Below are 107,753 nucleotides of genomic sequence, written 5' to 3'. Positions count from 1 at the left end.
CTAGATTAAAAAATACAATCAGACCATAATTCAAAAAATCAAAAAGTCATATAGTAGAAAATAAAAAGTCAAAAAGTAGGCTTCTAAACATATCCTAAATAAGTTCATTACATGACGGCATAGTTTTCCAATCAGGCACGAAACACCAAAAAAAATGGAATTCTTTTCGCTGTTTAAAAGAAAAAAAAAAGTTTTCCTAGCAGGGTTGATAGCAATCCTTGATTTCTTGAATTGGCTCGACTTTATTTGTTTATTTGTTTTTTCTTTAATAATACATTTGTTTGTTCTTGCACTTCAAGTAGCTCGCTTGGGCTTTGAATGAAAGAATATGTTTATAAAAAAAAAAAAATAGAAATTGATTTTCGCGCCCTATTTTTTACTGATGGCGCTAGTAAATTCATGAATAAAATGGAGCATCATTAGTAAAACGTGGAACGCAAATATTAATTTCTAAAAAAATTTGACCATTTTTGCTAACTACACGACCATGTCAAACTAAGAGGAAAGTCTACAACATACACCCTTTAAAATGGTGTACCACATGCACTTATTTTATGGTTCATTCATAACATTTCAGCGTATTTCGTAACTTTTGTTCTAGAATTCATAACTTTTTAGCAGTTCGATTCGTAATATTTTCATTATGATTCATAACATTTTAGCATATCTCGTAACCTTTATACGATTCGTAACTTTTTAGCAATACGATTCGTAACATTTTCCTTATAATTCATAACATTTTAGAGGATGCATATGATACACACCCAAATAAGAAGTGTGTATTATACTCTTTCTCCAAACTAAGAGAAAAGAGAGAGAGAGAGAGAGTTATACGGTAGATATTAGAAAATCATTTAGGAAAGTTACATGGCCGAATGTCTTTAGCCTTATGTGCCAGCCGATCTTGTTGGAATATCTTGCTTTCGGATTGTTTTTTTTAATCTTTGTAATGTTTTTTTTTAAATACTAATAAAATTTCTTTGCGGTTAAAAAAAAAGTCAACAAACTCCCAATATTTATAAAGCAACCACCGAATTGAAGAACTAAAGCTAGAAAAAAGATCAGGAATATGGGCGAAAGACACATACCCAGAAAATGGAGGCTTCTCAGCGGAGAAGACAACTGGAAGGGATTATTAGATCCTCTAGACATCGATCTCCGTCGATACTTAATTCACTACGGAGAAATGGCTCAAGCAACCGTCGACACCTTCAACACCGACAAAGTATCGAAATACGCGGGAAGTAGCCGGTACGCGAAGAAGGATCTCTTCGCTAAGGTGTTTCTAGAGCAAGACAATCCGTTCAAGTACCACGTGACCAAGTATTTCTATGCGACATCCTCGGTCCCTCAGCCCGATGCATTTATCTTCAAGTCCCTGTCGAGGGAGGCGTGGAGCAAGGAGTCCAACTGGATGGGGTACGTAGCGGTGGCCACGGAGGAGGGGAAGGCGGCTCTGGGGAGGAGAGATATCGTGGTTGCTTGGAGAGGGACGAAAGAGGCCTTGGAATGGGTAGATGACTTCGAATTTGTTTCGGTTCCGGCTTCGAAAATACTTGGAGAGGAACATGATCCGAAGGTACATCAGGGGTGGTACTCTATCTACACTTCCAATGATCCAAGATCACCATTCAATAGGTCTAGTGCCAGAGACCAGGTAATTAATTTACAGTACTGTGAATCTGGACAATTCATTTTCTTTATGGACACTTTCATGAACCGGGTTTCATATATCCTACTCTCTCCGTCCCCTTTTTAAAATTCAGTATTTCATTTTGGGTTGTCCTTTAATAAGTGTCAATTTTATAAAGTTAGTAGGTCAAAGTTTGTATATTTTCTATTTTGTCCTTAAAAGTAATTTCCATTTTGAAAAGTTAGTAAGCAAAAATGTAATGATAATATCTCCATAGAGAGTAAGTAAGGAAAGTTGAGGTAAAAGTTTATGTAAAAGGTGTAATGATAATATTTTATTAATAAGTTAGAGTTACGAAGTGTGACACTTAAAAATGGACGGAGGAAATATCATTTTTGTTATTTATGTGCATAGGTCATTTGTATGAAAAATATATAGGCATGAATTCCATTTTTGTTAACTATGCGGTCATTTGCCGGAAAAAAAAAAAAAAAAAACCAGGTTAACGCTGAGATCAAGAGGCTTGTGGAAGAATACAAGGACGAAGACATCAGCATAACTGTTGTTGGGCACAGCTTGGGAGCAGCACTTGCAACCCTAAACGCAGTTGACATAGTTGCCAATGGACTGAACATATATCAAGGTCAACCAAACAAGGCCTTTCCAGTAACAGCCTTTGTTTTTGCAAGCCCTAAAGTTGGAGATTCTGGCTTCAAAAAGGTGTTCGACGGACTAAATAAGCTTCCAATCCTGCGCATTCGTAATGCCTTAGATGTCGTCCCAGACTATCCTTTTGTAGGTTACACAGAAGTAGGCGAAGAATTGAAGATTGACACGACGAAATCCAAGTACTTGAAAAGTCCCGGGAACATTCCGAGTTGGCATAATTTGGAGGCGTATTTGCATGGAGTCGCTGGAACACAAGGTTCGAAAGGAGGGTTTAAGTTGGAAGTTGATCGCGATGTTGCGCTTGTTAACAAGTCGCTGGATGGTTTGAAAGATGAGTACGGTGTACCCGAATCGTGGTGGTGCGTGCAGAACAAGGGGATGGTTCAAGAAGCGAATGGGTTTTGGAAGTTGATGGACCATCAGATAGATCGTGATTTCTGAATATTAGTAGACCATGCATCATGTCTTGGAAGCAAACGAAGAAGACCCATGAAAACAGGCTCATTTGCAATCGGTAGAAGATTTTTGACAAAGATTTGGCTGATTCTTGAGCACTAGCTATTTCTGTTGTGTTTTTTTGGGTTATTTTCTTGTATATCTAGTACAGAGACTTGCTGGTTATTGATAGGTGTTCATGATTCTTTTCTGAGGTAGGTTCCCGTGTATGGACAAGAACAAGGATATAGACACAAACATGGGACACAGACATGTGAAATATGTGGTGGGCTATGTGAAGTTTGTACGGTGTGACTATGTGAATTGTCTATGTGAAGTATGTATTTGCGTGTGTGGAGAGACTATGTAAACCGTGGTGAGCTATGTAAAGTGTGAACTATATATTTGAATTATGAAAATTGTGTTATGTGACTCGAAGGATATTTTTGTCTTAAATAATTGTCATCACGACTATATTGGGTAGCAATAATACGTGACATGACCAATTTAAAGACGAAGCCTAAAACAAGAGTCAGTCTCTGAATTTCCCTTAATAAAATCTAAGTTAGCATGAAAGAGTTTGCTTTAGATTTATGTAATTTTTTTTTTGTCACAGCAAAAGAAAGGATTATATTGGTTTTTGAACAAACGTATACAAAGACCGAAAATATACATTCCAACGAAGTTGACACATATGGATCGAATAATCATACGCAGAGAGGAGGGTAGTTTGGTAAGTCTGGCATGCCCTTTAGCGATGTTTTAGTAATTGGGGGGGAGTGACTGTGATTTCAAGGCATAGAGGGTGTGCAATGTGATTTTCTTTGTGACTCGGGTTTTTTTTTTTTTATCCGCTTTGTGACTCGAGTTTGGTAGGATCAAACGAGGTGTCACATCATTTTTCCGATTCACTATGAAGAAAAAATTCCATAAACTAACTTAAAGAAAGGGTGAACGTGTTGGACTCGGCTTTCCTCTTGCCCTGGTAGGAGGAATTCCTCCAACCAAGAATACCTTGTACTTCTTGATACGCCCAAGTCTCTTTCCTTCGAAACTCTGGGTGTGCGAGTTGGACTTGGTTTTCTCTTACCCTAATAAGAGGAATTCCGATCCTCCAACCAAGGATGCATGGTACTTCTTGATTTGCCCAAGTCTCTTTCCTTCGAAACCCACGCTCTTCTCTACCTAACGACAATTACAATAACAAGTTTCACTACCGTTAACTCTACTTACACATAGTTGATTTCCTTGCCGACTCCATATTCTGAAAATGATGGTACTGAATATATAAACGCATACTTATCTATTTACTCGTGTAGATAATGCTTTGCCTTATTGATTTATTAAATCAACTAATTACACTTATGTTTTTATAATCAATTCGATCCTCCGATCCATTTGTCAATCAAGCTCTAACTCGCAAGCATCAGAATTTGATTGCTCGATACTTTGCTTTTCTTTCTTCGGAAAAACGGCTAAGGAATGACTTTTCTGTGAAAAGAACTACTACGGCCATGATTCGGGGATCCTACAGGGCGCCCTACTGTAGGGCGCATTATAACCGTCCGTGAGTGTTTGCAACGGTTCAGATTCAAATAAAACTTTTTTGGAAAAGAATTTGACGATTGTGATGCGCCCTACACGTCCTGTAGTGCACCTTGCACTACAGGTTTCCGGATCCGGCCATGACTGTGTTTGGGCTTGATTCGGCCAGTACAGAAAATCTTACATGTTTTACTTTTACCTCAAAACCCAAAAAAAATAGGGTTAATATCACGAATAAATTTTCAAACACCTTGTTGGTTTTCTTTTTTATTTTCTCTCTTAATTTGGTGTTGCGTCTTGCTATGTGTATCAAGATCATGTAGCTTGTGCTGCCTTTTTGGTTTATTTTTTTCTCGATGTACCCTTATCGAGTTTTCAATATAATCCCTTTTGCCTATCATAAAAAAGAAAGAATAAATTAGCTAAAAATCAGCATTTTGAGGTCTTTTTGTGGCGAGAAAGATGTCCAAGAAGCTAACTAGTTGAATCCAGGAATCATAAAGCCATCTTTTAGCATTTTTAGCAAGAATAACTCAAGATTTCGCCCTCTATTTTCGGGACTTCGGATTGGTGCTGTGCAGTGGTGTGCGCACCTCCGAGCCATCGGATTGTGCATCCGACGACTCGAATCTCATTTCGGCAACCAACGATCGAAAGCCATTCATCACCGAGATGAGATCCGAGCCGTTGGATACACGCACGATCTGACGGCTTGGAGGTGTATAGTATAGTGTTGCGCACACCACTGCATAGTACCATCCCCGATTCCTATTTTCGTAGCCAAAGAACCAAATACAATAGTACAAACATCTTAGCCAAAATCCATCATTTTTAGGCCTGTCTGCTTTCTGATCAAGAATGGCAAAAGGCTTAGCCCCAACTCTTGATTTTTTGTTGTTGGAATTGTTCGGACTTGTACTTCAAGTAGCAGACATTCGAGTCATCATTTTAACATGTTTGAAAGGCATGATATACTGTATTACCTAACCTGACATGAGGACGCGGGGGCTCTGCTGCCCACCATGGGCAGCAGCCCCTGCCCACACCTCACACACACCTTACACGGCACCCCGTTTTGGGAAGGAATGAAAAATCAAAATTTTCGTTTGCAATCCTATAGAGCAGAAACGTGATTATGAGAGCTCTAGAGTTAAAATTTAGTTATGTCTCTTTAAAATAATATGATCAGAATAATAAGATCTTCGTGTCAATTCAAACGGATTGAAAATTGGAGCACTTAATTTTTTAATATATAAACTGTCTAAAAAAATTAAGTACGCCAAATTTTAATTCGTTTGAACAAGTACAAAGATCTTATTATTCTAATCATATTATTCTAAAGTATCATAATTAATTTTTGTCTCTAGGGCTCTCATAATTAAGTATATACTCTTTATTTAGGATCCTGTAGATCAGAAACGTAATTATGAGAGCCCGATAGACAAAAATTAATTACATCTCATTAGAATAATATGATTAGAATAATAAGATCTTCGTATTTGTTCAAACGAATTAAAAATTAGCGCACTTAATTTTTTTAGACCGTTTATATATTAAAAAATATGATTAAAAATTTAAGTGCTCCAATTTTCAATCCGTTTGAATTGACGCGAAAATCATATTATTATGATCATATTATTCTAAAGAAATATAATTAAATTTTAACTCTATGACTTTCATAATCACGTTTCTGCTTCATAGGATTGCAAACGAAAAGTTTTGGTTTTTCTTTCCTTCCCGACGGTGCCGTGTGAGGTGTGTGTGAGGTGTGGACAGGGGCTGCTGCCCATGGTGGGCAGCAAAGCCCCCGCGTCCCTGACATGACCACCATATGAAGAACTACGTACTCATCATCCATGTTTTTAGCTCGTATTCGTATGAAGAATACAAAAATTTCATACTTCCATCGTCTCGTATTAGATGGCAATTTTGGAGAGACTCAAAATTTATCCAGACACAATAATTACACCCTTTCTAATAGAACTTTCCAAAAATACCTTTTTATTTTTAAAACAACCCACAGTTGGCAACCAAACTGAGTAGTAAACTCACGGAATCCAATGAGTAAGAAAATCTTGGCGGCAAAGTGTACCGAAGTATATATCTTTTTGGCTTTTTGTTAAAATAATTTGAATAGTTTAAGACAAGGGCAAGATGGAAAGATCAAGTATTTTCATGGTTTTACTTTTCAAAACGGATCGATATCAATTTTGAGATGGCAAAAAACGTCAAAAATGACATCCATTTTGAGATGGAAGGAATACTTTATTTGTACAAAATAATAAGGGGAAAGTAGAAGCATATTTGTGTCGGCGTCGATCAACTAAGTGAGATGCGTAAATCAAAATGGAGCTAGTCACGGTGATTTCAAGGAAAATGTTACAGTTTGCTGAGTGAACACGCTGTAATCAAGAGTACATCAGTACTACTTATATAGTTGTAATTTGATCATAGAAATTAATAAAAAAAATTCAAAAAGTTGTAATATCCGTTGCTTATCTAGAGGCATTTCTATAAACACATGTGCTTGTCCTATTTTAAATTTTTTTTTTTTGGGGGTCTACCCAACCACAAATTTTTTATTTTCTGTTAATTTTCTTAATAACTTCATCTCAACCAATCATTCGGTGTATGTAGTATCGAATATCCCAAACTTCAATTCGTCTCCAACTTATCATCACTTGCTTTCATAAAATGCGTACGGTATGACGTGCGGTATAGTTTGCCGATCTGGTTTGATACCAATCCCTGATTTCTTCAAAAAAATTTTTTGATCGGCTGATTTCTTCAATTGGTTCGACTTCATTTGTTTTTTTCCCCTTCTTGTTATTTAAGTAATAGAATTAATTGTTTGTTCTTGCACGTCAAGTAGCACGGGCTTTGAACGAATTAAAGAATATGTCTATTGATCGAATTAAAGAATATGTCTATTGAACGAATTAAAGAATATGTCAAACTAATGATTCCCATCATCTATGGTGTCAAAATGTACATATCCGTATAGATATACTAATCTATTTACCTATTGAGAGAGAGAGAGAGAGAGAGAGAGAGAGAGAGAGAGAGAGAGATGCTTTTACGGTACATGACGAACTCAAGCATAGATAACTTACCTTCACAAATTCTATGGCATTATATAACTATCTCAAAACAGAACTATAATTAACCTAGTATTTTGGAGTTATTTTTAGTTTAAGATATAATTTGTTAACAAAAAAAAATCCAAGAGATAATCTTAATTACACGATAACCTCATAGACACAGACTGCACCTTTTTTTGCCCTTCCTTGAACGTAATGTCTGACAGATGCCTGTCTAGAATTTCCATGAGGGTTTCCAAGCAAAAATAGTGAAAACAAAAAAAAATACAGTTCTAATTTTGATCAAGTCAAGAAACTCTTAATATTTCAGTATATATGAACATATATTGCAACCAACTAGGCCGGCCATCAAGCTTTCCCCCTATCCTCCTCTTTGATTGAATTTCCTTTTTCCTTTTCTTTTTCGATGTCCCCTGTCGAGCTTCTCTTTAATATATTCTTCTTTTGTCGATCAAAAAACAAACAAGACCGTCAAGTTGAAGAACTCAATAAAAAAATCACGAATATGGGCGATAGCAATATAGCCAAAAACTGGAGGCTTCTCAGCGGAGAACGGAACTGGAAAGGATTGTTAGATCCTATAGACATCGATCTCCGTCGATACATTATTCACTACGGAGAAATGGCTCAAGCAACTTACGACAACTTCCTCTCGAATAAAGTATCGAAATACGCTGGAAGTTGCCGGTACACGAAGAAGGATCTCTTCGCTAAGGTGTTTCTAGAGCATGGCAATCCGTTCAAGTACCGCGTGACCAAGTATTTGTACGCTACATCCTCGGTCCCTCAGCCCGATGCATTTATCTTCAAGTCCCTGTCGAGGGAGGCGTGGAGCGAGGAGTCCAACTGGATGGGGTACGTTGCGGTGGCCACGGATGAGGGGAAGGCGGCTCTCGGGAGGAGAGATATTGTTGTTGCTTGGAGAGGGACGATCGAGGCGTTGGAATGGGTAAATGACTTGGAATTCAATTTGGTTTCTGCTTCGAAAATACTAGGAAAGGAACATGATCCAAAGGTGCATCAGGGGTGGTACTCCATCTACACTTCTGCTGATCCAAGATCACCATTCAATAAGTTCAGTGCCAGAGATCAGGTAATTTAATTAATATATCTTCATGACAATTAAATTAGTGGTCGGGTCATGTGCGGATACACGTACCCCTGTTACCTTTAAGCTATGTCTGACATACTTCCTAATAGCGCAAAGTCCACTTTTACCCATGTGGTCGGGTCATGTGCGGATACACTCCTGTGATTCAAAAGTGTGCAAATAACCCCCTGTGGTTTGTGAACATGTGCGGATAGTTCAACCGCCTACCGTCATGTTTTTCATTCATATTAATGGAAGTCTTTCTTACACACCTTTAGAATCTAATCTGAGTTGTTCATAATGTACTATTAAATAAAGCGTAGAGCATCTTCGTAAAAAAATCATCTCGATCAAGCATAAAAAACTCATAATAAATTCGATACGACCGTGAGATTTTTAATTTTTGATTGACTTGAATTTTGGCATTGATGTAGTACTCATCAAATTCTACAATATCAACAGTTCGGATCCAATTTTTGGTATAGTGGATGAATTTGTTAGATTTAAGGAAGAAAATTAAAAAATCAAGAGAGAGGATTAGGACATATCAGTCTTTTAATATCGTGTCTGTTAATATAGATGAAAAACATGACGGTAAGGGATTTATTCGTACATTTTCACAAATCACAAGGGGTTATGTACACACTTTTAAACCATAGAAATTGCATTCGCATATGGCCAAAACCAAAGGGGGTCAAAGTTGACTTTGCCCTTCCAAATATTCAAATGTTCAAGTCAAGCATACTGTTCTCAAACAAGGATCCAAAAATAATTAATAAGTTGGTGGAACATTTTAACTGTAACTTAACTATAAAAAAACAAAAAAACAAAATCACAATCAAGCATACTATTGACATACCATCACCACATCATGTTTTCTTAAGGATTCTTTCGTTACTTTTACGACAAGTAAGAGTGGTTGATTCAACAATATTTTACTTTTAAGAAGTTCTATCTTAATTCATTAGTGATATAAATGGTTTTTGGATAAATATCGGGCCCAACTGCAATTTCTCACAAATCCAGGGGTACGTCACCCATTGCTGTTCCTTATAAGTTCAGAATTACCACTACATCAACTTAGTGCTTTTTCTTTTTTTTTTCAATATTTTATACATCAGCATGAGTTAGCGAAAAGTTTTTTTTTTTTTGCTAAGCAAAAATAGTTAGCAGGGAGTTAGTAGGAGTCTACAGTGAATTTCAGAAGCTATCATAGTCCTGAATCGTAAACGCCCACGACGGGGCTCGAACCCTGGTCTCCTACACGCAGAGGACTAGGACATGCCAACTGGGCGCTAGAGCCCATTGGCTACGTCAACTTAATTCAGAAAATCGATTTTTATGTAAACTTATGTTTTAATACCATTTTTCCACTTGGAAAATAAAATTTCAAAAAAAAAGTTTCAACTTGATTGGTATTAGGAATGTCATTTAACTATGTAATCCAATATATCAGGTTGATATTGAGATCAAGAGACTTGTGGAACTATACAAGAACGAAGATATCAGCATAACTGTAGTTGGCCACAGCTTGGGAGCAGCGATGGCAACCCTAAACGCAGTTGACATAGTTGCCAATGGACTGAACATACATAGAGGTCGACCAAACAAGGCCTTTCCAGTAACAGCCTTTGTGTTTGCAAGCCCTAAAGTTGGAGATTCTGGCTTCAAAAAGGTGTTCGATGGACTAAACGATCTTCGAGTCCTACGCATTCGCAATGCCCATGACATCGTCCCAGATTATCCTTTCATAGGTTACCCGGAAGTAGGTGAAGAATTGAATATTGACACCACGAAATCCAAGTACTTGAAAGGTCCCGGGAATCCGTTGAGTTGGCATAATTTGGAGGCGTACATGCATGGAGTCGCGGGAACCCAAGGGTCGAAAGGAGGGTTTAAGTTGGAAGCTGATCGCGATATCGCGCTTGTTAACAAGTCGATGGATGGCTTGAAAGACGATTACGGTGTACCCGAATCGTGGTGGTGTGTGCAGAACAATGGGATGGTTCAAGAAGCGAATGGGTCTTGGAAGTTGATGGACCATGAGGTAGATGGTGATTAATTCATAACATTGCAACAATAGAGTTACATTTCGGAGATTAAACGCTAAATTGCAGTTGGCTTGCAACCTTACCCGAATAGACAGACGACTGTTTCAAGGCATTATAAAGAGTGAAGTTAGATGAGTTTGACATTAGACTCATCTCTTGGAAGCAAATGAATGAGATCTATATATGAAAACAGCCTAATTTGCAATTAGGACAAGATTTTTCATTAAGTTTTTGCTGATTCTCGAGAGCTCTGTTTCCGTTGTGTACGGTTGACATTTAGTTTGTCTTTTGAGTTATTTTCTTGTACATATGTAGTACAGGCTTGCTTGGGACAGCTAGGTGTGGATTCTTTTCTGATGCAAGTTCCTACTAATTCCTAGCTATGTAGTATGTAGTATAGGTATGGACACAAACACAGATAGTGACACAGACACAAAACACGTGATTCAAAAAATAAGTACACGAACAAGGCTAGAGGGATACAGCAAAAATAATTAAACAACATTTATTTTGTATCAATGGATAACACAATTACTACATGTGGAAGCATGAAACATCAATACATAAAAATTAACAATCGTAATATATATATATATATATATATATATATATATATATATATATACCCTGAGTAATTTTTCAGTGCTAATTAAGCAGGTATATCTCACGTAGTATCCGTTCGGCACATTCGGGCCGTCCAATACACTTTTGGACGGCTCAGATTGAAATCCTCTATCTCCTCTCATCTCAACACTTTCTCTCTCCTTTTTCTCTCTCCTAAAAATGCAATGAACGACTCAGATGCGTCGAGCGAACACTACGTGGTACCTGCGAGGCACTGAAATTTTTTCCTATGTACCCTAAGACAACCCTGAACTTTGTTTAGAGAGAGAAGCTTTCTACCCTCTTTGCCTCTGGATATCTATGATGCCCACAACCTGAAAAGAGAGAAGTTTTTTTTATGATAAATACTTATTGTCTGGAGTGTTTTTTTTTGGACAAACTACTAAAACCACCCCGAAGATTTTTGCAAATTATAGATTGCCCCATCACATATGAGAAATTACAAACTATCCCTAATTACATACTAACAAATTACCCCCTTGTATGTAGCGGCTAGGAAAATTGATGAAATCAGTCTGACGTTTCCAAATCCTAATTGCAATTAACCACACTGTCCTTTTGTATCTTTTGAAAAGCTGCAGAGGTGTTAAAATAGTCTTTCTCATACTACAAAAAGGTGGTTTTGTCTATTATAATTATGACTTGTTGATGTAAGACATTTCGTCCAATTTCCTAGCATCTACGTCACGACATGTAAGTAATTTGTTATGCGATAGGGGTTATTTTGTAATTTTCCAAATGTGAGGCAATCTGTAATCTTTAGAAACCTCCATGGTGATTTGGTAATTTACCCACCCCCCACTCCTTTTTTTTAACCTGAGTTTCGTTGAAACTAGGGTGTCACACCATTTCGCCGACCCTCTTTAAGGAGAAAAATTCCATAGACTAAGGTGTGTTTGAATTCCTTTTAATACGTACCCAATTCCACATAGTTAATTAATTAATTTCGTTGTCCCTACTTAATTATTTGCAAATCTTCCTCAAACTTGCAAGCATCAGAATGTGATTGGTCTATACCTTGTTTTTCTCTTGGTAAAACGTCGAAGCAATGACTTTACTGCAAAAAGAACTACTCCATGACTGTGTCTGGGATTGATTCAGCCCGAGCCCATACCATAAATCTCTCATGGCTTTTGTTGGGAGTCTAATCCACTGGATGTTCTTCCGCGTGCACGTAGGTCCAATCAGTTGGAGAGTGTTAACGAAATCTACACATCGTATAAGTCCAATATATATTGAATGACCCAAACCGAAGAGCCCACATCCTTACCCAAACCGGAGTGCCCGCACCCCCTAACCAGGTTAACGATCTTTGGGTGGACTTAAACCGATTTGGTGGGCTTGCATGGAGACTTTGTATGGAGCGAGAAAAATCCAAGGTGGCTCTCGATGGAGCAAGGACGCAGGCGGATGGCATAAAAACACGCTGCATGGAGGCTCTCGATGGAGTAAAGGGGTTGGTTCTCGATCAATGGAATGGGTGCGGAGAAATCTGGGGTTAAATCGGTGTTGGAGAGTAAAAAGATCATGGATCAAGGGGGTGTCAAGCGGATCAAATCGAGGGGGACTTAGGCCCAATGCATGGTTCACACATGAGGGTGAGTGGGAGATTGTTAGGAACATGTGTGAAGGATGGAGTCCCATATCGGATAAATAATAACATGATTGGATCTTAATATACAATTAGAGATAGCTCACCACTTACGAGACTTAGTCTTTTAAGTGAATATTAGTCATTCAATGTATATTGATTGGGTCCAGGTGATGTGGTATGGACTCCCAACGGATTTGGCCTGGGCACACACAGGAGAAAGCCTACTCCCAACAACTTTCTTACCTCCAAAACCAAAAGAGATAGGGTTAACGCAAATAAATTAGCTGATAATTGGCAATTTGAGGCGAAGAGGCTAACTACTACTTAATTACATCCAGGAATCGTAAAGCCAGCTTTTTGGCATTTTTTTAGCAAGAAATAACCCACGTTTTGGGCCTTTTGGCCCTCTTTTTTCGAAGCCAGAAATCCAAATTAATACAGTAACACAACCAATAACTTAGCCAAATCCATCATCTTTAGCCAGTCTGCTTTTTGAATTTGACAAAAGGCTTTTGCCCTAGTTCTTGATTTGTTGTTTGAATTGTTCGAACCTGATAACTTCAAAAGTAGCATGGCATTTGAGTCATTCAAATATATGTGAAGGCTAAGATTCACCTAACCTGACTTGACCGCCATGTGGTACTCATCCTCCATCTGGTGAGGGAAATTTTGTGGTGTCATAATCTAGTTTGTCTTTTCAATTTTTTAACAAAGTAGCCACATATAAAATACTATCCAGGATAGCTATCATTTTCAGCTTCATTTTTTCTTCTTCTTCTTTTCTTTTCTATTTTTTTTTTGGTTTTGTTTTGAATGAACCATAGTAAAAAAAAGAAAAAAAGCTTGACTAATCTTTTTTGTTTTTTTACCTCAACAGCTTAGGCAAAATATTACTAGCTTTTTTTTATAGCTTGTATTCACAAAAATTCAGACTTTTTCCGTAGGAGATAATAAATGGAGATCGAAGAAGTATATTTGTGTCACCATTGAACAAATGAGATGCGAAAATCGAAAGGGAGCAAACTCATGGTGGTTTCTAGGAAAATGTTGCAATTTGGATGGTGAAACACACTATAGTTTGTCAGTTAGGTTTTATTGGTTTGATATGTGTTGACCTTAATTTGTTTTGTGGCTTGCTGCTCCCATTTTCTTTGGGTTTTTCTAGTTGATCCCTTATCAACTTGCGGGCTGCGATGCAGATGATTGTCGCGGGGCAAGGTGCCAACATAATTGGGATATTGTCTTTGCATTGTGATGCTTTCTCTTAGCCTTTTATCTGTACTATCCTTTCCTCTTCTATAAATAAAATTCTTCTTCGCTGTTCAAAAAAAAGAAACACGCTATAATCAAGTGATCGATCAAGTCAGTTATAATATGGTTGAAATTTTATCTAATTTATCGTTGAAAAAGAAAAGAAAAATAACAAAGATATATTTACAAATTTGTAATCCGTTGCTTATTTATTAGTAGAAGCTTTGGAACCGTGTATCTATAGGCATTTATATAAACACTAGGTTGCCCTATTTTTTAAAACAACTTTCGGTCGATGCAACCAAAATTTTTCAATTTCGTCTCAAACTTATCATCCCTTGGCTTCCCGAAGCACGTATCATATGGAGGTATAGTTTGCTCATCAGGGATGATCATTTTAGCTGACTACATGACCATGTCAAACTAATGATTCCCATCATCCATTGAGAGAGAGAGAGAGAGAGAGAGAGAGAGAGAGAGAGAGAGAGAGAGAGAGAGAGAGAGAGAGATGCTTAGACGGTACATTGTGAGAGGGCTCCCATTACGAACTCAAGCGTGGTGCATGGATAGCTTACTTTCACAAATTCTAGCATGATATAATTAACTTCCTCAAAACAAAACAAAACAGAACTAAAACTATTTTCTGATTTTTTTTGGTTTAAAACTTAATTTATTGCAAAAATTAAAGATAACCTTTGACAATCCCATCGATAGAGACTGCACTATATTTGCCTTTGCTTGAACGTAATGTGTATGGCAGATCCAGGAATTTTCATGAGGGTTTAGAAGTTGAAAATATCTAGTCAAAAATTACAAAGACACTAACCAGTCAAAGATAGATTTGATCAAGTCATGGAACTCGATCTCAATAGTATTTCGGTAGTATAAATATACTATAAAGCAACCAATTAACTAGCTAGGCCATCAAGCTTAATTTCCCCCTCTTTGGTTTAATTTCCCAATACCTTTCTTTCTTGATGTCCCCTATCGAGCTTCTCTTTAATATGTTTATCTTTTGCAGATCGAAAAAAAAACAAGACGATCGAGTTAAAGAACTCGATAAAAAAATCACGAATTCGGGCGATAGTAACATACCCAAAAACTGGAGGCTTCTCAGTGGAGAACAAAACTGGGAAGGATTGTTAGATCCTCTAGACATTGATCTCCGTCGATACCTAATTCACTATGGAGAAATGGCTCAGGTAACCTACGACACCTTCCTCTCCGATAAGGTATCGAAATACGCAGGGAGTAGCCGGTACGCAAAGAAGGATCTCTTCGCTAAGGTGTTCCTAGAGCAAGGCAATCCGTTCAAGTACAGCGTGACCAAATATTTGTACGCAACATCCTCGGTCCCTCAGCCCGAAGCGTTTATTTTCAAGTCCCTGTCGAGGGAGGCGTGGAGCGAGGAGTCCAACTGGATGGGGTACGTTGCGGTGGCCACGGATGAGGGGAAGGCGGCTCTCGGGAGGAGAGATATTGTTGTTGCTTGGAGAGGGACGGTCGAGGCGTTGGAATGGGTAAATGACTTGGAATTCAATTTGGTTTCTGCTTCGAAAATACTAGGAGAGGAAAATGATCCAAAGGTGCATCAGGGGTGGTACTCCATCTACACTTCTGCTGATCCAAGATCACCATTCAATAAGTCCAGTGCTAGAGACCAGGTATGTAATTTAATAGGATCTTTATGGATAAAGCAAACTTGTACATTGAAATGTATTGAGTGAATTGAATTTTTGTTACATTCAACGATGTGATCGACGTTGATTATTGTCTGAACTTATGTTTCAATACTGTTTTACAATTCGAGACTAAAATTTTCGGAACAAAAATTTCATCATTCGTAGTATTAGTAATGTCCGTACGTTAACTCTAATCCATTTTTTCTCTTACTGTCTATGTAATCAAATATTTTAGGTTGAGACCGAGATCAAGAGACTTGTGGAACAATACAAGGACGAAGACATCAGCATAACCGTTGTTGGACACAGCTTGGGAGCAGCGATCGCAACCCTAAACGCAGTTGACATAGTTGCCAATGGACTGAACATATATAGAGGTCAACCAAACAAGGCCTTTCCAGTAAGAGCCTTTGTGTTCGCAAGCCCTAAAGTCGGAGATTCTGGCTTCAAAAAGGTGTTCGACGGACTAAGTGATCTTCGAGTCCTACGCACTCGCAATGCCTTTGACATCGTCCCGGATTATCCTTTCATCGGTTACTCAGAAGTAGGCGAAGAATTGAAGATTGACACGACGAAATCCCCGTACATGAAGAGTCCCGGGAACCTGTCGAGTTGGCATAATTTGGAGGCGTACTTGCATGGAGTCGGGGGAACGCAAGGATCGAAAGACGGGTTTGAGTTGGAAGCTAATCGCGATATCGCGCTTGTTAACAAGTCGTTGGATGGGTTGAAAGATGAATACGGCGTACCCGGATCGTGGTGGTCCGTGCAGAACAAGGGGATGGTTCAAGAAGCAGACGGGTCTTGGAAGTTGATGGACCATCAGATGGATGATGGTTTCTAATTAAACATTAGTATTATGGTGTTGTTAAATTTCCGAGATAATATGTTTGTACTAATTTCAATAATTATTTGCCTTCTGGGAGATGTTTAGGTAAAACAACAAAAAGTCACATTCAGTTTTATTTGTTAATTATTATAAATTAGGTCAATAAACTTGGTTTGTGGTTGTGTAGAATATCTTATTGGAAAAGACAATACTCTAGCTCTATCTTGATAAATTTTTTTCTGGATAAAAAGTGTATATGGTTATTTGTTTCATAAGTTAGCTTAGGGTGCGTTCCAACACCGAAAATAAGTATTTATTTGTCAAATTTGAACTTATTTTTTGAATTAAAGGTGATGTATTGTGAGAGAATGATATATCTCTCTTGCGTAAAACGAAAAATAAATACTTAAAAAATAATAGCATTAACGAGACGGGACCTTAAACTTATTGAAATTATGACGGGTATAACTTCTCATATCGATACTAAATGTGGAGGGAAGTTATTAACCGGCTGAACACATGTGAATGAGAATTCATATATCCTCTCATATTTTGATCCTTTATTCAATTTTTATGGGATATTGCGAAATGAGACCTACTACGTACAATCTAGCTCGATCGTATTGTAAATCAAAATGTTACAAATTTCATTTTGCAAACATTGATGGGTAAATCATCCATGTAAACACTGCCATTAATCAGACATTTGATAAAAGTTTGATCAAACGATGTTTGTCTAATTAGGAGCAATGGACAGGGCGACAGGCATGTTAATTTGGTTCCATTTTGAATCATATGAGATACTCCGTGTGAGAGAGACTCCTTAGCGAATCTTAATTCGTATTTTCGGCCCAATGTAAGCACCGCATTTGAAATGGACGGTCTAAGTTTGATATCTTACCGATTGTTCATGTGATCAAGGCGATAGAAGATTTGATGGGCTTTCCTAATCCCAAGAAGAGGGGTGGAAGAAAGAAAGCAAAAAAATGTGTTGTGTTCAGATCTACTGTTGCAGCTGCTGCTCTATCCACTTCTTCTGAAGGAATTGATTAACAGGATTCATCTCAACAAGTCTCATGCGATTTGGTCTTTGAATAAAATCATGGGCATTGGTTACAAGGGTGATGATGACGAAGTTATATGTAGAATCAAGATTATGGAAGGTGAAGATGACGAAAGGCCAAGGTTCAAGCTACTCAATAGGATGATTGATTCTTAGGCATTTTTTTGGGTGTTCTATGATTCGGTTGGGCTTGGTGTGTTTCCTCTTAGGGTTTCTCTCTTGGTTGATTTCCTGCTAGCCTCATATTGCTTTTCTTTTCCTTCTGGTTACTCGCAGCATGTGATTGTTGGAGTGAGGTCGTGCTTCTTGTGATTTGTCCTTCCTTTGGTTAATTTGCTGCCTTATGTTTGGATTCCAGTAATCTTTGTAATTCGTTTTCAAAAATTCCTATAAAATCTTTTCTCGCTGATGAAAAAAGAAGAAGTAGATTTCATAAACCTTTATACAGAGTTGGCATTCACATTTCTGTGGTCTAAAACAAATACCAAAGAAGAAGACTTTTAATTTGTTGGGTTATTATAAGGGATATCAAAGCAAGTAGGAGGGGCTAGCTCCTAATATTAATTGGTAAATTTCCGGGGCCTTAAAGTGGCCGCAACTCGAACTTTAACGTACAACTAGCTCTACGATTTTACACATTATATGAAGCCTAAAGTAAACAATTCGATTTATCATTCTGGGCACATGAGATGTGTCCCATGCCACGAAAATGAAATGAGCAAGAAGAGATGGAGTATCGAAGGTTCATCATGAGCTTAACCAAAAGGGACCAGACCACGTGCGATTTTCGAACAACGTTAATGTACTTTGTCTTATATATGTACGTGTTTGTTTGTCGTTGGGTTTAGGTTTGAGTGCTAACTGAAACATCAACGCTGAAAGTGTGATCGAGCATGTTCAGCCAAATGAAGTAATGAACTACTCTAGTTAAGAGAAACGTGTCTAAAAAAGCTTAATGACAACCTCAAATTATTATTATTATTATTATTTTTGGTAATACAGAATGTTCCAGACCAATTTACGCGCACATTGAACTAATCCCTACAGCCCTTTCCCGTCGGCTCGAAAAATTGTTGACAAGGAGAATCGAACCTAAGATTTTAGGATGGAGCAAATAGACAACCCCATTCTTTTCATCAATTTTTGGGATAAGATTGATTATATTCGATAGTCAATGGAACTTGCATGGTGTGTGAAAGAAAACCGGCCCACCTCTCTCTCTCACATACACGAGCGCGGACACGCACATACAAAGGAAAAGAATGGCTATTTCTTGAAAATTGCTACAACGAACACACACCCTATTTATTTGCTTACGGTATGAAAAAATATACAGTGCCTCAGGGGCACTGCCACTTGGTACCCCATGTTGTGGGGTTCAAGACTAATTAAGTGTGTGAATTACAGATGATTGTGTGATCCAAGAAGGACCTGGGGCACCACGTGATTGTGCCCCCGGCACTGAATAAATCTCTCGTATAGTATATATTTTTGCTTGAAACACTGTGAACTCTAAATTTTTTCCTTGAAAATTTAGGAGTATAAATTTTACTTTACTAATTAATTACAACGAAAGAACTCACACTATACAAGCAGTTTTTTTTTGCTCTCAGCACATACTACTATACAAGCGTTAGAAATTCAAACTTGATGCTACATATGATTTGTCTCTAAATATTACCTTCCATACCAATTTAATGAATTCTAGATTGATAGTTACAATTTTTTTTTGCGAGATGCTTAGAATTGTAGGCAATTTTTAGAGATGCGTACGATACACATCCAAACGGAAATCTTGGTTGCATCATCTTTTATTCTTTAGAAATGTCGGCTTCTTTCATTATTTAAGCGTATTCAATTCTTTTGGCGTCGCATTTTAAACAAGCCTACATGGGCGGCTTACATTTTTAAACATTAAATTAAGTTCATTTTTTTTAGTTTCCAAACTACTACTATGTGCACATTTCTTTATCAGAATAAGGTCATTATAACTTTTATCTAGTTGGTGAATTGAATAATGGAGAAGATTAGCGTATGAACAAAAAAAATGAAAAAAGAAGAAGAAAGAGAATTGAATAATGGAGACGTCGTCATTCAAATCATTCATCCTAGCTATCGTGTTGAGATGTTATTCAAGTAAGAAATTAAATATAGTTGGTTGGTCATCCGTTATTATAAGATAAGGATGTTTTCTTTAGGAAATCGGATGCTGATCCAGTTTACGCAAACCTCGACGAAATCTAGAACCCTGAAATTAACGATCGGGCAAAACTGACCTTCAGTGACCCCAAGGTTTTGGAATATTTTGCTTTAAAATTCGAACATGCAACCTCATAAAAGAGAAACGCATTTTTTTTTATTGTCAACAAAATTTTATAAATAACTCGACAAAGCGTACATTGAGGGAGGCCAAAATAAGCCACCGCTGATGAGATGTGGTTGTAAGGATGTTTTCTTTGGATAATCAGAAGCCGAGTCAAGTTGCGAGCCTCTCGATTAAATTCAAAACGCTGAAATTAACGACTAGTCAAAACTTATAATGACCTCAAGATTCAGATGTTTGGGTTTGGAATTCGAACGTATAATCTCATGGAAGACAAACACTTATTTGTGAATGATGATGGGTATGGCCATGGCCGGGCCATAGTCTTTGAGAAATGAGTTTAATACCCAAACAATATATGGGGGTTCTCTAATTTTCAGTTTTTTAATAACAAAGCGCACATCTCTATTATAAAATACAATGGTATGAGGATAAATTGTTGTAATGGTTAAGATTGAATTGATCAAATGGTTGAGGTGAAATTTTCTTTTTATTAAATTGTCCAGCCTCTTTCGTTTAATTACAAAATTGCCACCGATCAAAATTACACCCAGTCACCCACTTTCAAATTTGAAACCCTACTGCAGAAGAGTTCTCATTCTCTCTCTCTGATCCCACACAAACACTACCTCACCCAAACCATCTCTCTTCTTCTCATGATCCTTTCTCCTTCACCGTCCTCCACCACTCACAACGACACTGACCCGCCTTTCAAGCTTTCCACAATCGAGATCCCCTCGCCCCTCTCTAGCTTTTGCTCATGGTTTGAATCTAGCGGAAGGGTACAAATCAATTCCAATCGGGATGGATAGTGCCGTAGGCACGGATAAACACTAGTGTACTTAAAATATGAAAAAGCTAACAATTCCCTTTTATAGCAATGTTTAATGTGCAAAATGCGCTCAATATCTACGGAAAGGGTATAGGAAAATATGGGAATTTATATATTTATATCCATACAAATAAGCATGAAGTTATGACAACCTGGGCGGAAAACCTCGTGGTTACTTATGAGATATTCCCGGCTGCCACTACACTATATATGTCGGTCATTTGTGACGATAATATGGGGGTTGGACACCTCCAAGATTAAAGTCCATGTGTTTTATTATGCCCACTGGCTACTCTATCTTTTTTATTCAATTTCGTAAAACTTTTACTCGCTAATATTTTAATGAATTTCCATTGCACCCAAAAAATAAACATAAGCGTGTAGTACTATCCAAGCTAATTTAAAATGGGAAGTATTTTAAAAAATATATATTATTAGCAAAAGAATTTTGTCTAATTGGACCGAAGTAATGCCTGGCCCGTGTTAGAACTAATATCTTGTTTTTTTTTTGTCTAAATGGACCAAAGGCCATGTTTGTGTTCGGCTTTAACTATTTTTTGTTTTGTTATTGGGCTCACAGTCTCTATCTTTGTGTAAGCTTTTGGGCCTCTATTTTGAAAACCAGGCCCCCCCACCCCTCCCAACCAAAAAAATAAATAAAATAAAGTAATAATCAACAAATAAATATTCCTCCTATTTATTCATACCACGTAAGTATTCATCCGCCACATTTTGAACAATTATGTTTTCATCTCCACTTTTAAATAATTCTTGGATTGTCCTTTATTATAAAGATATGTTGATTATTATACATATAATATATGTATATATAGGCAGAGATTTTTGGGACTAAAAATTACCAATCTTGAAGGTCCTCTTGCCTAATTTTAGGATAATCACTCCTAAAAAATCCCTAGTATTTTGGTAACTATTTAAACCCCAATTGAAAATCCCTATTATTTCGACAACCATTCAAACCCCATTTTCATTTCTGCATATTCAAATGCAGATTTCGGCGACCATTCAAAATACCCATTTTCCATTCTGCATTTTCATATGCATATTTTGGAGAGAGGCGAACGGGGATAGCACGGCAGCAATAGCGCGGCGGTGAGCGGCGGCAAGAACCTGAACCATCCCTTGGCAACCTCCGCCCCTCATCCCGTCGTCCAACACAACGGCAATCCTGGGTTTGCATCAACCGGTGAAGAGCGAGGCGAATCTAACATGGAGAAGAAGACAGTGAAAGCAAAATATGGTTGAGAGGAAGATGATTACTGAATGGCTCAAGTTTGTATTTTTGTTTTCCGATTTCGTTTGCTATTTTTGATCTAGTTTGGCTTTGTTCTTTGCTTGATCGATTCATGCAAAAAAGAAAATAAATTTTATTAGGAGAATGCCAAATAGGAATGAGAATTAAGAAGATAGCTTGATTTTATTTTTAGAAACTACATTTGCTTAAAGTATAGATAGATAGATAGATGCACGTGGGACTTATCGGGATGTAGTCCAGCTCGGAAGTTCCCCAAAATCTTTTTGAAGCCCACCTAGCCTGTATTAGAACCAAGGGCTATGATTGGGTTGAACTATTTTGTTTTGTTATCGGGCTCAATTAGTTGATGAAGCCCAAGTTTTCTATCTTGTGTAAGCTTTTGGGTCTCCATTTTGAACCCAAAAAGAAAAAAGAGAAGAAGAAAAAGAAGAAGAAGAACCCAGAAAAAGAAAAAATTGTTAAACACAAAACTAAAGACAGAAAAGATAGTAATTCATTTTTTCATTTAGCCAAAACGGGCAGGTTTGTAACCTTGTTGGCTTGTTGTATTTTTGCATTTTGTCTCTTTGTTTGGTTGTTTCATAAAATCCTTCTTTGCTTAGCCAACATAACAAAATAGTGCTCTGGGTATTTATTTTGTTCTTTATCAAGTTTCATGTTCTTATTGGTGTAAACTATTTCATCATGTATTGCATATACTGTGGCAAAAGTGTCTAGTTGGTGTATAAGAATACAAATGTGTGCGAACTATCTCGGTAGTGTCTGATCACTATTTTGTCTTTTTAGCTATGCGATAGAAGATATAGATAAGTTAAACAACAATGATCTAACAAATCTACCTTCACTTTTTTTTTTGGTCAAACGAAAACTAAACCTTTTTCTTCATTATCTATCTATCTATCTATCTATCAGAAAAAAAAAAAAAACTTATCTATCTATCATTAACAAGCTTTTCAGTTCATGACCAAACTTCTCTCTCTCTCTCTCTCTCTCTCTCTCTCTCTCTGAAATAGAAAATACGACTTTATCTGTTTCTTCCAAAGGCACGAATAGGATTCATCTAGATGAGGCAAGGGTTACCTAGTCTAGCTATTGAGAAAATTTTGGGAGCCGATTATTTGGGTAATGATGAAAATATAATAAGCAAATTCATGACTACGGAAGCTGAAGATGGCGCGGGGCCAACGTTCAGGATTCTCAATGTAATGATTGATCCTCAATCATCTCAAGAGCGGGTTTTGTTTTTAGGTGTCTTTTTGCCTTGTTTGGATTTTGGGTGTGGTGCTTTTTCTTTGGGGTTGTATGCCTTAGTTGGCTTCTTGCCATCTAAGTGTGGTTATTTTTCCCTTCTAGTTCCTGGTGCTTCATGGTTTGAATTTTTTTAATCTTTGTAATTTGTTTTCAAAGATTAATAAAATTCTTTTTTGCTGTTAAAAAAAAGACTAAATACATCTCTCTCTCTCTCCCCACTTTTTAGGCAATACCCCAATTTTAAAGAAAACATAGGTTAAAAAGTACTCCATTTGTTTCAAAATGAGTGATCTTTTTAGTCATTTTCAATTATTTATATCTTTCAATATGAATGTTAAAAAATATGCAATATAGATCTTATTTGACAGATTTTAATTAGTTCTATTAAACAAAGTTTTCAAAATCACATAAAACTTCACAAATCAAAAGATATAAGTATTTTAATTGACACGGAGTCCCAAAAAGGTCACTCATCTTGGAACGGGGGGAGTAATTCACTATGAGTCCATTTAATTAAAAAGAATGCTATAATAGATAATAAAAATGAGAGAGAGTGAGGTGAAAGGCAAAAATCTAAAACTTAAATTTTACTTTGTTTTATGTGTCCGACTAAAATGAAAAGTTTCGTGAGAATGATGCAAGAATATTTCTAAATCACCCCAACCATAGAATATGGATTACAATAGGAATGCCAAATCAATATATGTAAATAATGCATCATAAGAATTGACAAGTTTCACAAGGAATTAAAACGTACTTCGCTGCATGTTTAAAGGATTTTTGTACAAACACTTTCTAGCATATTTTTATGCTAATGAAATGTTAAATAATTGTCGGGTTTTTTTTTTTTTTTTTCCCATTTTCTACCTTTTTCCACTCTAATCAAACAGGCCTAAAGTTGCCGATCAATGCTATAATCTTCTTTTTTTGGTGAAACTAAAAGGAAGATTTTTAGTACATACCTTTTGATATCTTTTATTGTTTTAGTTGAAATGCTTGTTGAGCTTTTGATGTATTTTTTGTCGAAATTAGATTATTAGTTGTCATTACTTTTGATTTTTTTATTTATAATGTAAGAGAATTTATGCTTATAAATGATCCCATGGTTCCAAAATACTAGAGTCGCCATTGGCTACGTCAACTTATGTTTTAATACCATTTTCCACTTGGAAAATAAAATTTGGAAAAAAAAGTTTCAACATGATTAGTATTAATAGGAATGTCATTTAACTATGTAATCCAATATATCCGGTTGATATTGAGATCAAGAGACTTGTGGAACTATACAAGAACGAAGATATCAGCATAACTGTAGTTGGCCACAGCTTGGGAGCAGCGATGGCAACCCTAAACGCAGTTGACATAGTTGCCAGTGGACTGAACATATACAGAGGTCGACCAAACAAGGCCATTCCAGTAACAGCCTTTGTGTTTGCAAGCCCTAAAGTTGGAGATTTTGGCTTCTAAAAGGTGTTCGATGGACTAAACGATCTTCGAGTCCTACGCATTCGCAATGCCCATGACATCGTCCCAGATTATCCTTTCATAGGTTACCCGGAAGTAGGCGAAGAATTGAATATTGACACGACGAAATCCAAGTACTTGAAAGGTTTCTGGAATCTGTTGAGTTGGCATAATTTGGAGGCGTACTTGCATGGAGTCGCGGGAACCCAAGGGTCGAAAGGAGGGTTTAAGTTGGAAGCTGATCGCGATATCGCACTTGTTAACAAGTCGATGGATGGGTTGAAAGACGAATACGGTGTACCCGAATCATGGTGGTGCGTGCAGAACAATGGGATGGTTCAAGAAGCGAATGGGTCTTGGAAGTTGATGGACCATGAGGTAGATGGTGATTTCATAACAATGCTACAGTGGAGTTAGATTCAGAAGATTGAACGCTAAATTACAGTTGAGTTTTGTTCACCCTACACTTAAGAGGCTAAACATTACATTCTTTTCTATTAGTTAAAATAGTGTGAATCCCACTGCAAAGTGATGTCATGCTTACCAAAAGTGTATTGCATGGTAAACATGATATCACTTTATGATGAGGTTCACATTATTTTAACCAATAAGTGAAAGTGTAATGTTCACTTTTTTTTAAGGAGAGTGAACAAAATTGCACTCCAACCTTACCCGAATAGACGACTGTTTGAAGGCATTATAAAGAGTAAAGTTAGATGAGTTTGACATTAGACTTGGAAGCAAATGAAGGAGAAAACAGCCTAATATGCAATTAGGAGAACATTTTTCCCAAAGTTTTTGCTGATATTTAGTTTGTCTTTTGAGTTATTTACTTGTATGTAGTACAGGCTTGCTTGGGAGAGCTAGGTGTGGATTCTTTTCTGATGCAAGTTCCTACTAATTCCTAGCTATATGTAGTATGTGTATGGACACGAACATAGATAGGTAGTATGTGTATGGACATGAACATAGATAGTGACACAGACACGTGACACATGATTCAAAAAAATAGGTACACGAACAAGGCTAGGGATACAGCAAAAATAACTAAACAACATTTATTTTGTATCAATGGATAACACAATTACTACATGTGGAAGCATGAATCATCGAGACATAAAAATTAACAATAGTAACATATATGTACCTTGAGAAATTTTTTTAATTTCTCAATGCTTCGCAAGTATATCCCACGTACTACCCACTCGGCACATCTCGACCGTCCAATACACTTTTGGACGACTCTCATTGAAACTCTCTCTCTCCTCTCATCCCAACACTTTCTCTCTTTTTTTCTCTCTCCCAAAAACGCAATAAACGACTCAAATGCTCCGAGCAAGCACTACGTGATACCTGCGAGGCACTGAAATTTTTTCCTATGTACCCTAAGAGAACCCGGAACTTTGTTTAGAGAGAGAAGCTTTCTACCCTCTCTGCCTCTGGATATCTATGATTCCCACAACCTTAAAATAGAAGATTTTTTGTATGATAAATACTTATTGTCTGGAGTGTTTTTTTGGACAAACTACTAAAACCACCCCGAAGATTTTTGCAAATTATAGATTGCCCCATCACATATGAGAAATTACAAACTATCCCTTATTACATACTAACAAATTGCCCCCTTGTATGTAGCGGCTAGTAAAATTGACGAAATCAGTTTACACCATCCTTTTGTATCTCTTTTGTAAAGCTGCAGAGGTGTTAAAATAGTCTTTCTCATGCTACAAAAAGGTGGTTTGGTCTATTATAATTATGACTTCATGATGTCAGTCATTTTATCCAATTTTCTAACGTCTACATCACGATATGTAAGTAATTTGTTATGCGACAGGGATTATTTTGTAATTTCCCAAGTGTGAGGCAATCTGTAATCTTTAGAAACCTCTGTGGTGATTTTGGTAATTTACGCGCTCTCTGTTTTTTTTTTCTTTACCTGAGTTTTGTTGGGTCAAACTAGGGTCTCACACCATTTTGCCGACCCTCTTTGAGGAGAAAAATTCCATAGACTAACGTGTGTTTGAATTCCTTTTAATACCCAATTCCACATAGTTAATTAATTTCCTTGCCCACATAATTTCCTGAAAATGATGGTTCTTAATATACAAGTCCCTACTTAATTATTTGCAAATCTACCTCAAACCTGCAAGAATCAGAATGTGATTGGTCTATACCATGTTTTTCTCTTGGTAAAACGTCGAAGCAATGACTTTACTGCAAAAAGAACTACTCCATGACTATGTCTGGGATTGATTCAGCCCGAGCCCATACCATAAATCCCTCATGGCTTTTGTTGGGAGTCTAATCCGCCGGATGTTCTTCCGTGTGCGCATAAGTCTAATCAGTTAGAGAGTGTCCACGAAGTTCACACCACATCGCATAAACCCAATATACATTGAATGACTCAAACCGGAGAGCCCACATCCTTACCCAAACTGGAAAGTCCACATCGTTACCCAAACCGGAGTGCCCACACACCCTAACCAGGTTGACGATCTTTGGGCAGACTCAAACCGATTTGGTGGGCTTGCACGGAGACTCTGTATGGAGCGAGAAATATCCAAGGTGGCTCTCGATGGAGCAAGGATGTAGGCGGATGGCAAAAAAAATGCGTTGCCTGGAGGCTCTTGTTGGTCCAAATAGCAACCCAAGAAGAGGGTGAATTGGGTATCTCAAATATAACGCGGAATTTTAAAAAGCTAATTGCAATCTATTCAACTATAATTCCAATTTCAATGATATACTATTCTACTCATGTAATATTGATATGCAAAACGGAAAGTAAAGAGAGTAGGGAAGAGAGAATCAAACGCAATGATTTATAGTTGTTCGGTCCGCAAGTTCGGTCCGCAATTTCACGACCTAGTCTACTCCCCAAGTGTCCAACTCGGGATTTGCTGCACTATCTCCAATAGTTACAATTTTTCTAGCTTCGCGGGTGCTAGACAACCTTTACAACGAGCAATCTATCCCCAATCGCTCCAACTATTTTTGACTCCGGTGTTAGTCACACCTAACCCAACTAATTTTGACTCCGATGCTAGTAACACCCAACTCCAAGTGATTTTCTCTCCAAAACCACTCGCAAAAAGATAATCTCTCTCAAAAGTATAAATAATGGTGTACAATCCCCTTTACAATAAAGATTAAAATAAAAACTCTCACACACACAAATATATAGATATCAAGATGAAGAGTTGAGTTGATTGACTGATTTGCAAGTGACAGCTCACAAGTATTTTCTTCAAAACTTTTGTCAATGGCTTCCTTTGTCGACTTTTCTTTTTAACCATGAAGAATCAATTAAACGTTGAATTTTCCTTCTAGCCGTTAGAGACAATCAGCTCCAAAATCTTGGCTTAATGATTCTTTCCATTCTAGTTTGTTTCAAAGCAAGATGCATGTTCCCATAATTAATTATAGCCGTTTGGAACATAAAGGAAAGATTTGTCCTTAAACTTTTCTTTTCTTCTTTTACTCTTGACTATTGGAGATAGGTTCCTTTGTTAATTGCCTTTTCTTCAAGAGCTTGAATTAATCCACGGCAAGGATTTTAGAGGAACAGCCGAATATGTCTGGGTTTAGAAAGAAAATAATCCTGTGCAACAAGTACATAGCTTAGCCATAAGATATTTCACAAAAGCAACCTTGAATATTAGTGGACCGATTAAGAAAACACTCCAGGATTAATATAGTGATAAGAACCAGGCCAATAATTAAAGTGCTCTGTCAATTAATCAAAATAAAGTTAATTGAACACGTGTTTGTTATCATCAAAATCAATAAGGTATTCTATATAAACCTTTGGGCTAACAGCTCTCAATAGAGTAAAGGGGTTGGCTCTCGATCGATGGAGTGGGTGCGGAGAAATCCGGGGTTAAATCGGTATTGGAGAGTAAAAAGATCATGGATCAAGGGGGTGTCAAGCGGATGAAATCGAGGGGGACCTAGACTCAATGCATGGTTCACACATGAGGATGAGGGGGAGATTGTTAGGAACATGTGTAAAGGATTGAGTCCCACATCGAATAAATAAGAATTAGATCTTAATATACAATTGAATGACTCACCACTCACAAGACTTAACCTTTTAAATCGATACCAGTCATTCAACGAATTTGGCCTTGGTGTGCACAGGAGAAAGCCTCAGGCCGATCATACTCCTAACAGCTTTTCTTACCTCAAAAACCAAAAGCGATACGGTTAACGCAAATAAATTAGCTGAAAATTGGCAATTTGAGGCCAAGAGGCTAACTATTTAACTATCCTGGAGTCGTAAAGCCAGCTTTTTGGCTTTGGCAAGAATAACGCACGTTTTGGCCATCTTTTTTCGAAGCCAATAATCCAAATTAATACAGTAACACAAACAATATCTTAGCTAAATCCATCATCTTTTTTTTTTCCTCGGCAAAAGAAACTTTTATAAATCTCGAAAGGTTACATCGAGGGGAACATCGAAAGCACACGACGCTTGAGATCAGACAAAGAAGAAAAAAGGGAGAAACACTAAAAATAAACATCCAATAGAGAGTTGGACGGATCACTTGACACACTTCAAACACATATTACAATTTCACCTTTCTAACTCCATCAAGGAAACCTTTAAAATCCTTCACAATGTATACCTTGATATCGAACTTCACCTTAATACACATTGCGACTCTGGTTTTGATCACCTCACCCACTTGCCCTACTCCTGTCGAAGCATTATTGAACACGTAGTCATCCCTCGCCAACCGCAATGACCAAATTGTAGCAAAGAATGTCGTTTCCTACAAATGATTCTCCAAATTTCTAAATCTATTGTCAAACCACAAAGTAAAGAGAACTTCAGAGATTGAGGACACACCCATCTCACATGCCACCAATCCAGGATCAAAGACCAAACATCCCAAGAGAATTTACAATGTAGAAAAAGGTGCTGGGGTGTCTCCAAATGCATAGAACACAACGGGCAAAGTGCTGAATTGCCTTCAAGGATCAAGTTTCTACTTTAAAGCACAGATCTAGTAGCCACTCTATCCTAAAGGGCCACCCACACAAAAATCTCCACCTTAGGAGGGCTGAGATTTTTCCAGATTGTTTCCAATACCATATTTCTTGCATTTTCGAACTGTTCCCATTTGTTGAACACTGATTTCACCGAGCAACAACCATCAGAGGCCCACCTCCACTTCAACAAATCACGTTTAGAATGATCCAAAGTCACTGCATGAAGCCTTTGTTGTAAATCCTCCGGTTGTTGAATTGCCCAATCATACCGAATTCTTCGGAATAGGAGATTCCAATTCCCCACTCCACTACCACCTTTCAAAACACTAATCATCTCATTTTTTTGCAATGACTTGATGTAAAGACGTGGGAACTCCTCCTTAAGAGTAGTGTCCCCCATCTATGTATGGTGCCAAAAGGAAATTTCTTGTTCGGAATGAACTTGCCGTCTAAAACCTTCTTGAATAATAGTCCCAATACATGAAGATGCCTCCCCTACCGAACAAATGTCCCTCCAGATATTCGAAACCATACCAGACACAGGCAAACGGGGTAACCAACAGCTTTGCTCCAGATTGTATTTACATTTAATAACCTTCACCCAAAGGGAATCAGTGTTCTTATAGAACCTCCACCACCACTTGGCCAAAAGAGCAAGATTTTGAGTAATCAAATTCTTCACTCCTAACCCACCATATTCCTTCTTTTTAGAAATCATCTCCCATTTAACCAAATGAAGCTTTTTAATGCCCACTGTATCGCCCCAAAAAAACTGTTTTTGGATTTTCTCTAACCTCTTTGCTACCGAAATTGGCATCTTGAAAAGGGACATGAAGTAGATGGGTAAGCTGCCAAGGAAGGAATTAATTAAAGTAAGTTTACCTCCAGAAGAATTATGTCTTCTATGCCACATAGACAGCCTCTTTTCCATTCTAGCAACCACTGGATCCCACGTTTTGATTCTAGAGGGATTAGCATCCAACGGCAAGCCCAAGTACTTGATTAGCAAGTGATCAACTTTTTTGCACTCCATAATCCGAGCTAGGGAGATGACATCCTGATGAGGAATATTCACTCCACACAGTGAACTTTTGGAGAAATTAATCTTAAGTCCAGACATGAGTTGGAAGCATCTAAGAATTCTTTTGATATTGGCCATCCCTCCCCTATCATTGTTACAAAACATAATCGTATCATCCGCAAACTGTCGGTGTGAGACTATTACCCCATTAACCCCAATTCTTACCCCTTTAATAATATTCAGTTCCTTGGCTCTTTCCAGCAAGATGTTTAGCCCTTCAACAACTATGTTGAAAAGAAAAGGGGACAACGGATCCCCTTGACAAAGGCCTTTTTGAATATGAAACTCTCTTGACGGTGAGCCATTGATCAACACTGACATTGATACTGTTAAAGCATCCAACTCCAAACCAATTGGCAAAGAGTGGAGAGGCCGCCCAGGCTTATATACTAGTATTGGAGGAGATAATTAACTAATGTGGGACAAATCCCAATACTCCCCCGCACGTGCAACCCCTGACTCGCACGTGGAGAGGTAAACAAAGGATTCGGAACACACGGATCACAATGAAAGAAAGTGCAACTATGGCACAGACAAAGGGGAAAAGCCTCCGAAACTCTAGCTTTGATACCATGTTAAAGCATCCAACTCCAAACCAATTGGCAAAGAGTGGAGAGGCCGCCCAAGCTTATATACTAGTATTGGAGGAGATAATTAACCAATGTGGGACAAATCCCAACAGATACCGAGGACACACACTCCTTCATCCAACGACACCATTTTTTCCCAAATCCCATTTTAGTCAGAAGATCAAAGAGAAACAACCAATTGATGCAATCATAAGCTCTTTCGAAGTCAATTTTGAGAATAAGGCCCCCTTAAGAACTATTCTTCCAGCTATGAATGGTCTCATTCGCTATAAGCACTCCATCCAAAATCTGTTTACCCCCAATGAAAGCTTTTGAGAGTTTGCCGTTAGAATGAAATTCAGAGTTACCCAGTCTGCTTTTTGAATTTGACAAAAGGGTTAGCCCTAATTCTTGATTTCTTGTTTGAATTGTTCGAACCTGATAACTTCAAGTAGCATGGCATTTGATTGAGTCATTCAATATATTTCAGTTCCTCTGTGTGGTTTGGAGAAGAGGGTCTTAGATGAGGCCGGTGTATCCAATATCCTGTTATCTCTGTAACTTTGTGTTTATAAGTTAATGAAACTTTTTTTTTCTGATTAAAAAAAAAAATGTTTGAAGGCCAAGATTCACCTAACCTGATATGACCGCCATGTGGTACTCATCATCCATTTCGTGGTGTCATAATCCAGTTTAACAAAGTAGGTACATATAAAATACTATCCAAGATAGCGATCATTTTTAGCTTCATTTCTTCTTCTTTTATTTTTTTGAATGAACCATAGTAAGAAAAAAGAAAAGAAAAAAAAAAAACCTTGACTAAATTTTTGTTTTGCCCCACCAGCTTAGGCAAAATTTTATAGCAATTCACAAAGAATTCAGACTTTTTCTTTAGGAGATAATAAATGGAGATCGAAGAAGTATATTGTGTCACCATCGAATAAATGAGATGCGAAAATCGAAAGGGAGCAAACTCATGGTGGTTTCAAGGAAAATGTTGCAATTTGGGTTGTGAAACACGTGCGCTATAATCAAGTGATCAAGTGCAATTTGGATAGTGAAACATGTTGCAATTTTATCTAGTTTATCATAAAAAGAAGAAGAAGAAGATAAGATATATTCACAAATTTGTAATCCGTTACTCATTTATCAGTAGAAGCTTTGGAACCGTGTATCTATAGGCATTTATATAATCACTAGCTTGCCATACTTTTTAAAACAACTTTCGGTCGATGCAACCAATTTTTTTCAATTTTGTCTCAAACTTATCATATCCCTTGGCTTCCTGAAGCACGTATCGTATGGAGGTATAGTTTGCTGATCAGGGTTGATACCCAATCCTTGATGTATCCAACTAGTTGGACTTTATGTGTTTCTTTTTCATTCTTTTTGTTTAAAATAGGATTGTTTGTTCTAGCACTTCAAATAGCATGGGCTTTGAACGAAAGAATATGTCTATTGAACATGATCATTTTAGCTAACTACATGACCATGTCAAACTAATGATTCGCATCATCCATGGTGTCAAAATGTATATGCATACATAAGTACATAAATTCATTTAGTTAGCGTGTGTGTGTGCGAGAGAGAGAGAGAGAGAGAGAGAGAGAGAGAGTGTGTGTGTGTGTGAGATGCTTAGATGGTACATTGTGAGAGGGGTCTCATTACGAACTCAAGCGTGGTGCATGGGTAACTTACTTTCACAAATTCTAGCATGATATAATTAACTTCCTCAAAACAAAACAAAACAGAACTAAAACTATATTCTGATTTTTTTAGTTTAAGACTTAATTTATTGCAAAAATCCAAAGATAACCTTTGACAATCCCATCGATAGAGACTGCAGTGCTATATTTTCCCTTGCTTGAACGTAATGTGTATGTCGACAGATCCAGAATTTTCCTGAGGGGTTTAGAAGTTGAAAATATATAGTAAAAAATTATAAAGACACTAAACCAGTCAAAGATAGATTTGATCAAGTCATGGAACTCGATCTCAATAGTACTTCAGTAGTATAAATATACTATAAAGCAACCAATTAACTATCTAGGCCATCAAGCTTAATTTCCCCCTCTTTGATTTAATTTCCCAATACCTTTCTTTCTCAACGTCCCCTATCCAGCTTCTCTTTAATATGTTTATCTTTTGCCGATCAAAAAATAAACAATGCCATCGAGTTAAAGAACTCGATGAAAAAATCACGAATACGGGCGATAGCAACATACCCAAAAATTGGAGGCTTCTCAGCGGAGAACAAAACTGGAAAGGATTGCTAGATCCTCTAGACATCGATCTCCGTCGATACATTATTCACTACGGAGAAATGGCTCAAGCAACTTACGACAACTTCCTCTCGGATAAAGCATCAAAATATGCTGGAAGTAGCCGGTACACGAAGAAGGATCTCTTCGCTAAGGTGTTTCTAGAGCAAGGCAATCCGTTCAAGTACCGCGTGACCAAGTATTTGTACGCGACATCCTCGGTCCCTCAGCCCGAAGCATTTATCTTCAAGTCCCTGTCGAGGGAGGCGTGGAGCAAGGAGTCCAACTGGATGGGGTACGTTGCGGTGGCCACGGAGGAGGGGAAGGCGGCTCTCGGGAGGAGAGATATTGTTATTGCTTGGAGAGGGACGATCGAGGCGTTGGAATGGGTAAACGACTTCGAATTCCATTTGGTTTCTGCTTCGAAAATACTTGGAGAGGAACATGATCCAAAGGTGCATCAGGGGTGGTACTCCATCTACACTTCTGCTGATCCAAGATCACCATTCAATAAGTCCAGTGCTAGAGACCAGGTACGTGCGTAATTTAATAGATTTTTATGGATAAAGCAAACTTGTACATAGAAATGTATTGAGTGAACAATTTTTGTGACATTGAACTATGTGACCGATCGACGTTGTCTTTATCTTTCATTCAAGAGGGCAACTCTTGGAGGATCCAAAAACCAATTCAAGGCACATTTTAACGGTAACTTGGCAAAAAATAATTCACAATCACGCATAATATATATTGATATTTTAATTATTTGGTGAGTAAATGCAATTTGGATAAATAACCAGGGTATAAGTTCAAAATTACCCCTACGTCAACTTAATTTTAGAGGCCAAAGGGTTTGTAGTCCAATGGTATTTCTTGGTCCTCCCACAAGGGAGGCCAGGGTTTGAGTTCCATTGTAGGGGTTGTGAGTTCAGGGTTATAGGTAGCCTGTGGATCCCAGTGGACTAATTTTGATGTAGAACACATAGAGGCCTAATTTCATGATCAATTGGACCAGTTGAAGCTTCAGAATCCCAAACGATGCTTAATTGCAAAATTACCCGATTAGACAAATTTCGAACGAGCTTGGATCAGTGTATTTCGGCCTAATTCCTTTGTTAAGGCCTTCAATTTACATTTTTTGCCATTTTAGAAAAGTTTTGATTCGTTAATAACTCTTAGACCGTAATTCCTTATTAATTAATTCTTTTTGGAAAAGTCTTATTTTTCATTTGTAGTATTAGTAATGTCCGTTCGTTAACTCTAATCCATGTTTTCTCTTACCGGCTATGTAATCGAATATTTTAGGTTGACACTGAGATCAAGAGACTTGTGGAACAATACAAGGACGAAGATATCAGCATAACTGTAGTTGGCCACAGCTTGGGAGCAGCGATCGCAACCCTAAACGCAGTTGACATAGTTGCCAATGGACTGAACACATATAGAGGTCGACCAAACAATGCCTTTCCAGTAACGGCCTTTGTGTTTGCAAGCCCTAAAGTCGGAGATTCAGGCTTCAAAAAGGTGTTCAACGGACTAAATGATCTTCACGTCCTGCGCATTCGCAATGCCCTTGACATTGTCCCGAATTATCCGTTCATCGGTTACTCAAAAGTAGGCAAAGAATTGAAGATTGACACGACGAAATCCCCGTACTTGAAGAGTCCCGGGAACCTGTTGAGTCGGCATAAATTGAAGGCGTATTTGCAAGGAGTCAGGGAAACGCAAGTATCGAAAGGCGGGTTTGAGTTGGAAGCTGATCGCGATATCGCGCTTGTTAACAAGTCGTTCAATAACTTGGATGGGTTGAATGATGAATACGGCGTACCCGGATCGTGGTGGTCCGTGCAGAACGAAGGGATGGTTCAAGAAGCAAACGGGTCTGGGAAGTTGATGGACCATCAGATGGATGATGGTGTGGGCTACCAGCCCGAAAGGCTTTTGGAATGGCTCGAAAAAATAGAGGAGTTTTTGAAAAATTGAAGAGTCGCCACTCGAATTTGAGGTTTGCCATCCGTGGAGCCATTTTGATTGAAAATGATTATTTGAAGTTGAAAACCAGATATTGTTTAGGGTTTGGAAGCCACGTTACGAGAGGGGAAGGATTTTAGGGCATCCCTCTCGCCCAATGCGATGTCGGTCTCTACTCAATATTTGTGAGATTTTTATTAAAAATATTTTGTTTCATAAAAGCAGCGAGCGGGTATCCATAGGTATATCAAATAAAGAGTGCATGCATGTGCCAGTGTACAATAAATGAAATGATACAAAGTGAAAAATGACAGAAAATCAATTACTGCCACTGGAGCCATTCCTGAGTGCTCGGAACTGCACTCCTAAGCGCTCAGGAGCTTTGCTGAGCCACCCTACAAACCTTGGTTAGAACAGAGGCAATATGAACAATAACACATAACTACTAATGTGCACCAGTGCTCAGCAAATGGCTTAAACAGTTAAGAATTGGTCCTAAATATCCAAGTTTCGCTTCCTTGCAACTGAAAATAAAACCAACTGAGCGCTGGAAGGACCAGTGCACATCCAATATCTACTGAAATACAGGAAAAACAATGTTTGGTGACAAAACAAGATTTTGGTAACAGCAGCACTCTTGAGCGCTTAGGAATGGTCCCAAGCGCTCGGGAGTGAACACAGTGCCCAGAAAAAGTTTTGTTTCTTTGTGTTCCTCTTGCTTTTATTGCTAAATTCAGATCAAATGAGCTCATAACCAATATGAGGAACTGGTATGAGTTCTTAATCCCCCTCAGATATTTGAAAACAGTAGATTTTAAAGTATAAAGTGAACCTTTATACTTTTGCTTGACTTGATTTTGGCTTCTTGGACTGTCTTTGATGCTTGAAATTGATTAGAAAATAGTTTGAGAAGAGGGAATTTAGGCCTCCATTTCTCTTAGAGATTTTTCTTGAGAATTAATGATTTCTCTTAGAAAATGGAAGTTGTTTTGAAAGAGTTTGAGAGAGAGTTTTGGAAGCTGATTTTTGGCAACAAAAGGGGGAGGGAGAGAATGATTTTTTGTGCCCCCTTGAAAGATAGAACTTATTTTTTAAATTAAATGTGATGTATTGTGAGAGAATGACATGTCTCTCGCGCGTAAAGCAAAAAATAAGTACTTAAAAAATAATAACTTTACCGGGACGGGGCCTTAAACTTATTGAAATTATGACGTGTATAACTTATCAGTTACTAAATATGGAGGGAAGTTATGTACCGGCCAAACACATGGGAATGAGAATGCATATATCCTCCCATATTTTGATCCTTTATTCAATTTTTATGGGATATTGCGAAGTGAGACCTACTACAGTCTACCTCGATCATATTGTAAATCAAACTGTTACAAATCTCATTTTGCAAACATTGATGGGTAAACTTGGGTTTTGGGGTGTTTCCTCTTGGGGTTTCTCTCTTGGCTGATTTCTTGCCAGCTTTAGATTTGCCTTTTTTTTCTTTCTGGGTCCTCGCGACATGTGATTGTCGGAGTGAGGTTGTGCTTCTTGTGGTTTGTCCTTCCTTTGGTTAATTTGATGCCTTATGTTTGGATTCCAGTAATCTTTGTAATTCGTATTAAAAAATTTCTAAAATCTTTTTCTGCTGTTAAAAAAAAAAAAAAAGAAAAGATTTCATAAACCTTTATACAGAGTTGGCCTTCACATTTCTATGGTCTAAAACAAATACCAAAGAAGAAGACTTTTAATTTGTTGGGTAATGAGGGATATCAAAGCAAGTAGGAGGGGCTAGCTCCTCATATTAATTTGTAAACTTTCCGAAATTTTAAAGTGACCGCAACTCAAACTTTAGCGTAGAACCAGCTCTACGATTTTACATGTATATGGAGCCAAAAGTAGACAATTCGATTTACTGTATCATTCTGGGCACATGGGATGTGTCCCATGCCCCACGAAAATGAAACGAGCAAGAAGAGATGGAGTATCGAAGGTTCATCATGAGCTTAACCAAAAGGGACCACATGCGAATTTTGAACAACGTTAATGTACTTGTCTTATGTACTACGCGTTTGTTTGTCGTGGGGTTTAAATTTTTGAGTGTTTCCGTAACACATGCTAACTGAAACATCAACGCGCTAGCTCAAAAGTGTGATCGACCACGTTTAGCCAAATGAAGTAATGAACGACTACCAGTTAAGAGAAACGTGTCTAAAAAAGCATAGTGACAATTAAGTGACAACCTCTAATTATTATTATCATTATTATTATTATTATTTTCGTAATACAGGGTGTTCCGGGCCAGCTTACGCGCACCTTGGACTAATCTCTACAATTCCGGCCTCTCGCAGCCATTTCACACGCTTACGGGTGTCACGAGATGGTCCCAAGAGTTATTGGCAAGGAAAATTGAACCTAAAACCCTACGATAGAGTAGACGGACAACCCCATTCTTTTCATCCATTGTTGGGATAATATTGATTATATTCGATAGTCAATGGAACTTGCATTTTGTGTGAAAGAAAACCCTCTCTCACACATACAAGAGAGCGGACACGCACACACAAAGGAAAAGAATGGATATTTCTTGAAAATTTCTACAACGAACACACACCCTATCTATTTGCGTACGGTATGAAAAAAAATATATAGTGCCTCAAGGGCACCGCCACTTGGTTCCCCGTGTTGTGGGGTCAAGGCTAATATGGGTGAATTACACATGATTTTGTCGTGTAAGAAGGACACGCGATTGTGCCCCGGCCAAACACTGAATAAATCTCTCCTACGGTATATATTTGCTTAAAACCTCAAAAATTTTCCTTGGAAATTTTAGGAGTATAAATTTTGCATTACTAATTACTACGAAAGAACTCATACTATACAAGCGTTTCTTTTTTCTTTTTTTTCTCAGCACATACTTCTATACAAGCGTTAGCAATTCAAACTTGATGATACATATGATTTGTCTCTAAATATTACCTTCCATACCAATTTAATGAATTCTGGATTGATGTTACAAATTTTTTTGCGCGATGCTTAAAATTGCTGGTAATTTTTAAAGGTGCATACAATACACATCCAAACGGGAATCTAGGTTGCATCATCTTTTATTCTTTTGAAAAGTCAGCTTCTTTCTTAATGTAAGCGTATTTATTCAATTCTTTTGGCGTTGCATTTTAAACAAGCCTACATGTGGGGCTTACATTTTTATACATTAAATTAAGGGAGAAGATTACCGTGTGAACAAAAAAAAAAAAATTAAAAAAGAAAGAAAAGAATTGAATAATGGAGACGTCGTCATTCAAATCATTCATCCTAGCTATCTTGTTGAGATGTTATTTTCAAGTAAGAAATTAAATATAATTGGTTGGTCATCCGTTATTATAAGATACTATAAGCAATGTGCTGAGGAGACGTGGTTGTAAGGATGTTTTCTTTGGGTAATAGGATGCTGGGCCAGTTTGCGCGTATCTCGACTAAATTCGAAATTCTGAAATTATCGATCAGACAAAACCTCCGGTAAGATACTAGAAGTAATGTGTTGATGAGACGTGGTGGCGGTAATTAAGGATATTTTCTTTGGATAATTATCGGATGCTGAGTCAAGTTGTGCACATCTCGATTAAATTCGAAACTCTAAAATTAACGGCCGGGCAAAACTTCTAATGGCCTCAAGATTCGAAAAGTTTGAGTTTAGAATTCAAAACATACGATCTCATATAAGACAAACATTTTTTTGGTTATGACAACCTGTCTCGTCTTTGAGATGTGGAAGCGGAAAACCTCATGATTACTTAATTATGTGATATTCCCGGCTGTCATTAAATATGTCGGTCATTCATGACGATAATCTGGGGGTCGGACACGTAGCTCCAAGATTAAAGTTCATGTGTTTTATTATTGTGCCCACTAACTACTCTTATCTTTATGATTCAATTTTGTAAAACTTTTACTCGCTAATATTTTAATGAATTTCTGTTGCACCCAAAAAAATAAACGTAAGCGTGTAGTCGTACTATCCAAGCTAATTGGGTGGTATTTAAAAAAATATATTAGGGAAAATGACAGCTCAGGACGTGTTTTGATAATTAATACCCGCTAAGGACAAGCTAAGAACATTTGTTAATACTGAAAATGTCATTGGCAAGTATTAATTATCAAAACACTTCATTGGCCGTTATTTTCCCAAAATATTGTTAGCAAAAGAATTTTTTCTAATTGGACCGAAGTAATAATGGCCGGCCCGTGTTAGAACTAATACCTTGTTTTTTTTGGTCTAATTGGACCAAAGGACATCTTTGTGTTTGGGTTTAGCTATTTTGTTTTGTTATTGGGCTCAAGTTCTCTAGCTATCTTGTGTAAGCTTTTGGGTCTATATTTTGTAACCAAAAAAAAATTGAATCTCAATGAGGTAAATGGCTATTATTTTGTCTCTGCTCCCTCTAACCACGCTTCGATCATAAAACTCAGAGGAGGGGTAAAACCTGGTATATTGGGCAGAATCAGCCCATCACCCTTATCCGAATGGCACGCTTTTGGAATCATTTCGGATGGGAAGCAAGAGCACATGATGTTGGCTGGAGGAGTGGGTGACTTCACAAAGTCTTTGGTCTCGGACCCACCGAGTCACTTATGGTTTAGGACCGTTCATTTTGCCGGACTCCCCTATCTCGTAAACATGTACGATAGGGTATTGCTGGTGGTTACCGGCTCGGGAATTTGCGTCTTCTTATCATGGCTGTTGCAGCCCTGTGCGACTCATGTATGCTTGCTTTGGGTGGCCAAAGGGATTGACCAAAATTTTGGGAAAGAGATCACCGAGTGGGTGAGTGGGTACCCGAAAGACAGGATGATTGTTCATGACACCGCAGTACTTGGACGCCCCAATGTGTCGCAAATGACCATCGACACAGCAACAACTATGGGAGCTGAGGTTGTGATCGTTACTAGTAACCCAGCAGGGAGCAGGGTCGTTGTCAATGCATGCAAAGCTGTTGGGATTGCTGCCTTTGGTCCAATTTGGGACTCTTGAATCTTAGCATGAAGGGTTAACTGCTTCGTTCAAAAAAAGAGAGTGGTCTTTGGGTTGTCACTTGTCATTGTGTCATAGCTTTAAGGAATTTGTATGCCTCAAAATAAAAGGACAGAGTCATTTAGTATAGTGTTCGAGACCTATAAGATCAGTGTACGATCGATAACCAACATGTCAATCCTTGTTTGTCTATATATAAATCATTTTTCTCATGGTTGTGTATCACTATGATCAAAAAAATAAAAATAAAAATTGTGTATCTCTCACTTATATAAGTCATGATCTACGACACACCAAACAAATTCCGTAGGACTGCTATAACCTTTGTGGCCAAGACTTGTCCCACCAGATTTTCCAAATTTCCCGGGGAAATATTGGAGGTGACGGGGCTTCATTGAGGATTTCGAGTAAGGAATTCTTGTGAGCTTCTGATGCTCTCAGGAGCCCTAACATGTATATAGATATCTGAGCTGGCATCTTAATTATTGAGTTGTTTAAGGGGAGTTCATCAGCTTAATTGGAAAAAGAAGAGAAGGTATTTGCTGGATATCTTCTAGATGTTGGAGAAAATAATGAGAATGGCGGGCTCACAGAGTGTAAACAACAAATTTCGGAGATCAGTAATCATGATGCATCAGTTGATTGAGAGGATATATATCAACAACAGAAATGCCAATATACTGAATGAACTGCAAGAGGTGGTGTTGCCAAGCAAGAATATGGGGGTCCATTTCTTTTCAAATGATGAAGAAACAGTCCATAGACTCCTAGAAATTGAGATTGAGGAGCAGAGACTTCATCAGCAGCACATAATCAAGGGTTGAGGGTCCGGATTGGGTATGGGCGAGCGGCCAGGTGATTAGATCCTTAGTTAAAACCTCAAGGTTCTTGACCGTCTGTTGTTGTTTCATGGACACTTTCATGTACTGTACCGGACCTCCAGTTAATAGCCTCAATATTCTTGTAAAGGTCTTCTGATTCCAAGATTCCAAGCACTGAGTGGCATACCCCCCTGCACTTGAGCCAAACTAGTCTAGTTATGCTCGCAGCCTCACCGTTCCAATGTTCAAAATTATTGAACCATCCCTGAACAATGGGGTTTAACAAATCTTCATTGCTTTCTTTAATTATTGGAAAGGCAATGAGCATTGACATACTTCCCATAAATCTAGCTGTAACAAGTAGCATATTCAGCTGAATCTGCTCCTAATGAATGAGGGGATTAAACCAACTACTTGCCTTTTCTTTTTTTTCTTTTTTTTTATCAGCAAAATAAATTATTATTAAGGGGAAGGAGTTCCAACCAAAAGTTGGAAAATACAGGCCATTGGAAACAAAGCCCATAACACCTACAAGGACAAAAGTCCGAACATATTGAGAGCTTGCATCCATAATCGAACCAGTTTTTTTTCCCCAATTAACAAACATTACTTTGGGGTGGCAACACTCTTTGCATTTCGGGGTTTCTTACCAATTGTTGGTTTGGATTTTGAGGGAGGTTTTTGGGTTAATAAATGGAGAGAAATCGATAGAAAAATGAGAGCATTAGGGACCGTGTGCAAAGAAAGGGTTGAATCTATAGACCCAAAACGAACACTATGATAGAACTCAATGGAAAAAATGAATTCAAATGACCTAGCTACCTCTTTTGGAGGGACTTAAGGCTCGGTTTGGAATCGACAAACGGACCCTATCCAATACTAACATCCTATTTGCTGAAGATTACCAGAAGTAAAGCATCACCGTTCTCCGAACTTTGTCAACTACAAGCAGATGAACCAAAAAGCCACGAAGCCATGACGTATTATTCATATGGAATTTTACTGCAAAAACATTTTTCGCATTGAATTCATGTTTGACATCTGCGCTCTGCTATTACAACAAAATCCACATCATAAGCTCAAAACAACGCTCTGCTATTACAACAAAATCCACGTCACAAGCTCAAAACAACATGAACTATGAGACACAAATTCTACTGTACATATTAACACAAACAATTTCATTATTATCTTCTAATAATCATCTTTCCCTCATAATCGGAGAATACATCCCAGCGATATAGACTGATAATAGTGGGAGATTGCATTGGATCAAAGTTGAGTATACTAAAATAACAAGTCATCCAGTCTTCAACCTTAGAAACTCCAAAGTGCTACTGAGGATTTGGAGGGCGGCTGTTAGCAGAACAAACCCGGGATCCCCATTCCAGCAGCTCTTTGCTCGTGTCGTCCTTATGAACAAAAACTTCAATAAAACATAGTGAATCTTTATGCGCTCCTGTCGCTGTTGAAATTGCTTCTGCCAGCTGCTCCTCTGTGCATACCTGCTCCCAGGGAATGACAAAAATTTTGGAATGCATCTTATGAATGCTTCTAGATTACCAATACTTCCTAGTTCGCGAAAGCAAGTTCAATAAACCAAACAAAACCCAGAGCACCAAGAAGGTCAATATTTTTCTCAACCCTTCGGGATAGGTTGATCAAAGATATAAGCACACTGTTAAGATTTCCAAATTATTGAAGAACTCTTGATCCTTTTGGGTCTCCACCAACCTGTGTCAGGGTATTTTTTCCTGAATAGTTTAGCGTTTCCATATGTTCATCTAGCGGAAGTAGGTTTCCAGAATCTGAAACATGATTTTAACATTTCCTGAAAATGGGTTAGTTTTAAAAACGTTCCCAGAAAATGAGCGTCAGAGACCATCAATCAAATCATTTTTATTTTTTTGCTTAAAACAGAAACTACAGCACACATACCTGCATTTGGGACCAATAAGTTGAAAGATCATACTATGAAATACCAGTTAGCAAATTTCAAGATACAAATTCGAAAATAATGCTGCATATACATAATTGAGAGTTTGAATAAAAAGAAGCTAGCACATAGCCATACAAGAAATTTGATTACTAAAGAAGTATGTATAATGTTAGCGATATTTGATAACAAACAGTAAGCTGCAAGATAAGTTACATCATACCGAGCTATTTATGAATCTTGAAAAATATTAGGTGGTTAAAATTATTTAAAAATGGAACACTTGTCTGATAATCAGTTAAACAATTCTTCCCTTTTTCTCATTATTCAGGTCTCCCAGCCTCGAGTAATCCTGGGGGCCGAATCCCACCATGCACAAATGGGGGCCCAATTAAAGCCCGAGCAAAGCCCCGTAAGGACTAGCCCCAAAGGAGTTGATAGCCCCAAAGAGGTTTAAGCAATGCTTTAGATTGGCTAGAGATGTGTGTCTACACTCATGGACACTACCAAGTATAAGAAACTAAATCCGTCATCTGCCCAAACTTGTTTAATCTCTCTAAACCATCCTATGTAAGCTTAAATATGTGTGCTAACCTTGGCAGTCCAGCATTTGCCTTCCCCATTATGAATAGCATTAACAAGGCCAGTGTAGTCCCAGTTCTTGATCACATTGTATGGCCCATCATGAATCTCTACTTCAATAGTATATCCTCCGTTGTTGATGAGGAATATAATGCTCCTTTGCCCACATCGAATCATTGTAGATATATCCTGGGCTGTTACCTGCACAAAAAGGGAACAAACTTACTCAGCTTCATTCATTTTTTGTGGTTCTTCTAACTCAAGCAAGATTGTGATCTGACCACCAGGGTACGAGGGGCACTCAAAATTCTTATATGAGTTTGAGATATTATATGATAAATTTCATGGATAAAAACAAAATTGAACCTCTGTTCCTAAAAAAGGGGTACCTTGGCAGTTGATTATGCTTCTGTTTTTTCCTATCAATCAGTAAGCAAATTGGCTATTATCAACATTATGCTTTGGACAGTGTAGCATTGGGCGCGGGCATTTTACTATTTTACAAATAGATGGATTGGAGGAGTGAATTTAGAGTTTCATCATCAAATGTATCAAAGTTAGGGTTTCTGTGAGTGCGTTTATAGAAAAGGGAGTGTGTAAAACATTTCACTCTTTTTCATCAGCAAACACTACTCAATGTTACCAACTGACCTACAGCCCTTTTTTAACCATTTGATGCAACGTAATCGCAGCATTTTCTCTAATTAGTGATTCAGAAATTAGATACTCCAACCCCTGTGACTGACCTGGAAACTCCCATCACCAATGCAAGCAATCACACGCTTGTCTTTCGCAGCCTGAGCATAACCGAGTGTAGCACCTACAGACCACCCAATGGATCCATACTGCATCTGAAATTCATACCTGAATGAAATGATACATGTCATTTGACTTAAATACCTCTATATGATGCAAAATTTTGAATAGTTAATATCAAAGCATCTTAAAAGTTCCTTTCTGTTATAGCAACCTTTGAATGAAACATCAATGCAGTCCCCAAATTTTTGTAGATTCACTTTACAAAATGACACGGCCCCAATGACAACATTTCTTGGTTGTTATTGTGGCTAAATGAAAAGAAACACAGAAGTTTTGTATCCCATAAAAACGCGACCAGTACCTTAATGCAACCTACATCTCGGTTGATGAAAATAACACGAGGTTTATTACTTCTTTAAAAGTAGAAGAAGTTATGTTAGATCGGTGAGAAACCCTGACTTACCCGCAATTTTCAGGAAGACGAAGCTTTTGACAATTGAACCACGAGTCCCCCGTCTCTGCAATTACTGCAGTGTCTCCACCTAGCAGTTCCTGTTAATGAGCTTGTCTTAATAATATGAACAATGCAATTCCTCTATACACAACATGAAGAAAGAAAAGATATAGGCAAGAGAGATTCCTAGCCCTTGGGATAGCACTTGATCCATCTACTTGGAAGCAAACAAACAAATGGGCCCTGAATCTATCTCAAATTCAAACCTAAGAGGTCTAAAGCACCAGTATTAACCAGGATATTACGGATCAAATCCTTTCCAATGGTAGATTGAAGATGGAAAACAGAAAGAAACCAAAAAATTTAAATTGACAGCCATACATCCTTCCTCTTCATAAGAAAAAGTTGGGGGAGCCAAATTGGCAAGGTAATCAAGTTAGTCAAAGATATTGAGCCAGACAAATTAGGTCAAGCAATCTGTCCTAATTCTCATCTCACAGAACGCCCACATGTTCTGCTATACTGTAGCAATGTTTTGGAAGCATACCTGTAGGGAATGTCCATGAAGGTCAATCATCATATGCTAAGTAATGCACACGGAGCTGTATTTGGATCAAGGTTTTGTCTAGGGATTTTCTGAAGGGCAAATAAAATGAAAGGAACTATATTCCATATATTTAACTGTTGCATTTTCTTTGACCTAAATAGAACCCTCTACAAGTGAGGGAACTTTTGGAAAGACGAAAAACGGGTAAAAAGGAAATACGCAGATGTGTCACATTTATTCGCTTACCTGAATGTACTTGAAAAGTATGTTGACTCTAAGAGGTTCATTATTCTCTCGTTTCAGAGCAATGCCAGGAGGGATAAATATTCGACGATAATTCTCATAAGCTGTGTTGTTCTTCTTCAGCTTCTTGGCCAAAGCAGTCAAGAAGTCTGCCATGAAAACCCAACCCAGTGAAGGCCCATTACCAATAGTCACGCGTTTGGGCTCCACTATCACAGATTTCTCTTTCTTGATCAGCAAAGAATATCCAACTGAGCTGTAATCGTTGAAGATGGGACCCACGAAGACGTAAGCATCGGCGGATTCAACAATCTCGCCACAGTAGCTGGTGCTCACAGCGCCCCAGTATGTCCCAATGAAGTGCGGATGGTGCTCTGGAACCAGTCCCTTGGCAGAAGGCATTACTGCTATAGGATATCCACATGCATCCGCAAGCTCCACAAAGGCCTTTTGGGCCTTTGCTACCCTTAGCTTGGGACCTGCCACAAGGACAGGTTTCACAGCCTTGTTTAGAAACTCAGCTGTCGCTTCCACTGCAGCCTCTAGTCCTAATTGGTTGCTCAGCCTGCATAAGATATGAAAACTGGTTAGTTTTGAAGTTGAGAGAGGAAATAAACATTAAAAGAGGATGCCAAGCTCAAGGAACATGGAAAGACAGTTGGTCAAATACTAAGGCAGCACTACAAAAAAGGAGAAAAAAAAACATCTCAACTGCAAAAGTCAGTGCTCAGGTAGAATCAACACATGAGAAAGCACCTCAATGCATTCATGTAGGTGAAAGTTAGATTCCTTCTTTCATACTTGACCGTCAAACATGCCAAAAAGATGCAAGGCAAGTGTACAAAAAGCAATCCACAAATAGAAATCAAGGCGCGTGTTCTATCACCACAGGAGGAAGCCCGCAAACACCTTGATTTAGGTAAAAAGATAACAATTTTACTTTCATACTCAAACATACCAGAAACACAATAAACCAAATATATTTTGTTTAGCAGAAATACATAGGGCTGGGGTATTATACCATTCACATTTTGCTTAGGGAACATAGACAGGGTAATGTATCGTGATAGTCTGCTTGGTGTCCCTATCGAATGCATTAGTAGAGACAACTCATTCACTGTATTGCACATGTTATCATACTAAGATGGTAATAAACTGAAAATCACATTAAACCATACAAACAAACACGATTCTAAAATTCAGTTCCAAACTCAGATTGACTCCACAACATGTATGAAGGGTGTCATGAAAGACTACATAACTCATACCAGCACCAAAACAGAGAAACAACGTTCAATAAATGGAAAAGTTGTGAGGGATACGGGAAAGTTGAATGAACTTACTTTGGTGCAAGGAAGTATGGGACTGGCTCCCTAGCAAATGTTGGATGAGGAATTCCAGGCAAATTACAACTTATGCTGATATATACCGGCTTGCTTTCCTTTAAAGCAGTTGAAATTGCAGTATCGATCAGCTCATGGGCATCCTCCAAGTTATTTACCACTGCCTGTCGCATTTTCATCACCACCACATCAAATCAACAATTTGTACCAATGGAATAGCTAAAACGGGAGTATGATTCTCTCCATTTTATCAATGCAATGGAGACGTCCATTCTTATTGCAGATCTTGGTCTGAATAGTGCACACTCCAAATAAAATTGGTACATCAAAGAATACTGCATACCTTGAAAATTTTACAATTCAAATTTTCCTCTGTTTTCTAAAATAATACTTATACAAACTGGTCTATTTGCTTATTTAGATTATTATTTTTGCTTGCTATATAACGTGGCAACATGTTATGTGTGACCAATGGATCACATGGATGTCACGGAGAAGATCTCGATTTGCTAATACCCCCCTCAACCCATCACCAAAAAAGAAAACTCCCAATCCTCTTTACGCAATAACTGATAATTGACAATACTATAAGAAGCCTACAAATTCGCGTAAAAAATGTAATGACGAACTAAAGTAAGTACTGTATCAAATTAATGGAGGCAGATCCTCTCCAGATTGCTCATTTGAGGGCCCTTTCCGGGTACAATTAAATGATTGGAATCGTTCATGTTCTAAACCTCTTCGAGACTATCAACCATACCGAAAATCATGTCGATCAGACACCGATCAATTTGATTAAGGAACCAATATATTTTGGAAAAAACATTCTCTGTCACACTAGGTAAGACTATTGTTATGAAGATAAGTTTAAGAGATGAAGTACCCAATGATACGTGATCAACGTTAATAGGTAATTCGTAAAAGAAAAGAGAGAAATAACTTAAAAATCTGATCATTTTGAGTAATTTTTGTTTTTAATCATTTCTTTAAATTTGTTTTCATTATTTCCCCGTAATTGTTTCATGACCATCAAAAAAAGCAGAAATGCATTTATTCACCGGTTTCTACACAAATAATTGAAGCTGGTCAATTTATTTAAAATGCATTTATAAGGATCCAGTAAAAAATCAACTAAGTTGGATATCGATAAGGGATTGATCAATTTTTTGCTCAATATGCATTTTTTAAGGATCCCTGTAAAACTAGTCAGATATCGGTAAGGACTTCGTCAATTTGTTGCACAAAATGACAAGTTGAGGAAAAAAATAAAAACTGATCAAGCCTTATCCCTATCTGGCTTAGCTGATTTTTTACATAAATTTTTAAAAAAATATTTGAAACAAATTAAGTGGCTCCAATTATTCGTGTGGAACCCACTTCAGTGTATGGTATACCATAGAAGGACTCAAACAAGTTCACATAGAGCATAGTATTATTAGGCATATGGACTGACCTGAGCACAGGTGATAGTCTGAAAGCACTGGAGCTCCTGGCTAAAATCCGGCAGCCCGATCGTATGATGAAGGATCCGGTTCGTGCCGTAATCGTTCGAGTTGGGCCCACCCACCACACAAATCACCGGCAGATTCTCACTGTACGCGCCGGCGATCGCGTTCAGAACACTCAATCCCCCCACCGTAAACGTCACCACGCACGCCCCGACCCCGTTGGCGCGCGCGTAGCCGTCGGCGGCGTACCCGGCATTGAGCTCGTTGCAGCAGCCGACGAGGTTGAGCTCCGGCTCGGCGATGAGGTGGTCGAGGAGGGTGAGGTTGAAGTCGCCCGGGACGGAGAAGACGTCGCGGACGCCGATCTGGGCGAGGCGCCGGGCCAGGTGGCGGCCTAGAGTGCCGCAAGAGGAGGGGAAGGCGCTGGCGGCCGGAGCCGTGGAGCCGTTGTTGTTCGATTCGGGGTTTGGTTTTTGTTTCTTGGTCATGGGAGGAGAGGGAGAGGGAGAGGTAGTGTTGGGAGGTGGAGAACCGAAGGAAGTCATGGACGGAGTTAGAGATGAATGCTACGATGAGTCAAGTGGTGGGTTTTGGAGGTGGTTTTGGGGGGGGTTTAGTATAAATAGGTTGTGATGGAGGAGAGAGGAAGAGGGGGAGGGAGAGGGAGGGGGAGTGAGGTGGTTTTGAACTCTGGGGGCCGTTGTGGGCAAAAAAGGCGACTGGTTTGTTCGGTTTGATGGTTTTTGCTTCTTCTGGGAGTGCCATTTTAGGCTCATCTGTTTTTTTTTTTGATCCGCTTAGGCTCATCTGTTTGATTCTGGCTTAGAGCATTTCCGATCCATCTCTTTTTCCTCCAAAATAGAGTATAGATGTAACACATTGAGGAAAAATTTTGTAATTTATTTCATTTTTTCTTCACTTTTTGTACTTTTTGGGAGAATTTTTGAGGGACCCATCGTCCTTTTTAGAGTTTGGAGGAATTTTGTACTCCAAATTTACTTTTGATGCGCCATTTTTAGAGGACCAAATTTACTTTTGGAGGACCAAACTCTAAAAAGGACGGTAGGTCCCTCAAAAATTCTCCCAAAAACTACAAAAAGTGAAGAAAAAAGAGAATAAATTATAAAATCTCCCCTCAATGTGTCACATCCAAAATAGAGGTGGATTAGAGATGCTCTTAACTGGCTGATTAGCGATGGTTTTTTTTTTTTCAACGACAAATGTCTACGCAAAAACACAGTAGCAGTCTTCTTTTGAAATGTTGCGGGCAAAAAACATAGCGCTAGCGGTTGTGTTCGGTTCACATTTTAATTTAGTTTTTCAATTATTTTTTTATTTTTTTCTTCAATTATTATTATATTTCTTCAATTATTACTTTTTCATCTCTATTTTTCTCCAATCATTACTCATCTCTTCAATCATTACCTTATTTCTCTCCACTCACTACCAAAACTAAACTAAATTAAATTTCCAACCAAACAAATCCCTCGATTTTCTATTGAAAATATTTAGATATATAAATTAAAGTAATCTCTACAACCGTTAGATCACTTATGTGTTAAATTTATAGTCATCAGATCTTTTTTTTTAAAATAGAGAATATTCTCCTAATAAATTTATCTCTCTCTATCCTCATTTTAAATCTATCCCTCTATTCTCACCTCTAATATAAGGCAACATTATTTTACATAGAGATATATTGATTAAAAAGTGAGCACAGAGAGGGATAGATGGTGCTAGGGGCACATCACCTTAGAGGCACATCAATCACATCCCTCTCACATACAGGTGCGGACCCACCTGTATGTGAGAGGGGTGTGATTGATGTGTCTCTAAGTGATGTGTCTGCATTTTTGTATGATCAAATAGAAAAATATTTCAAATGGTAACTAACACTTTGTGGAGATTACAAATATTTCGTAGAGCAATCAGGTAGTACTGGTAATTTCTTTAAGTTGAGATTATGTTACATTTCAACGTGCTTTTAGGCTCGGACATCCGTCAGTTATCAATACACTTGTAATAAAAGAACCTAGGTTGGTAAGCCATGGCATTGTGTGAAATTACCTTATTGACCTTCATTTTTTTGTGCCAAGGCCAGTTGTGAAATGACATTATTGCCCTCTCAACTACTGCTTTACTTTTTGCCCTTACAGGTGTTGTTGTTTGGTTAGTTTGGGTATTCTCACGTTTTAGCTATAACTGGTAGAGAGCGATAGATGCAAGATAGACGATGGTCGGTCTTCCGGCTTTTACTCTCCAAATCTGTACTTCATTTGTTGAATTCATGGTATTTTCTCCGGCTTTTACTCGCTAGATTGGTACTTCTTCCCTGCTTCCACGGAAATCTGGTACTTATTAAGCCGTTTAACTGTTCTAGCTCATCATCACAGCACTGTTCTTACGGCTGTGGGGGTCTTCAAAAGAGATGGAAGATTTGTTATTGGTTCACCTCATTCGTGTCTTGATTACGGCTACAACGAAAGAGAACGTGTCATAAGAGGTAAGTTATTGGTTTATTTGCTGTTTCGATCGATTTCGATTTTGATTCGATTTGTTCGATCTTGCGGTTGTAAGTCACTTGAATTGATTCAGCTCCACAATCATTTTGCTGATCTTAATAAAGTTCAAGACATAGTTTCGATTCTCCTTGTTGCATCGTATATGATGAGAATTAGATCGGTGCAATTGAGTAGATGTGTTGATTCAGTTTTGAATGTTAGCAGCATTTTCAACTGATTTGCTTGGGTTCCATTTTGATTTCAGTTGTGAAAGTTCCTCCTTGTCATGAAGGAAAGCGTTGGGAGTCGAATGGTTCGTCTCTACGTGATTCTCAAGGTAAATATGCACACCCTTCTCTCTCTGGCCCTCAATTATTCACGAGAACAAGAGAGGTGATTTTGTTTTCATGTTGGATACTGATACCTCTTTCCTTGATTGTTTCATTCAATTATACAGAAATTAGATTTATTCGAAAGTGAGTGCTTATGTCATACTGATAGTAACTTGATTGTGAGGTCTTATTTGTCTTGAGGTTTAAGTTTTTGTGTGTGTGTTTTTAACGAAGGGAAACTATTGCAATATTTTTGACTAATGGGTTTGCATATGATTCTGATTGTGATTGTTGGTGTTGATTTTGCATAGAGGTAAGTTGGTTCTATGGTTCATTGGTTGGAAATTTCTTCACTTTAAGTGATTAATTGGAACGATTTATATCGGGATTGGGACCTTATTCTACCAGTATCAACAAAGCAGAGAAGGAAATCAAGAATGGTCAAGAAGGTCAACGACTTGTGCCGTATGTATCATTCTCCAGGCTTGTAGTTTAAGCAATAGTGCAGCAATGAATCACAGACTGGTAGAAGATTTGTGAATGAACTAAGAACAATGAACATAACCGATTAGGCTATCTTCATCCATTGAAAAGTTTGAACATTTTGGAATTTTTATGGAGAATTCAAAAAATTCCAAAAGTTTATGATGTAAGTCCCTGTTTGCACAAGCTGTAGTGCTATTTTAAACTGTGAGAAAACATAAGAAAAGTACCAAGGAGATGGAAGAGAAATATTGCACCCATAAGAAAAGCTACCAGGATAACAAAATAGGTAATAGCTTTCCAATCTCTACAACCAAAAATAGTAACTTCATTGACTTTGAGCAAATTTTTTTGTGTAATGCTTATGTTGTGTTAATGCAAGATGTGTGGACTGAATTAGGCCGTCCTTGTGGAATTCATCAAAAGCAGGTCCCTTGGTTACTCTTCTTCTTTGAAACCGAAAGTTAGAATACATACACTGGTTATGATTGTATGATTCCGCTGCTTATATTGAGACATGGATTTTATTTATCAAATATGCTGACACGTACTTTAGAGAGCAATGAGGTTGATAGAAGAGATATTTGTAGTTGTTTAGGACCTTAGTCTTCACTATTTGTTACTTGTCAGTTAGATCAAATGGTAATACATTCTGCCCTTGATCCTTGGCCACAGAGAGAATCAAAGGTCTTGGAATCTCCAGTTTAGAAGATCTTTATACATTTGGGATGAGGAGCAACTCAACAATCTAAAACAGATTCTATCTACAGTCCAAATGGATGACACAAGATGTTTTACAATGGAAATGGAGTAAGACCTCACATTCTCTATGAAGTCTACCTACACTAAATGTGAGGATTAAAAGTTTGTGGAAAACAAAGAGATTTCCTCAACATGGAAGAATGTGGAAAACAAAGAGATTTCCTCAACATGGAAGAACATTTAACACCCCCCCCCCCCCCCCCCCAAAAAAAAAAAAAAATTGAGCTTTTTGTCATCCCTGCTAACTAATCTTGATGGTTACCAATAAAGTTATGTTTACAGTATACCAAATTTTGATGTTCTATGGCATTTGTCAAGGACTCAAGAACAACCAAAATGTGGATGAAGATAAACTTAGAACCTGACTCTAAGTTAGGCAAAGACTTTATGGAAAAGGAGAGGTCTGGTTGTGGTCGTTTTTTTGGCGTTTTTGAGTCCTGCCTTGTAGCCTTGAGTAGTTTTTTGAGGGTGGTTGCTGGTTTTGTTTGTCTTTTATGGGTTTTCTAAGGCTGCTTTGAAAGGGGTTGCTAGCTTTTGCTTGTTTCTTCTTGATTTTTTGGGGCTGCCTTTCTGAGGTGGATGGCTTGTTCCTTGTCCTTTTTTGTTCTTCCATGTTTTTTTTGGGAAGTGTCTGGCTTCTGGTTGGTTAGTGGGGTTGAGTCTATATTGGTTCTAGGTATTGGATCTTTTTGTTGCCTTGTGGACACTTTTATCTGGTGACATCTAGCACATTGAGCTGGGGTGGGTAATCAGGCTATCTCTTTGGATGCTCATTATTGGAAAGCTATGGTGCAAGCTTTGGTTTTGGATGTTTACATTTCTCTAAATGGAGGCATTATTGTTGTTGTGCTACTTATGTCTTATGTTACTTGCTGCTACGTTCTGGGGAGGATATGGTAATGCTGCTGTTGTTTGATCAAGGGAAAGAAATCAATTATGCAGCCTGCTATTTGCTCAAGGCAAAGGAATCATTTATGTAGTCTCTTCGTGGAAATGTTACTCATTGGCAAGGTGATTCTCTTCCCTTGCTTTATTGTATAGCCATTTCTCTCTGTGAAGAGGTCGATGATCATGTGATGCTATGTATGCCGCGATTGCAGAATTTGGTGCTGTTACTACTTGGAATGAATTGAAACATGCTCTGAATGAAATGATCTTTTCGTGTGTTGGATATATAATTGTCCAAACTCAGAATATTATCTGGACGTATGCATATTGTTTCTGTTATGGATGTAATCTACTGTTTTCTTCTCAACTTTTCACTGATGCATTGTGATGGCTACGTGGCATGTCATGTGGTCTCCCTTCCTGCTCTTCTCTTCTCTCCCCCTTCTCTTTTCCTCAATGTACCCGTTATCTCGAGTTTATCAATAAAATATTTTTTCGATTTCAAAAAAAAGTTAGGCAGCAGCTTTGTAAAGCAACTTTACCGTTGTAGATTTCGAAAAGTATATGAAGAACAAAGTGAGGAGCACTAAAGAATGACTTCAAATGTCAAGACTTCATTTAGGTGTTTATATTACCTGTTCTTGTTTCTTCCGAGCAAAAATTAGCATTATTTGCATTGTTTTATAGGATTTTAGTTTTGCTTGTTTTGTAAAACTCTAGCACAACAGCAGCTTGATTGGGTTATGTATCTGAATATCTAATAGAAAGTTTCTTATTGTAATTTATTATTTTCTATGGTGTCGCTTAAATGAATTACCACCTTAGTATTAGTACCTGGTCAAAGTTTTAACATATCTAGCACGAGACTACACAAGTAAATTGCTGGTGGCTAGCCATGGTTGTCCTATTTGACTGAAGTTGATTCAAGGTTGACCTTTCTAAACAAAGATGGCATTGTGGATCAAAGGAAAATACAATATCAAAATCTACTCCATGGACGACGGGCACCAAAATTTTTGCATTGGCCCTCCACCATGTTCAACGGTTTACCACATCAAAAGGATGGGATTGAATTTAAGATAGGTTATCCTGCTTCCAATTACGTGAACCTAAAAAGTATTGAGATGCCTTAAGAATAGCATTGTCTGACTTCTGGTGGAAGCATATCCAATTAGCAAGGGAGATTTATAGTAAATCTGTGATCACAAATCCCTTCACTCAGTTAAGGTCACTAACACCAGCACCTAGGCATGAATTGTGTAATTTCCTTGTATATGAAACTAAACATCTCATTGATGAGTCCACACTATTGATGCGGGAAATTCATGGAAAATCATAGACCTGAGGCACTTTCCAGAATTTTGCTGCATTTCAGTTACATGGAATGTTGAAACGGATTGCTTTCAAAAATTAAAGACCTTTCACTTGGGAGTTTCATATTCATACGACATATAATGTAAGAGTGAACTATAACAGGTAAGCCAAACTGTTTGGGCGAGTGTCAATCAATTCCTGAAACACTTACATAGCAAGTACATTTGGATTTATGGTAGTAGGATCAATGCCAACCGAAAGCAAAGCTCTATCCCTCTGAAATGAATGAAAGATTTAGGCTACCCTGGATTTTGGGCGGAAACAAAAGCAACAGCAAGGAAAATGGCATATGCATATAAAACAAAACTGAACGTGTGCAATGAACTAGCAAAACCAGCAATGAAATGGCATCTGCAAAACGTGTACATGTGGCTACTGGAGTATTTTGCTATTCGAGACTTCATCATTCGCAACTCAAACATCTTCCACCTTGGCAGTAAATTTAAGCAGAAGAAATGTGCAGAATTCGAAAACTGAACGAACTCTCTTCGAAATCATGTCCAACATTTATCCAACCTCGTTATGAACACTTTCCCTCGAGCAATTAATCCAATGAGCATGCGGAAACGTGCGAAGCACGCGCATTAGACTAGTATTAAAAAAAATTGATAAGAGTAGATGAGAGAGGGGAAAAGGGGATCGATCCAACCAAAGATTGGACAAATTTCTAAAGGGACATAGCCCAAAACTCCTAGGGCCAGACCCGAAACACTGAATAGGGCCGAAAACAAATGGACAATACCAAAAGGCCAAATCTAGCCCAAACACCTAACCTAAAACAGATTGACAGTCGTCGCTACCACCTCCACGTTGCCAACCACCACACCAGGCAAACCAAACCATCACCAACAGAAACCCACCTGCTTGGGCCGTGAACCGAAATCCATCAGACCACTAAACGATGGCTCACACAACTGTGAACCCCTCACATTCCCGGATCCCAAGAATGACTGTCGAAAAATCACCGATTCGATTCTCACAAACGGCCTGAGAAACTGACAATCAAGGCTCCAAGCATCACTAGATCTGCAACGCCCTGGTCCGCGCCACACCAAACGTTTACTAAAAGCCTCCCCTTTGCCATTAAGCCAAAGTTGTATTCATTCAGGAGTGATATACGATGGGAAACCTCACAACCTTGCCTCCAACTGCTGCCAAGACATACCACACCGTTAAGCCAACCGATTGCCCCAAGAGATAGAAACAAGCGGGTGTCCAACGGACCAGAGAGAAGGCGACATGGAGTGGAAGCGGCAGTACAAAAGTGATCATAGTAGTAGGAGTGTTATTATGGTAGTGATTTTCGTACTTTTTTTATAATCACACTCTTTCTTCTTTTTTTTCCTTATGATTCGAATTCAAAATATTGACGTTCCAAGTATGAAAGAGTATATAAGTGAAAGGTTAATTTTGTAAATTCATGTCACAAGAGAACAAAAAAAAGGTGTGATTATAAAAAAGAAAGCCTCAAAATCAATTCCCTTTTTTAAAAACAAAATACTACTGTTAACAAATTCATAAACGAGTCAAACAAACCGATACACGGGGAGGGGTTATTATTTTTGCAGGAATAATGTGACTTAGATGATTCTAACCATGTATATATATATTCAAATTTTTGTAACAATATCTATGCACACAGGCTTTTCATCTGTTTGATAGTTCTTTTTGCATTGTAAAAAGTATAATGCATAAAAAAAACGATAAAGAAAAACAGTTATTATAGGGAAATTTGTTCAAATAAATTTGTATTTTTTTTGTGGTAAGTGATTCAAATAAAATTTTCATTAACAAGTTACATTAGTAATCATTTTAGTTCCTATAAAAAGATCGTTCCCTCATAACATCATGCTACACTTCTTTTATGGTAATGAATTTTTCTTTTGCTGATAAAAAAAAAATCACGCTACAGTACTAGTTTTCCACAAAAATTCCGATTCCTATGGAGTAATTGTGAGTTGTAACAGTAAAACCCAAGGCGCTCTTGTGTTATGAGATCGATGTTCAAATTTTATATGGCAGAATAAATGTACCGCAATCTGGGACGGAACCAGGATTTAACCCTAACAGTGACGAAATATATACTAAAAGAATAAAAAATGCATTAATATTAATAGTCATCGACTCTAGAAAAAATTAAAATAACATAACAAAAATTATAGTAAATGATGTTTGTCATTTGCACATGGAGTACGGAAAAAGACTAATTTTAATTTAATCTATCTACTAAAGTGAGATATCTTGAATTGTGCCCGATGCTCTTTCATGTCGTTAAAAGCATCGATGATGGAATTGATGTCAAAACTTCTAGATATGTCCTTCTCAATGAATGTGATCAAGAAACTTCAATTGAATATTAAAAAATTGAAGAAAATTAATCTTTCCCCAATGAAGTTTGAGAAATTCACACAAAATGCCAAACAATAAATGGCTTTTTATTGTTTCGGAAGTCCAGTACTGCGCTAAACGAGAATTAACACAGTGCCGCCATTGGAAATTTGGAACTGAGAATCGAAAATAAAAAAGAAATCCCCTACAGTACTACTTCCGAATATTTAGGTTAACTTGTTTAATTTTTTTAGGTTAAATTATTTTAGGGTTAAAATGTGGAGTGTTTTTTTCCTTAATTACACCTCATCCTTTATATTATTTCACATTGGCCCATTAAATTTAGTAAATACTTTTTGAGTCTCCTTTCTTGAAAAGAAATAGGGGATTTAGGACTAGTATATAACAAAAAATGAGGAAAAAAAAATCTAGCGGTGGCAAGACTATATAAGTTGGGGATAATTTTGTTTTTTTATATATAATAATTGCATTTTCTAAAATTCTTGTCATGGCGGCCGCCGCCACTAAACCTCCCCTGGTTCCATCCTTGATCGCAATGCTTTTAGTTGGATCACATGAATTATTGCCATTTTTTTAGGGAATTGATTTTGCTACTCTCTTTTTTGTTAATACCACTCATATTCTCTCACAAAATAAATCATATAATAAAGTCACAAAAGAGAGTGACATAAACAAAATAGAGGAGTGACAAAATTACTCACTTTTTTTTATCCCCTAGAGAACAAATTACTGCCAAAATAAATAAAGTAAGAAAGACCGTTGTGGAGTCAAATAAAAGAGGAGAATGGACTGTAAAGTGGAGAAACCAGCGGCTGTACGCTGTACTAGTTTTTCCGTTTCTGGTTTTCAATAACAAGGAGAATACTCTCCAATCTAGTACTCCTAATTTACATGTGGGGTTCAATGACACGGCCCCAATGACAACATTTCTTGGTTTTTATTGTGGCTAAAATGAAAAGGAACACAGAAGTTTTGTATCCCATAAAAACGTGACCAGTACCTTAATGCAACCTACATCTCAGTTGATGAAAATAACACGAGGTTTATTACTTCTTTAAAAGTAGAAGAAGTTATGTTAGATCGATGAGAAACCCTGACTTACCCGCAATTTTCAGGAAGACAAAGCTTCTGACAATTGAACCACGAGTCCCCCATCTCTGCAATTACTGCAGTGTCTTCACCTAGCAGTTCTTGTTAATGAGCTTGTCTTAATAATATGAACAATGCAATTCCTCTACACACAACATGAAGAAAGAAAAGATGTAGGCAAGAGAGATTCCTAGCCCTTAGGATAGCACTTGATCCATCTACTTGGAAGCAAACAAACAAATAAGCCCTGAATCTATCTCAAATTCAAACCTAAGAGGTCTAATGCAATCTTTGCAATATGATTTGGGTACAATTCAAGCTGCCGCGAACAACTTCTCAGATGGTAAAAAAATTTGTGAAGGCAGATTCGGTCTAGTCTACATACAAGGTATTTCTCGTTTTTCTGAAATCATTTGAAATTTTCAAAAGTTGTCCTACATGGGATCTAAAATTTTCGCAGGTTGTTTTGTATGCTCAAGGCTTAATACTTCCAAATGGACAAGAGGTAGCTGTAAAAAGGCTATCTCGAACCTTATGGCATGGTGCACTAGAATTCAAGAACGAGGTGGTATTGGTAGCCAAGCTCTAGTATAGAAATCTTTTAAGGTTTCCAGAATCTGAAACATGATTTTAACATTTCCTGAAAATGGGTTAGTTTTAAAAACGTTCCTAGAAAATAAGCGTCAGAGACCATCAATCAAATCATTTTTATTTTTTAATTTGCTTAAAACAGAAACTACAGCACACATACCTGCATTTGGGACCAATAAGTTGAAAGATTATACTATGAAATACCAGTTAGCGAATTTCAAGATACAAATTCGAAAATAATGCTGCATATACATAATTGAGAGTTTGAATAAAAAGAAGCTACACATAGCCATATAAGAAATTTGATTACTAAAGAAGTATGTATAATGTTAGCGATATTTGATAACAAACAGTAAGCTGCAAGGCCGATCAAACAATAAAAAAACAGTAAGCTGCAAGATAAGTTACATCATACCGAGCTATTTATGAATCTTGAAAAATATTAGGTGGTTAAAATTATTTAAAAATGGAACACTTGTCTGATAATCAGTTAAACAATTCTTCCCTTTTTCTCGTTATTCAGGTCTCCCAGCCTCGAGTAATCTTGGAGGCCGAATCCCATCGTGCACAAATGGGGGCTCAATTAAAGCTGGAGCAAAGCCCCGTAAGGACTAGTCCCAAAGGAGTTAATAGCCCCAAGGAGGTTTAAGCAATGCTTTAGATTGGCTAGAGATGTGTGTCTACACTAATGGACGCTACCAAGTATAAGAAACTAAATCCGTCATCTGCCCAAACTTGTTTAATCTCTCTAAACCATCCTATGTAAGCTTAAGTATGTGTGCTAACCTTGGCAGTCTAGCATTTGCCTTCCCCATTATGAATAGCATTAACAAGGCCAGTGTAGTTTAAGTTCTTGATCACATTGTATGGCCCATCATGAATCTCTACTTCAATAGTATATCCTCCGTTGTTTATGAGGAATATAATGCTCCTTTGCCCACATCGAATCATTGTAGATATATCCTGGGCTGTTACCTGTACAAAAAGGGAACAAACTTACTCAACTTCATTCATTTTTTGTGGTTCTTCTAACTCAAGCAAGATCGTGATCTGACCACCAAGGTATGAGGGGCACTCAAAATTCTTATATGAGTTTGAGATATTATATGATAAATTTCATGGATAAAAACAAAATTGAACCTCTGTTCCTAAAAAGGGGGTATCTTGGCAGTTGATTATGCTTCTGTTTTTTCCTATCAATCAGTAAGCAAATTAGCTATTATCAACATTATGCTTTGGACAGTGTAGCATTGGGCGCGGGCATTTTACTATTTTACAAATAGATGGATTGGAGGAGTGAATTTAGAGTTTCATCGTCAAATGTATCAAAGTTAGGGTTTCTGTGAGTGCATTTATAGAAAAGGGAGTGTGTAAAACATTTCACTCTTTTTCATCGGCAAACACTACTCAATGTTACCAACTGACCGACAACCCTTTTTTAACCATTTGATGCAACGTCGCAACATTTTCTCTAATTAGTGATTCAGAAATTAGATACTCCAACCCCTGTGACTGACATGGAAACTCCCATCACCAATGCAAGCAATCACACGCTTGTCGTTCGCAGCCTGAGCATAATCGAGTGTAGCACCTACAGACCACGCAATGGATCCATACTGCATCTGAAATTCGTACTTGAATGAAACGATACATGTCATTTGACTTAAATACCTCTATATGATGCGAAATTTTGAATAGTTAATATCGAAGCATCTTAAAAGTTCCTTTCAGTTATAGCAACCTTTGAATGAAACATCAATGCAGTGCCCAAATTTTTGTAGATTCACTACTTGACAAAATGACACAGCCCCAATGACAACATTTCTTGGTTGTTATTGTGGCCAAATGAAAAGGAACACAGAAGCTTTGTATCCCATAAAAATGTGACCAGTACCTTAATGCAACCTACATCTCAGTTGATGAAAATAACACGAGGTTTATTACTTCTTTAAAAGTAGGAGAAGTTATGTTAGATCGATGAGAAACCCTGACTTACCCGCAATTTTCAGGAAGACGAAGCTTCTGACAATTGAACCACGAGTCCCCCGTCTCTGCAATTACTGCAGTGTCTCCACCTAGCAGTTCCCGTTAATGAGCTTGTCTTAATAATATGAACAATGCAATTCCTCTACACACAACATAAAGAAAGAAAAGATGTAGGCAAGAGAGATTCCTAGCCCTTGGGATAGCACTTGATCCATCTACTTGGAAGCAAACAAACAAACAAGCCCTGAATCTATCTCAAATTCAAACCTAAGAGGTCTAATGCAGTCTGTGCAATATTATCTGGGGTACAATTCAAGCTGCCGCGAACAACTTCTCAGACGGTAAAAAAGTTTGTGAAGGCAGATTCGGTCTAGTCTACATACAAGGTATTTCTCGTTTTTCTGAAATCATTTGAAATTTCAAAAGTTGTCCGACATGGGATCTAAAATTTTCGCAGGTTGTTTTGTATGCTCAAGGCTTAATACTTCCAAATGGACAAGAGGTAGCTGTAAAAAGGCTATCTCAAACCTTATGGCATGGTGCACTAGAATTCAAGAACGAGGTGGTATTGGTAGCCAAGCTCTAGTATAGAAATCTTGTAAGGCTACTGTGATTTTGCTTGGAAGGAGAATAAATGACACTCATTTATGAGTTTGTGCCCAACAAAAGCCTCGACTACTTTTTATTCAGTTTGGCATTCTAAACAACTCCATGTTTATGTTGCCAGGAAAGTTAAATTTGGAAACTAATAAGGAATTAACTCTCAAGCAGACAAACAGAGCTGAATGGTACACAATGTGAATTGTGTGTTGAGAAGCAATTCACATGCATGTAGAAGTACTGATGAATGGGTCGGGCTGGCACGAGCACGACAAAGGCACGACATGAGCACAACAAAGGCAAGACACGTTTAGTGTCGGCAGGACACGGACATGTATAAGGGCACAATAAAAATACTAGTAAGAAACATAAAATAAAAATAAAAAAAACTTTATTTTGGTTGTGAATTTGTACACTACTCCTACTATCTAATTCTGTATAATAATAATAATAATAATAATAATAATAATAATTAATAAGGGAAGGAGCTAGCTATCTCAAACACCTACACCTTCGGTGTCTTCAATTGAATCAAAGTCTGCTTTTTAGTGCAGGTAATCGAGTGTTGGATGAGAGGAGAAGCAAACAACTCCAGAAATTTTGTATTACCTCATATGCCTAAAAAATTGGGAAGATGCATGTCTTGAACTTCAAAACTCAAATGTGTATGATATTACAGAATACTTTTCGAACATAGATGTAGAAAGTGACTCGAATGGGTAATGAATTAAAATTCCTTATGATTAGTGGAAAAGTATTTTATTCATTTTCTATTTTATTTTAAGGAATGCTTATGATTGATAGTTGAGTATGTGCTAACCTAGTTGGGATGTATTCAAACTATAGTGAACTTGCATTTGGATTGATCCCACAAGAGCAAGCGATTCGAAGTTGGATTGGACAAGACGTTTCAAGATTATAGCCTTATAGGAGGGGTGGCCTGAGCTATGTTGTACCTTTATAAAGATTCCCAGTTAAGAATTATACATCATGATCTCAAAGCTAGCAATATCTTGTTAGATCGTGATGTGAATGTGTTTACACCCATTTTTGGCCAAAAATCAGGAAATGGATTTACGGGTTAAAAGGTAGCCTCGAGGGTCGAGGCCCTAGCCTTGAAAGACCTTACGACCAGTTGCCCACGAATTATGGCCGGTTATTAAGAAATGATGGGCCTTCCATATAGGCCTAAATCAGTCAAAGGCCTAAGGCTTGAATCAGTCCACTAGGCCTGAGTATTTCGTCCAGGCCTAACCCAAATTCCTAGAAGTAACGAAGGCCTAAGAAATGGGCCCAAATTGGTAGAAGCCTTGGTTTTCTCACCAGGCTTGGGCTCAGAAGGCTTACATTGGGCAAAGGCCCATGATTTACCAACAAGTTTAGGCCCAATTGATGAAAGGCCCACTGCTTTAAGAGCATCGTTAAAGCCTTTAAGGAGCAATTAGGGGGCCTTAAGCTGCTCACAAGTAGCTCAAAAGGCCTTAAGCTGCTCACAAGCAGCTCACAAGGAGTTCAAAGGCCTTAAGCTGCTCAGAAGCAGCTCAAAGGCCTAGAATGTTCTTGTTTGGCAGATCTAGGTAAGCTGCTTACAAGTAGCTCAAGATCTGAGTCTTTACTATCCTTTAGCATGAAGCAAGGCTTGGGACACGTGGCAACCATGCATGGAGACATCCCAAGCAGCTCACAAGCAGCTTAGGCCTGGACAAGCAGCTCAAAGGCCTATATCTAACATCATATAAGCTGCTCACAAGCAGCTCAACCAAGCTTGCGTTTTTGGCCTTGGTGGGCCCAAATATCCTTTTTTTTTATAAACATCCATGCTCATAAGCAGCTTGAAGGCCTCAAGTTGCTCATAAGCAGCTCAAAGGCCTAGAATATTCTTGCTAGACAGATCTGGGTAAGCTGCTCACAAGCAGCTCAAGGTCTGAACTGGTGGGACCCCATTCTTCAGCATGAAGCAAGGCCAGAGACAGGTGGCGCACATGCAGCCCTTGGAGCTATTGGTGAATGATTCATGCAGACCTAAGCAAGCAGCTCATCCAAGTCTGGTTAATCCTTTGTTTCTGGATCTTTCTTCCGTGAAAGATGAACCTCAGAGGATTTAAGGGCCCACAAGGGATGCAAGGACCAATAAAATGGTGGGAAGGCCTGAAGAAGCCTTGGTCTTCAGCATTGGTGGGCCTAAAAGACGTCCAGTCAAGCAGTAGCTGCTCACAAGCAGCTCAAAGGCCTGGATGCTGAAGTTCCTTTTACTCTTTTACAAAGTTTTATGCAGAAAAGAAGGGCTTTTCAGGCCTTTACCATTTCCTTGGAGTAAAGGGCACGTTTTTATCAAAGAATAGCTTCTCATTGGAGCATTTTGAAGCAGCTCAAAAGGGACACTTGGCAGCCATGCATGAAGGCCTATGGAAGCAGCTTGAACAGCTCAAGACCTGGAACATCTGCCTATAAATACCAAAGTTGAAGGCCTTGGCAAAGGTCCCCAACCACCAAGCTCCCGGCTTATGCAAATTTATGTTTTAATTATCTTCTATCTTTCGGTCCACGACCATCAAAGCCCATGGATTATCCAAATTACATTTCAATTATCTTTTAACTATTTTTATCTTTCGGTCCCCGACCAAACAAGCCCACTGCTTATCGTTCAATTAGCTTTACTTTCTAGAATAGTTTGTACTCAATCTAGCCAAGCCTAGATTTTATTTCATTTCCTTGTAATCAGACTTTGTTAAACCGTTAATAAAGTCCATTTATTTCTGTTTTAGGCCTTGCTCTACCTTTCTGTCCATTTTTCACACGATTAGAAAATTTTAAGTCCTTAGCCCGCAAAGGCAAACCACGAACCTCCTTATGGTCTCCACCCTTAGGCCGTGAACTTTCGTCTAGTTAGAAGTCAGATTAAGGCTTCCAGGCCTTGATACGAATTTGGGCAGCAATCCTGCCCTGGCACGCCCGCATCAGGCCTAGAACTGCACTACTCGCTGTTCCTAGGCCAATTGTTACGTTTTGGAAACAAACATAATGCAAAAGATTCAGACTTTGGAAGGGCTAGGATCTTTGGAGTTGATCAAACTCAAGGAAATACAAGTCGAGTGGTTGGAACATTGTAAGTAGTGCCCTTGCATCCCGTATGTTTGTTTTCTTTGATTATTTCCATTTACAGGTCCTGACTTTATACAGTCTCAATCGACAGATCATTCTGAGTGTAAAGTAGAGAAACTAGCGGCTGTACGTTGTACAATAGTTTTTTCCTTTCCGGTTTTTGAATAACAAGGAGAATATAATAATCTATTTACATTGTGGGGTACAAATCATTCCATAAACAATAAAGTCTAATTGCATCAGCAAAGTGCACAGATTTTGGTGTAGGGCTCGCTATGGGTTCCACATAAATTATTCGAACAGTTCATTAAATATTTTTTTTGTGGGTTTTTTCAAAAAATTAGCTCAATCTAATATTTAAAAATATTTGATCTAATCATCTAACTTTTGATTTGAGAATGAGGAGGTGTTTCCACTAACAAAAAATATTAAAAACTTAACGCATTTTATCATATCGTTTTCATTAACAAAAAAGTTTCAACATTTTACCCTATCATTTTTACTAATAAAAAATTTGTCAACAAAACTTTTTTTGTTACAATAACCCTTCTCACAAACCCATTAACAACTTATTCATTATCGAAAATTACTTGACGTTTCTCAACAACTAATTCACTATCGAAAACACCTAATAACTTCTCAAACACAAATAAAAATCTACTCTCTCTGTCCCTTTTTAAATGTCCCTTTTCGTAACTCCAACTTATTAAGAAAATATCATCATTACACCTTTCACATCAACTTTTACCTTCACTTTTCATATTTACCCTCTATGAAGACATCATCATTACACTTTTACTTATTAACTTTTCAAATAGAATATACTTTTAGGGGTAAAATGGAAAATATACTAACTTTTACCCACTAACTTTACAAAATAGAAACTTATTAAGGGACAACCCAAAATAAAATACTGAACTTTAAAAAAGGAACAGAGGGAGTACAAATTTTTCACTATCGGAAACACCCCTGCCCTGAGCACACTACAATTTTTTCGGAAATGCGCTACCTGGGCTTGCTTCACTTATCTCATAACAACACGAGGTACAATGGTTTAGTAGTTGTGGCCCAATATAAATCAGGCCAGTCTGGCCCAATGTAGCCCCTATTTCTTCTCGGCTAACCTCCTCAACATTAGCTTGAACCACTGTCCAAAACGCCTCCAGGCTCAGGCCCAAACAATGACTGTAGGAAGTTGGGCTAGAGATGGGCCTCGGGACTAGGCCCGGGTAACCGGCCCTTTTATCCAAATAATTTATATTACTCCAAACCCCTACCCAAACCATCAACAGAGGTCTCAACATTAATTCTGTAGCAGTTGAACTCAACCTCACTGCACTTACATAACCATCTGCTTTGGGCTAGAAGAGGAGGTGATGTTCCGGCACTGGTGTTTTGGAGCAGGAGATATGGAGTTTAGAGAGGCCCGATGCAGATCAAATTTTGGAGTTGAAGTTCGGCTATTTTAGTGCATCTCGTGGATTTCAGGGAGTTTTTTGTTGTTTTTTTAAAAATGAGTTTTTTGGTTTTGGAATCCCATCGATCCTCATGTTTTTGCTTTTATTTGAATCCAAGACCCCCTAAGAGGTTTGCGGTCATTTTTCCGTAACTCACACTATTGCCGAAATTTATAGTCGATTTGCTTTTGTAGGATGTGTTATAGAGCTCGAGGCTGACATCAAGAAGAAAAACGTATGTTTTCTTGGGTTGTAAATAGTTGTTTACCTCTCGTTTACAGGGTATTCTCTAGGTTCTTGTCTTTGAAGTTTAAATGAGATTCCTGATTCCGTTGATTTAAAAAAGATAAGATGATTTCACCTATTTTGCACTTGGAAAAGAGCGGCATGAAGAGCACATAACTAATTACTGTTCGATTACTTAACTGTTGTCATCACTTAATAAATTATTGGTCAAAATCATAATTATAGTTGATATTAGAGGGACATAGGGTGTGTTTTTTTTTAAATTAAAGGTGATGCATTGTAAGAGAATGACATGTCTCGTAAAGCGAAAAATGAACACTTAAAAAATAAGAACCTAAGTAGAATGGAACATAGTTAAGATTTTAGTAAAACTAGAGTGCCGATTACTGCAATTAACCCTACTTGTAAACATTCTAACACAAGAAGAAAATAAAAATTCTCCGACCCATTAATAAAGTAAAGAAAACATCATGTTTATCAGATTGAAGGTATGTGAACATCAAGAATCATCGGATCAAAAAAAAAAAAAATCAAGAATCATCATCATAACAGTAAGGATCTCGTTCCAGTAAATCAACTAAAAAAATAACATCAAAATTCTTTTCTTTCTTTCTCTGTACTCTGGATCCTTGTGTTCTAGCGGAACTATCTTTAACCACAGACGTAGAATTTCACCGACAGAAGTAGAATTTGATTAGAAGAGATATTAGAATTGAAATTGGATCTAACAGGGGATCTGTTCCGTAAACCACTTGATAACGTGAATCGGAGCCTTGATCAATCCCAAGGCTAGCTCCACTATTACCGTCGCGCACAAGCAACACGGGCACACACATGTCAACGCCAACCTAAAAAATCACAAAAAAGGTCCGCATATAATCAAAACCCAATTACTCAATTTTCCGTTTTCATACACAGAGAATCAAAACAATGATGCAGAGATGGTTCAATATATCTTGCAAATTTTCATATATTGTACGATCCGAGAAGAGGGAGCGAGAGAGAGGGACGAACCCAACGATCCAGATGACGATGCCGATGACGGATAGTATGAGGGACACGAAGGCGAAGGGAAGGCCCAAGAGGAAGCCGAGAGGCCTGCATTCACAATCCTCATAACAACAACAGCTGCACATGGCTTTCTTTCTTAATTCTTTCTTCTTCTCCTTCTCCTCCTCCTGTTGGTTTGGGGGGCGGGGGTGTCTGTGGGGGTTTTTTTCCGTCCTAGTGATTTGGTTGTGTGCAGTTTAGATATTATCAAGAATGCTTGATGGGGATTACAAATACCCCCACCGACGAAGAGTACACACGAGACAAAAGACAATCAAGATTGTCTTATTCACATGGGTTTCGTAAACAACTTATTCACGGAAAATATGTAATTTTAGTCGTTCGTTTCAATAACGTTGAGATATATTTTTAATTTCAGACTGATAATAAATATTTTTTATCGTTAATAGTTTGTCTTTGCCTGTATAAAAAAAAAAAATTTTGTTTAATTTCGATCGTAATTTTGAACGACTAAAATTGAACTCCATAAATAAAGATTTTTCCAAAGACAATCACGTGTCCAATCCAGACACGTTTTCTCCCTTTTAAGCCAAGCCTTTTAGGTCCGTGCTGCCGCTGCAACATTAACGATTTAGATAGGTTGACCCCACCCACCAATCCTATCCCTTCACGGCTTCACGTCGTCATCCGGTAGCTTCCATGCACCGTAACTATAAAAAATTCTTTACTCTAGCAGTCTAGCCCAAGTGGTCAAGGAATGCCAGGAGTGTGGGGTTCTTCTAGGGCCCACGAAAGAGGTCCCCGGTTCTGAAAAATGATGGTTCAGGACGTATTTTGATAATTAATATCTGTCAAGGACAAGCTAAAAATATTTATTGATGCTAAAAATATTCTTGGCGGGTATTAATTATCAAAACACGTCATTGGCCGTCATTTTCCCCTCCGGTTCGAATTGATGGACTAACATCAGTTGTTGTTGTGGTGAGGTTTTTTTTGAACGATAAAAAATAAATTTCATTAATTTTTGAAATTATTACGAAGACTGATAGGATAAGGAGAATAACATCGTATTCCTAACAAAGCTAAGAATAATTATTTGTCCAATCGAAGATCTAATTCCTCGATTGGTAAGGAATCAGACACCCGAAAAGCAAAAGCCCACACCTAAAGGTCCGAAATCTGAACATGCACCTAAAGGATCAAACCCAAACCCAGAGAAAACAAAACCCTAAACCTAACTAATCCGTTGCTGCCTCCACCAGAGTCGGAGCACTGCCACTGCCGTCCACAGCACAGCTAGCGACACAACACCACCAACATGCTGACCACACCACCCCCTGTCGCCAGAAAACCAGAGTTGAGCAGCAGCTACAAGGGTGAGTTACTTCTTGTGGTGAGTTACTTGTAACTACTAACCCATGAGCAGTAACATTATTGGGAAAAAAAATAAAAAAAATCTTTTGGAACAAGATTCGTGTTGATATACTGTGGCGTGTGGGAAGAAAACGTCAAAGGTACTGGTAGGATAGTGATGGTTGTGTGGGGCGCTTTTGAGTGTCATGATTCAACTTGTTCATCACTTTTGACATAAATTGTTTAGTTAGTTGTAAAACAAAAATCAACTCAATCGAATAATTATATATACGTGCTTCATTCAATTTTTAAAATTTTCATTTAGAATTTAAGATGCTAAACTCAAAATGAAAAGTTAGACAATTTAAATCAAGCACTTATAGTTATCTAATTGAGCTAATTTTGTCGAAATAATTTGAAAAACAACATTAAAATTACTGAACGACTCAAATAATTGTTGTAGTATCCTTGGGCCAAGCCTAGCCGCTGGTACCCTATCGGTACTTTAGCATTAGTACCCATAGTCGGGTTCTAGATCCCGAGGAACTAGAGGGTAATGTTAATAAGTGCTTCTCTTTCAGCTTTATTATGATGACCAAAACTATTTATTATTCCCAAAATTTATAAAGAACGTCAATCATACAAAGGGTACGTATATGAATATAGCACTGTGAGTAGACATCAGAAGATAATTCCCTACCTGTTTAATCCTTACATTACACATCAAAAGCAATAGTTAGAACTGAAATAAAAAGTAGTATGTCTTCCGATTTCTTTAACTAGCAATTTTCTTAGGTGTATATTTTACATATTTCGCCAATGGAAAACCTTCCCTCCCTTTTGTCCACACCTGGGTCTTGGGTGAATTCACTTAAGTTATCTTAGTTGAATTTGTCTACGACCATAACAAGAGGTAATGACGCATCAAAGTTAATCATAGCTTGCCATACTCAAGGTTTGGTTCATCTTACAATCCAATCTCTACGTTGGCCGCCCTTAACAAAGGGTTTGCTAATGTGCCCTAAATGACACAAGGTCCTTTAGGTTATCCTTACGGTTATCCTTACGGTCCTTCTAGGTTGACCTAACGAGATATGGTGTTTTTGGCTGTTCTCAAGATCTTGATAGACTACTCTCAACAATATGTGGTTGATCCTGCAGCTAAGGTTGACCTAACAAGACAACTAACAAGACAAGGTCTTTTTGAGTGCCCTTAAGATCTTGGTAGACTACCCTCAATAATACGAGGTCTTGCTAAGCTGCCCCTAACTTGTTAATTGTTCCTTTTTTCATTAATTTTAGCAATATGTTCTCTTTTAGGTTCACTTACTACTAACTCAACATAAGTTGTTTCTATGTTCTAGGTAACATCATAGTCAATCAATATTAATAGTCATATAAAATTGATAAGGAACAATTTACTAAAAATGAAGTTAGAAAGATACATATTATGGATTTATAAGTTGTGGAAGTTTTGGGGATTAGTTGTAGTTTTCTAAACTTTAAAAAATTTACTCCATTAAACTACAAGGGTTTATTCATAACGTTGGAAACCTAGGGGTAGTTTTGGTAATTGAATACACTGTTGGGGTTAAACTTTTTTTTTTTTTCAGATTTTGGGGTCAATAACTAATTTACCAAGTTAGACGGATTTATTATAGTTTGTGAAACTATACAGGTTAATCTATAGTTTCGTTAACTTTAGGGTAAGATATTTCGGGGTGGATGTTTATTATTATATTGTAACTAAAAGAGTTTCTTGTTCAATTGATCGATTCATTCAATTTTTCGGAACTAATTTTTAATTTTTTATTAGAAAATCCCCAAAAATATATTTTTAAGCAAATTAAAAGACTCTGAACATCCTCGTGATAGGCTGATAGCTACTACTATAATTTTTTAGCCAAAGTCGGGCTCCTCTTTCCTATGTCTGAAGAGTCAGTTTCCTACGGGGGCAGATGGCGTTTAAATGTGCAGCTTATCTTGAGAGATGCAACTATTTATCTACTACATCATTTACTACATTTTTTTAGAACTCATCCTGGCTCACAAAAAAATATAAAAAAATATTTATAAATTTTAGAATGATATTTTATGGGGTCTTGTAAACAATCAGCTCCAACGGATATAGGTAAGTATTATTTCTTGATTTGTAGATACGAAATTGTTTCACTGCACATTTTCATCTCTACGAATCAAAAAATAAAACTTATCGATATTTGTTGGAACTGATATTTTACAAAGCCTCATAATATATTATTTTAAAATTTATAAATATTTTTTTGTATTTTTTTAAAACCCAAAATGAATCCCTATAAAAAATATAATAGATGGTATAGTGATTAGATGTAATCTACCTAAACTTATACTTATTGTTTAATGAAGGCATTCAAGCGTCAGCATTTGTCGCTGTGTCCAACCAAATATCCTTACCGACAACGAACAAACAGTCGGAACGGAAACCGAGTTTTCAGGATTTGCAGATTTCCACCGACTCAAATGCCAAGGGGCACGTGAACTTGAAGAAGTTGGCTTCGTTGGTTTCAGGCTTTCAGCTACTGTATTGGAGGAGTATTTTACTATCAAAAGTGATACTCTGATTTGAAGGAGAGGGGTAATTTCTCTCGATTAATTTTCTTCGCGGGAGCTTTTTTTGAAGGAGAGAGAAATCTTGCTTCTGATCCGATGGGAATGAGACCAAAGATCTGTTTGGTGACTCCATAACAGAAGAGTCTTTCTGAGACGGTGGCTGGGGTTAGGGTTGCAAACGAGCCGAGCCGAGTTTTAGAGTGTTCGAGCTCGGCTCGCCAAAAATTTAGTTGGCTCGAGCTCGGCTCGAGCTCGTGACGAGCTGCAGAACTCAAGCTCGGCTCGTTCGGCTCGTTTATGAAACAAATATATATAAATATATATATAAATAAATATAAATATGTAAAAATATATATATATATATATATTTAAATATAAATATATATAATATAATTGAGCTCGCGAGCCAATTCGAGCTGAGTTTCGACTAGCTCGAGCTCGGCTCGTTTACGAAACGAGCACAGGACTCGAGCTCGAGCTCGTTCGTTTGTGTCTCGAACCGAGCCGAGTCGAACCGTTGTCGAGCCGAGCTCCGAGCCGCTCGCGAGCGGCTCGGATCGTTTGCACCCCTAGCTGGGGTGCCTCCATTGCCCATCACTTCTCTCGCACGGTATGTAACTATGACTGATAATAGTAATAGTAATTCCTATCCAGTCATCGGTGTGCTTACTTGCATTTTATCTAATCTATCTCTCCCTTTTGTAGGAGTGTAAATGAGCCGAACTTTATAGTATTTGAGCTCGGTTTGTTAGGCATTGAGCCGAGCCAGGCTAATTTACCTCTTTAAACGAGCCGAGTTCCGAATGAACCGAGCCTTAACAAGCACAAGCTAATTTACTTAACGAGCCGAGCCGATCTTTTGCGAGCCGAACTTTTGAGTGTTTGAGCTCAGCTTATTTACTAAATCAGCTTAAAACTTAGAGCACGAGCTTGGCTCGATTACTAAACGAGTCAAGCCGAGTTGAGCCTTAATGAGCTAAGCCACGAGTTGCTTGCAAGCAACTTGATTCGTTTGCCGCCCTACGCCCTTGGTCCGGCCAAGGTCATCCCTGCAATTCGCAAGAATGGCTAATCCCAAAAATCAGACCATGGTTAAATATGAGGGGACCAAACTCACAAACCAACTGAACTAACTTTAGAGCGTGATCATAGTTATTTTGGGTGTGACCAAGGGCTCATTTTTCTTCAAAAGTCAAACAGTAATTTTTTTTTCTCTATTAATTTTTTTTTCACATTTGTTAGTTTTGCGTTAAATTTTTGTGACTTATTGATTCGTCTCAGCGAGAGGAATCAGAAAATTAAATATTTTGATCAAAACTCAAAATTAAAAAAAAAAAACAAGAATAAGTAAAAAAAAGTTGTTTTTATTAAAAAAACGGGCGCTGCTATTCGCAGTCCTTTATTTTCTCCCATAACCCACTACATTTTGGTAAATGGTCGTTGAAAATCATACATAACATTTCGGTAAATAACTGTTGAAAACAAGATTATATATCGGTAATTACATATCGAAAATATGTTCAACTTTCGGTAAACAACTGCAGAACATACATTTTCAGTAAATAGCTGTTAACAAAAATTATTGTATTTTGGTAATTGGATGCTGAAAATATATCTTAATTTCGGTAATTAACTATCGAGTATAATTGAAAATTTTTAACAGGCTATGGAAGAAAATAAAAGGCTGCGAATAGCAGCGCCCTAAAAAAATTATGAGTTTCAATCAAATTTTTTTACTTTTTCGATTCTTTTCGTCGATACGAATTAATAAATCACAAATGTTTGACGCAAAACAAACAAACACATAAAAAAAATTCAAATAATGACAAAAAATAAGTCATCCTATTTTTCAATCCAAATCCATCCTAATTTGACTTCAAATGGGGTTTTTTTTTTTTTTTTGTTGGGTCTGATTGTATGAAATAATTTATGTAGGTGGATGTGGTGCTGAGAGGGTACAGCGGGTATAATACGAGAGGTGGATCCTGGCGGTGATGGACAGGGTGTTTCAGGTGGAGATGGACGAGGGGAGTAGCCATGTGCCGGAGGCGATGACGGTGTTCTTCGGCGCAAACGACGCATGTCTTCCAGATAGATGCGCTGCCTTCCAACACGTGCCTGTTGATGAATACAAGCACAACCTCCGCTCCATTGTCTCCTACCTCAAGGTTCTCTTTCTTCTGTCCCCGTACTACGTACTTTCTTTTTTCTGGTAACTTACACCAACCTCCCCTGAGTTTTCTCAGACAATTACACTACCACGCCTCTAACCTTTCGACTTAGTACATGAGCTTCCCTTGAATGCGAATAACTCATCTCAGTTAGAACCACCTTGTACATGAGCTTCCCTACGCAATTTTTTTCCACCGCTGTATTGGGGTGTAACGGTATCAGAAGGCTCAAAAACCATTACATATCCGCTAATACGACACGCAATGCCCGATTTTTAAAACCTTGATTGGATACTTTTGTCACGAAATCTCAATGCCGTGAGCCAAACGAGTTTTGATAAGTGGAGCTTTTGGGACCAGGGGTCGAACCTTGATTTTGATCTTTGGGTGGCAAGCAGGCATCCCATTCGCTCCTTACCTATCGTGTCGAGACCGCCTGCTCCCTTGATAAACACGAGTTCTTTGTTCACGAACTTTACAGCCAATTCCAAATAGTAATGAGGTTTTGTGGACCAACAAGTAACACAGACCACACAGTTTAGGTTTTAGCAGTGCCTCTTGCACACTAGTATGAGGTTTTGTGATATGATGTTCATCGATGTCTGGCCTTTCCACAACAATATGTTGTTGTTTCTGGCTTCTGCTATCACTTTACAAAATGGATTTGCCACACTGAGTTGATTCTGAGCTTCGAAATTGGTTTAGCATTAAGGTCGGTTCTGTGTTATGGAGAATGTATCGTTAGAAATTTTTGTATGTGTACATACATGTGTAAATATGCACCCCGCTTCAGCTAAGGTCGCCTTTAGACCTGAAAAATGCGGACATCAGCTCACAGCCGTTGGATCATGTTTTCAATCGTCCGGATCTATTGATGGTCAGATCCGGACCATTGAAAACATGATCCAACGGCTGTGAGCTGATGTCCGCATTTTCTAAAAACAAGGGCGACCTTATTAGAAGGGCCATATGTAAATATATATGTATGTAGAGGTAGAGAGAGGGAGGGATCGAGGGAGAGAATTCTTTCTAGTACTACACAACTAGAAACCATTAAGAGGCTGCTCGGCCGCGGGGTGCGCAAGGCACACTATTGTCCAAAGAAGAACAACACAGATAAAAGAGTGGAAACGGAGACAAAATATGAACATGTGACAAGACGATTCCTAAATATGGGGACAGGCAAAAATTATAGGAGCGCATTTTTATCAAACACGATTAATACAAATGTCTGTATCCGCCAACACCTAAAACTAATGCAAACCTGCACTAACTTGGCACAAAATGAAGACCAACTCTACTTCTACATAGTTAAGAGATGGCCCATATATACCAATCATGGGCAAAAGTGACAAGTTGTCATAATTTTGACGCGTGAATGAAAGAAATTTATATTATGAAGGGACAGCACATCGTGTCAGAGGGGTACATGTTTTACTTGAGACATGCACGTCCCAGTGTTTCCCAGAGGCGTTCCACGCATATTTTGTTATTCCTTATTGGACACGCCACTTTGGCATTTTCCATACCCATCCCAGGTGTCCCTGGCATGTCCGACACGGACACACCAACCTTTAAGGCGTGGTGTTACTTCATGACATAGTAGATGAATAAAGGCCAGGGTTGATATAAGATTTTGTGATGTTGCAGTTTTTTGCCTGGAAGCCCTGTGGTTCATATCAGTGGAAAATTGAGTGCTTGCTGGCCTTGTTGAAGTGCTCAACACTAGAAGAGATCCTCTCATAACATCTTCTGATTCTTTCTATTTGCTGGATTAGCTCTTTTCAGACATATCAAAGACTTCAACCTCTGTATGGTGCAATAAATGGCTCTTTTAGTGCTTGTAATATACAATGCCCGCAGTAAAATAACAATGTATTCTAGTATTGAACCCCTCCTAGGCGATTCATGCAAAGTTGTCGACGTGAAGTCTCCCTAAGCTAAGGGAACCACTTCTAGTCTTGCTACTTGCAACTTTATGTGTTTGCTTTTTCTTACGAGTCTCATTACTTATGCTTTTATCTGTATTGGGTTTCAGAAACGATGGCCTGCAACTCATGTTATTCTGATAACTCCTCCACCAATTGATGAAGATAGGCGCCTTCTGTGAAGTTCTTCTTTGCGCTCTTTATTTTCTCAGCTAGTTTTTTATAAGGTTTTAATTTGTCTTAATTTCAACTGTAGAAAAGAATGTATTTATTATATTAGTTCAATTTGGAATGAAACTGCCAGGTAAATAACCCGTATGTATCTTCTTAACAAATGCAGGCATCCTAATGTTGATAACCTGTTGGGGTTGCCGGAGAGGACGAATGAGGCTGCTGGTGCTTATGCCCATGCTTGTATTGCTGTTGCCGAAGACTGGAATTCCAGTGGTTGATCTGTGGAACAAAATGCTGGAGTTTCCTGACTGGAAAAAGGCATATTTAAGGTATCCCCTCCATTTCCTTGCATATCGAGGTGGTCTGGTATTTACTATTGTTTTTTCTTATTCACAAGTGCTCTTTTACTTTGCCACTAGTAACTTGATTTGAATCTTCCTGTCAAATCTGCCAATGAGCGGCAATTAGTGGTTCCATCTGGTGAGTTCATTTCGGCAACATGGAGTTGCAGTGCATAATGGTAGCTCTTCTTGTTTCATGGAATATGTGGTAAACATGAGTTGCCATGAAAAAATGGTTACATACGGACTACTCAAATACGTGAATTTTTACTGCCAACTTTGGTTGGTGTGTTCGGATTGTGTTTAGAAGATGCCTAGATAAATTGATTTAGCCTCGCAGAGTATTTTCTTAACAGGCCAATGCCAATTTCGAAGATAGTGGTTGTTAAATCTTCCTATGATTTAATTGTTTTGTACCAAAATCATACGATTCCCTCTAGATTTCCTTGAGGTGTTGGCAAAGGCTATCAGTGTATTGGTTTTCTGTAAAATCTACATGTTGGGAGAGTTAGAATGGGTATATCTGACATTTGGCAAGAGTTTATGAGAAAATCTCGGTTGAAGTTTATATTGTAAGTCCTTTTTGAGAAGTATAAATCATCCCTCACAAAAGGATTCCCGATTTTGAAAACACATAGGCCCCGGGTTTTGAAAAGGATTCTTGCCAAGATGACAGGTCGTGCAGTAGTTGCCTCTACATGACAATTGGAGCAAGGCCCATAGCTAGCCTTTGAATTTTAATGCAGTAGACATATCATTAAAAGATAGAATTCACGAAAGAGACTATAGTTTAATACCATCATAAACATTCGTTTACTAGTGTTCTTTGATGTATGACCATGTTAGCATGTGATGGTGATTTATGTTGATTTTTGAACTATTTTGGCGGCAGAGATGGTTTGCATCTCACTCAGAGTGGAAACAGGATTGTGTTTGAGGAAGTGATCAAGAAATTGAGGGATGCTGGTTTGAGTCTAGAAACTCTAGGGGTAGATCTTCCCCTCATAGCCATGATTGACCCTAACGACCCCCTCAAGGCTTTCCACAAGGGAGATCGACCCTAATGACCCCCTTGAGGCTTTCCGAAGGTGAAACTGTGCAGGATCTTTCGCCCTTTTGTGTATGCATTTGCTGTTGTCTCGGCTACAAAATCATGACTTCTGTTGTTTTAGTTTTTTATGTAGTTCCTTCGATTTTCCTGTTATCGTTGTCATCTCCTTGCAGTGAAATTGCTGTATTATGGTTGGAGTAGGTGAATGACTACGATAAAAATGACTACTTTAGACGAGATGCCTTTTGTCCTACCATATTTTTTTTCCCTGATTGTAAGTCTTGAAACGCTTTTATGCTACGTACTGATTTCCACACTACCTTTTTACCATTCACTCACTTTTTCTTATCTCTGTTCTTGTGAATTTTACATGTCACTGTTTCGTTGGCTCACTTTTTCACCCATCAAGGGGTGAAATCAATTCCCGTTTCTATTCTTCAAAGCGACGAAAGATGAAAATTAGAGAACACCGATAACAATAAGGTTTATTTTTTTCTTTATCGTAAGTTGTGCACTAGGAGCCCTCGGAAGTGTGTGGTGGGATGCAGAGTGGCCTGCAGCTAGGCGGTTTATGACCGATAACAATATGGTTTATTTTTCTATCAATCTGAATTTTCAAGCGAGTTGCATTTTCTTGGCGGTTTAAGAAATCAATTCGCATAGCCTCTCTAGTATTGTGTATTTCTTCCTGCAATGAGTTACTCTAATAGCATTATGTATCCCTTTTTTGGTATTTCGACAATTTCCAATTTTCCGACCTTGATTCTAGAGGAGGGGTTTCCCTGAGTTTGACTCTGCTCAGAAATTGCAAATTTATGTTTCAACACTTCCTCGCCTAAGCGAGGTTTGAACCCAAGACCTCCCAGTTGGAAGAGTCAAGAAAGTGTCATCTAGGTTAGAGCCCGTTGGCAATTTATGTTTCGATACAAAGAGTATCTGCAGTGAACTCATTAGGTCACTTGTTGATGTCAGATGTTAGAAGTGAGTGAATTACAATTCGCACTATTGAACTTAAAAAGAAACATCTAACATGCCCATGTTCTTGATAGATCAAAGCTATTTAGTACAAGGTCCTTGTCAAACAAACAGTGAAGTTGGATTAGGACAAGGGATAGTAATTTTGGTGGTGAGAGGGTCCAGTGCAAGAGATGGAGAAGAAACTGAGGATTGGAAGGCCAGTAGTCTCAACGAAGCCTAATGAGAGCAGTTTTATTGCAGTGGGAAATTAGAGCATTCGAAATAGCAGAAAACGACCAACAGCAACGGTTATTCTGTTTTTTATTGCAAGGAAAGACGTTGAGGATCGTGTCTAGGGCAATGTTGGAGGTTCTTGGTGATGCTGAGGGTCCGGGCCGGCCGGTGCGGCTCTATCCTTATCCACCATTTTCCTTCCACTAGTATACGTCGTCTCATTACTGAAATCGAACCCTAATTCCCGCAAAATGCGTCTGCTATCGATTATCTTTCGCACAGTCTGAATCCCACTGTGACTAGCGCCTCTCGAAATTATCAAATGGGAAAACAAAATGAACAGTAGCAATTTTGAAACTGTGATGGTGGTGGTGGTTTTCGGCATCTAATTTGACAAGGAAACTACCAAAAGGGGAAGCAACTAGTTTTGGCAATATTACGCTAGTTGAAGAAGCATATCAAGTACAATAGCCTTATTTATATAATCTGGACGCAAGTGCGCAAGTCTAACCCCAAGGAATTGGCCGAATGGTACCTGTGATTTACCTAATAGTTTGCTAGCTTCCACCTAATGTCTCAAGTTCGATTTTCCTTACGAGAACCACTTGGAATTACCTCACCCGGCCTCATGCTTACGTGTGAAACGACGGTGGAAGAAAGGGCTGTACAGATTAGTCTGAGTTACGCGCAAGCTGGTCTGAAACACGTTGCATTACCAAAAAAAAGAAAAGAAAAAAAGAGTGGCAAGTTTCCGAGAATACAGATCTTTGTAAAGTACATGTAGAAAGATTGATATAGATATACACACATGATAATGCTATGGCGCCTACAAGCTGACAAATTTTTTGATGTGGTATATATGTTGTCTCTCTATCTAAAGTGGATCTGCTTTTTTTGATGTAAATCCTATACCTTAATTACTAAATTGCAGTCTCTTTGATATTTGTCCCCACTTAAGCACCTAAGCCTGTGGTGCTCCTGTACGTCTAGTCATCTTATTATGCTAATTAGTAAAATATTATGTGTTGTCATAGTCGTAAACCATAGTGATAAAAAAAAAAAAAAATAGTCGTCAAACATAAAATATGATGGGAAATTTATAGGAATGGTCCTCTTAGTTTCACCCGTGTTTCATTTTCACCCTCCAAGTATTAATTACAACTCTTTTAACCTTTAAGTTTGGTTTTCGTACAAAGTTGGTCCAATTGATAACGTTTGTTAGCCAAACTAGAAGGAAAAAAATTATATTGAAGGCAGACGTCATCAATTGGACTAACTTGGTACGAACTGCAACGTCCAAATTGTCATCAATTTGATTTTTTCTGTCTAGTTTGGTTGACATATTGATTAGCACCCAAGATTGTATAATTTTGGGGCTTTAATCCTCTAATTTGTAGCTTTTATATGCATAAGTCGTCGTTTTTATTCGATAATGCACGTAAGGTATTTTTGTGTGTGTTTTAGGTAAAACGTGCTAATAAGACGGTTTTGAACGCCAAGGGATGTTCCGGGATTTAACCAAGTGTTCAAGTGCCCGATGGTACACGTTTCATTGTCACCGGATCCTAACGACATCATAAGAAGCCTCATAGGACGTTCGGTGGTCAAGATGGCGAGGAACATGCCAAAGTGTTTCAAGCGAGACATATGCATCGAGGATGGCCCTTGAGGGTATCCAAGAGACCAAGGCCACATGGCACACCTCCGTCAAGTCCCGTTGATCGAGTCTCGAAGTATTCGAAGGCCGTCGGGACATCACAAGAGCTAAAAGGCCAAGCTGCCATGTTTTGCAGTTTTGTAGACAATGGTACCGGTACCTCAAAAACATGGTACCGGTACCTTGGTGCTGAAATGGAAGACAGTTGGATTGGTACCAATACCTCATTTTTGAGGTACCGGTACCAATGCCCTTCGACCAACACCTTTTTACTGAATTTTTCAACCTTCCATATATGGAAAGTTTCTACTTTAGGCATGTTTTTGGGATATTTTGAGGGCCTTTTTGTCCATTGTAAGACTGATTTTATAAGCCATATAAATAGGCTTGTATGCCATTTATGGAAAAGAGGCCATTGGTAAGTTTTAGGCCTAAAGTTTCTTTCTTACTTTCTTAGGAACTCCATTGTTGTTCTTAAATTTTTCAAGTTATTTCCTATAAGAACTCAAGTAAGTTTAAGTGTTTTGATGTTTTCTCATGTGTTAATGTTGTAGTTATGGTATGGATCTTCTCATATATCAAGTTTATTTTCGTTTTTATCGGTTAATCATGTTTACCTTTCCAAGCATATTTTCTAATCTTTTTGCTATATGTGAGTAGTTGATTAGGCTTGGCACCGGGGTGATTAATGCTTCATGACTTAAGTTAATCTTGCTTTTCTCAATCTTAGAACTTGAGATTTGGTTTGTAAATGTGCGTGGTTCACCTTTTATGTAACAAAACTTGTCGATGTTAACCTCCGGTAACCAAGAGCAATTGTAGAGGCCTGACGCGATAGTTCATCGTGACATATATTGGGTCGCAATCATCCCTCCTTTCTTTTGGTTCTGGATATTAATTGCTTGCTAAATAGGAGTAGGGAAATATTTTCCCAAGAAGAGCATCTCGAACTATTTCAGGTCATTGTTGTCACTGCATTCGTGGTCCTAACCGTAATTCCCACCAATGACTGGCCTCTCCTTCCAGCTTGAAGCTAGCAAAAGCAATATCATCTCCATCCAGTATCAGATCACCCCTATTTGTCTCCAACGTTTTATGTGCTTGAGGAATGCAACCCTTGGCGGCCTTTGGATATAGCTTGCCTCAGAATGTTGGCAAAATTCACTATATGTATAAGCCAAACACTTGCAAGCCTGACTCCACTCTACCCCTGCTCCGTAACAATACGGAGATGGAAAAGAATACATACCTAAACTACTTTGCCAAGTGACATTATTATGCGACAAGGGCAATTGACTCAACGATTGTGCGGTTGTATTCAAGATACAACCAAAGGTAGGCTTCTGCTAGGCTTATGAAAAGTACTCCTTTCCATTATTATACGACAAGGACAATTAACTCAACGATTGTGTGGTTATATTCAAGATACAACCAAAGGTAGATTTATGAATAGTAAACCCCCCCCCAAATATTGTATGCAGTAGTTAGCGGGGAGTTAGTAGAGTCCACAATGAGTTTCAGAAGTTATCCATAATCCTGAATCTCAAATGCTCATGACAGGACTAGAACCCTGGCCTCTAACATGGGGAGAATCAGAAGATGTCAACTGAACTAGAGCCCATTGGCGAAAAGTACTCCTTTCGCCCCCATAATTTTTGTCTAGTTCAGAATTCCTTGTCATTTTCGAAAACGACTTCTTTCTTTCTTTATTTTATTTTTATCTCTTTTGATCCTTGTTTAAACTCGTCCAAGGCAGAATCTTTGATTCGGCCCTTTTCACGTGCGCATGAATGTCAATCTAGTCATGGAATTGCTATATCTTGTCACTTCTGATGAATGTGGATAAAAGAAGGTTTATTATTTTAGGATTAAATGCGCCGTATCTTGTAAAGTTCGCCTAAAACAACTTAGCTATTCAATACCCTTCTCCACAAAAAATTATTCAATTCTTCTGGTGCACCGCCACGTGCATAATGTCCGAGAGCCTTTTACCGCCATACATTACATGGGCCCTGCGATAAAGTGTACGGATCTTATGCAAATGTGAGGTGGTGCAGATTGACCTTTGACACCATGTGGCGGTGCTTGGCTGGCCCAGGGGCACTCAAGTCATTAGTACTCCCTCCTCTAACACTTTAAAATCCTAAACATTGTCAGTGTCAGTTTTCCTTGTAGATGCTGACAAATGCATCACCGCCGGCCCTCCCACCCCAACAAAGGGAATATAAAAAAGAAATAGAATCCTCCCCGCTTACTAAAGGATCATGTCTTTTGTGTGTGGGTCAATGCACGACCCACTTTGATGATTGAAATCATTATATTTTGGATTTTTAGATATCTTAGTAGTTTAATGAATGCATGTTTGGATATGCATCTCGTCGGCCGAGTCACTACTTATTGAAATGAATTATTGGATAGTGAGATGAATATGAAATCCATGAAGAACATGACATGACTATATAATATATAGTTCAAATTCCAAGGTCGACGTTTATTATATCAAGCTACAAAACTCTCCATTTGGGCTAAAAGCCTAAGCGAGTATTTAATAAAAGATGGAACTATTGATCCAGTTTGTCCATGATTTTTATGAAGGAATTACACTATGATCAATCTGATATAATATTGTTATGTCTATGATAAAATTCTTGTAGAAACTAACAAAAATAAAAATAAAAATACAAACTGTCTAAAGGATGAGTTCGGGACGAAAGTTCTTGACGGAACCAAATTAATTTTGCTCTATGTGAACATCGATCGAGTATATGTCAATTGAAACCTTTTTTTGTCAATCAACCTCCATAGAAAAGGTCCTGAAATAAAGGATGACTTCGGGATGAAAGTTCTTGACAGAACCAAATTTTGCTCAATTTGCACATCGAGTGTATGTCAATTGAAATCTTTGTTTGTCAATCAGCCTCCATAGAAAAGGTCCTGAAACACTTTTATACTAGTGTTTGCCCGTGCCTATGGCACTACTCACCCCGGCTCATGCTTACGGCACTACCCATCTTGATTGAAATTGAAATTACCCTTTGAATCTTGATAGTGGCTCAAAATATTATTTCAATTTTTAGGTAGCTATAAAATTTTTAGGTAGTTATAAATTGCTGGAAATTAACCTATTTTCTTGAATGGCGAAGAATTTTTTTATTGATATAAAAAAGAATTACCCCGTGACAATCATTTGCAACTCAGCACAGATTTGATAAGATAAAAAAGGAACAGTACAAAGCAAAAAAGGAAAATAATTTTCAGATCACAACCCCAAACAGAATGTGCATAAACTCAACTAAGAGATAGAAGAAAATAACTAACTTGAAGTATTGATCCAAAATGAGCCCCTGTCTGCTCGAAACGTGAAAATGCTGTAATAGAGATGTTTTGTATGTATCACATCCCAATGGCCCTTATTACAGAAAAAAATACTACTGAATATGGTCACCGCTTGAGCCTCTGGCCTTGTATGCCGCTCCCTTGTAGCTCAGTCCGAGTTCTTCAACAAAGCAACAATTTCATCCATGTAGCCCGGTCCGAGTTCGACATTCATCACTTATTCGACTTCAAAAGAAAAACGACCCCAATCTATAATTATTCAACTAAATGTAGCACAATCAAAAGTACACAAAACCCAGTCACATGCATTTTCACAAACACGTTGTAGGCATTCTGCTGGCACATCGAATTGGTGTCGAGCGGCAAGATGGGAGGCTACGCAGTCCGTAAGCAAAACTTTATTTTCCACCATATTATCATTCTCTGCCCACTACATACCCGACGGCCATGAACTCCCTCTCTGCAACTCCGCTGGAATCCACCAATTCCATCAATTGGGGAAATTCGAGCCGACTTAAGAACTTTAATACCTTCTCAAAAGCACTTTAATGCCACATTGAAAGAACATACCTTCTCAAAAGTAGAGAAGGAAGAGGGCCAAGAGGGTTTTTCGTGGTAGTGTTCCAATGGTCATGCACTACGGGCTCGCTGTGTCCGGTTGCGTTCCATTGCTAGGCAAGGCAGGGGGCCAGTGGGGTTGGCTAAGAAGGTGCGTTCGTGAGTCGGTGGAGTCCACTGATCGTTTGGCAGTTGTGTAATTTAGCTTAAAATTATGGGCTTTTTAATGAAATGAGGAGAATGCCTCTCAACCCTCAGATCAAATGAATCTTAACAATTCCAACAACTTGTTTCCTCATCCTTCTGTTTTATAATAGAGATAAAGATAGATAAACAACATCACTTGACCAGTTCTATAATATTCAATCGTTCGATGTGAACGAATATCCATATCATTCTCTCTTTAAATTTTCTGTGGCTGCATGCAGCCGTATATCATCTATGGATGGAAAGGAATAGGAGCTGTTTCAAGCGTGTTTGTCTCGGTTATTTCTCGAGCTGCTTCTGATCTTAGAATCTTAATTTCCTCATGGAAAATGAAGCGGTCAGATGAGAATAGGTTACTCTGTAACCATTTGGGGATTCTGCATAAAATCTTTATTGTTAGGTCTTAAGCTTGTGCCTTGTTTTGATGTATTTGGTTGGTTCTTTGCGCCTTTGTATTCCTGTCTAGTTGTAGTCAACTTATTTAGATAGGATTTGCTGTGTATGGCTTTGTTTCGGGGTATGTCCCCTTGTGATCCTGTTATTGGTTTCTTAATAAAATCTTAAGCTATCCAAAAAAAAATCTCTATCATTTTTTTTTTTACAAAAAGAAACCCTATAGTAAAACACCAAGGAGCATAAACAAAGAAGACAAGCTCAACCAAAAGGAGTGTCATACAATGAAAACAAACTTAATCTATCACTACAGATCACCTCACAATTTTTTTAAAAACAGCAAAAGAAAACACCCAACGCCTGTTGGTAAGGAACCAACAAACAGTACCCTAACACCTGAAAAAAAAACCCAAGCCCAAACACCACACCCAACTGAAAACAAAAAAACAAAACCCTAAGCCTATTCACTTACACCAACATACAGCCCGAGACCAAAACCCACCACCGCTGAAGTACCATGCATATATAATTAAGTGCAATTGGTGCTCTTATGTATATTAATTGCAAAATACATGCACTTGGCTTGATATTGTAGTGGTCTCTGTCAAATCATTGCCATGCAAGATACAGTTTGGCTCCAACTCTAAGACATCATAATTGAATCCTATACATTTTGTACTGTTATTCTCGAGGAATGTCGACTATCGTGGACTTATCTTCTCATCAAATAGATCATGAAAGTCTCTCACACTTAACCAGTTACGTACGCTGATGCCGGCTATTTGTTTGATCAGCTAGCATATATAAAGCCCACTCACAAACATGATACTTATTTATTTACTTATTGTGAAACTGCAGTATCATAATACATAAGTATCATAACATTCTATGAAACAAACATTAAGTAGCCGTCACTTCTTCTAATCACTGTCAAATTCCCATCTTTACATAGAAGACTATTATTTTGGGATAGATGGTGTATATGAGAATAATGTTGCATGCATAAGGCAAATCAAGAGATCAGGTTAAATCATTTGCATGCGAATGAATTAAGCGCGTTTTCACCAAAATTCCTCTTGAAGTCTTGAAGAGTGGATATTAATGTCCAACAGAGACGTTCAAGTAATATCAACGTCGCAAATTTGTTCACCGAAGCATTACCAACTGCAACATTCAAGAAATTGATTCATAATATCGACACTTTGTTATCTAAAAAATTTGTCATCCAACGTGGATGACTTAAAGAAACTACGTACTACGTATATCGTACATTTTTTTTCCCCTTCATACTTGTTATCCAGCACGGGTGGCTTAAAGAAAATACATATATTGTACATTTCTTTCCCCCTTCATCTAAGATTCATGGTAAAGGAGAGGCAATGTGAAGACAATAGTCACTCTTTTTCATTTGTCACATGTTCTTCTCTCACTGAATTTTGCTTGGCCAAAATTTTAATCAGGCATATTTTTAGTTTGGTCATCCAAGAAAAAGTGTTGTAATCAAGATCGGATGACCACTTGGCTAACAAGCCTCGTGGTTGGAATAGTTGCTCATCTGTGGATCCTTTGTCTCTCTTGGTATAAGTACAAAACTTTAGCTTAATCTCGACGTATGGGTAACAAAGGAAAAAATAAAAAAAAAAAAAAAAAAGCGAGAAAAAGAAAATTTATGCTAGAAAATAAAAATAAGAGAAAGTGAAGTAAAATAAAAGAAAGCCAAAAGAAATTTATTTACTTTTACGTGTTTGATTGAAAAGAAAGTTTTGAGGGAATCTTGTAATAATTTTTTTTATTGTTACTAACTTACCCTTAATATACTACTCCATATGATTCATGGTAGAAAAGGAAAAATATTATAGGCATAATGGTAAGTGTTATAATTAAGAAGTGATAGCTTTCACAAGAAAATAAAATATTCTTGTGTTCTTAGCAAGAAAGTAAAAGCTATGAAACCATGTTATAAGTTGTACTTTCTCACACTTTCTACCATTTTCATGTTAATCAAACACTAGAAAAGTATTTTTTTTCCCCTTATCTTTTTTTCGTTTTCTATTATTTTCACTCTTACAAACAGATCCAAAGAGAATTTGATCATTTTGAAAGATTTGATGGCTCTTGAAGAACAATTTTCCATCTATAAGGCATTTAATATTTTGTTTACTTCTCTTACAAAGTTCTTTTTCATTTAGATAGTTTCATAACACTTAAAAGTGTACTTGGTATAGTGTACGTACGTATGTCATATTGCTCTTTTTATATACCATGCGTATGGTATGTCTCCGTCCTAACACACAGAGAGAGAGAGAGAGAGAGAGAGAGAGAGAGAGAGAGAGAGAGAGAGAGAGAGAGAGAGAGAGAGAGAGAGAGCAATGCACATGCATTGACTGCAAACTATAAAGGCCTAAGTTAATTAGGATCATGGGCTTGATAATATTCATGATATATGACTGGATACAAGTCAATAATGAGTACTCCAATTGCCTAAACGTGGTGATGTTGATCAGGTCCAGCTGGTACGGTCCGTTCAAGCTGATTTTTAGGGCCTGTCGGGATTTTCAACTTTGACATCCTAGCCAATTATTCTCTCAAATTTCAAGTACCCTACTAAGAGCAAGTGATGATCTATAGAGAGAATTCTGGTGTTGTATATATACAGAGGATCGGAAGTGGCATTGCAAAGTTAATTAATTTGTAATTATATTCCAACTTGCTGATAATTTATTTATTTATTTTATTCCAACTCAGTTACAAAGAAATGTGCATGAATTTAATAACAACATAATTGTCCTTGTAATTTTCTTATTGTCTCAATTTGATACCTTCACTTTCAATTGGCTCAATTTTAACCTTTAAACTTATATACATGTCAATTTAGCCCAATAAATAACGGTGGTAATTACTTTCGTATGAAAGGAAGCCTATGTGCAAGTTTTAGGGGCAAAATTGTCAATTCAAATTTTTTTCTCATCAAGGACCACCTTAGAGCATCTCCAACCAATCTCTAAAATACAAAAATAGAGAATGGATATGACATATTGAGAATTTTTTTTATAATTTATCTAATCTTTTTTCACTTTATGAGAGGATATTGGAGGGACCTAACGTCATTTTTAAAGATTTGGTCTCCAAATTTACTTTTAGGTCTCCAAAAATAGAGACCATACTCCAATTTTGGAGACCAAATCTCTAAAACATACTATGGATTCCTCCAAGATTCTCTCATAAAGTGCAAAAAGAGAGAATAAATTACAAAATCTCCCCTCAATGTGCCATATCCATTCTCTATTTTTGTGTTTTAGAAGATGGATTGGAGATGCTCTTAGTCTCTTCTTCATTATTCTCTTTTTTCCCCTCCTGTTGCTCTTCCACCACCATAGTTATGTATAGTATTCCCACAACAAGACCAATACCATTGAATCACAGATAGGGATATAAGTGACAAGTTTTTTTGCAATTATATATGTTAGGTGTGTGTTTACCTTAATGCATGGTCATGTGATGCCTTTAATTTTTACTTGGAGAAGATTTGTATTCAACCCTTAAAGAAATAAGCAACAAGACAATGATTTGAAGGGAAAAAGCCATAACAAATAAGAACCCACAATTTTCCTATTTAATGAGGTAACTCAATAAAATAATGAAAGTATCTAAATGCCCATCTACAAGGATCAAAGGAGGAACACAAGTACAGTTTCTCTCCGTTGAAAAACTAATTACTAATGTTATCCATGGCACTAGAATGACACAAATCTAAAACTTGAAGGTCAATATCAAGCCAATTTGGAAATGAAGGGACGAAATTGAGATAGAAAGCAAACTAAAGAGTATTTTTGCAATTGATCTAAACCTTATGCTTTATATATGTTAGACTTTTCCGACATCGCTCATTTAAGTCACCTAAGCTTGGTTAATATAAGAAATCTAACAATATACTAGGATAGGATTTTGGACAACACTCCACAGTGAACTAAATCGGAGGAGTTGATGACACGTCTGAACTCTCTCTCTCTCTCTCACACACACACACAAAATCCTAGTCACCAATATCTTTTCTCTCCCTCTCCCTCTCCCTCTCCCTCTCCCTTAGGGTTTCACACCCTTGTAGGGCTGTTGAAAGGGAAGACCTTAATTATACTTTTCTCTTTGTTGTGTTTTTCTCCCGCCTCTTCAGGCAACGAGTTGATTAGTGAGATTTTTCTTGAGAGTTTAGTTTTGTCTTTGAACCAATATTTATCTACAAATCAGGAATTCTTTTAGAGACGATGTTGATCCACAATGATATCCGTGTCAATAGTGCTCTTACCCTATATGATATTTTTTGGGGGGGCAACTCATTGAGGTTTGTCAGATCTATAGGGTTTTTGGAAGTTCCTTGATGCGTTCCTACTTGGTTGGATCTCATCTGATCGTTTGGACATTTGTTGTCTTTTATCTTTAACCAGTCAGTGTTACTTCATGACATAGTAGATGAATAAAGGCCAGGCTTGATAAGATTTTGTGATGTTGCAGTTTTTTGCTTGGAAGCCCTGTGGTTCATATCAGTGGAAAATTGAGTGCTTGCTGGCCTTGTTGAAGTGCTCAACACTAGAAGAGATCCTCTCATAAAATCTTCTGATTCTTTCTATTTGCTGGATTAGGTCTTTTCAGACATATCAAAGACTTCAACCTCTGTATCGTTATGGTGCAATTATTGGCTCCTTTAGTGCTTGTAATATACAATGCCCGCAGTAAAATAACAAAGTATTCTAGTATCGAATTCCTCCTAGGCGATTCATGCAAAGTTGTCGACGTGAAGTCTCCCTAAGCTAAGGGAACCACTTCTAGTCTTGCTACCTGCAACTTTATGTGTTTGTTTTTCTTACGAGTCTCATTACTTATGCTTTTATCTGTATTGGGTTTCGGAAACGATGGGCTGCAACCCATGTTATTCTGATAACCCCTCCACCAATTGATGAAGATAGGCACCTTCTGTAAAGTTCTTCTTTGCGCTCTTTATTTTCTCATCTAGTTTTTTATAAGGTTATAATTTATCTTAATTTCAACTGTAGAAAAGGATGTATTTATTATATTAGTTCAATTTGGAATGAAACTGCCAGGTAAATAACCCTTATGTTTCTTCTTAACAAATGCAGGCATCCTAATGTTGAGAACCTGTTGGGGTTGCCAGAGAGGACGAATGAGGCTGCTGGTGCTTATGCCCGTGCATGTATTGCTGTCGCTGAAGACTGTGGAATTCCGGTGGTTGATCTGTGGAACAAAATGGTGGACTTTCCTGACTGGAAAAAGGCATATTCCCTCCATTTCCTTGCATATCGAGTGCTCTTTTACTTTGCCACTAGTAACTTGATTTGAATCTTTCTGTCAAATCTGCCAATCAGTGGCAATTAGTGGTCCCGTCCGGTGAGTTCATTTCGGCAACATGGAGTTGCAGTGCATAATGGTAGCTCTTCTTGTTTCATGGAATATGTGGTAAACATGAGTTACCATGAAAAAATGGTTATATACGGACTATTCAAATATGTGAATTTTTATTGCCAACTTTGGTTGGTGCATTCAGATTGTGTTTAGAAGATATCTGGATAAATTGATTTAGCCTCGCAGAGTATTTTCTTAACAGGCCAATGCCAATTTTGCAGATGGTGGTTGTTAAATCTTCCTACGATATTGTTTTGTTCCAAAATCATACGATTCCCTCTAGGTTTTCTAGAGGTGTTGGCAAAGGCTATCACCGTGTATTGGTTCTCTATAAAATCAACATGTTGGGAGAGTTAGAACGGGTATATCTGACATTTGGCAAGAGTTTATGAGAAAATCTTGGTTGGATTTTATATTGCAAGTCCTTTTTGAAAAGTATAAATCATCCCTCGCAAAAAGATTCCCGATTTTGAAAACAGATAGGCCCCGGGTTTTGAAAAGGATTCTTGCCAAGATGACAGGTCGTGCAGTAGTTGCCTCTACATGACAATTGGGGCAAGGCCCATAGCTAGGCTTTGAATTTTAATGCAGTAGACATATCATTAAAAGATAGAATTCACGAAAGAGACTATAGTTTAATACCATCATAAACATTCCTTTACTAGTGTTCTTTGATGTATGACCATATTAGCATGTGATGATTTTTGAACTATTTTGGCGGCAGAGATGGTTTGCATCTCTCTCAGAGCGGAAACAGGATTGTGTTCGAGGAAGTGATCAAGAAATTGAGGGATGCTGGTTTGAGTCTAGAAACTCTAAAGGTAGATCTTCCCCTCATAGCGGCGATTGACCCTAACAGCCCCCTCAAGGCTTTCCACAAGGGAGATTGACCCTAATGACCCCCTTAAGGCTTTCCGAAGGTGAAACCGTGTACGATCTTTCGCCCTTTTGTGTTTGCATTTGCTGTTGTCTCGGCTACAAAATCATGACTTTTGTTGTTCTAGTTTTTTATGCAGTTCCTTAGATTTTCCAGTTTCTGTATTCATCTCCTTGCGGTGAAATGCCTGTATTATGGTGAAGTTGGTAAATGACTACGATAAAATGACAGTACTTTAGACGAGATGCCTTTTGTCCTACCATATTGGTTTTTACCCCCGATTGTACTTCTTGGAATGCTTTTATGCTACGTACTGATTTTCGCACTACCCTTTGTACCATTCACTCACTCTCTTTTTTTTTTTTTGTCTCTGTTCTCGTGAATTTAACATGTCATTGTTTTGTTGGCTCACTTTTTCACCTATGAAGGGGTGATGTAGTAAACTTACGTAAATAAACATAAAAAAGGGTTGTGGAAGGTTAAAAAATGGAGTGGGAAATCAATTCCAGTTTCTATTGTTCAAAACGACGAAAAAATGAAAATTGGATAACACCGATGACAATAAGGTTTGTCTCTCTCTTTTTTGCAAGTTGTGCACTAGAAGCCCTCGGAAGTGTGTGGTTGGATGCAGAGTGGTCTGCAGCTAGGCGGTTTAAGACCGATAACAATAAGGTTTATTTTTCTATCTATCTGAATTTTCAAACGAGTTGCATTTTCTTGGCGGTTTAAGAAATCAATTCGCAATAGCCTCTCTAGTAGTATTATGTATTCCTTCCTGCAATGAGTTACTTTGATAGTATTATGTATCCCTTTTTGGTATTTTGACAATTTCCTTTTTTTCGACCTTGATTCTAGAGGAGGGGTTTCCCTGAGTTTGACTCTGCTCAGAAATTGCAAATTTTACGTTTCAATGCTACCACGCCTAAAGCGAGGTTTGAACTCAAGACCTCCCAGTTGGGAGAGCCAAGGAAGTATCATCTGGGCTAGAGCCCATTGGCAATTTATGTTTCGATACGTTCCAAAGATTATCTGTAGCGAACTCATTAGGTCACTTGTTGATGTCAGATGTTATATGTGAGTGAGTGACAATTCGCACTATTGAACTTGAAAAGAAACATCTAACATGACCATTTTCTTGATAGATCAGAGCTATCTAGTACAAGGTTCTTGTCAAACAAACAGTAAAGTTGGATTAGGACATGGAAGTAGTAATTTAATTTGGTGGTGAAAGTGTCCAGGGCAAGAAATGGAGAAAAAACTGAGGATTGGAAGGCCAGACAGTCTCAACAAAGCCTAATGAGAGCAGTTTTTTTGCAGTGGCAAATTAGAGCATTCGAAATAGCAGAAAACGACCAACAGCAACGGTTATTCTGTTTTTTGTTGCAAGGAAAGACGTTGAGGATCGTGTCTAGGACGATGTTGGAGGTTTTTGGTGATGCGGAGGGTCCGGGCCGGCCGGTGCGGCTCTCTCCTTATCCACCATTTTCCTTCTACTAGTATACGTCGTCTCATCACCGAAATCGAACCCTAATTCTCGCAAAATGCGTTTGCTATCAATTATCTTTCGTGCAGTCTGAATCCCACTGTGACTAGCGCCTCTCGAAATTATCAAATGGGAAAACAAAATGAACAGGAGCAATTTTGAAACTGTGATGGTGGTGGGTTTCGGCATCTAATTTGACAAGGAAACTACCAAAAGGGGAAGCAACTAGTTTTGGCAATATTACGCTAATTGAAGAAGCATATCAAGTAGAATAGCCCTATTTATATAATCTGGACGCAAGTGCGCAAGTCTAACCTCAAGGGATTGGCCGAATGGTATCTATGATTTAATAGTTCGCTAGTTCCCACCTAATGTCTCAACTTCGATTCTCTTTACGAGAATCTTTTGGAACCATCTCACCCGGCCTCATGTGTAAGCGTGTGTAACGACTGTGGAAGAAAGGGCTGTACAGATTAGTTTGAGGTACGCACAAGCTGGTCTGAAACACGCTGCATTACCCAAAACCAAAAAAAAAAAAAATAAGAGTGGGCAAGTCTCCAAGAATACAGATCTTTGTAAAGTACAAGTAGAAAGATTGATATAGATATACACACATGATAATGCTATGGCGCCTACAAGCTGACAAAATTTTTGATATGGTATATACGTTGTCTCTCCATCTAAAGTGGATCTGCCTTTTTTGATGTAAATCCTATACCTTAATTACTAAATTGCAGTCTCTTTGATATTTGTCCCCACTTAAGCACCTAAGCCTGTGGTGCTCCTGTACGTCTAGTCATCTTATTATGCTAATTAGTAAAATATTATGTGGCGGCATAGTCGTAAAACATAGTGATAACATAAAAAAATAAAAAAAAATAGTCGTATAACATAAAATAAGATGGGAAATTTATAGGAATGGTACTCTTAGTTTCACCAGAGTCTCATTTTCATCCTCAAAATATTAATTGCAACTCTTTTGACCTTTAAGTTTAGTGTTTCGTACAAAGTTAGTCAAATTGATAACGTTTGTTAGCCAAACTGGACGGAAAAAAATTAGATTGAGGGCAGACATCATCAATTGGACCAGTTTGATAGGAATTGCAATGTCCAAACTGCCATCAATCTGATTTTTTCTGTCCAGTTTGACTGACAGAAGTTATCATTTGGGCCAATTTGGTACAAAAACCAAACTTAAAGGTCAAAAGAATTGCAATTGATACTTGAAGGACGAAAATGTGACTCAGATGAAACTAAAAGGACCAATTATGTAAATTTCCCAAATTTGATCATAGTATTAATACCTGTGTTATTACTATTGACACCGTCATGTATCAATTGATATCGAACCATGTATATTTATACATCAATGAACATCGATATTGACATTCTGGAATTTTGGTTTGTAATTATAGGAGCGGGGACTAGTAACGCAACCCTCACTCTCATTGCTCGTGCTCTGTATTTACACACATCGTATATATAACGACGAGTAGACCGTCCTCTTATTCTTTTGCTGCCTTTGTGGTTGCAACTGAAACAGTGGAGGAAGGAACTACTGAAGTGGTATCTATTTGTAGGAGCGCGTATGAGCCCCCATGTAGGACGTAGTAGGCTGCGCATCCTTGCGAAAACTAAAAGAAATTTCAATTTTTGAGGTGCGAATGTCAATGGATCCCGACTGCTGAGTTTACTTTCCTTTGTTGTTTCCATACTTTTCGAGACTCCGTTAACACCCTCTCATTGATCAATATTGAGCCAGAGTACGCTCTTAGAATCCTCACCAAGAGCAATTGTAGAGGCCTGGCGTGACAGTTCATCGTGACATATATTGGGTCGCAATCATCCCTCCTTTCTTCTGGTTCTGGATATTAATTGCCTGCTACATAGGAGTAGGGAAATATTTTCCAAGAAGAGCTTCTCGAACTATTTCAGGTCATTGTCGTCACTGCATTCGTGGTCCTAACCGTAATTCCCACCGATGACTGGACTCTCCTTCTAGCTTGAAGCTAGCAAAAGCAATATCATCTCCATCCAGTATCAGATCACCCCTATTTGTCTCCAACATTTTATGTACTTGATGAATGCAACCCTTCGCGGCCTTTGGCTATAGCTTGCCTCAGAATGTTGCGGATACTTGGAAAAAGGGTCGATCCCATGGTGGAGGCCCGATAGCACTTCTCCTCTAGACAATCATAAGTTAAGTCCGAAGTAAGTAGAACTCTCGTGAGACAAAAGGTAAACAAATTCATCACCAACATGTTTTACTCTGGCGATCGAAATTAGAATTGTTGTAAGAGAGAAGGAAAAGTGTATAGGGTGTTAACTAACCCTAACACATAAAGAGCTTTATTTATATTATGTTGAGACCCATTACATAACATGACTACCCGATGTGGGACTAAACTATTCTAACACTCCCTCTCAAGCTGGAGAATAAATATCACAAAGTCCCAACTTGTTACATAACAACTCTAAACGTGGTTTGAACAATGATTTGGTGAAGATATCAGCCAACTGAGCTCCAGTAGACACAAACGGAGTAGCTAACACACCACTGTCAATCTTCTCGCGAACAATGTGACAATCTACCTCAATATGCTTGGTTCTCTCATGAAACACCGAATTCGAGGCAATATGTTTCGCCGCCTGATTGTCACAGTACATAGGAATGGGCAATTTGACCCGAAATCCCAGCTCCTCAAGAAATGATCTCCGCCAAACAACCTCACATGTAGTATGAGCCATAGCACAATATTCTGCTTCCGCACTGGACCTTGCAACCACAGTCTGCTTCTTACTTTTCCAAGTAACTAGGTTGCCACCAATAAAAGTACAGTAACCAGTTGTTGAAGGTCTATCAGAAGGTGACCCTGCCCAATCTGCATCAGTAAATGCCTTAACACGCAGATGACCATTGGAACGGTAAAATAAGCCACGTCCAGGATGAGACTTAAGATACTTCACAATGCAAATACAAGCTTCCCAATGTGGAAGACGAGGAGCAGACATGAATTGACTCACCACACTAACAGCAAACGAGATATCAGGACGACTATTGGTAAGATAATTCAACTTACCAACCAAGCGACGATATTGGTCCGGATGAGGAAACTCCTCCCCCTGATCAACGCAAAGCTTGACATTAGGATCCATCGGAGTCTCCACAGGTTTGGCTCCCAACAAACATGTCTCTTCTAGAATATCCAACACATATTTTCTCTGGGACAAACTGATACCATCCTTAGACCTTGCTACCTCAATACCCAAGAAATACCGTAGCTTACCCAAGTCTTTAGTGTGAAATTGACTATGTAAGAACTGTTTTAGCTCTTCGATCCCTTTCTGATCATCTCCAGTAATAATAATGTCATCAACATAGAAATGAGCAATACTTTTCCCCGAGCTGACATAAGGGAAAATACAGAATGATCTGAGTGACTTCGACGCATGCCAAACCTCAAAATAGCCTCACTAAACTTGCCAAACCATGCTCTAGGGGATTGCTTAAGTCCATAAAGTGCCTTGCAAAGACGACATACCTTATAATGCTTCCCTTGAGCAACAAACCCAGACGGTTGCTCCATATAAACTTCCTCTTGGAGATCGCCATGGAGAAATGCGTTTTTGACATCAAGCTGAAACAATGGCCAACCAAGATTGGCGGCAAGAGAAATAAGAATCCGCACAGAGCAAAGCTTGGCAATAGGAGAGAACGTATCGGAATAATCAACACCATAAGTCTGGGTGTAGCCTTTAGCAACCAGGCGAGCTTTGTGACGCTCAACAGTGCCATCAGGGAGATACTTGACAATATAAACTCAACGACAGCCAACAGTAGATTTTCAAGCTGGAAGAGTAACCAACTCTCATGTGCCATTAGTATGAAGAGCAGACATTTCATCCACCATAGCTATCCGCCACTCAGACCTGGATATTGCCTTCTGAACATTTTTAGGAACATAAACAGAGGAAACAGTAGTAGTGAAAGCACGAAGGGATGGAGAGAGATGAGCATAAGAGATAAATCGAGAAATAGGATGAAAAGTGCCCGAGATATTAGTATAACCATATTTTACCGGGGGGACGACGATTCTCACGAGTCGGATAACAAGGGCCAGGTGGATCCGGCGACGGGGGAGAAGACAGAGGCATGGGCACGGAGATTTCGGCAAACTGGAGTGGATTAGGAGGCGGAGGCAGAGACGATGCTGGTGCCGAAAAACGACGAATATATACCTGCAAAGGGTTGGGTGAAACAGTGCCAGTAGGAACAGACATAGGTAATACAGACTCAAGGGGAAGAAGGTCGGTAGTAGTAACAGGATCCGAGTAATATGGCAACGACTCCTTAAACGTGACATCAGCACAGACAAAGTGATGACGTAAAGAATGAGAGTAACAACGATATCCTTTTTGGGTGTGTGAGTATCCCAGAAAGATACACTTAAGAGACCGAGGATCAAGTTTACTCCTATCAGGGTCAAAAGCGTGAACATAACAGGTACACCCGAAAACTCGAGGAGGGAGAGAGTGGAGAGGCTGACCAGGAAATAACACCGTATGGGGAACCTGACCACCTAAGACCGTAGAAGGCATACGGTTAATTAGGTAACATGCAGTGAGAATGGCGTCATTCCAATAGGACTTAGGAACCTGCATTTGAAATAATAGAGCACGCATAACCTCAGATAAGTGCCTAATTTTGCGCTCAGCAACTCCATTTTGTTGTGGGGTCCGAGAGCACGACGATTGGTGGACAATGCCATGATCAGCGAAAAGCTGAGAAAGTAGATGGTGAAAATATTTGCGGGCATTATCTGAACGAAATATCTTAACAGAAGTATCAAATTGAGTTTTGACTTCCATGTAAAAAGTTTGAAAAACGGATTTCAATTCAGATCACTCTTTCATTAAATAAAGATATGTGATACGAGAAAAATCATCCACAAAAATAATGTAATACTGAAAACTAGAAACACTGGGCATATGAATAGGCCCCCAAATGTCTGAATGAACTAACTGAAAAGGACGTGGCGCGCGACGCTCAACCTTAGGTAAAAAAGTGACTCTACGGTGTTTACTAAACTCACAAACTTCACAAACCAACTTATTAATGGAACGACAGGAGGGCACAAGGTGCTTCAGACTCTGAAGAGAGGGATGACCAAGACGACAGTGCTGTTGGTAGGGAGATTCTGATGTCTGAAGAGCTGCAGGCTGAGGATCAGTCAGGTAATATAGGCCACCTCGCTCAGTGCCCCCACCAATCTTCTTCCCCGTCTTGAGATCCTGAAAAACACAGCCATGAGGAAGAAATGTGACGGAATAGTTTAAAGATTTTGTAAGGCGGCTCACAAACATAAGATTAAACGGTAAACGAGGAACATGTAAAATAGATGACAAAGTAATAGAGGAAGTGACAGAGACGGAACCAAAACTAGAAACAGCCGTGGTAGAGCCATCAGCTAAGGTAACATTAGATGGTCTACCAACGGGTTATCGATCAAAGAAAATAGATGTACCAGTCATATGATCAGTGGCACCTGAGTTAATAACCCAGGGAGAGGAAGAAGATGAGGCAACATAAGAAACAGATGTATCGGTCTGAGCGAGCGTAGCAGTAGAAGATCCTATCGCATCCTGAAATGACAAAAAACGCTGGTACTCCTCAACTGGAATAGCCACACTATCGACAGAAGATTGAGTAAACTGTCCAGTATCTTGAGAGCTAGCAGCCTGATGAGCCTGGGGAAAATCATGAAGATTGTAACAGAACTCTGCCGTATGATTTGTTCCCCAACTATGAGTATAAAATCTAGAATCACGATCGCGACCACGGCCACCTCCTCTTGATGTGCGACCTCCACGAGTATCAAAAACAGAATCACGGCCACCAAAGCCGCGACCAAAACCACGGCCTCCACGACCTCCAAAGTCAGGACCATGACCACCAAACCCAGATTCACAACTGCCAAAGCCATGACCGCTCACCCCATAGTTGCGATCACGACCACTAAACCCAGACTCATGGCCGCGTCCACGACCATAGCTAACAGAGAAAACAGAGCCGTCAGAAATAGTAGAACTCATAGCAGAATGGCCAGAAGTCGGAGTAGAAATAGACGACGACTGTCGGAGACGATTGAATACCTCGCTAAGAGAAGGTAAGTCATGACTCCCCAAAATCTGATTATCCATAGGACCAAAATCAAATGATGCACCAGATAAGAAACGAGTAACCCGCATGCGATCACGTTGGCGCCGCATAACCTGAATATCAATAGATAGTGGCTCACAGATATCTAATTCATTGCAAATGCGCCGAAACTTGGCATAATAATCTTCAAAAGAATCAGCACCTTGAGATATATCAAAGAAAGACCGATGAAGGTCATATGTGCGATGGAGATTGTCGATACCTGAATATAATTCTTTTGCTTGGGTCCACACCTCTTTAGCGGTATCACAGAACATTAGCGTACTGACAACCTGTTCCGTCATACTATTCCGTAACTCTGAACGAACATGAGCATCAACAGCTTTCCATGCCCTATATGTGGGTCCATCAGGAGGTTCATCAGTCAAATAGGAGTCCTTAAACTGACCCATATAATACACCTTAACAGCTTTAGCCCAAAGAACATAATTGCCCCCATTTAATGGTGTTGAGGTAATAGGGCGTCTTTCGCGAGACCAAGAACCACTCGATGAGCTACCAACGAAAGTAGAACCAGAGCTAGAAACAGTACCAGACTCAAGATCCTTCTTCTGCTCAGACATTTTACCGATCAACGGAGAGGCAACAACCAATAACTAGTAAATAACCAGTACGCAACCAAATCAATACCAACCAAGCGGAATATCAGTAACTACTAATCAACAACATCAATTAATATACTAACACCGTCACCAAACTGCATCGGTACCCAATATCAGCAACTCCAACATAACAGATCTGTCACAACTAATAACTGCAGACTCTGTGAATCAAAGCGAACAACAACTGAACCCAATTGCATGAACATCAACAAATAACATCCAGAAGACGATAACGCATGAAAAGGTTAGCAAATAAGTAGTCAAAGATACAATACCAGAGGCAGAACAGCAAGGCGATGGACAGCGCGATGAACAGTAACGTCGATGAACAGTAACGTCATGAATAGTAATCGGTGAACAGTATGTCGTGAACATTAATCTGTGAACAGTACGGCATGAACCGTAATCGGTGAACAGTAACGTCTTGAATAGTAATCGGTGAACAGTACGCCGTGAACAGTAATCGGTTAGGGTTAAAGTTAAGGCGGAGGCTAGGATTAGGATTTTAGGGATTATGTACAGAGGCTAGGGTTTAGGCTGGGGTTGTGGTGGTTTAAGATTGAAGTAAAGAACCCGCTCTGATATCATGTTGTAAGAGAGAAGGAAAAGTGTATAGGGTGTTAACTAACCCTAACACATAAAGAGCTTTATTTATATTATGTTGAGACCCATTACATAACATGACTACTCGATGTGGGACTAAACTATTCTAACAAGAATTACATAATTCAAGTCTGTATTCCATCACAAAAGCCGCATAGCTTCTCTGGGTAGCACTCAACCACATGATAGGTTAGATTTTCGTATTGCTATAGATGGTCAGCTCTAAAAAATGAATGTGGCACACATCATGTTCCCTACAACTATAGTCTAACACATCACAATTTCTGAATCATCAGCTGGGAATTAGGTTGATCGAGTAGGTATAGAGACCAATCAATAGCCAGACCAGAGATTGCATGCTGACAGTCGAATTGGTTCGATTGTAAAAGCCAGATCAATCGACGAAATTCACTATATGTATAAGCCAAACACTTGCAAGCCTGACTCCACTCTACCCCTGCTGCCGGTAACTGTACGAAGATGGAAAAGAATACATACCTAAACTACTTTGCCAAATGACATTATTATGCGACAAGGGCAATTGACTCAACGATTGTGTGGTTGTATTCAAGATACAACCAAAGGTAGGCTTATGAAAAGTACTCCTTTCCATTATTATGCAACCAGGGCAATTAACTCAACGATTGTGTGGTTGTATTCAAGATACAACCAAAGGTAGGCTTCTACAACGTAGGCTTATGAATAGTAACCCCACCCACACACACACACACACACAACAATATTATATGCATTAGTTAGCAGGGAGTTAGTAGAGTCCACGATGAGTTTCAGAGGCTATCTATAATTATGAATTCCAAATGCTCATGATGGGGCTCGAACCTTGGCCTCTCACATGAGAAGGACCAGAAGATACCAACTAGGCTAGAGCCCATTGGCGAAAAGTACTCCTTTCGCCCCCATAATTTTTGTCTAGTTCAGAATTTCTTGTCATTTTCGAAAACTTCTTTCTTTCTTTATTTTATTTTTATCTCTTTTGGTCCTTGTTTAAACTCGTCCAAGGCAGAATCTTTGATTCGGCCCTTTTCACGTGAGCATGAATGTCAATCTAGTCATGGAATTGCTATATCTTGTCACCTCTGATGAATGTGGATAAAAGAAGGTTTATTAGGATTAAATGCGCCGTATCTGGCAAAGTTCGCCTAAAACAACTTTTATTACTCCATTATACATGGTACCTATTAAAAAGAAAGCTATCCAATATCCTTCTCCACGAAAAATTATTCAATTCTTCTGGTGCACCGCCACATGCATGGTGTCCGAGAGCCTTTTACCGCCATACATTACATGAGCCTTGCGATAAAGTGTACGGATCTTATGCAAATGTGAGGTGGTGAAGATTGACCTCTGACACCATGTGGCGGTGCCCGGCCGGCCCAGGGGCACTCGAATCATTAGTACTCCCTCCTCTAACACTTTAAAATCCTAAATATTGTCAGTGTCAATTTCTCCTTGTAAATGTCGACAAATGCATCACCGCCGGCCCTCCCACCCCAACAAAGGGAATATAAAAAAGAAATAGAATCCTCTCCGCTTACTAAAGGATCATGTCTTTTGTGTGTGGGTCAATGCACGACCCACTTTGATGATTGAAATCATTACATTTTAGATTTTTAGATATCTTAGAAGTTTAATGAATGCATGTTTGGATATGCATCTTGTCGGCCGAGTCACTACTTATTGAAATGAATTACTGGATAGTGAGATGAATATGAAATCCACGAAGAACATGACATGACTATAAAATATATAGTTCAAATTCCAAGGTCGACGTTTATTATATCAAGCTACAAAACTCTCCATTTGGGCTAAAAGCCTAAGCGAGTATTTAATAAAAGATGGAACTATTGATCCAGTTTGTCCATGATTTTTATAAAGGAATTACACTATGATCAATTTGATATAATATTGTTATGTCTATGACAAAATTCTTGTAGAAACTAACCAAAAAAAAAAATACAAACGGTCTAAAGGATGAGTTCGGTTCGGGACGAAAGTTCTTAACGGAACCAAATTAATTTTGCTCTATTTGAACATCGACTATGTGTCAATTGAAACCTTTGTTTGTCAATCAACCTCCATAGAAAAGGTCCTGATCGAAATAAAGGATGAGTTCGGGATGAAAGTTCTTGACAGAACCAAATTTTGCTCAATTTGCACATCGAGTATATGTCAATTGAAATCTTTGTTCGTCAATCAGCCTCCATAGAAAAGGTCCTGAAACACTTTTATATGGATAAACAACATCACTTGACCAGTTCTATAATATTCAATCGTTTGATGTGAACGAAGATCCATATCATTCTCTCTCTTTAAATTTTCTGTGGCTGCATGCAGCCGTATATCATCTATGGATGGAAAGGAATAGGAGAAGTTTCAAGCGTGTTTGTCTTGATTCTCAAGCATGCGGTTATTTCTCCAGCTGCTTCTGATCTTAGAATCTTAATTTCTAGAATCTTAATTTCCTTACGGAAAATGAAGCGGTCAGATGAGAATAGGTTACTCTGTAACCAATTGGTTAGGTCTTAAGCTTGTTTGTGCCTTGTTTTGATGTATTAATTTGGTTGGTTCTTGCGCCTTTGTTTTCCTGTCTAGTTGTAGTCAACTTATTTAGATAGGATTTGCTGTGTATATGGCTTTGTTTCGGGGTATATATGCCCCTTGTGATCCTGTTATTGGTTTTTTCTTAATAAAATCTTAATTAAGTTATCCACACAAAAAAAATCTCTATCTTTTTTTTTTTTTTTTACAAAAACAAACCCTGTAGTAATACACCAAGGAGCGTAAACAAAGAACACAAGCTCAACCAAATGGAGCATCATACAATGAAAACAAGTTCAACCTATCACTACAGATCACCTCACAATTTTTGTTTTAAAACAGCAAAAGAAAACACCCAAAAGCCTGTTGGTAAGGAACCAACAAACGGTACCCTAACACACGAACAAAAGCCCAAGCCCAAACACCACACCCAACCGAAAAGATAAAAACAAAACCCTAAACCTATTCACTTACACCAACAGCCCGAGACCAAAACCCACCACCGCCGAAGTACCATAATTAAGTACAATTGGTGCTCCTATGGACTCCTATATTGCTAAATACATGCATGCACTTGGCTTGATAATGTAGTAGTCTCTGTCAAATCATTGCCATGCACGATACAGTTTGGCTCCAACTCTAAGACATCATAATTGAATCCTATACATTAACTTTGTGTTATTCTCGTGGAATGACTATCCTGGACTTATCTTCTCAAATAGATGAATGAAAGTCTCATGCACGCTTAACCAGTTACGTACGCTGATGCCGGCTATTTGTTTGATCAGCATAAAGCCCACGTACTCACAAACATGATACTTATGTATTTACTTATTGCGAAACTGCAGTATCATAACATTAATTCTATGAAACAAACATTAAGTAGCCGTCACTTCTTCTAAGCACTGTCGAAAAATTCCCATCTTCCATGAGGCAAATCAGATCGAACTGCATTTCGTTAAGGTCTATGATTGAGCGTATTCGAGAAAGAAATGAACTATGTTCAAAGATGGCCATAATATTATATATGCCTTCTGTCCCAGTTTGATAGTCTCCAACAAAAAGACATGTAGAATTGGATCAAAATTCAAACAATAAAGCATTTCCGTTCATAATTTATTTTTTGAATTTTTCTACATCAAATTGGAGACCTGATAAAGATCTTCATTTGGTGCGAACAAACTCGAAAAATCATGTACAAGTACTTTAATTGTTGATCCAAAAATAACACATCTTTACATAGAAGCCTATTATTTTGGGATAGATGGTGTATATGAGAATAATGTTGCATGCATAAGGCAAATCAAGAGATCAGGTTAAATCATTTGCGTGCGAATGAATTAAGCGCGTTTTCACCAAAATTCCTCTTGAAGTCTTGAAGAGTGGATATTAATGTCCAAAAGAGACGTTCAAGTAATATCAACGTTGCAAATTTGTTCACTGAAGCGTTACCAACTGCAACATTCAGGAAATTGATTCATAATATCGACACTTTGTTATCTAAGATTCATGGTAAAGGAGAGGCAATGTGAAGACAATAGTCACTCTTTTTCATTTGTCACATGTTCTTCTCTCACTGAATTTTTCTTGGCCAAAGTTTTAATCTGCAGGCATATGTTTAGTTTGGTCATCCAAGAAAAGTGTTGTAATCAAGATCGGATGACCACTTGGCTAACAAGCCTCGTGGTTGGAATAGTTGCTCATCTGTGGATCCTTTGTCTCTCTTGGTATAAGTACAAAACTTTAGCTTAATCTCGACGTATGGGTAACAAAGGAAAAAATAACAAAAAAAAAAAAAAACAGCGAGAAAAAGAAAATTTAAGCTAGAAAATAAAAATAAGAGAAAGTGAAGTAAAATAAAAGAAAGTCAAAAGAAATTTATTTACTTTTACGTGTTTGATTGAAAAGAAAGTTTTGAGGGAATCTTGTAAGAATTTTTTTTTATTGTTACCAACTTACCCTTAATATACTAATCCATATGATTCATGGTAGAAAAGAAAAAAAATTATAGGCATAATGGTAAGTGTTATAATTAACAAGTGACAGCGTTCACAAGTAAATAAAACAATCTTGTGTTCTTAACAAGAAAGTAAAAGCTATGAAACCATATCATAAGTTATACTTTCTCACACTTTCTACCATTTTCATGTTAATCAAACATCGAAAAAGTATCTTTTTTTCCTTTCTATTATTTTCACTCTTACAAACAGATCCAAAGAGAATTGGATCAGTTTGAAAGATTTGATGGCTCTTGAAGAACAATTTTCCATCTATATGGCATTTAATATTCTCTTACAAAGTTCTTTTTCATTTCGATAGTTTCATCGCACTTAAAAGTGCACTTGGTATAGTGTATGTCGAAAGTGTACGTAGTTGGTATAAGTGTACGTATGTCGTATTGCTCTTTTTATATACCATGAGTATGGTAGAGAGAGAGAGAGAGAGAGAGAGAGAGAGAGAGAGAGAGAGAGAGAGAGAGAGAGAGAGAGAGAGAGAAATGCACATGCATTGACTGCAAACTATAAAGGCCTAAGTTAATAATTCGGATCATGGGCTTGATAATATTCATGATATATGACTGGATACAAGTCCATAATGAGTACTCCAATTGCCTAAACGTGGTGATGTTGATCAGGTCCAGCAGGTACGTTCCGTTCAGGCTGATTTTTAGGCAACCTGTCGGGATTTTCCTCCGCTAGTCTTCTGAAATGCACTTCTAATGCTTCTCTGGCAATCCCTATTGGCTTCAGACCATGCCTTGCAGTAGTATTTCTCCCACATGAAATCAACACCAACATAAAAATACTAGTGCAAATCAACAACTTTGACATCCTAGCCAATTACTCTCTCAAATTTCAAGTACACTACTAAGAGCATGTGATGATCTATAGAGAGAATTCTGGTGTTGTATATATACAGAGGAAGTGGCATTGCAAAGTTAATTTGTAATTATATATATTGCAACTTGCCGATAATTTATTTTTATTTTTTTATTCCAACTCAGTTACAAAGAGATGTACATGAATTTAATAATAACATAATTGTCCTTGTAGTTTTCTTATTGTCTCAATTTGGTACCTTCACTTTCAATTGGCTCAATTTTAACCTTTAAACTTTATATACATGTCAATTTAGCCCAATAAATAACGGTGGTAATTACCTTCGTATGAAAGGAAGCCCATGTGCAAGTCACGTGACCAATTCTTAGGGGCAAAATTGTCAATTCAAATTTTTTTCTCATCAAGGATCACCTTAGAGCATCTCCAACCAATCTCTAAAATACAAAAATAGAGAATTTATATGACATATTGAGGAAATTTTTTATAATTTATCTAATCTTTTTTCACTTTATGATAGAATATTTGAGGGACCCAACGTCCTTTCTAGAGATTTGGTCTCAAAAAATAGAGACCATACTCTCATTTTGGAGACAAAATCTCTAAAAAGTACCATGGGTCCCTCCAAGATTCTCTCATAAAGTGCAAATAGAGAGAATAAATTACAAAATCTCCTCTCAATATGTTACATCCATTCTCTATTTTTGTATTTTAGAGGATGGATTGGAGATGCTCTTAGTCTCTTCTTCTTTATTCTCTTTTTTCCCCTCATGTTGCTCTTCCACCACCATAGTTATGTATAGTATTCCCATAACAAGACCAATACCATTGAATCACAGATAAGGATATAAGTGACAAGTTTTTTGCAATTATATATGTTAGGTGTGTGTTTACCTTAATGCATGGTCATGTGATGTCTTTAATTTTTACTTGGAGAAGATTTGTATTCAACCCTTAAAGAAATAAGCAACAATACAATGATTTGAAAGGGAAAAGCCATAACAAATAAGAACCCACAATTTTCCTATTTAATGAGGTAACTCAATAAATGAAAGTATCTAAATGCCCATCTACAATGATCTAAGGAGGAACACGAGTACGGTTTCTCTCCGTCGAAAAACTAACTTATGGTATCCATTGCACTAGAATGACACAAATCTAAAACTTGAAGGTCAATATCAAGCCAATTTGGAAATGAAAGGGACCAAATTGAGATAGAGAGCAAACTAAAGAGACTATTTTTGCAATTGGTCTAAACCTTATGCTTTATATACTGGTAAAATTTCAAAATACCCCCCAACCTTTACACCAAAATTCAATTAGACTCCCAACCTTTAAAAACTTCAATTTTACTCCCAACATTATCTTCCGTTAATCAAAACGCACCATTTCCTCCGAATAACTAACGAATTTCGTTAAAGCCTCCGTTAAATAGCGTCCCGATCGAATTTCGATGATCCGAGCCGCTTAATATTGTCAAAATGTGATATTAAGGGTACCCGCGAGAAATCAGCAAAAAATGACCGAAAAAGGTTTCATCTGAACAGTTTTTTATTGAAATAGTTCAATAAAAAACTATTCAGATGAAGCCATATCCGATCATTTTTTTTGTTGATTTCTCGCGGGTACATTTAAAATCACATTTGAATTATATTGAGCGGTTCGGATCATCAAAATTCGATTGGGAAAGGGGAGGTGCAGATCGATCAAGATTTTGTTCAAAGCCCGGACGTCCGGATTTTGCTTCGGTCTGCACCTCCCCTTTTCCGATTGAATTTCGATGATCCGAGTCGCTCAATGTGATTAGAACGTGATTTTAAGAGTACCCGCGAGAAATCAGCAAAAAAAATGACCGGAAATGGCTTCATCTGAACAGTTTTTTTGCTGAAGCCCTTTTTTCGATCATTTTTTTTGCTGATTTCTAGCGGGTACTTTTAAAATTAAGTTTTGAACACATTGAGCGGCTCGGATCATCGAAATTCGATCAAGACGCTATTTAACAGAGCTTTTAACGAAATTCGTTAGTCATTCGGACGGAAGAAGGCATTTTGATTAACAGAAGATAACGTTGGGAGTAAAATTAAAGTTTTTAAAAGTTGGGAGGCTAATTGAATTTTGGTGTAAAAGTTGAGGGGTATTTTGAAATTTTCCCTTATATATTAGGATAGGATTTTGGACCACACTCCACGGTGAACTAAATCAGTGAAGTTGACTGGACTCTCTCTCTCTTTCTCTCTCTCTCTCACACAAACACAAAATCCTAGTCGCCAATATCTTTCCTCTCCCTCTCCCCTAGGCTTTCACACCCTTGTAGGGCTGTTGAAGAGGAAGACCTTATACTCTTCTGTTTGTTGTGTTTTTCTCCCGTCTCTTCAGGCAAAGAATTGATTCGTGAGATTTTTCTTGAGAGTTTAGTTTTGTCTTTGAACCAATATTTATCTACAAATCAGGAATTCTTTTAGAGACGATGTTGCTCCACAATGTCAACAGTGTTCTTACCCTATATGAATTTATTTATTTATTTATTTTTTTTTGGGGGGGGGGGGGGGGGAACTCATTGAGGTTTGTCAGATCTATAGTTTATTTGGAAGTTCCTTGATGCGTTCATACTTAGTTGGATCTCATCTAATCGTTTGAGCATTTGTTGTCTTTTATCTTTAACTAGCACTTTATCTCTTTTGAAACTGTTGATTCTAG

At 38.1% G+C, this 107,753-nt stretch overlaps 11 protein-coding genes and 1 pseudogene across 21 annotated transcripts; 8 read left to right on the top strand and 4 right to left on the bottom strand.

Annotated features, from left to right (window-relative positions):
- The first annotated feature begins 841 nt into the window (after positions 1-841).
- LOC131313321 (phospholipase A1-IIgamma-like) lies at positions 842-3,162 on the top strand. Its single transcript, XM_058341574.1, has 2 exons — positions 842-1,657; positions 2,135-3,162. The coding sequence occupies exons 1-2, from the start codon at positions 1,070-1,072 to the stop codon at positions 2,741-2,743; spliced, it is 1,197 nt and encodes a 398-aa protein (XP_058197557.1). The 5' UTR covers positions 842-1,069; the 3' UTR covers positions 2,744-3,162.
- A 4,510-nt stretch (positions 3,163-7,672) lies between these two features.
- On the top strand, positions 7,673-10,862 carry LOC131313320 (phospholipase A1-II 1-like). 2 transcript variants are annotated; one of them, XM_058341572.1, is made up of 3 exons: positions 7,705-8,476; positions 9,930-10,520; positions 10,559-10,583. In XM_058341572.1, exons 1-3 carry the CDS (start codon positions 7,790-7,792, stop codon positions 10,574-10,576), a joined length of 1,296 nt encoding a protein of 431 aa, XP_058197555.1. In that variant the 5' UTR covers positions 7,705-7,789; the 3' UTR covers positions 10,577-10,583. The 2 variants fall into 2 exon arrangements, with proteins under 2 accessions (XP_058197556.1, XP_058197555.1); XM_058341573.1 differs by having other exon boundaries at positions 7,673-8,476; positions 9,930-10,862.
- Positions 10,863-14,867: 4,005 nt separating this feature from the next.
- On the top strand, positions 14,868-16,754 carry LOC131313319 (phospholipase A1-IIgamma-like). Its single transcript, XM_058341570.1, has 2 exons — positions 14,868-15,657; positions 15,911-16,754. The coding sequence occupies exons 1-2, from the start codon at positions 14,971-14,973 to the stop codon at positions 16,517-16,519; spliced, it is 1,296 nt and encodes a 431-aa protein (XP_058197553.1). The 5' UTR covers positions 14,868-14,970; the 3' UTR covers positions 16,520-16,754.
- A 6,305-nt stretch (positions 16,755-23,059) lies between these two features.
- LOC131314076 (phospholipase A1-II 1-like) lies at positions 23,060-25,127 on the top strand. The gene is made up of 3 exons (XM_058342570.1): positions 23,060-23,197; positions 24,510-24,662; positions 24,717-25,127. The coding sequence occupies exons 1-3, from the start codon at positions 23,060-23,062 to the stop codon at positions 25,125-25,127; spliced, it is 702 nt and encodes a 233-aa protein (XP_058198553.1).
- An 8,289-nt stretch (positions 25,128-33,416) lies between these two features.
- On the top strand, positions 33,417-35,717 carry LOC131313318 (phospholipase A1-IIgamma-like). The gene is made up of 2 exons (XM_058341569.1): positions 33,417-34,146; positions 34,919-35,717. Exons 1-2 carry the CDS (start codon positions 33,487-33,489, stop codon positions 35,594-35,596), a joined length of 1,338 nt encoding a protein of 445 aa, XP_058197552.1. The 5' UTR covers positions 33,417-33,486; the 3' UTR covers positions 35,597-35,717.
- A 3,285-nt stretch (positions 35,718-39,002) lies between these two features.
- Positions 39,003-40,607, top strand: LOC131314075 (adenylate-forming reductase 06235-like). The gene is made up of 2 exons (XM_058342568.1): positions 39,003-39,094; positions 40,046-40,607. The coding sequence occupies exons 1-2, from the start codon at positions 39,003-39,005 to the stop codon at positions 40,605-40,607; spliced, it is 654 nt and encodes a 217-aa protein (XP_058198551.1).
- A 1,774-nt stretch (positions 40,608-42,381) lies between these two features.
- Positions 42,382-49,493, bottom strand: LOC131313316 (pyruvate decarboxylase 1). Its single transcript, XM_058341558.1, has 7 exons — positions 48,746-49,493; positions 47,293-47,456; positions 45,953-46,514; positions 45,169-45,257; positions 44,693-44,810; positions 43,959-44,147; positions 42,382-42,933 (listed from the first exon to the last, which is right to left on the bottom strand). The coding sequence occupies exons 1-7, from the start codon at positions 49,283-49,285 to the stop codon at positions 42,763-42,765; spliced, it is 1,833 nt and encodes a 610-aa protein (XP_058197541.1). The 5' UTR covers positions 49,286-49,493; the 3' UTR covers positions 42,382-42,762.
- Positions 49,494-50,874: 1,381 nt separating this feature from the next.
- On the top strand, positions 50,875-55,679 carry LOC131313317 (uncharacterized). 10 transcript variants are annotated; one of them, XM_058341566.1, is made up of 5 exons: positions 50,875-51,030; positions 51,134-51,243; positions 51,507-51,578; positions 53,740-53,829; positions 54,566-55,679. In XM_058341566.1, exons 1-4 carry the CDS (start codon positions 50,960-50,962, stop codon positions 53,796-53,798), a joined length of 312 nt encoding a protein of 103 aa, XP_058197549.1. In that variant the 5' UTR covers positions 50,875-50,959; the 3' UTR covers positions 53,799-53,829; positions 54,566-55,679. The 10 variants fall into 10 exon arrangements, 9 of the variants coding, with proteins under 9 accessions (XP_058197549.1, XP_058197548.1, XP_058197550.1 ...); XM_058341565.1 differs by lacking the exon at positions 54,566-55,679 and adding an exon at positions 54,257-54,406; XM_058341567.1 differs by lacking the exon at positions 53,740-53,829.
- Positions 55,680-59,132: 3,453 nt separating this feature from the next.
- Positions 59,133-60,767, bottom strand: LOC131314074 (pyruvate decarboxylase 2-like). The gene is made up of 2 exons (XM_058342567.1): positions 60,627-60,767; positions 59,133-60,084 (listed from the first exon to the last, which is right to left on the bottom strand). The coding sequence occupies exons 1-2, from the start codon at positions 60,765-60,767 to the stop codon at positions 59,905-59,907; spliced, it is 321 nt and encodes a 106-aa protein (XP_058198550.1). The 3' UTR covers positions 59,133-59,904.
- A 6,185-nt stretch (positions 60,768-66,952) lies between these two features.
- LOC131313315 (signaling peptide TAXIMIN 1-like) lies at positions 66,953-67,748 on the bottom strand. Its single transcript, XM_058341557.1, has 2 exons — positions 67,515-67,748; positions 66,953-67,348 (listed from the first exon to the last, which is right to left on the bottom strand). The coding sequence occupies exons 1-2, from the start codon at positions 67,634-67,636 to the stop codon at positions 67,225-67,227; spliced, it is 246 nt and encodes an 81-aa protein (XP_058197540.1). The 5' UTR covers positions 67,637-67,748; the 3' UTR covers positions 66,953-67,224.
- Positions 67,749-69,958: 2,210 nt separating this feature from the next.
- On the top strand, positions 69,959-77,432 carry LOC131314072 (GDSL esterase/lipase At5g45920-like; annotated as a pseudogene).
- Positions 77,433-97,386: 19,954 nt separating this feature from the next.
- On the bottom strand, positions 97,387-99,180 carry LOC131313314 (uncharacterized). Its single transcript, XM_058341556.1, has 2 exons — positions 97,761-99,180; positions 97,387-97,527 (listed from the first exon to the last, which is right to left on the bottom strand). Exons 1-2 carry the CDS (start codon positions 99,016-99,018, stop codon positions 97,490-97,492), a joined length of 1,296 nt encoding a protein of 431 aa, XP_058197539.1. The 5' UTR covers positions 99,019-99,180; the 3' UTR covers positions 97,387-97,489.
- Between the last annotated feature and the right edge of the window lie 8,573 nt (positions 99,181-107,753).

This window comes from Rhododendron vialii, chromosome 13a, assembly GCF_030253575.1.
Source record: "Rhododendron vialii isolate Sample 1 chromosome 13a, ASM3025357v1".
In the NCBI taxonomy this organism is placed as follows: Eukaryota; Viridiplantae; Streptophyta; class Magnoliopsida; order Ericales; family Ericaceae; genus Rhododendron; species Rhododendron vialii.
This window is presented reverse-complemented; position numbering and strand designations above follow the sequence as displayed.

Coding starts and splice junctions, on each gene's coding strand:
- LOC131313314 (XM_058341556.1), bottom strand. CDS start 99,018: ATGTCTGAGCAGAAGAAGGATCTTGAGTCTGGTACTGTTTCTAGCTCT. Junction 97,528..97,760: donor TGCCACTGATCATATGACTG/GTACATCTATTT, acceptor TGTGTTTTTCAG/GATCTCAAGACGGGGAAGAA.
- LOC131313318 (XM_058341569.1), top strand. CDS start 33,487: ATGTTTATCTTTTGCCGATCAAAAAATAAACAATGCCATCGAGTTAAA. Junction 34,147..34,918: donor AGTCCAGTGCTAGAGACCAG/GTACGTGCGTAA, acceptor CGAATATTTTAG/GTTGACACTGAGATCAAGAG.
- LOC131314076 (XM_058342570.1), top strand. CDS start 23,060: ATGAGGCAAGGGTTACCTAGTCTAGCTATTGAGAAAATTTTGGGAGCC. Junction 23,198..24,509: donor CAACGTTCAGGATTCTCAAT/GTAATGATTGAT, acceptor GTTGATATTGAG/ATCAAGAGACTTGTGGAACT. Junction 24,663..24,716: donor GACCAAACAAGGCCATTCCA/GTAACAGCCTTT, acceptor GGCTTCTAAAAG/GTGTTCGATGGACTAAACGA.
- LOC131313317 (XM_058341559.1), top strand. CDS start 50,960: ATGCAAGATAGACGATGGTCGGTCTTCCGGCTTTTACTCTCCAAATCT. Junction 51,031..51,133: donor CTTCATTTGTTGAATTCATG/GTATTTTCTCCG, acceptor TCATCATCACAG/CACTGTTCTTACGGCTGTGG. Junction 51,244..51,506: donor AAGAGAACGTGTCATAAGAG/GTAAGTTATTGG, acceptor TTTTGATTTCAG/TTGTGAAAGTTCCTCCTTGT.
- LOC131313320 (XM_058341572.1), top strand. CDS start 7,790: ATGTCCCCTGTCGAGCTTCTCTTTAATATATTCTTCTTTTGTCGATCA. Junction 8,477..9,929: donor AGTTCAGTGCCAGAGATCAG/GTAATTTAATTA, acceptor CCAATATATCAG/GTTGATATTGAGATCAAGAG.
- LOC131313321 (XM_058341574.1), top strand. CDS start 1,070: ATGGGCGAAAGACACATACCCAGAAAATGGAGGCTTCTCAGCGGAGAA. Junction 1,658..2,134: donor GGTCTAGTGCCAGAGACCAG/GTAATTAATTTA, acceptor AAAAAAAACCAG/GTTAACGCTGAGATCAAGAG.
- LOC131314074 (XM_058342567.1), bottom strand. CDS start 60,767: ATGACATGTATCGTTTCATTCAAGTACGAATTTCAGATGCAGTATGGA. Junction 60,085..60,626: donor TTGGTGATGGGAGTTTCCAT/GTCAGTCACAGG, acceptor CTTTTTGTACAG/GTAACAGCCCAGGATATATC.
- LOC131313316 (XM_058341558.1), bottom strand. CDS start 49,285: ATGACTTCCTTCGGTTCTCCACCTCCCAACACTACCTCTCCCTCTCCC. Junction 47,457..48,745: donor AGACTATCACCTGTGCTCAG/GTCAGTCCATAT, acceptor AAAATGCGACAG/GCAGTGGTAAATAACTTGGA. Junction 46,515..47,292: donor CCATACTTCCTTGCACCAAA/GTAAGTTCATTC, acceptor TATCTTATGCAG/GCTGAGCAACCAATTAGGAC.
- LOC131313319 (XM_058341570.1), top strand. CDS start 14,971: ATGTCCCCTATCGAGCTTCTCTTTAATATGTTTATCTTTTGCAGATCG. Junction 15,658..15,910: donor AGTCCAGTGCTAGAGACCAG/GTATGTAATTTA, acceptor CAAATATTTTAG/GTTGAGACCGAGATCAAGAG.
- LOC131314075 (XM_058342568.1), top strand. CDS start 39,003: ATGTTTTCTTTGGGTAATAGGATGCTGGGCCAGTTTGCGCGTATCTCG. Junction 39,095..40,045: donor TCGATCAGACAAAACCTCCG/GTAAGATACTAG, acceptor CATAAAACTCAG/AGGAGGGGTAAAACCTGGTA.
- LOC131313315 (XM_058341557.1), bottom strand. CDS start 67,636: ATGTGCAGCTGTTGTTGTTATGAGGATTGTGAATGCAGGCCTCTCGGC. Junction 67,349..67,514: donor ATCGTCATCTGGATCGTTGG/GTTCGTCCCTCT, acceptor GTGATTTTTTAG/GTTGGCGTTGACATGTGTGT.